This window comes from Salvelinus namaycush, chromosome 15, assembly GCF_016432855.1.
Source record: "Salvelinus namaycush isolate Seneca chromosome 15, SaNama_1.0, whole genome shotgun sequence".
NCBI lineage: Eukaryota > Metazoa > Chordata > Actinopteri > Salmoniformes > Salmonidae > Salvelinus > Salvelinus namaycush.
The window spans coordinates 38,433,987-38,578,165 of record NC_052321.1 but is presented as its reverse complement, the minus strand read 5'-3'; the positions used below and the strand labels follow the sequence as shown (position 1 = coordinate 38,578,165).

The following is a 144,179-nucleotide window of genomic DNA, read 5'->3' as shown; positions in this document are numbered from 1 at the left end:
CTACTCCTTTCATAGATAAATTAGGTGGGGAGGGGTCAGAAAGCTTTGTATTAAGGCCCTGGCTGTTTCCCACAACACCCACTATGTTTTGTAGTGTAGACAATGCATGTCATTTTATCTAGCTATAGTCCATTATTACCAGGTTTGTGTAGACCTCCTGTAATATTAGTCAAGAACAAGATGATGTTGGTGTCATTCAGAGATATTAAGCCATATTCACTAACATTCTGCTCTCCTTCCCGCACCTTAGGTTTGAGTGGACGATTCATTATCACTTCACTTCCGACCATCTACCAGTAAGTTCTCTCTTCCGTTACCCTGAAGTCACTGTATGTCTCATATCCTGTTCTTCTCACAGATGCATGCCAACAAACCTCAACTGCCAACCACTCTATGTAGACGGCACTCGGTCTCATCAGTAAATGTGATCATTTCAGTTTATAACCCTCACTGGAATGTGAGAGGCTGTTAGATGGCTTCAGACTTTGTCTGGGAAGACGAAATGTTACTGTTTCTTTCTCATGTCTCTCTTTTTGTTGCTACTGCTGTGATCCTACGCCCAGTTTAGACACTAGCTTCCTATGTCGCTATAAAAGTAAATGATTGTCAATGGTAAAACTGTAAATATATATAACCCTATAGCTTAGTGGCGCAATAGGCAAATAAACTACTTCTGTCCTTATTGTGGTTAATGCCACTATTGGCTTGTTAACCTGTCTTCAATTGTGTGCTATATTTCTATAACTGTGTGTGTGTGTGTGTGTGTGTGTGTGAATCAGCTGTAAGGATGGTGTGTTCAGGAGGTACCAGGGGGCTCGCACCAAAGATGACTTCCTAAGCTTTATTGATGAGAAGAAGTGGCAGGGCATTGAACCGGTGTCGTCCTGGTTTGGACCATCTTCCTTCATGTGAGTGGATTGTTTGAGCGTCAGTCTCCTCTCCAGACTGGATCGTTCTGTGTGAAACTTCAACTAAATCCGTTTTGGATCTTTCTGAAATGTAATGAAAAGGTCAACTCGAGATGGGGATGGGCATGAGTAATCAAGAACTCGAGTACTCAAACTAACAACTCTATCTTTAACCAGAGATAAAAAATAATTATAATACTGTAAAACTATTTGGTTGAAAGTTTGTCTTGAAGACAACGTTAATTTGCTTTGACTCTAGTGTTCCATTTGTACATATGCATTTGAGGGACCAAAAAATATAAGCCAAGCATCAGAGTTATGTTCCCTGAATTCCCTTTCCCTCCGTGTCTCACGCCCTCCCTCTACTTCTGCGCCTACAGAAGTAAAAGCCTAATTTAAAAAATGTATCTAACTGACGAGATACACAAGCTACATTCCTTGCCAAATTATAGTTTTATCACAAAATCAAACTGGTTGACTGAAGTAGGGATATGTGTTCCAACAATGAGCTGCAGTTTTGGAATAATTGCGTCATTTTCTGCTTAGGCTATATTCCGGTTGTCACTAGTTACCACAGCCACAAAGTCAAAATTGGCTGTATCGTAAAAAATTATGAAAACAAGTGTTATTTTTGGTCTTAATTTAAGGTTAGTTATAAGGTTAACGGTGTGGTTAGGTTTAAAATCATATTAAGATGCAAAATTTTACAAACAGGCAGGGTTTATGACTTTGTGGCTGTGGTGACCCTACTTTGTCAACTGCTAGTGGCCTTTAGAATTGGTTAGCCTAGGCTACTAAACATAGACAGGTTCCACACTGGAAATATGCAAAAACATTAGTTTGATAAAGACAATGTGTATTTTCATCAATCATTAAGCCTACTCACCAAACATATTTTGGCCATAATTCATCTCCATGCAGTGTTCAATGTAGAATTGTTAATCTACGTAGAAAATTCCACAGAACAGGCATAATAAACTCAATTGAACATCTGTATATTGAAAAGAAGACAGATTGGTTTGTAAACCTGCAATGTATTTCTGCAAAACTGTTGCAATATATATATATATATATATATATATATATTTTTTTTTTTATGTAAAATTTAATGTTTTTACAATAAACTAGTTGTCTTGACTGTGATTAGGGCTCGGGATATAACAACGTCTTGTCTGCTAAATTAACAAAACAAGGCTATGCCATTGTACAGTCAAAGGCTTCTACACGCAAGCGCCACACTGCTGAGGTAACTACCTTTTTGAAGATTGTGTTCAACGCTATAATATAATACACCTGTCAGCAACAGGTGTGGTTGAAATAGCCAAATCCACTAATTTGAAGGGGTGTCCAGATATTTTTGTGCATGAGGCAATTAGTATTTGTTATCTGTAGTGGTTATTATAAATTGGGCATTGTTGCTCACTGTTGGCGTATAGATAAATTAGAAATGTATTTTCCAGTGCCGGCCTTAAAAAAATCTTCCGACAGGTCAAATGCCCATTCCTGTTTAGAGCAGTGATCAGCAAACATTTTTGTAGAAAAGCCAACGGTAAAGCCTTGTCAGAGTTTCTAAACTCAGAGGCGCAACATCACGAGACTTCCGGGAACGGTGGCAAAACAGGCCAAGCAGACCAGGCCGGGGTTTGAGAAGTGAAAAAAATTCTTCCTTGGTTGTTAATTTTCTCAATCTAAAGGCACAACCTAGATTCAAGCCACAGTCTTAAATAGTTGAACGGTAATTACTCCAAACTCGCGAAAGTGTCAAACTGACATGTTAACATTTTCATCAAAAACGACTTTATATCGAAGGAGTGCCTTTGATTTGATCGCCTGTGCAGTTTGGCGCGAGATGACCGCTAGACCCGATGACGTGTTTCTGAGCTTAGCTATCCAACGTCGCCATGACATCACCTACAAGTGTGATTGGGGATTTCTATTGGAGAAGCAGTTTCTGCCTATCTCAGTGTACTGTTGTTGTTTTTTTTCATCTTGTGCTGTTGGCGGTAGGTGCAATTGATTCCTACTAGGTGCAATTGATTCCTACTAGGTGCAATTGATTCCTACTAGGTGCAATTGATTCCTACTAGGTGCGAAGGGCTTTGGAAAAGTGTTCCCATTTTAACCATTACATTTTATTTTTTTTAAATCAAGTGCACCTACTGCGCTGGCCAATCAGATCAAATCACAGTGCTTACAGTATCAAACTTTTTTGTGGATACTAACTTAACTTTTAAAAACCATAACCAGAGAGAGACTGTCAGAGTACAGCAAAGAGCTGCTGTTTTTATGAGTGAGATCATGTGTATCAATAGGCTTACGTTTTTGTTATTAGCGGCTCGTAGTGTTTAGTTTGATATCGTGGAATATTTCACTTTCTCTGATCATAGGAACAACAACCTCATTCCTGCTGAGCTGTTTTTATTACATTAATGGTGCATAGACTTAAAAAAAATTTAAAGCCACGTTTAAAAAAAATAATTGCTTTTTGACTGCGAAAGTAATCTTGACTCAGAGGTTGGTGACTGCTTTAGAGGGAGGATGTTTCATACGTATTTGTAGTTTCGGTCCAAAGGGATTGTTGCGATATTTAAGACTATAACATGAGTGACTGTACCCAGTATGTGATATAGGGGTAGTTGACTCTACATGGAAATGTATGGTAGTTGTCTCATGAAGACCGCATCTTATTTTTACTCATTCTTAACCACAATTGTTCTTATCAGTGACACACACTACACTACACTTCAGAACCACAGGAAATATCAAATACTACACTCCAACCTCTCCTGGTAGTTACTTGCCACTTAGTTTTAGACATATAACCAGCAGACCCAAATGGCACCCTACTCCCTATGTAGTGCACTACTTTTGACCATAGCCCTGGTCAAAAGTAGAGCCCTATATAGGAAATAGGGTGCCATTTGGGATGCATCCATGCTTATTTCTCCCTCTGTCAGCCATTCTGACACTTTAACCTGGTTACAGTCTTTGTTTTTGGCTGTTGATTATTAGATTCTCATTAAAAAGTCTTAAAGGTATTTATTCCTTTTCTTTCCTCTGCAGGATGAACACAATGTCAGCTCTCTTCAAGTTGTCAATGTTCATTCGGGTGAGTCCTGCTGTTGCCTTCTCCCTGCGTGCTGTTAGACCCAATTCGTACCACACTTTGGAACAAGGCCTTTAGCGTTCTGGTCATTAAGTATTCATAACCCTTGACTTATTCCACATTTTGTGTTACAGCCTGAATTCAAAATTAATTCTCACCAATCATGTATTTAGAAATTAACAAATGTATTAAATGACATATAGAAATATCTCATTTACATGTTAGAATCATCTTTGGCAGTGATTACAGCTCTGAGTCTTTCTAGTTAAATCTCTAAGAGCTTTGTACAATATTTGTCCAATTTGGTTGTTGAACATTGCTGGACATCCATTTAAGTCGTGCCATAGATTTTCAAGCAGAATTAATTCAAAACTGTAACTCGCCCACTCAAGAACATTCACGGTCATGTTGTTAAGCAACTCCAGTGTAGATTTGGTCTTGTGTTTTTAGGTTATTGTCCTGCTGAAGGGTGAGTTCATCACCCAGTGTCTGGTGGAAAGCAGACTGAACCAGGTTTTCCTCTAGGATTTTGCCTGTGCTTAGCTCCATTCTGTAATTTTTTTTTATCCTGTAAAAACTCTCCAGTCCTTAGCATACATTACAAGCATACTCATAACATGATGGAGCCACCACTATGCTTAAATATGGCATGGTACTCCATAATATGTTGTATTAGATTTGCCCCAAACACAACACTTAGTATTCATGACAAATTCAATTGCCACTTTTTTTTTTTTTGCAGTTTTATTTTTAGGGCCTTGTTGCAAACAGGATGCATGTTTTGGAATATTTGTTTTCTGTACAGGTTTCATTTTCACTCTGTCAATTAGGTTAGTATTTTGGAGTAGCTACAATGATGTTGATCTATCCTCAGTTTTCGCCTATTACAGCCATTAAACTCTAACTGTTTTAAAGTCACCACATTGGCCCCACCGTGAAATCCCTGAGTGGTTTCCTTCCTCTCTGGCAACTGAGTTAAGGACGCCTGTATCTTTGTAGTGACTGGGTGTATTGATAGTCCATCCAAAGTGTAATTAAAAACTTCACCGTGCTCAAAGAAATATTCAATGTCTGCTATAATATTTTTTTTTTTTTACCATTCTACCAATAGGCCCTTTGCGTGGCATTGGAAAACCTCCCTGGTCTTTGGTTGAATCTGTGTTTGAAATTCACTGCTCAACTGAGGGATCTTACATATAATTAATTTTGTGTGGGGTACAGAGACGAGGTAGTCATTTAAAAAATCATGGTAAACACTATTGCACACAGTGATTCCATGCAACTTATGTGACTTGTTAAGCACCTTTTTTACTCCTGAACTTATTTAGGCTTGCCATAACAAAGGGGTTGAATACTTATTGACTAGAGACATTTCAGCTTTTCATTTCTATTTAACTTATACAAATTTCTAAAAACCTAATTCCACTTTGACATTATGGGGTATTGTGAATTTAATCCCTTTTAATTGAGTTTGACTCTTGAGCTCTAGGCTGTATTTTGTTCTCCCGGCTTGCTAAAATGCATTATTTTTGAATTTCCACAGCATGTGGGTTCTCTCTCCCATCCCCCTCATGTATAGACTCTAGAAAATTCCACTTTGACATTATGGGGTATTGAGTAGGACAGTGACTAAAAACCTAATTTGAATCCATTTTAAATATTGGCTATAACAACTAAATGTGGAAAAAGTTGAGGGGTGTGAATACTTTCTGAATGCACCCGTATAGGGAATAGCTGCCACTTGAGACACACTTTCACATGATTTGTGAACAATTTTAAGAGAATGTTCTTAAACATGGTCAGGGTGGTTTGACTTACTTTAACTTACCTTTTATTGCGTTCCTGTTGTCCTTTCCCCTCCAGCGTTGCCATAACTACCTGACAGAGCAGTTGGGTATTCCAGTGTGGGGCTCCTATATCATCTTTGGACTGGCCACACTCTTCTCTGGCCTAGCCCTGGGACTGGTACGTTAAAGTCATACTCATTGATATCTGATCCCTATGTATTCTGTCTTTGTTTGATTTTAATTTGCACCGAGAATTAGATTTTACTTGCACTTTGATTTGAATGTACTTATAATGTAAGGTGTCCTGAAAGGCATCTGTCAACGTATTATTTAGTAGTATGTGCATACCCTCCGTAGTGGGCCACCTATTAAAAATTGAAACAATGGCGCAATGTAGGAAAAATGTATGACTTTGGATGTTATTGGAGGCAAAGAGCGCAAGAGATCAATATCTTACAGTAACATCAAGTCTGCTCTCCTCGATAACCTAACCAGCCTCCCTTGTGCCTCCTCTTCCCAGATACTGGTGTTCATAGCCGATTTTGTCTTCCCATCACGACGCTTTAACTCCCCAAACTACTACCAGAGTGAGTATGAGATGACAGAGAATCCATGTTCACGCGAATGTAGCTTTGTGAAATATGTAGCACTGTTTATGTGCCGACATTAAGCAAGAGCTCTTAGACAAGTTATAGAGGAAGAATACATGTAATCATTTATCGTCAACATTTATTTCGGAGAATGGACATTCGTCTTTTTTGTATTCCTCCTAAGTTGTGACCCAGCGACATAATCATGTGTGCATATATGTTTTAGTTTAGGCGCAATGGCATGGAGTGTGCGATATGTAATGTAACATATTTGTTAATTGTCATGTACTGTTATTCATATTGCCTTTGTCACTTTCCTGTTCCAGAGAAACAGACGATGGAACAAGCCAGGCTTATTCAGCAGCTGGAGGAAGAGCAGGAGGCGGATGGAGAGGAGGATGACGATGACGATGAAGATGAACAGGAGGAGGTCTGGAGGCGATTGTCTCCAGGTGGCCGTCCCGAGGCCAGAGGGCCGGGTTACCCAGAGGAGGCCTTGCGAAAGAGGGTGGTTGGCAACCGTGAGGAGGAGGAGGACTCCTAGAGGCCTGGAGGGGAACTGCAGATGCCGCCTAACGCCCATGGGAGACGCAGCGATGATGGGGAAGCAGCCCGGTTCGGGGCCTGGGCTCATATATATGATTTACATGAGCAGGGGTGACTGATCCTAGATCACCAATCCTACTCTTTCATGCTTTATGAATATTAGACCTGCAGCAGAGTTCACAGCTTACACAGTCGACGTCGTACTTCCTGTATTCTCCCTCTGCTTCACCGGGAGTGCTCTGGATTCTGACTGCTCTGCTTTCACCACAGGCAGTCTCCTGGACTGGAGGTGCTACTGTACACTCACAACACTAGGGTCGTGTTCATTGGCTATCTTTTGAAGAGAACAGACTGGGAACAGGCAGGGTTTATCCAAATTTGTCCAATCTAAAATGCTCATTTTCCTTTTCCATTGCGTGCCCTAATGAATCAATTTTTAAATTGGGTGTGGTTTAGGTATGGAGTTCAGTAGAAATGGGCCCCCCAAAAAATTGGCCACTTTTATGCTATGCATTTAGTTTTTATTGAATCTTTGTGTGTTGATTCATGTTTAACAAATGATATACAGCTTGTGTTTTGCGCATTTCATTGTATGATATATTCCATGTGATCTAATATGTACTTGTGTTTTTCTCCTTTTCACCATCTCAGAAATCCCATAATTTATTTTCATCCAAGTCTTCCATGACAGACCGTGCATCCACCCACCATGCTACTCCATAGTGGTTTAGAATGGTTAAATATTGTGCAGAAGTACATCTGGATCCTCAACTGCACCCTCATGAGTGTAGTTGGCAAGCTTTTATACAGGAACCTGTGATCAAATCTCTTCGGGGTAGGGACTCTCCATGTTTCCATTTGGTCTTTAATCAGCAATTGCACAAAGGTGTTGACTTGAGTTACAATGCTCTGCTCTGGCTCTACAAGACTGGATGGTTTAATCTCTGCTGCCTGTGTGTTTTATTAAGTTTCACACCAATGTATGAAGGATTGTGGTGCTAAATCTCCCTGGTGAATGTTGTTCAGTATGGATTATTAAAGAGCAACTGAACGTATTAAGGAATTTATCCTTTTAAAAACGGCTGGTGTGGCATTGGTATAACTCAAACATTTATTCTAGTGTCAAAATTGACTATAAAGTGTAAATGGGATCATTTCGCTCCTGAAGTCAGTCTCGTCCATAGCAGGTTTGCGAGATGATTAGGAAAAAATGGTGTGTCGTGGAATGAAGGGTTCATTTCAATCCTGCCCTCAAGTAATCAATTTGGAGCACAATGCCATGGTCAATTTGGTTTGACATTCGATATCCTTATGGGGCTAGTTAGAATTACACAAGGTACATGGGAAAATATTTTAAAATATCAATACCGCCAGATTTCAATTACTTAAATGTTAAATCAACAGTAAATTGTAGAAATATATAGAAAGCATTTGAGGCAACTAAAAGGTGTGCAATATGAAAATTATGTACAATTTACATGTCTAATTTATCGTCTATCACTATCTATCACTATCCCATACGGCGGCTCATAATTGACCCAGCGTCGTCCAGGTTTAGCCGGGGTAGGCCGTCATTGTAAATAAGAATTTATTCTTAACTCACTTGTCTAGTTAAATAAAAGGTTACATTTAAAACAATGAGAAGAAAAATAGCACCAACAATAGGATATCCAAAGTCAAACCAATTTTGTGCCGGCTGAAGTTTGTTTGCTTGCTAGTCTAGGCTACTCCCAGATACAAGATCTGGTTTGACGGTTTCAAGTTATCTAGAAGGGTGAGTAACTGTGTACTGTTTTGTCAGAGTGAAAGTACAAACACTTACCTCATTCGAGCACCCACATCAAAACATGCCTCCATAACCCAGGTCTTGTTCTCAGTTGCATTTACCGAATGATGAGAATTGAAACCGAGGCTAAATCAGGAAGTTCAGCTTCGCTTTAATACTGACTTCATAAACAAGTGGTAATTAGCAGTTGTGAAGTCGTAAATACCAGTTGGATGCATGCATGTGTTTTAAACTTGTTGAGAAACGCTGATTGGTTAATGGCCAACAAGCGGTGTCAACCATAAACAAAAAGTACAGCTATCATGCTTGTGAACAAGTTGTAATGTTCAAAAAAAAGATTTATTTACATATTTTTTTGCATTTAATTGCTGAAATGGTAAGTTATCGAGGTCATATTCTTAGTAGGTGACGCCAGCATGTGGGAGAAGTCGGAGCTCAGGGATGATAGACGAGTTTCCCGCTAGTAATTAGCAGTTGGAGAGGTGTTCAAGCGGATTTTTCCTAACAGGGCCATACTGTGGCGCGTTCACAACACCAACCTGTTACAAAGATATTGTGCTGTAAAATGTAAATAACCTTGTTTTGTCAATCTCCACTGTAAAGCTAATATCCACCCCTTTGTAAAGCTGGCAGTGGACTGTAATTTTGGATTTGTATCTTATGTTGTGTTCACCTGTGTGTGATGTTTTTCCATATTAATCAGAACGGTTTATTATTATTGATTGGTAATGGGCTGTCATGTCAGTCAGCCATCAGACACAATGCATGCCCGGCGTTACAGCTACAATTATTAAGGGAGTTCTTTAATAGCCTGGTCCCAGATCAGTTTGTGCTGTCTTGCCAACTCCTATGGTCACTCTGGCTCTTCTATTTTGGACAAACTATGGGTGTTTCTCAATATGCATACTACTGTGCTCCTCACTCCCATGCTCCTAGTGCAGTCTTTTGAGGGCATTCTCTCTTTATTAGGACGAGAGTGTGGAAACGCATACATTTTACATTTGAGAAGCGCTGCACACTCCCGTGCTACTGCATTACCTTTGACCTTTTTACAGTAAATTGTGTCATCAACATGTCGGCTGCTCATCTACAGTATGCTGGACTTTCCTGGATCACAGCTACCCTTGATAACATGTAATATGTCAAACATTTGTAGATCTGAACATCAGATTCCGTTTAATATTGCATTATTGTCAGTAAAGCAATTGAGACTTTTTAAATCTGTTTTGTGTTTTGTATTATTTAGCTCCATAGAGATTTGGAAGTAAAGACCAACAAAATCCAACTTATCACATGGAATGTGCATGGACTCCATGATGAGGAGAGGAAAAAAAGCATGAGAAAAGAGGAGCTGGGTTGGAGAGGCCTATGCTGCCGGCCACTGTAGTAACAGCAGAGGTGTGGTGCAGGTATAGGGTGCCCCCTGGCAGAAAAGACAGAACTAGACATCGCATGGTGATCCTAGTCACCTAGTCACCGTGCTTCTGCATTGCTTGCTGTTTGGGGTTTTAGGCTGTGTTTCTGTACAGCACTTAGTGACATCGGCTGATGTAAAAAGGGCTTTATAAATACATTTGATTGAATCATTTGTGCCAGGTGTGATATCCCTCCTAAACAGCTCGGGCTAATGTTCCTATCGACCCAGTAAGGCCAGCAGGCTAGTCTCTTTTTATTGGTATGTAACTGTTATGAATGTTGTATTGTCCATTTGTTTTCTACTGTATTTAAACGCCATTTTAAACGTGTACATGATACTACAACAAAATGTCCCCATGGGGACAAAGTCAGTAAGTAAGATATGTAATCATCCTGATAAATAAGAATACAGAATTTTCCCATATCTCAGCACATGGACCAAGAAGGCTGTTTTCTAATGTTGAATTGTACCTTATGTGGTGAAAAATACACAGTCAAGTTCTTCCACACCGATCTTGATAAATAATTCTGTTTGGACCTCGCTTAGTGCACGGGGGCATTGTCATGCTGAAACAGGAAAAGGCCTTCCCCAAACTGTTGCCACAAAGCTGGAAGCACAGAATTGTGTAGAATGTCATTGTATGCTCTAGCGTTGACATTTCCCTTCACTGGAACTAAGGGGCCTAGCCCAAACCATGAAAAACGGCACCAGACCATTATTACTCCTCCAAACTCTACAGTTGGCACTATGCATTCGGATAGGTAGCGTTCGCCTGGCATCCGCCAAACCCAGATTTGTCCGTCGGACTGCCAGATGCTGAAGCGTGATTCATCTATCCAGAGAACCCTTTTCCACTGCTCCAGAGTCCAATGGGGGTGAGCTTTACACCATTCAGGGCTGATGCTTGGCACTGCGCATGGTGATTTTAGGCTTGTGTGCGGCTGCCATGGAAACCCATTTCATGAAGCTCCCGACGAACAGTTCTTGTGCTAACGTTGCTTCCAGAGACAGTTTGGAACTCGGTGGTGAGTATTACAACCGAGGACATACGTTTTTTTACGCGCTTCAGCACTGGGCGGTCCCGTTCTGTGAGCTTGGCTGAGCCGTTGTTGCTCCTAGACGTTTCCACGTCACAATAACAGCACTTGCAGTTGACCGGAGCAGCTCTAGCAGGGCAGAAATTTGATTAACTGACCTGTTGGAAAGGTGGCATCCTATGATGCCATGTTGAAAGTCACTGAGCTCTTCAGTAAGGTCATTCTACTGCCAATGCTTGTCTATGGAGATTGCAAGGCTGTGTGCTCAAGTTTATACACCTATCAGCAACGGGTGTGGGAATAGTGTGGCTGAAATTGCCGAATCCACTAATTTGAAGGGGTGTCCACATACTTTTGTATATATAGTGTATAACAAATATACCAAAAAACTATTGAGGGCAAATAAATCAGATTTGACCATTCAACATGGCCAGGAATCAGATTTGTATCTGACTTCAAACCAACTATGAAGGTGTTTTGAAATGTGGCTTGAAATATCTGATTCCATGTGCTTTTTTTTACTGTTTTCTTTAAATAAAGAATCAACTCATGTTTGAATTCAACTTTTCTTGTCACTCCAGTACCTTGACTGAAATCTACATTTATTAGTTGACTCACAATCGGTAAAATACTGTTAAGTTTTACAATGATGTCTAGAAGTTTCATTTTTAGCATTTACTCTCGTTTACAACCCAAGCTTTTAGTATATATATATTTTTTTGTGACAGGATTTGAGCTTGTAAAACCAATATTGTCCAGTGGGTGGCAATGTTTCACTTATTTTCCACTGCGGAAAATCAACATTTTCAATTGCGCTATCATGGGAGCAGTTTTATTTTTCTCTCTCCTCCATCTTCTCTCACCTCCTTTGGAAAAAGGTCAAAGGTAATCGAGGAGAGGCAGCGAGGAGAGTGAACCTGGACGAAAATGTGCTTGTATGCAATGAGAAGCTCCTTCTCCACTTACTCATCATCAGGCAAGTTACGTTTACTGGGTGGATCCAGAAATAAATGTGAAAAGTGATAAAAAACTAATTAAGTTTGTTGTGCAAGATGTTTTATATACTGAACTTAAATATAAATGCAACATGCAACAATTTCAAAGATTTTACTGAGTTACAGTTCATATATGGAAATCAGTCAATTGAAATAAATCATTCGGCCCTAATCTATGGATTTCACATGACTGGGCAGGGGTGCAGCCATGGGTGGGCCTTCCTCAAAACTTGAGACACCTGTGGCGTTGTATTGTGTGACAAAACTGCACATTTTAAAGTGGCCTTTTATTGTCCCCAACAAGGTGCACCTGTGTAATGATCGTGCTGTTTAATCAGCTTCTTGATATGCCACGCCTGTCAGGTGCATGGATTATTTTGGCAAAGGAGAAATGCTCACTAACAGGGATATTAACAAATTTGTGCACAACATTTGAGAGAAATAAGCTTTTTGTACAGATGGAACATTTCTGTTCATGAGACTTGGGACCAACACTTTACATGTTGAAGTTATTTTTTTTCAGTGTAGATAAAATGATAAGTAGCGTATCAATTTGAAATATGTGCATGCTTTTCTCCTCCTACAATACAACAGCTGATTCAAAGGGGGTGGCATATATCAAATCTCTTCCGCGGTAGGATACACTTGTGCTTCCTCGCCAAAAGGAGGCTATTGAGGAGGGGTGGACCTTCTTCCGTTCGCCTACTAACGTATTGACACACTCCTCGTCCCCTCTACCACTTCCCGGTCATGGAGTAGAGAGGAAGGAGGATGGATTTTTGCACAAATGAGAAAAAGACAATGACTGGGGTGTATGCTCAGCTCTGGAGGATTCCATCGTGATACACGCGCTGTATCACACGCACTGTATATATATATATTGTATACGCACCTGTCTCTGTCCATCCCGCTTATTGGCTGTAAGAGAGTGAGTGAGTTTAGTGCTGTCATGTCACAATAGATGTGTAGTGCTGAGTTGCAGTGTTGTGTTGGGTCACACAGCATTACACACACTCTCCTCATGAATCACACAGCAGGCAGAAGAAGGACGGGCACATGCACGCACGCACGCACGCACGCACGCACGCACGCACGCACGCACGCACGCACGCACGCACGCACGCACGCACGCACGCACACACACACACACACACACACACTCACATAAACATCCATCTTTGCACCTCTCTATGGTCCAGTCAACCAGTGAGAGAGGCAGGATCATATAGCCTCAAGTTAAATTTTATTGGTCACATATTTAGCAGAAGTTATTGCGGGTGTAGCGAAATGCTTGTCATATGGTTGTTTTTCAGCTGGATGTTTGTGGTTTGAGGCAGCAAACCCTTTCTGGTCTCTTGACCAGGGGCTTCAAGTCAAACAGGCAGGCCTCAACACAAAAATACCCCTCTTTCCCACTAATTACTGAAAGGCACAGTTCAGCCAATATCAAATAATTTCTGGGTAACAGAAAGAGAGTTCCTGAACCTCTCTGCCAATAACAGCTAGTTTTCAGTTTTCTCCCTCCCAACTCAGACCACTCCCAGACAGTCCTAGCAAAATTATTGCTTGAGAAATTGCTCTTGCCAAGAAGCTATTTTTTGTTTCTTTTTTGACCATTTTAATTGAAAACAATCACAGAAAGGTTAAGTACCTTTCTGTGATTGTTTTACCTTTCTGTGATTGTCAAAAAAGAAACAAAAAATAGCTTCTTGGCAAGAGCAATTTCTCAAGCAATAATTTTGCTAGGACTGTCTGGGAGTGGTCTGAGTTGGGAGGGAGAAAACTGAAAACTAGCTGTTATTGACAGAGAGGTTCAGGAACTCTCTTTCTTATTTGTCTATTGTCTATTTACCAAAACTCCATCCAATCAAAACAGGCTGAAATGTCAAGCAGTCTTTTCAAACAGCTCTTATACTAAAAGCACATTATCGTAATTTGCACAATTTCACAGTATTTCAACCTCATAGTGTGGAAATATATAGAAATACAGGGAAATCACATTTTTGACTGCACTGGGGCTTTAAATAGATGTGTGCTGTGCTGTATGGATGTGAAACAATTCAAATGAACTTCCAGAGTTATCCTATGCTTGTTGGGTAGTACAGAACCAGATTCACAGGAAATTAATCATGGTAAGAAAAAAAACACAGTTGCTGAAATACAGAATGAAATGGTTTATTAAGTTCATGTGTTGAATTCTGAAACGCAGCCCAGAAAGGAACATTTCCCAGTGTGGGAAAAGCTGTTTTCTTTAGTGGTCTATTGCACCCAGCACCACTGAGGTGGAAACCGTGACTCGGGTTAGGGTTAGGGCGCTCCGCTCCCTCCCTACCCATGCAGGGTGGTTTTAGGAAGGTCCTCCTCCACACCCCAGGATAGGGAAGTGCAGTTAATCTAGAAACAAGATGGGCCAGTCCCAATTTGCTACCTACCCCCTCCCCATGGCCCTAAACCTCATCCAGCAACATGATCATTGTGTACTGTGATAACACTGTGCTTTCAGGGGGGTTCCATAGAGGGAGGAGGAAAACCATACACAGAGCCCCAGGCTTCAAGTGGTGCAGGCCATAGGAGCTATGGTTCCCCATTACAGCTCGCCTCCCTTTTCCCTGCTACACTTCCTCTGTTTTTAAAGAGCTGAATGACATCAGTATATAGGGTGTATTTTATGCTTCTTACATCTGCCTGTGTGTGTGTGTGCGACGGTACACGCCACGGGCAACAAGGCATCACTTGTTCTTGGAGTCTGGACTGGTGTTTTTCCCTTCAGTGTCTGTTTTTCGGCTTATGCCTTCAGTATAAAATGCCTCAAAACCCATGACTGTTACTGAGTTTGTGTTTGCCATATGCTGAGAAAGGAACTCTGCTAACAGGTCTTCTCTCTATTGTTGTAGGCAGTAAAAAATCCTGAGAATTTTTAGGGAGAAAACCATGCCTTTGTCTCTGTCTCCATCCATGTGTCTGTCTCTCTGGACAACAATAGCAGCACGGGCTCCTGTAAGAATAAGCACAACACAGCTTCCAAAATGCCACACTATATTCCCCCACTGTGGGCAGTTTACCCTGCACTCTCAGCACTATCAAATGTAAATATTACTGTCATGTCTACCTCTGAAAAGCCTCCCAGTAAAGCAATAAAAACAATCAAGCATCCCAGAAAAGTGCTAAAAATAGCCCACATTTAACCTATGTTGCCCAAGAAATAAGGTTCATGAAATCGATAACTTGCTAGTAACAGATAGCCGGTATATGAATGTTGGTTGCTGGATCGATCGTTGCTGGATGGAATCCCTGAGCTGACAAGGTAAACATCTGTTGTTCTGCCGCTGAGCAAGGCAGTTAACCTGCTGTTCCCCCGGCGCCGTGGGTGTCGATCAAGGCATCCCTCCGCACCTCTCGGATTCAGAGGGGTTAAGTGTGGAAGACACATTTCTATTGAATGCATTCAACTGTACAATGTATCTAAACCTAAAGCCTATTATTGTGGGAAGTTGCTGTAGACCACCAAGTGCTAACAGTCAGTATCCGGATAATATGTGTGAAATGCTTGATTATGTATGTGATACAACAGAGAGGTATATTTTCTGTGACCCCAAAAATTGATTGGCTTTCATCAAGCTGTCACACTCAAGAAAAAGCTGTAACTAGTGCCTGCAACCTGGTTCAGGTTATCAGTCAACCTACCAGGGTATATACAAAATCATTCACATGTATCGACCCCATTTTTACTAATGCTGCAGAAATGTTGCTCTAAAGCAGTATCCACATCCATTGGATGTAGTGATCATAAGATACATAGTAGCCCACATCTAAGAAAAGCAACGTTTCAAAAGCTAGGCCAAATACAGTGTACCTGAGGTCATACAAGAGGTTTTGTAGTGATCCCTATGTTGAAGATGTAAAGAATATTTGCTGCTCTGTGGTGTGTAATGAGGAGCAACCAGACGCTGCACTTGAATCATTCATGAAATTGCTTATTTTAATTACTAATAAGCATGAACCCATGAATAAAATTACTAAAAATGGTTAAATCCCCATGGATTGATGAGTAATTTAAAAATTGTATGGTTGAGAGTGACAAGGCAAAAAGAATGACAAATACAGTATCCCTGGCTGCACAGTTGATTGGCAAACGTACTGTAAATTGAGAAATCATGTGGCTAAACTTAACAAAAAGAAGAAGAAACTGTACTATGAAACAAAGATAAATGATAGAAAGGATGATTGTAAACTTTGGTGCACCTTACATAACATTTTGGGCAAAAGGTGAACTCAGCTCCTTCATTGAATCAGATGGCTCATTCATCAAAACCCACTAATTGGCAAGATTAGCAAACATAGGCATGACATCACATGCCAACAACAAACTCTGAACCTACACATCTATACATAACTGACCAAATTATGAAAGACAAGCATTGTAATTTAGAATTCTGTGACGTGAGTGTGGAAGAGTTCAATTGTTTTATTGTTGTCTATCAACAATGACAAAGCCTATGGGAAAGTGTGTGCCCTTAGGCCTGGAGGGAAGCAAAACTCATTCCGCTTCCCAAGAATAGCAAAGCACCCTTTCTTGGTTCAAACCCTTTCTTGGTCCAACCCTTAGTAACTTTTGTAAAAAATAGTGTTTCACCAGATACAATGCTATTTCACAGTAAACAAATGAACTTTTAGCACACTTATAGGGAGGGGCACTCAATTTACACAAATGACTGATGATTGGTTGAAAGAAATTGATTATAAGACTTCAGTGCAGCTTTTGAAATTATCGATCAGTCTGCTGCTGATAAAACGTATGTGGCTTTACATCCTCTGCTATATCGTGGATCGAGAGTTACCTGTTTAAAAGAACACAGAGAGTGTTCTTTAATGGAAGCCTCTCAAACATAATCTAGGTGGAGTCGGGCCTACTCCAGGGCAGCTGTCTAAGCCCCTTACTTTTTTCAATTTTTACAAGTTATAAGCTAGTCCTAAATATTTCAAAAACTAAACCGAATAATGTGGGAATTGAGCAAGTTGAGGAGACTAAACTGCTTGGAGTAACCCTGGATTGTAAACTGTCATGGTCGAAACATATTGATGAAATGGAAGCTAATGTAACGAAGACACAGGGAGTCAGGAAGCAGGTGCAGATGAGTTTAATAATAAAGAACATGGCAAGTTACAAAACAAGCGATGCGTATGGACATGAAAACATAACCAATACTGCCTGATGACTGAGGTTGGTGAGGGCTATATGAAGGGAGAGTAATCAGGATGGTGATGAAGTCCAGGTGTGCTTAACGATGGGGAGCAGGTGTGCGCAATGATGGTTGCCAGGTGTGCGCAATGTGGGTTGCCAGGACCGGTGGTTAGTAGACAGGCAACATAGGAGTAGGCGTGGCAGCTAAGCTGGAGAGAGATCGGTCCATGATAAAGCGTAGCTCTGCTTTCTTGACATTGCTATCAACAAAAGAAGTCCTACAGGCCCTAGTTTTATCACACCTGGACTACTGCCCAGTCAAATGGTCAAGTGGCACAAAGAGGGACATAGGCGAATTACAGTTGGCCCAGAACAGAGTAGCACGGCTGGCCCTTAAATCATGATGATGTCAGTGATCTTCAGGTCGTAGCTCTAGAACGAGGCTGTGTTCCGAATGTACAATTTAGAGCTAATTTTTCACGAATTCCCAGTTGTCTTGAACTCACTAAAGTCATATTTTGCATTTCTGAGTTAACAGTTGTTTTGAGCGCGGCACAAGTCATGCTTCATCGACAGCATGGCCAATGTTGAATGTTTATCATTTTAAACTAGGAAAAGAGACCCTTAATCTTAGGCTTGGGACCACACAGCTACTCCACTGAATAGCAGGCTAATGATTGCTTTGCAATGCTTGCAGTTAGCCACTGATTCCTTCCAAACCACTCATTGTTGAATTTGCGATTTCCATCTGGTTGTGTAATGTTTATGTCCAATGGTTGATGGGCACCGATATGTTTTATTTATCATTTCTCTTCATTATTTCTCTTCATATGACAATGATTAAAAGGATTTGCCAGTAGATTGTCGACTTGATTCATGATGATGAAGTATGATGTTGACATGATCAGTCCATTATAAGCTACTGTAGATATAATGTGATTTGACCTCATCTTATCTGTGGCCAATGACCTTGAGCCTTCTTGGATGGGCAATTCTAACATAAGTCTATGGCAGCACCCAAAGGGCTTGAATTTTCTAGCTCTACCTTTAGATTTGGCGGTGACGTAGTGTCCCCATGAGTGACAGAACACTGTGCAAATCACGGCACAATGCTCCGTATTTTCTGCTGGCTTGCCCCAGCACCACAGAAAGCACTGAGCTAGGCTGAAACACCTGCATTTTGGAGCTGCCTTACTCAAGGAAACAAAAAAGAGACCATGTTTGTATGCAGCTTTATTAACTCAATGATATATTATTTTTTTTACATTGTTTGCAAACTGATATGTGACGCGTATTTACAGTGGGGCAAAAAAGTATTTAGTCAGCCACCAATTGTGCAAGTTCTCCCACTTAAAAAGATGAGAGAGGCCTGTAATTTTCATCATAGGTACACTTCAACTATGACAGACAAAATGAGAAAAAAAAATCCAGAAAATCACATTGTAGTATTTTTTATGAATTTATTAGCAAATTATGGTAGAAAATAAGTATTTGGTCAATAACAAAAGTTTATCTCAATACTTTGTTATATACCCTTTGTTGGCAATGACAGAGGTCAAACGTTTTCTGTAAGTCTTCACAAGGTTTTCACACACTGTTGCTGGTATTTTGGCCCATTCCTCCATGCAGATCTCCTCTAGAGCAGTGATGTTTTGGGGCTGTTGCTGGGCAACACGGACTTTCAACTCCCTCCAAAGATTTTTTATGGGAGAACTTTAAGTGGGAGAACTGACTAAATACTTTTTTGCCCCACTGTATGCCAAAATAACATGCAAAACAGGAAAGCCCCCCCCAAAAAGATTTGCAATGCTTGCAGTTAGCCACTGATTCCTTCCAAACCACTCATCTTTTTTTTTTTTTGTTAACCTCATGATTCAAGCTGGTTAGTTACTTGGTCGACTAGACAGTTCACTGGTGGAATCTGACACTCAAAAGTAGCGCACTATAAAGGGAATAGGATGACATTTTGGGCAGAAACAGGGTAATTGCAGCCATTTCATCTCTTCTGAAGCAGAAAACATTCCCTGCACCCTTTATTTATAAGTTTTCCCCCACACTTTTTATTTAAAAAGTTAAAATGGCTATGAAGACAAAGCTATTGAAACTGTAGCTCTAGATTTCTGCCCCCTTGGTAGTCATGATCAATCCTTATGTCACGTTCCTGACCTGTTTTCTGTTGTTTTGTATGTGTTTAGTTGGTCAGGACGTGAGCTGGGTGGGAATTCTATGTTGTGTGTCTAGTTTGTCTGTTTCTATGTCAGCCTAGTGTGGGTTCTCAATCAGAGACAGATGGTAGTCGTTGTCTCTGATTGAGACTCATATATAGGAGGCTTGTTTTGTGTTGGGATTTTGTGGGTGTTTGTTTCCTGTCTCAGTGTTTGTTCTGCACCAGATAGGACTGTCTCGGTTTTCACGGTTTGTTATTTTGTTATTTGTTAAGTGTTCATGGTTATTGTTTAATTAAACATGTTGAGCACTGGCTACGCTGCATTTTGGTCCTCTCCTTCACCCCTGGAAGAAAACCTTTACAGAAACACCCACCAAACCCGGACCAAGCAGCGTAGCAACGGGGAGCAGCAGCGGCCCAGTACACAGGACTACTGGACACAGGAGGAATGGTCTTGGGAGATCATGGACGGAAAAGGACCCTGGGGAAGGGTTGGAGAGAATCGCCGCTCTCGGGAGAAGGAGGCAGCCACAGCCCAGGAGCGGTGGATTGAGGAGGCAGCACGTAAGAGAGGCTGGAAGCCCGAGAGGCTCACCCAAAAATTTCTTGGGGGGGGGGGGGGCTAAAGGGGAGTGTGGCGAAGCCGGGTTGGATACCTGAGCCAACTCCCCGGGCTTACCGTGGAGTGAGAGGGCGTCGTACTGGTCAGACACCGTGTTATGCGGTAAAGCGCACGGTGTCCCCAGTACGCGTGCTTAGCCCAGTGCGGGCTATTCCACCTTGCCGCACTGGGAGGGCTAGGTTGGGCATCGAGCTGGATGTCATGAAGCCGGCCCAACGTATCTGGCCTCCAGTACGTCTCCTCGGGCCGGCGTACATGGCACCAGCCTTACAGGTGGTGTCCCCGGTTCGCCTGCATAGCCCAGTGCGGGTTGTTCCACCTCGCCGCACTGGCAGGGCTACGGGGACCATTCAACCTGGTAAGGTTGGAGAGGCTCGGTGCTCAAGAGCGCGTGTCCTCCTTCACGGTCCGGTATATCCGGCGCCACCTTCCCGCCCCAGCCCAGTACCACCAGTGCCTACACCACGCACCAGGCTTCCAGTGCATCGCCAGAGCCCTGTTCCTCCTCCCCGCACTCGCCCTGAGGTGCGTGCCCTCAGCCCGGTACCTCCAGTTCCGGCACCACGCATCAGGCCTATAGTGCGTCTCAGCCAGCCAGAGTCTGCCGTCTGCCCAGCGGTGCCTGAACTGCCCGTCTGCCCAGCGGTGCCTGAACTGCCCGTCTGCCCAGCGCCGTCTGAGCCATCCGTCTGCCCAGCGCCGTCTGAGCCATCCGTCTGCCCAGCGCCGTCTGAGCCATCCGTCTGCCCAGCGCCGTCTGAGCCATCCGTCTGCCCAGCGCCGTCTGAGCCATCCGTCTGCCCAGCGCCGTCTGAGCCATCCGTCTGCCCAGCGCCATCTGAGCCATCCGTCTGCCCAGCGCCGTCTGAGCCATCCGTCTGCCCAGCGCCATCTGAGTCATCCGTCTGCCACGAGCCATTAGAGCCGCCCGTCTGTCCCGAGCCATTAGAGCCGTCCGTCAGTCAGGAGCCGCTAGAGCCGTCCGTCAGTCAGGAGCCGCCAGAGCCGCCAGCCAGTCAGGAGCCGCCAGAGCCGCCAGCCAGTCAGGAGCCGCCAGAGCCGCCAGCCAGTCAGGAGCCGCCAGAGCCGCCAGCCAGTCAGGAGCCGCCAGAGCCGCCAGCCAGTCAGGAGCCGCCAGAGCCGCCAGCCAGTCAGGAGCCGCCAGAGCCGCCAGCCAGTCAGGAGCCGCCAGAGCCGCCAGCCAGTCAGGAGCCGCCAGAGACGCCAGCCAGTCAGGAGCCGCCAGAGACGCCAGCCAGTCAGGAGCTGCCAGAGACGCCAGCCAGTCAGGAGCTGCCAGAGCTGCCCTACAGTCATGAGCTGCCCTACAGTCATGAGCTGCCCTACAGTCATGAGCTGCCCTACAGTCATGAGCTGCCCTTCAGTCATGAGCTGCCCTTCAGTCATGAGCTGCCCTCCAGTCATGAGCTGCCCTCCAGTCATGAGCTGCCCTCCAGTCATGAGCTGCCCTCCAGTCATGAGCTGCCACTCAGTCCGGAGCTGCCACTCAGTCCGGAGCTGCCACTAGTCCGGAGTTACCTCTCTGTCCTGGGCTACCTCTCTGTCCTGGGCTACCTCTCTGTCCTGGGCTACCTCTCTGTCCTGAGCTACCTCTTTGTCCTGAACTACCTCTCTGTCCTGAGTTGTCTCCTCTATTGTAGAGGGGAGTTGGTGAAGGTTCCTGGACCATGGTCGGGGGCGAGGGTCGCCACTCAAGGGACGCTAAGGAGGTGGACAAAGACAATGGTGGAGTGGTGCCCTCGTCCACCGCCGGAGCCGCCACCGCGGACAGATGCCCACCCAGACCCTCCCCTTGAGTTTTAGGGGTGCGCCCGGAGTTCGCACCTTGAGGGGGGGGTTCTGTCACGTTCCTGACCTGTTTTCTGTTGTTTTGTATGTGTTTAGTTGGTCAGGACGTGAGCTGGGTGGGAATTCTATGTTGTGTGTCTAGTTTGTCTGTTTCTATGTCAGCCTAGTGTGGGTTCTCAATCAGAGACAGATGGTAGTCGTTGTCTCTGATTGAGACTCATATATAGGAGGCTTGTTTTGTGTTGGGATTTTGTGGGTGTTTGTTTCCTGTCTCAGTGTTTGTTCTGCACCAGATAGGACTGTCTCGGTTTTCACGGTTTGTTATTTTGTTATTTGTTAAGTGTTCATGGTTATTGTTTAATTAAACATGTTGAGCACTGGCTACGCTGCATTTTGGTCCTCTCCTTCACCCCTGGAAGAAAACCTTTACACCTTACCTGAAGAGTTTGACAGGGTCATAGAGCATGTTTTTGCAATAAGCTAGAACTTTTTCTGTGTGCTTCACTGTGCATACAAAGCTTACAGTGCCTTCAAAAAGTATTCACACCCCTTTACTTTTTCCACATTTATTTGTGTTACAAAGTGGGATTAAACATTTACATTTTTTTCTACGATCTACACAAAATACTCTATATAGTGGAAGAAAAATTCTAACATTTCTAAATAAATTATGAAAAGAAAATCATATCTTGATTAGATAAGTAAATAACCCCCTGAGTCAATACATGTTAGAATCCCCTTGGTAGTGATTATAGCTGTGAGTCTTTCTGCGTATGTCTAAGAGCTTTGCACACATGGATTATACAATATTTGCACATTTTTCTTTTTAAAATTATTCAAATGCTGTTAACTTGGTTGTTGATCATTGCTAGACAGCCATTTTCAAGTCTTGCCATAGATTTTCAAGCCAATTTAAGTGAAAACTAGGCCACTCAGGAACATTCAATGTCGTCTTGGTAAGCAACTCCAGTGTATATTTGGCCTTGGGTTTTAGGTTATTGTCCTGCTGAAAGGTGAATTTGTCTCCTATTGTCTGTTGGAAAGCAGACTGAACCAGGTTTTCCTCTAGGATTTTTCCTGTGCTTAGCTCTATTTCTTTTGATCATAAACTCCCTAGTCCTTGCCGATGACAAGCATACCCATAACATGATGCAGCCATCACCATGCTTTAAAATATGAAGAGTGGTACTCAGTGATGTGTTGTGTTGGATTTGCCGCAAACATAACACTTTATATTTAGGACATTATGTAAAAAGAATTGCCACATTTTTCGCAATTTCTTTGAGATTATTAAATATAAAAGCACTAAATCTCTCCCTAAAAGCTTCACTTATTAAAAAGTTTTACTTGAACCCTAAAGGATTCTCAAGTTGATTATTAAGAAAAGCTCATCCATTATTTAAAAATTGCCTTTTTGCCTTTGTGCAGGTTGCCATGTCTCATTTTTAAAGCATCTCTCTTTTTCAAACAAGCATGGCAGAGCTGGCTACAATTTCAATTTCATCCCCCTGAAAAGATAGAACAAATATTACAACAAATATTATGGCTGAACACAAATGTGCTGGTTGATAAAATACCTGTATTTATGGCAAAGATGTTTGAAACGGGTATTTTGTTTTGTTAGGGATCCCTTAAAGCGCCAATTCCTTTAGCGGGATTGATTTGACAACATCCGGTGAAATTGCAGAGCGCCAAATTCAAACTACAGAAATATCAATATTCAACATTCACGAAATTATAAGAGTAATACATCAAAATAAAGCTCAACTTCTTGTTAATCCAGCCGCTGTTTCAGATATCAAAAAGGCTTTACGGCGAAAGCAGACCATGCGATTATCTGAAGACGGCGCCCCACATACAAACACATGAAAATCATTTTTCAACCAGGCAGATGCGACACAAAAGTCAGAAATAACGATATAATGAATGTCTTACCTTTGAAGATCTTCTTCTTTTTGCTATCCCAAATGTCTCAGTGACACAATGAATGGTTGTTTTGTTCGATAAATTCCTTCTTTATATCCCCAAAATATCCATTTATTTGAGGCGTTTGATTCAGAAATACACCGGTTCCAACTCGCCCAACATGACTACAAAGTATCTAATAAGTTACCTGTAAACTTGGTCCAAACATTTTAAACAACATTCCTAATCCAACATCAGGTATCCTAAAATGTAAATAATCGATCAAATTTAAGACGGGATAATCTGTTTCCAATACCGAAGAAAAATAACACGGGGTGTGCTCCTGTTCACGCGCAACAAAAGACTAGGGACCTTCAGATTGACACGTACAAAGAACAGGACTACTTCTTCATTTCTCAAAAGAGAAACATCGACCAATTTCTAAAGACATCTAGTGGAAGCCATAGGAACTGCAACCAGGTTCCCAATAAATAGGGTTTCCCTCATTGGAAAATCCTATGACCTCAATTTTTTTTCTCCCAGGATGGTTTGTCGGGGTTTCGCCTGCCAAATCAGTTCTGTTATACTCACAGACATTATTTTAACAGAGTGTTTTCTATCCAAATCTACCAATTATATGCATATCCTAGCTTCTGGGCCTGAGTAACAGGCAGTTTACTTTGGGCACGCTTCATCCGGATGTCAAAATACTGCCTTAAGAGTATGTCTTTCATGGAGTTATCAGAATTGTACAGGTCTGCTCAATCCAAGAATACAACCAACTGATAACAGCATTACCCCAAAAATGGAGGAGGCAGGTGGCAGTGGGAGGAGGTAGGGAACTGGTCTGTCTGCCCAATATAAAGGATCAAAACTGGCGGAGGAATAAAAATAGCATAAATAGGAAAGTATACCAGTTTCATTTGAGGATCAGGATGTTGACAACTGTGCCATACAGATTGCAAAATAGTTGGGAAGAGATTTTTGATGAACTGATTCCATGGTACAGGGTTTATGAGTTGCTAAAAAAAAACGATGCAAGATTCAAGACTTCGTGCTTTTCAGCTAAAATTATTATATAGAATTCTTGCCACCAACAAAATGTTGAAAATTTGGGGCATAAAATCATCAAAGCTCTGCAGATTTTGTTGTGAGGGTACAGAATCAATAGACCATTTATTTTGGCATTGCCCTCAGGTAGCCTGTTTCTGGTCTCAGGTTCAGCAATGGCTGAAAATGCATAACATTGATCTAAAATTGACCCTAGAAATAGTACTGATGTGAGATCTGGAGAGACCGGGTTAGTTAATTACTAATTTACTAATACTCGTAGTAAAAGTATTTATCTTCAACTCGCAATCTGTGGATTCTATTCGATTAGATAGATTGAAATGGTATGTTATATATCACAGCATAGTTGAAGATTTATACAGTTGAAGTCGGAAGTTTACATACACCTTTGACCAACTCGTAAAAAAGCTTTAGGGAACAAAGCTCTGCATCACAGATGTTTACGAGGAAGTGCAAAAGTTCAAAATTAATATGCTTCAGCGGAAATAGGACAGTTTTTTGGGATACCAGACCAAGCAGCTGATGGACAAACAATTGTCAGCACAAAGGTCCAAGCAGCAACAGGACTTTGAACTTCTATGACACTGTCATTACATACATTGACAAGTGGTTAGATTTCTCACCAGAAAATGTCATGGTGAAACTGATCGGCCTCTATGAGGAGCTCTCCTTCACTGACCTGGAGCAGGTGGTGGTTGCCCTCAAAATGACAGAGACAGTCAGTATGGACCAACTCTATGAAGAGTTTTGTGCTAGCCGGTAGGAAATACAGAATGCCAGACAGGATACCATAAAATCTGCCAGTGAGAAGTGGGTGGCAGTTTTCCAAAACCTAGGGAAAGCCAACTTGATCAACATGTTCAGGATTGTCTCATTTGTCCTCATTGTGCCAGGCTCAAATGTCTTTGTAGAGAGGATTTTCTGTCTGATGACCATTAAATGGTCAGACTCAAGAAACAGATGTAGCACAGAGCTGATCAAAAATGAACTTCAAATATCTGTGAACTGTGACTTGTCATGTAATGACTTCTCTCTGGCTATGCAAAAGGAGAAAGGACTGCTTGAATCAGTCAAGAGCAGCAACAAATAAGTAGACTTGGTGACTCATGCCCTTCTTTTACTCTTTTGCATTTGAAAAGTTTTTTTTAGCTGAATAGGTCCAAATTGTGATTTCTTTGATCATTTATTTAGAGGTTTATTCACATAAGTTTACATAATGATACAGTTTTAGTAAAGCTATAGACTAAATGGAATATAGAAATGTTTTGCCTTTCCAATTGAATAAGAATATACACTGTATATTAATTCACACAACACCATACCCACACCGCTGTTGGTAGTGAGAAAGTTGGCAACCCTACCCGTCTATGATAGTTTTTGCCTACCTCACTAACGACGCCTTTTGCCTATTCTCTGCCTGTACTTTAGCCTATCTGATTTCCTGTTATCTACCTATTGCCTGATCTCCCGGATTACGTTACAAGCCTTCTCCCTGCCTGTACTGTTGCCCTTTTGGACCCCCTGTGTATGACCTTCTGCCTGCCCCTGGACCCAGCTACCTGCCTCCTCCTGTGGTCCTTTGCAATAAACACCTTCTGCGCCCTGCACTTGAAACCAACGCTCTGTCTCCCCTCGTGTTCATTACATAATACCTCACCAAAAAACGACAGATGAACTCAGCGGAGCTGCAGCTACGTCTGGCCCGACAGGAGGAACGAATCGATGAACTCTGCAACCTCTTTCGCCAGTCCATTCCCGCTTCACCCATATCAGGTGCCACAGACTCCTCTCGTTCATCTCCCCCATATCCATGACTAATAAATACGACAGGGAAATGTCAAGAATTTCTTATGCAGTGTAACCTGTACATAGACCATCACCCCGCTGACTTCACCTCTGACAAAGACAGGGTGGACTCCCTACTCGCAGGCAAGTGACCCAAAGCTGTCACAAAGCTCTGGATTGGGTCACAGCCCTGTGGGCCGCTCAAAGTTCTGATCTGTCCTCTGAATCACGTTTCCACGCCCTTTTCAAAGAGGTGTTCAACCATTCAATTTCAGTTGGTCACACCGGGGACCTGTTATGTGAGCTGCGACAGGGCCGTCTCTCCACCACTGAGTATGCCCTTGAGGACCGTACCATGGCTGCCGGCAGTGGATGGAGTGAACCAGCTCTCCTTACAGTCTACCCGAGGGGTCTTAATCGGGAGTTACAGACCGAACTGGCCTGCAGAGGAGATTTAACGGACCTAAACCAATACTTCCGGATGTCCATATCCATTGGCAACCTACTGGTGGACCGCAGACCTATACAGTCGGCCATGGCCTGTGAGTCTTCCACGCCATTCTCTCGTCCACCACGGTCCAATAGCCCCGAACCCATGCAACTCAGCCGCGCCCCTCTCACGCCTGCCAAGAGACACCGGAGGTTACGTGAAAACCTGTGCCTCTATTGTGGAGAGAGTGACCACCTACTCAATAGCTGTCCGATTCACCACCCACAAAGGGGTGACCCTTTGTGGGGATGAGTGGAAGATGCCGTTCATCACCGCTAGGAGTCACTACGGATACCTGGTTATGCCCTACGGTCTCACCAATGCTCACGCAGTCTTCCAGTCCTTCATGAAGTTTTCCAGGACATGATCAACCAGTTCCTCATCATGTACATTGACGATATCTTGATTTACTCTCACTCCCTTGCAGAACACGTACAGCATGTGTGACAGGTCCTCCAACGGCTACAGGACCACCATCTTTTTGGAAAGGCTGAGAAGATCACCTTTCACGTTACTACGGTAACCTTCCTAGGGTTCGTGTTGACCCCAGGAGAGGTCAACATGGACGAAGGCAAAGTCACGTCCGTGCTTAACTGGCCCAAACCTATCACTGTAAAGGAACTACGACGTTTCCTAGAATTCTCCAACTACTACCGCCGGTTCATCCGAAACTGCAGCAGCACAACCGCTCCTCTCTCAGCTCTCACCAGTCAAAAAACCCGTACCCTCCAATGGACCGACACCACCCTTACTGCATTTGAGACCTTGAAATGCCTCTTCACCTCTGCACCCATCCTTAGGCAGCCAGATCCTACCCCTCCTTTTGTTCTGGAGGTGGATGCATCCGAGTTTGGCCTGGGAGCAGTTCTCTCTCAGCTGGTCGGGACAACTCCCAAATTACACCCATGTGGCTTCTTTTCCAAGAAACTGTCACCCGCAGAGAGGAACTATGATGCTGGGAACCGAGAGCTCCTCGCCATTAAGCTGGCTATCGAAGAGTGGTGCCATTGGTTAGAGGGAGCTCATCACCCATTCCTTGTCCTTGCCGACCACCGCAATTTGGAGTACATAAGAAGTGCTAAGAGGCTCAACCCCAGACACGCTCGCTGGGCACTCTTCTTCACCCGCTTCAACTTCAACGTCACCTATCTGCCCGGCAAGAAAAATGTGAAGGCTGTTTACTTATCCTGTCTATTTGACGCCCCTTCCTCTAATCCAGCTTCCGAGCCCATCCTGCCTCCGTCTTGTGTCGTGGGACCCATACAGTGGGAAATCCAATCGGCTGTCCAAGAGGCCCTACGCCACGACCCAGCATCTCCCGACACCCCTGCAGGCAAGACCTACGTTCCTGCGTCCGTCAGACCACAACTAATGCAGTGGTGCCATACCTCGCTGAGTTCTGGCCATGACCTGGACCACGGAGCTACTGACACGCAAGTTCTGTTGGTCATCCCTAAAAGCCGACGTCCGAGATTACGTTCTTTCCTGTCCCGTCTGTGCTTGGGCAAAGAGCCCTCGCCAACTACCTACCGGTAAACTCGAGCCTTTACCTACACCACACAGACTATGGTCCCACATCGCCATGGATTTCCTCACTGATATGCTGGACTCTTCAGGCTTCACGACTATTTTAGTTGTAGTGGACCAGTTCTCCAAGATGTGCCGACTCATCCCCCTTCCGCATCGACCTAATGCCATGGAAATGGCCGAGTGCATGTTCCAACAGGTGTTTCGTCTGTATTTATGCCTCCGTCTCTCAATCATCATTATTAACAATTCATTAATGATTATCCGTAATCATGATAGCGTCCAAATAAATGTAGTGTTCAGAAACGTATTCAATTCTTATCCACAACAAAAGTGACTCCAAAATGACACAATACATTATTTACCATTAATTTCAATACATTATTCCCCATTAATTTCAATTTGCACAACATAATAGGAAACACAACCAAAACAAACTGCAAATGCAAGGATGATGTAGTCATTGAGCGCTAGGAATATGGGACCTAGTAATAAACGTTTGACAAAATGAATTTGTCCAAATACTTATGACAACATCAAATGGGGGGACTAGATACATAAAGTGCTTTCATTTCTGATCTCAAATCCAAAATGCTGGAGTATAGAGCCAAATTTCAAGTTTTAGCTTCACTGTCCAAATAAATACGTACAATGTTAAGATGTAAAAATGAATCTCTAAATGGTATACTATACTCATGTCATGTGCATCTTCCAGCGGCAGTAAGGTGTGTTTCCAGTTGACGCTGTGTGGTTATGTTATGTAAGCAGATGACATTGGTGACACAATAGATGCCTCACAGCACTCTGTTGTTATTTCTATTGCTGTTATTACGGTTAACCTAGTGCTCTATTTGCGTCCCGGGTGACACCCTATTCCAATTATAGTGCACGACAATTGACTTGGGCCCATAGGGGGAGCCATAGGTCTCTGGTCAAAAGTAGTGCACTATATTGGGAATATCACTGTATTAGGGTGCCAATAATGGGACACACACTCAGTGAGATGTGGCATCAAGTTGCTCCCTATATCAAATCAAATCAAATGTATTTATATAGCCCTTTTTACATCAGCTGATATCTCAAAGTGCTGTACAGAAACCCAGCCTAAAACCCCCAAACAGCAAGCAATGCAGGTGTAGAAGCACGGTGGCTTGGAAAAACTCCCTAGAAAGGCCAAAACCTAGGAAGAAACCTAGAGAGGAACCAGGCTATGAGGGGTGGCCAGTCCTCTTCTGGCTGTGCCGGGTGGAGATTATAACAGAACATGGCCAAGATGTTCAAATGTTCATAAATGACCAGCATGGTCAAATAATAATAATCACAGTAGTTGTCGAGGGTGCAGCAAGTCAGCACCTTAGGAGTAAATGTCAGTTGGCTTTTCATAGCCGATCATTAAGAGTATCTCTACCGCTTCTGCTGTCTCTAGAGAGTTGAAAACAGCAGGTCTGGGACAGGTAGCACGTCCGGTGAACAGGTCAGGGTTCCATAGCCGTAGTGACAGGTTGTTATGCCTTTTGGCCTGTCCTGTGCAGTCACATTTGCACCTCCCAAATGGCACCCTATTCCCTTGTTAAATGTAGTGCACTGTGTAAGGAATAGGGTTCCATTTGGGACGTATTCACATTGACTTCACCTCAGTCTGCAGAGAGGGAAATGTTTATGAGAGCACCGAGAGCAAAGAGAGTAAGGTGACTGGCAGGCAGCACAAACTTGATACATCAAATCAGTGTGTACAGAATAGAGAGATAGATAGATAGTCAGAGGTAGAGAGAATTGAATGTATGAATGAACCTAATTTAATCATTGAATTATTATACTGCTATAATTGCATTGCTTTGGCAAAATCTGTACTCCCATTCATGCCATCAAAGCTAATTTGAATTGAATTTGTAATTGAATTGAATTTGTAATTGAATTGAGAATTGTTCTGCTTATGTCACATAGGCACTTTCACACAGATGTCACTTATCTCAGACATGCTGTCACCTAATGGTTCAATATCACATCTCCACTATTAATAAAGTATCATAATAATATATAATATGGAAGTTGTATTGGTTACAAGCCAAACTCCACACACGTTGTAGAATCCCAACGCTATACTTCCCTGCTATTTGAAACAGATGTCCTGTCACAATCTTAAAATGTCCTGCCACAGTCCCCACTTCCTGTTGCTCTCTCTCTCTCTCTCTCTCTCTCTCTCTCTCTCTCTCTCTCTCTCTCTCTCTCTCTCTCTCTCTCTCTCTCTCTCTCTCTCTCTCTCTCTCTCTCTCTCTCTCTCTCTCTCTCTCTCTCTCTCTCTCTCTCTCTCTCTCTCTCTCTCTCTCTCTCTCTCTCTCTCCATAGTCTCTGGGGCCTTGTCAGGGGGAGGGGAAGGAGGGTGAGAGAGAGGTTGGCCTATTTCAGTACTAACCTGACATCTGAGCGGGAAGAAGATGCCATAATTACTATAGCAAGGGTTAATTACAAGGTTTAGATAACTAGGGGACACTTACTGCCTCTGTGTCACCAGCATCTATCTGTGTTCCTCTGTGTCCCAGGCAGTGCCTGTCCTTTTAATTGCAGGTCTGTGGCGTTAATCAACATGTATTTTGGGGGTACGGCTTTAGAATTATATGGGAGTACGGATAGACTCAAGGGGACATTCTTTTTCTGTATCCTCTTTGTCTCTACATCCTTGTCAGTTGCATTCGGTCGGGGATGTCTCCCAGGCCGTCAGTGGAACAAAACAAACAAATTTGCGAAAATAATTAAATGAACAATGTGAAGATATGCAGTGTGCAAATGTACTGAGGAAAAGGTGGCGCTGGGGAGGGAGATTTTACGCCTCTGCTGATTAAACTGCAGACGAGGACATGGCTGTTAATTCACTGTAGTAATGGACTTATCAGATAGACTGTGCTCATGTATCATGCTCTCTTCATCCCATTACTTCTATTAACACTGCCTCCCACCCTCCTGCTGCTGCTTCCAGTGTCTTTGCATCTCAAATGGCATGCTATTCCCTATATAGTGCACTTTTATGACCAGGGCCCATTTTAACCAGGACCATAGGGAATAGGATGCTATTTGGAACACAGCATCTGACATCATTCAGACCGATATGAAAATGATCAGATGCTGCGTACATTGTACTATTTTTAACACACTCGTTATTTCTCTCCATACAAGTATCAATTGTGTGATACCGGTAGTGACAGGTTGTTATGCCTTTTGGCCTGTCCTGTGCAGTCACATTTGCACCTCTCAAATGGCACCCTATTCCCTTGTTAAATGTAGTGCAGTATGTAAGGAATAGGGTTCCATTTGGGACGTATTCACATCGACTTCACCTCAGTCTGCAGAGAGGGAAATGTATGCGAAAGCAACGAGTGCATAGATCATGTAAGGTGACTGGCAGGCAGCACAAACTTGATACATCAAATCAGTGTGTACAGAATAGAGAGATAGATAGATAGTCAGAGGTAGAGGGAATTGAATGTATGAACCTAATTTAATCATTGAATTATTATACTGGTATAATTGCATTGCTTGGGCAAAATCTGTACTCCCATTCATGCCATCAAAGCTAATTTGAATTGAATTTGTAATTGAATTGAGAATTGTTCTGCTTATGTCACATAGGCACTTTCACACAGATGTCACTTATCTCAGACATGCTGTCACCTAATGGTTCAATATCACATCTCCACTATTAATAAGGTGTGAACCAGAAAATCTGAAATATTTAGAGTCATGCATAATATTCTTGTGACAGGCAAAGACATGCATGCTTCAGCCCTTGACTTCTTAAAGTCGTCATTCAGTGTAAAGAAAGGGTAGTCGTGATGCAGTCATGCTGTAGAACTGACTGTCACCAGACTGACCGTCATGGTGACTTTTGGTCTCCATCCCCGACAGGACCTCAACTTTTTCTGCCATGTTGACATTCATAAACCACATTCCCGCTCATTCAAAGGTTCAACCTACAGAGAGAATATAAAATTATGCTGCAGAGTCTGGGCTGCAGGCTCTGACTGTTGACATTGGTGTGTCTGTGTGCGCTATATCAAAAGCAGGAGTCCTCTCTGTCTCCGTATTTCTCAGACTCTCCAAGGGTTCCCAGCCTCTGGTTTCAGTAAAAGCCTGGTATGCGTTCCAAATGGCACCCTATTCACAATATATTGTGTACCACTTTTGACTAGAGCCCAAATGGACCCTGGTCAAAAGTAGTGCATTATAAAGGGAATAGGGTGCCATTTTGGACGCAGCCCTGGTGTTCAGGGGGTAGAGTAGCGGTGTTATCCCTCCCTGGTGAGGGTTATGTCTGGGAAGATCCACAGTGTGCTTTACAATTCAGGACCAGCTTTATGGGCTCTGCTCCTTTCATCTTCTCTCATTTGGAACACATGCAATTCTCTTCATCTAAATGCATGAAACTTTTTTCAGTGTTTCAGAGGTTCATACCACTGAATTCCCACTTCCATCTAAAGCTTTATGTGTGCTAAAATGACTTATTTGTGGTGCCAACATGGCTCACCAAGCAGACACTCAAGGCTGCAATCTATGAAGACAGATCTTATTCACATAACTCCTACAATCCCAAATAAGATTCATCCTGCTTTCGAGCAGGCAGAGCATGAAGGACAAAGGAATGTGGCTATAGACGCAAAGCCAACAAACATCAAGCTTTGCTCTCAACAGCAGTTAGTCAGGCAGTGTGGAATGAGGATTGTGTTTAGGAATACATGACTGTAACCCTGTAACCCAAGTGTGGTTAACATACAATATTTTCACCCATTTCCTTCTTCCTTCGACGCACCTCAGACTCAGTGCTGTTCAAGGATTACAGCTCCCACTGAAAAGAAGTGGAAAATCAGAGGGGATTCTGGCATTCCAGAACTCCCAGAATGGATCTCCGGAGTGTCTGCTGCAGGGATTCTAAGATTCCTCCTCGGCCGCATATGGAAGATTCATGTCCCGGGACTAAAGGGGCTCACCCCTCAACTTTCCCCCCACTGATCACCCCTCTGATGTTGCAATGAATTCCACACCAACCCCGGGTCATGTCTATAGGCAGAAGGACACCCCTGCTACTGAGCTGGTCTTCTGGCAACTACAGCACGTTACCAGCAGAAGAGGCAGGCCGGAGATCACGTGTACGGACCAACTCAGGAGCGACACTGGAGGTAGAGGAGGAGGAGGACATTACGTCTGCAATGGAGGACAGGCAGCTCTGAAAAACCCACTTTTGCTCCCATGGACCCCAGACGAGCAGATGATTTAGTTTACGAGCAGCCCAGGACCAGACCAGTTCCGGACCAGAGAACAGAGCAGAGAACTGAGCAGTAAAAGGCAACAGGATAGAGAGAGGTCAGAGGTTATGTACCAGAGTCACTCAGGGTCACCCTGGGTCAGTCCAAAAGCTTAAGGAATAGCACCATTTTTCTCCCCTTACCCTTGCACTTCTCTGTAGACTGAGCTATGCGAGGTCTATGAGAGGGTTTGTGCACTGTACAGCCACTGCCTATTGCCTACTGCCTATTGCAGCCACTGCCTACTGCCTATTGCAACTTGGATACAGGATCATTTATTAATAAAATAAATAGTTTTTTCCTTTTAAGATAAATGTTATGTTAATGTAAATTACATTGAAAATGACAAACATTTGAATATGTTTCAGTACAACACATGTACTCTGCTCTGAATATTGACCATGTTTTTTGAGTGCACAGTGTTTCTGATGAGGCAGATGAGGCAGAGATTTCATGTACTATATATGGCCACATTCCTACCCATCAGATTACAACAGGAGAGGACAGGTCTCAGCCTGCTCTCCCACTTTTTCCCTCCCTCCCTCCTCCCTTGTAATCCAACCAGGCAGCGATTATTTTTTTCTTTGACACACTTTAACGTTGCTTTGTTCCACAAAAAGCCACAGCCGGGCATGTACAGTATACAAGAAGTCCTTTATTCTGATACCCTGGAACCATTTCCTTTTTCCTCCCTGTTTTCACTTTTAAGAATGTACTTGAAAGTGGCTAAACTAACTGTCTGTGGAGGGAGCTAGAGGAGGTGTCTCCTGCATCCCAAATGGCACCCTATTTCCTATTTAGTGCACTACCTATGGGATCTGGTCAAAAGTAGTGGATTATATAGGGAATAGAGTACCATTTGGGATGGGCCCATAGTGTTTATGTCTTTGGGAAGCGTCCAGGGCAGGTATAGACATGCAGAGCCAGCACACATAGAAGGGAGAGGGGTGGAGAGAGATGAACTCAGCAGCACTGCATTGTCATGGTCTTGTCAATCCCCGCACCTTAATCCTGAATGAATTAATAATACATGGTATTATGAAGCACTTTTCAAGGACCCAAAAGCGCTTTACAATTGTATAAAACAAAAACAATAACAATACCAGACTAACTGTGTATTGTGTGTGTGTGTGTGTGTGTGTGTGTGTGTGTGTGTGTGTGTGTGTGTGTGTGTGTGTGTGTGTGTGTGTGTGTGTGTGTGTGTGTGTGTGTGTGTGTGTGTGTGTGTGTGTGTGTGTGTGTGTGTGTGTGTGTGTGTGTGTTGAAACCTTTATTGGGCTGAAGGGAATTTGACTTGCACATCTGAGCTCAGTAATAATAAGACAAGATATAAAACAGACTTAACAATCAATTACAGTACAACATACAGCATGTATGAGAAATACATACATCCTAACTCTACACCAAAATAAGAAAATAAGTGTTTACTCCATGCTGCTGGGCCTCGATGAGGTCATCTGTTTTGGATTAAATTGCTGATCTATTAACTTCTGAAAAAGTGTGGCCTAGGGATCTGATGCGTCCCAGACCATTGGTTGAGCAGTATTGTGAGGGGTTAATATTCACTATGTGTTCCGTTACATTAGTTTGATTGTTACCGTTTGTTCCAATGTGGCCTAGTTCCACACAGTTGGGGAAAGTCCCACTTTTCAATCCACAAAAGAGTTTAAAAACAAGGCTTTTAAACAGATCATATACTTTTACATCCAGCTATTTAAACAAATGGATTGTGTGTTTTCTCTCTGAGAGGTCCAAATGCTATTAAAGTCACAGCATGCTTGGAACGATGCATGAGACGTTTCAGCCTAATTGTTTTTGTTGTTATTTTTGTTGCGTTGTGGTACATGCCAACACTGTGGAATGATAAACGGTGTATTATTCCAAGTGTACGTCCCAAATGGCACCCAATTCCCTATAAAGTAGTGCACTATAAAGGGAATAGGGTATCATTTGGGATGTTACCCAAGCTTGCATGTCTGCCAGTCCAGTCATGGGGTTTTGGCTTGCTTTATTCATGGGTTGCACGTCCGTCACTCTGTCGCGTCTGGCCAAAAGTTGACTAATGCCCAGTCATTCTGAACGGGAGATAATGACTGTTTCATCTAAATTACACTATAGTGGCCTGGAAATAAGATCACATTGCTAATGTAGGCAAATATTTCGTAGGAAACAACTTTGCCATCAAATGTACTTTAGACATATGGCAATGTTGTCATTAACTAGAAAAGTGATTTTTTTTTTAGCAATGCTAACGTTAGCTAGCTAAAATCTGGTGGTCTCCCATCAATCTAGTTAACGTTATACTACATCTAAATTCAGTTGGACAACATCACAATGGTGACAAAAGGTTTTCCTACTAATTATCTGCCTCCTTCAGAAATGTGACAGCGTTTCCAAACCACTGTAATGCACTTTTGATGAACGCCAATTGACAATGCATTGAGTAAAATGCTGGGCTGTAAAGGCCTACATGTGGCCTAATTACTGGGCATTGACTTCACAGTTGTGTTTGACAGAGAGAGAGAGTAAAAGTGAGAGAGAGAGAGAGCAAAGGCACTCATCAATTGGCTGAAGTGTAAGGGAGATCTTTTAGGGGGCCTACACAGATGACATTTTCCCTTTCATGTTTATGCTACAAAACACACTCTCGCTCTTTTTTTCGAACTTTCTTCAATATGTCTCTCCAACTCTCTCTTACTCACTCTCCTTTTTTCTTTTTCAAAGATTGTTTGGTACACAGGACATTTAGAGAGTCGTTGAATTGTTTTCCTTCACAAATCGAAATATACATCAGTACACTACGGTATGTACTAAACAGAAATCACAGAAACTCATGGCAGTCTTTAGTAGTTAAAGGGGCAATCTGTGATTGGTACATCCAACAAGTGTTGGGTGTCTTCTTTGTTGTTGTTTGAATCGCAGATTGCCGCTTTAATTCTAAGGTGTGAGGGCTGGCTCTGTAAACGGGGAAGGGCTATACAGGCTTTTCTGACTTGCAAACCGACTACTAACCCTAACCCTAACCTAATTTGAACAAATTCTGAAATTATTTATTGGTTTGCGCGTCAGAGAAGTACACATAGTCCATTCTCTGTGACTGGGGCCACCATGATAACAAGGCAGAGTGGTTCAGCCCAGCATAGCACGGTGCCCACTCCTTTGTAATAAGCACCACCCAGCACCACCCTGCCTGTGCTGTAAGAATGCTAGTCTGTGTCCCAAATGGCACCCTATTCCCTATATAGCACACTACTGTTGACCATGGCTCATAGGGCTCTGGTCAAAAGTAGTGCTATGTAGGGAATAGGGTGCCATTTGGGACGCAGGCCTAGAGACCAGAGAGTGACTGTCTTAGGTTGTCTGTGGCTGTGGAGCAGATCTGTTTGGCTGTATAGCCAACTCCTTGACAGATCTGGGACCAGGTTAAATGTGCTCTGTACGGCAGCAGGAGAAGGCTGCATCACAATAGCCTTGGTCCAAACTGAATTGTTACGTTTCACTTCACAATACCATTTAAATCCGGGCAGGCTAATGCTCCATCTCCAACCCACTGAGTTATGCAACAACGTTGTTGGCCCAGGCCAGACCAGAGTTGTGGTCCAGAGTCTCTGCTGGGATGAAATGGATGTGGTTCCTCTGAGGGGAGAGAGGAAGGGTTGAGTCCAAGTCCTCATGATATGAATGTTCTGTTTATTTCCATACACACCACAGGCACACACACACACACACACACACACACACACACACACACACACACACACACACACACACACACACACACACACACACACACACACACACACACACACAAACAGAGGGACACACGCACACAGGCGCACAAACACACAAGGGAACACACGCACACGGGAAAACATACACACACACGACAGGAACACACCACATTCCACCCAACGAGAGAGGGACATGGCGTCCGTTTGCATCATCCAACAATGCAAGTCATTTGAACCATAATGCTAGTCAGATGAATAAGTGCTGCAGAGGAATGTGAGAAATAGAATGTCCAAAATGACTCCATATTCCCTATTTAGTGCACTACTTTTGACCAGGACCCGTAAGGCCTCTGGTTAAAAGTAGTGCACTATATAGCGAATATGGTGCAATTTGGGAGGGAGACTAAGTATGTTGTTTTTCTGTGTAAATACACACGGACCATAGAGATTGCTCCCACAGCACTGCTGCTCCTCCAAACTTCTGCATAGGGTTCAGTTCCAACATAAGTACGTTTCCACAGCCAACCAACCTCTTCTTTTAGTTTCTGGAGAATATGTGTGTGATGTTAGATAAGATCTCTGATGCTAACAGATAATTTTATTGGTGAACTGAACATTGTTATCATCTATACTGAATAAAAATATAAATGCAACATGTAAAGTGTTGGTCCCATGTTTCATGAGCTGAAATAAAAGATCCAAAACATTTTCCATTATTTCTCTCAAATTTTGTGCACAAATTTGTTTCAATCCCTGTTAGTGAGCATTTCTCCTTTGCCAAGATAATCCATCCACCTGACAGGTGTGGCATATCAAGAAGCTGATTAAACAGTATGATCATTACACAAGTGCCCCTTGTGCTGGGACAATATAAGGCCACTCTAAAATGTGCAGTTTTGTCATACAGCACAATGCGACAGATGTCCCAATCTTTGAGGGAGTGTGCAATGGCATGCTGACTGCAGGAATATCCAACAGAGCTGTTGTCAGAGAATTGAATGTTAATTTCTCTACCATAAGCCGTGTCCAACATCATTTTAGAGAATTTGGCAGTACATCCGAACGGCCTCACAACCGCAGACCACGTGTAACCACGCCAGCCCAGGACCTCGACATCTGGCTTCTTCACCTGCGGGATTGTCTGAGGGGGAGGGGGGTGTTGAGGAGTATTTCTGTCTGTAATAAAGCTCTTTTGTGGGGAAAAACGAATTCTGATTGGCTGGGCCTGGATCCCCAGTGGGCAGAGCCCCTGCCCAGTCATGTGAAATCCATAGATTAGGGCCTAATTCAATTTCACTGATTTCCTTAAATGAACTGTAACTTAGAAATTGTTGCATGTTGCCTTTATATTTTTGTTCAGTATAGTTGTCCTCGCGAGAGGAAGCTTCATACTGTGACTAATGCCTGTAACATAACCCAGGTTATCAACCAAGTAGAGTGTATACCAATAGTGTTTGATTTGTGAAATCCACTTGTATTGATCATATCTTCACTAACGCTGCAGAGCTTTGCTCCAAAGAAATATAAATTCCAATTGCATGTAGTGATCATAACATTGTGGCAATAACAAGGAAAGCCAAAGTACCAAAGGCAGGGCCTAAAGTGATTTATAAGTGTCAAGGCTCAGCAGAAGACCCAGATGCAGACAGTTTCGAAGTAACAAAAGTTTATTACAAAAACACTGGGGCAGGCAAATGACAGGTCAAGGGCAGGCAGAGGTCAGTAATCCAGAGCAGAGTCCGAAAGGTACAGAATGGCAGGCAGGCTCAGGGTCAGGGCAGGCAGAGGTCAGTAATCCAGAGTAGTGTGACAAGGTACAGAACAGCAGGCAGGTTCAGGGTCAGGGCATGCAGAATGGTCACAACCGGGAAACCCAAACTGGCAACAGACAATAAGAGATCATACAAAATGCTTTCTCAGGACTCTTTTGTTGAAGATGTAAAACATGTATGTTGGCCTGATATTTATCCAGATGCAGTACTTGGAGGATTTGTAAAATTATTGTAAAACATGCACATGTTAAGAAAGTGAGAATTGTTATAGCCCCCTGGATCGATGAATTTAAATATTGTATGGTTCAAATAAATTATGCAAAAGAGGTGGCAAACAAGTCAGGCTGCTCAGCTGATTGGTTGATGTACTGTCAATTGAGACATTTTGTGACTGAACCTAACAAAACAATGAGGAATTATATTACCAAAACAAGTATAAATGACATAATAAACAATGGTGAAAGACTTTGGAGCACCTTAAATGATTTTCTGGGCAGAAAACTAATTTAATCTCCATCGTTCGTTGAAGTTGATGGGTCATTTATAACAAAACCTTTTGATATAGACAATCATTTCAATAACTATCTCACTGGTAAAGTCAACAAACTGAAAAGTGAAATGACAACATTGAACAGTGAACCATCATATTTGTGTATTGAAGAGATCTCGTAATAATATAGAATAATTGCTGTTTTGAATTTGGTCAAGTTTGTGTGTGTAACGGATGTGAAATGCCTAGCTAGTTAGCGGGTACGCGCTAATAGCGTTTCAATCAGTTACGTCAATTGCTCTGAAACCTAGAAGTAGTGTTGCCCCTTGCTCTGCAAGGGCCGCGGCTTTTGTGGAGCGATGGGTAACGATGCTTCGTGGGCGTCAGTTGTTGATGTGTGCAGAGGGTCCCTGGTTCGCGCCCGAGGTCGGGGCGAGGGGACAGTTTAAAGTTATACTGTTACATGTGGAAGAGGTGGAAAACGATTGTTATGCATCAACAATGATGAGCCACCAGATATAGACCACCTAGATGGGAAACTATTGAGAATGGTAGAAGACTGTATTACCACCCCTATTCCTCTGTCTATAACCAAAGCCTAAAGGAGTTTGTTTGTCCACAGGCGTGGAAGGAAGCTAAAGTAATTCCACTACCTAAAAATAGTAACGCACCCTTTGCTGGCTCTAACAGCTGACCAATCAGTTTGCTTCCTGTTCTTAGTAAACTGATAGAGAAAATTGTGTTTGTCAGAGAACAAGATCACAACTGACTTCCGGCATATATATAGGGAAGGGCACTCAACTTGTACTGCACTGACTCAGATGATTGATAATTGGCTAAAATAAATGGATAATAAGATAATAGTTAGAGCTGTATTGTTCGATTTCAGTGCAGACTTTGATGTTATTTACCATAATTTGTTATTGAAAAAACTCACTTGTTGTGGCTTTATATCACCTGCCATTACATGGTTGGAGAGTTACTTATACAATAGAACCCAGAGAATGTTCATCAGTGGAAGCTTTTCTAACATCAGATATGTTCAGTGCGGTATCCCTCAGGGCAGTTGCCTTGGGCCGATACTCTTCTCTATTTTTGCAAATGATTTGCCACTTGTCTTACAAGAAGTTAAAATAACTATGTATGCTTATGATTGCACACTCTACACATTAGCACATACAGCCAGTGATCTCACTGAGACTCTTAGCAAGGAGTTACAGTCCGTGTCAGAATGGGTCATTAACAATACACGGGTCTTAAATAAATCTAAAACCAAAAGCATTGTATTTTGTAAAAGGATTCTTTTACACCAAAACCTTAACTGGAGTTCTGCAACTTGTGCATGAAGCGTGTGACCATTAAACAAGTTGAAGAAGTTGAAATCCTGGGAGTAACATTGGATGGTCAGTTATCATGGTCATGTCGTATTGACTAAGTTGTTGTGGAAATGTGGAGAGGGTATGTCTGTTATAAAAAGATGTTCTGCGTTTTTGACACGAAGATCAACTGTACTAGTTGTTCAGGCTTTGATCTTGTCCCATCTTGATTACTGTCCGGTAATATTGTCAGGTGTAGCAAAGGAAGACCTAGTAAAGCTGTAGCTGGCTCAAAACAAAGCAGCACATCTTACCCTTAACTGCCCAGACAGAACTAACAACAACATGCATGATAATCTTTCAAGGTTGAAGGTTGAGGAGAAATTGACTACTTCTGTTCTAGTCTTTTTAAGAAACAGAAAATTATTTTTAAAATCTTATTAACACTTTGTTCTAGCTAGCTATTTGTGTAGATAGCTATCAAGTAAACACAATGATATAGTAACTTGTTGACTTAACTCTAGAATGCCTACTTCTTTTTTGTGTTGAAAATGTGTTGAAAATGTGTGTTGAAAATGTCTAACCCCTTGTATATGTCACGTTCTGACCATAGTTCTTTTGTGTTTTCTTTGTTTTAGTGTTGGTCAGGACGTGAGCTGAGTGGGCATTCTATGTTGTGTGTCTAGTTTTCCCGTTTCTGTGTTTGGCCTGATATGGTTCTCAATCAGAGGCAGCTGTCAATCGTTGTCCCTGATTGAGAACCATATTTAGGTAGCCTGTTTTGTCTTTTGGTTTGTGGGTGTTTGTCTTCCGTGTCAGTGTTTGTCACCACACGGTACTGTTTCGTTTGTTCACATCGTTTATTGTTTTGTTTAGTGTTCTGAGGTTAATTAAAAATCATCATCATGAACACTTACCACCGCTGCGCTTTGGTCCTCCTCTCTTTCTCCCGAAGACGAGCGTTACAGTATAATTTATTTGCATACACTTCAAAACAAATATACATGCCCCACCAGACACGCCAATATGGGTTTCTTCACTGTACCCAAACCAAAATCAGATTTAATGCATTGCTCAGTTTTGTATAGAGCAATGTCATCATGGAATGCTCTGCCACCAGAGGTTACTCAGGCAAAAAGCAAGTTTACCCTTAAAAAGCAGATTATAAAAAACATACTGTATCACAGCACCTTTCCTCTTTCTAAAGATCTAATTTAACTGTACTGTATATATGAATATTTGAATAATGTGTAAATAGTATTTTTGTTGTCTCTTGGTGTCTTTCCAATACATAACTCTTATTTTATTTAAAATGTAAAATTTTATGTAATGTCTTGTTGTTCTTGTCTATCATTGTACTGTACTTTGTCATGTATGTGTACATTTTATGTGGACCCCAGGAAGATTAGCTGCTGCATGTGCAGTAGCTAATGGGGATCCTAATTAACTAAACTAATCTATCCCTTTCTCTTTCTTAATCTCTTCCTGTCTGACTCTCACCTATTGTATCTATTGTCTTCCAGTGTTTCCACTAGATTCTTTTCCAGGCTGGGAGCTTATGCCCAAGAGCAACATCCACGTCCTCTGGCACCAAGACTTTCAATTAAAACCAACAAAGGTAAGTGAGGGGGGCTGTCCCACCTATACAATGAGAGAGAAAACACTGCTGTCTCCACCTTTCTGTTTTGGTTTTCTGTTTCTATGGTTACCCCACTCTCTCTGGACAGCGGTTGGAATATGTGTGTGTGTGTGTCAGCGAGTCCAACTCTCTGAATGGAGAGTTTACGTTTACATCACTTATAAAAAGAGCGATTTACAATAGTGAGTAGTGACATTTTCATACTGGTCCCTCCAGGAAACAGGCCTCATTATACTACCCCAGAACAACTGTACTCAAAAAGCTTCTCAAAGTAGGAGTGCTCATCTAGGATCAGGTCCACCCTGTCCATGTAATGTTATTCCTTATGATCTAAAAGGCAGAAATGACTGTGGGAATCGAACCCACAACCCTGGCGTTGCCACACGGACTGAGTTCACACCCTGGATGAGTACTACCCATGAGGGGTTGAATCCGACTGAATTACACTGCTGAGAACCCTTCCTCCAGGAAACAGGCCTCATACTACTCCAGAACAACATCAGAGTAAACTGCTCGACATATTGATCATTTCCGTTTGGATCATTTTATATGTTAAGGTTCCTTACGAAAGAAATGTAGCTGTATGAATAGACAGTGAACTGAAGAGCGTTGTAACGCCACACCACAGAGAAAGAGGCACAGTCAGGAAGACTGTTGTTTAGCCAAGGCCTTAAAGCAGGGGTTGTTGTAGGCCTTGGAGACGGTTCATGGTGATCAGCCAGCCCAACCCTGAGAGGCACGGATCACAGTGCACTCAGCGCTCCAAGGTTTGTGTCCAAAAATGGTACCCTATTCTATTCCCTATATAGTGCACTACTTTTGAATTTGCACTATGTAAGGAATAGGGTGTCATTCGGGACGGAGCCCAGTTCATGGCTGGAGTTCGAGGAACATGTGGTTCTAGTTAGTCCCAGTGTGTTTATTCCACTCTGTTCCAGGGACTAGCTATAATACGTTTGGTTCCCCCTGCCTCTGCAGAGACAAGAGAAATACAGGCCAGGGGCTGTACTCAAAAAGCTTCTCAAAGTAGGAGTGCTCATCTAGGATCAGGTCCACCCTGTCCATGTTATGTTATTCATTATGATCTAAAATGCAGAAATGATCCTAGATCAGCACTCCTGCTATGATAGTTTTTTATTAACACAGAGCCAGGAGTCCATCCTTGAGACAGTCAGTCTAAAGCTCTTCTCATCCTCTGATATATAAAAAAAAATTGTTCTAGTGTTTCTTATCCTTAACCATAAAACTGGATCTTTCTGCTCAAATCCTCCAATGTCTCATTGTCTTGGGTCCCTGATTTGCCTAGAAAAAAACCCTGACTGTATTTACAGAAATCTGTTGCTTTCCCCCAAGCATACTAGCCTGGTTCCAGATCTGCTTTTGCCTACTCTATTGTCATTGGCAAGCCAAACATTGCATGACAATTCCATAAGGGGTTGGCAAGAGAACAGAAACAGACTGGCACAGGCTACGAGTATCCACAGTCATTTAAACACAGGCATTTGTTATGTGGGGGGAAATGAAACAGGTTGACTTCTGAATCAGAAAGTGGGAAGGCACATGCTTCTACTCTCTGTTGCTCACCACATTGTCCTGAGGTAAATTCTGACTTACCTTCCATAGCCCAATCTAACCTCTAACACCAGCCCCAGCATCAACCCCGGTCCAAGCCCTAGCTTCAGTACCAGCATCAACTCCAGTGGAGTCCACTCTCACCCAGTTCCTGATCCTCTTTTATCAGGAATTTCTCACCAATCCTCCTGACTATCAGTAGTAGGAAGTGTCTTCAGCCAGCATTGGCATGCTGTGGGTCCCTGCCCCCTGACCTCATGTTGTTTACCAGACACTGTGACCTGCTGTTTGTGGTATCAGGAGCTGCAGGGACACAATCACCCATGTTTTACAGGAGAAGCATGTAAACATATCAGATATCTTTAGCTGCACAGACTGAAATGATTGTTTGTGGAAGTCTTAGGTCATCTGGCCTGGGAGCCTGTCTGGTTCTTTATTTTTTTGATAAGTTAGTTGACGCAGAGACGCACTGGCACCCAGACTAGTGGTCTTCAATGGCAAAGTAAAAAACAACAGAAGGAAAAACAATGGTCCACTTCCCATACTGAATGGGAAAGTCATAGACAGGAATTGAGGCTAGGCCTTGATAAACACAAGATAAATGGCAGTTACATCACTGTCAGGAATAGTGTTAAACCTTCACCCAGAACAAATATAATCTTTATAATATTATAGTGTACTGGCACCAAGGTGCAGTCCTATAGCTGACATTTTGATTTGAATTCAGTTCTGTGAGTAGGAGTCCGATTTACACTGACAGTTAGATTATCAGAGCGCAACTTTATGCATCACCTTCTTAGGTAGAAAGAAGAAATTCAAAACCTTTTTATGTCAGATTATGAGCATTTGCATGTCGGTATACAGCGGTACCTACAGCAAGCAACTAAATTCAGACTTGCCATGTTAATCTCCATCTGAAACTGAAACGTGAAAGTGGAAACTCTAATTGGAGCATAAACTTTGTGACAGTAAACCAAACATACAGTACGGCTCATATGATACAGTATTTCAGTACTTAGAAGTTACAGATTATGGCTGTAGTTTCTTATACCTGTCGTCAACAGCAAAGTATGTATTTCGTCAGACTAAATGTTGAGCACTCTCTGTCCTATCGTTGTGGGGGAAAAAAGAGGAACACCTCCCAGATTTTCATTTCAAGGAGGTGTGTTTGCACTTAGCCTTCTAGGTACAGTAGCTAGTCTAGCCTCAAACCCCAGGTGGCTCTGCACCATGGTGTGTTTCATTCGACATCAAAGGATATCATTAACAGATGAACATCATCAGCATGCTGGAACAAACATGGCAACCACAAAGGTTAAGTGTTTTTAAAGGAAGAGAGCACACCTACTGTAGCATGGATGTGAGGACTGAGCAGGGAAGGTAGTTGTGCCACAGGTACTTTAAAGCAGACTTTCTGATTAGTGCTGGCGCTAACTGAATGGGTCTGGGGGCTGGCTGGGGATGGGGGCTTGAGCTGGCTGGGGCTAGGGTCTGACTGGCTGGGTCTGGGGGCCGGATAAGGTTGGGGCTGAGGTCTGACTGGCTGGATAGGGTTGGGGATAGAATTTGGCTGGGGTTAGGGTTTGGGACAGAGGCCAGGGGCTGGGGCTGGCTGGGGGATGTTAGTCAACAGGAGTGCCTGTAGGGCTAGGGGTCGATTTGGAATTAAGCTGGCTGGGGTCTGAACAGAGCAGCACAGTGGGAGACCAGACAATGCAGAGCTGAGGGTCTAGTTGTTCACAGAGAGGAGCCAGTTATAGGCTACTCTGGTTAATCATTCCCCAATGTGCTTTAACAGGAGTAACTACAACAGGTCTTTGGTTTCGTTTGACGTTTCCAAAAATAAGAGGATAACGAATGACCCAAAAATCTAAAATGTGTCATCATCCCCAAACATTTTGTAATGCTGCTTTTGTAATATTCCACTAACCCCGTGTGTCTTCATTGGTGAATGCAGTGTCATGATTCCTTTCCCTAGTTCAGTGTTATGAAGGGAGTGTGCTGTGAGGTTCGGTAGAGAAGAATTGTATCTGTTTCTTGTCTTATTTTACAACACTACGGAGTACAAGATGGGTGGTGTTCCTACGGGTTACTTCTCCAGTCCCATCCTTCAGCTTTATAGCAAACTAAGGGGCGGGGTTGCTATTTTGTTATTTTACGAATTAGGGAGTGGGCCTTTAAGCAGCACAAGGTGGGTGGTGTTCCCACAGGCTACTGTTCTCCTTAATTAGCCCATTATAACGAGATGACAGAAGCAGTCCAACCTCTAGGAGATTCATAGCCCACAGAACTCCCTTTGTTGCTCTTTCCCTCCACCATTGACTACCCAGCCAGGTGCCATAAAGTGGCAATGAGAGGAGTAGCTCTGTAAAAAAACAAAAAAAAGCCATGCCCCTAATTATGCCCTGTCACTGATTGTGAATGGTTAAAGTGAAGTTATACTTTTGGAAATGTTTTAAATGATGTGAATGCTTATCAGCTGGTGACATGTCATTAATATCTTATGCAGAAATTATGAAATCTGTCAACTATGGCACAGGGTAACATAAACAAAAATATTGTAACCCGAGTCTAGGTTTATGATATGGTGTGTTGGGATTTGAGAGACCAGTAGGAATAACACACATTTCTGTACTGCACTGTAACGATAGTCGTATTGCACTTTCCAGAAGATTCAAAATGCCATCCAAATAGTACAGGTGAAACCGATTCAAGGGCAAGATTTACAGAAAGAAAATCAGAACTTCATTTCTAAATCACACACATTATTCTGGGGAAATTACAGGATGACAGAGAATGTTTTCTCTCCCTGTCGTGTCATGTCCTGTCCTGTTCAGAGAGGTCAAACAGAGTGATGCTCCTTTAGGATGTCTGACTGGCACATACTGTAGGCTGTGTGTGTGTGTGTGTGTGTGTGTGTGTGTGTGTGTGTGTGTGTGTGTGTGTGTGTGTGTGTGTGTGTGTGTGTGTGTGTGTGTGTGTGTGTGTGTGTGTGTGTTTGCCTAGAAATCCAGCTGACTAATAAATGCCTCACAAGCACATTCAAGTCTGAAACTATTTCACCCTCCTAGTCAATCAGAATGTTGTTAATTCATGTGTTTGGAATGTTTTCCATCCAGACATCTGGCATTTGTAACTTGGATTTTTCCAAAATATTGGAAGATCCTACCCACATACTCTTCCTGGCAACACGACAATGCATGACAATCTGAATAATTATGAGCAGTTCCTGGTGATGTTAGAAGACTCGCCAAAGGTTCCATTGAAAAAAGATGATGATTCCATTCATGCACATGGTTAATCAAAAATCATAGATTAGCGGTACAAGGACCATTATCTGTCTCGAATGCAAACAAAGAGAATAAACACTTAAGTGAACGAAACACTTAGTCATTAAGAAAGTTCAGATTCTTTACTTTGACACTGCTTTAGGTATTTTGACCATAAAAGTCTGAAACGTTCAGTTGAATGCAGTGTCCCTCCCGCATGACTGAAATGGCACACTATTCGCCATTTACTGCACTACCTTTTATCAGGGCCGATAAGGCTCTGGTCGAAAGTAGTGCAAAAATATAGTAAATAGCGTGCCATTTGGGACACATGCAATTATTTTAAACTGCCATTAGCTGTAATTACCAGAGACAGCCAGATGATGACACAAATCACAAATAATTGTTTTTTCAATCAGCACCTCCTCTGTTTGCAAAACAGAGGAGGTGAGATCAATCCCAAGATATAGGGGAGAATGGGATTGTTTCTAGGAAACCATACACAAAATTAATAATTCATTTTGTGTATGGTTTCCTAAAAACAATCCCACTCTCCCCTAAAGCTTGGGATTGATCTCCTCTGTTTTGCAAACACACGTAACAGCAGGTTTGGCAACACCTCAGCCAGCTATGCCACCAAAAATCGAGCAATATTTAGGATGGGGTCATCATTTCATGGAGTCTGTGAAGGAAGAAACCACATGGAAAAAGTGGTAAGGAAGTTAGAGTAGGTCCAAAAAAAATCTACTTTCTCCCCAAGTCAAATTAATTTATTGTTAGAGGTTTCAAGCATCATGAAACATCATGAAACCTCTAAAAATAAATTAATTTGACTTGGGGAGAAAGTAGATTAATAATAATAATGTTAAGATTGTGCTTTACATCAGTTGGGGTCTCTATAAGCTTTAACATGTCCTAAACCTAGCATGAAAGTGCATCCTTGCCAGCTGTGTGGGCTAATCTTTTCAAAATGTTTGCCTTTTGGTAAGTTGAGCCAATGGTTGAGCCAATGGCAAGTTAAGCAAATTGAAGTGTTTTTTCCCCAGGCGTAATGCAAGGCATTATCGCTGGGATAAGAGTTAACAATATGGCCTGGCCTATGTTAAGTGTTTATCAAAAAAAGTGTTTGTTATGTGTTAAGCCTGTGTTAAAATATGCTTAAAATGAATATGGACAAAATAGGGATTGTGATTGTGTTGAATTGTATTAGAGAGAGAGCGATTGAGAGACACTATGGAAGGTCTAGTCTAGCACGCCCAGTAAATATTTTAAACAGTAAATCGTGAAATAAGTAAGAAATAGGTGTAATTGTTGCAATGGCTTGTGAGTAGGCAACATGTCCCACTGGGCAAAGACATCAAATCAACGTCTATTCCACTTTGGTTCAACGTAATTTCATTGGGAAGGGGGGGGGGGGGGGGGGGGGGGGGGGTAAACTGATAAACTGCAGTGCTAGCTAACTGTAGTTTATGCTTTCAGTACTAGATTAATTCTCTGATCCTTTGATTCAGTGGACAACATGTCAGTTCATGCTGCAAGAGCTCTGATAGGTTGGAGGACGTCCTCCGGAAGTTGTCATAATTACTGTGTAAGTCTAAGGAAGGGGTTGAGAACCATGCTCCTCCAAGGTTTTGTATTGAAATCAATGTACCCAGAGGAGGATGGTAGCTATGTCACGACTTCCACCGAAGGTGGTTCCTCTCCCTCTTCGGGCGGCGCTCGGCGGTCGTCGTCACCGGTCTACTAGCTGCCACCGATTCCTTTGCCTTTTCTGTTAGTTTTGTCTTGATTGTTTTCACCTGTTACTTATTTGTTGTTAATTATTGGCCTATTTAAACTTCCAGGGCCCGTCTGCTTTTGTGCGGGCTTATTCTCACTGTCAGTGGGGAGATTGTTGTGCTTACGTATTTTGCTGTCTGCTATTTTCCCTGGTTTTGGGAACATACCTGTTTATTGGTATTTTTGCCTGTTTGTTGGCTAGACCCAGCTTAATAAACGTATGCATTGGAAGCATTGCTCTCTGCGCCTGACTCCACACCCACCACTCCTAGCTATCCGTGACAAGCTAGCTGTCCTCCGACTACACTATGGTGCTACCCTAAAGAGTGCTTTTGAGACTACTGTAGACCTTTATTGCAAAATAATGTGTTTTAATAAATTATTTGGTGGCGTGAATATATTTAGTATAGTTTAATTTAAAAGTGATAACTTTTTGTATGTTTGTCTGTTTTTATTTTTTATTAAATTCACTGAGGAGGATGGTTGTCCCCTTCCATTTTTACATGGTTGTCCCCTTCCAAACATTTTTTTATAAAACTTAAACTTAATAAAAACTAGTAAATCCGATCTGAACACTAAAACTGAAACTAAGCAGACTAATATAAAACACAAAACTATAATAACCTTGAGCACAACTTATGCAAGCAAGTATGTTTTGAAATTGAGATACACTTCTCTGTAACTCATGATATAGAGTATAATACATGATATAGAGTAGGTTATTACCTAAAATGGGTGTGTCATCACCACACATCCTCCCTGGAGGTTGGAAAGTTCACATATGGGGTGGGATTCTGGTGATCAAACCGGGGAATTGATATATAATACTACCTTACTTTTCACTGCAGAGAGAAAATACACTGAGCCATTTACTGGCAAAGTAAAGCTAGAATTTACTCTGAAACCTACTTCTATCCATCAGGATTTGCCTTCTTTAAAATCCCCTTCTCCTTTCCTCCCTCCTTCACCCCCCTTACATTACTGCTGGGAATGTTTTTTACTGCAGCAGGGATGGGGGAGGGAGCAATGGTAGACCCACTTCTCTACCTTCCTGCTCTACCTCTTCTCTACCAAATTACTCAGTATTCCCTTCTCAGTGTTCCATGAGTACAGTATACTGAGCTACTATTCAGAGTACATAAAGATGCATGTACAGGAGTGAGTTTGAGAGAGTTTGAAGCCTTGCAGAAGCATGTTGGTCTTTGTGGTATTGGTGGCAGGGGACAGGCAGCCATGGACACATGTTGATGGCTAACAATGCAGGCTGGAAGAAACAAACAAGCACATTCCATGGTTGCGGGCGGGGGCTGGAGGGAAATGTATGCTTGCGTGTGCGTGTGTGTATGTGTGTGTGTGTGCATGTGTGTGTGTATGCATGTGCATGTGCGTGTTTGGGGACTGGAGGAAATGCACGGGGGTGTTTGTGTTTGTTGTTCTAAGGCAGACAGCCTGTAGCCTTTCTCTTCATGGCGTCTGGCTACATTGACATTGTTTTCAGTTTCCTATGAAAGTTACAGAGAGCTTGTGCGTCAACAGTCCCTTTTGAGAGTTCTATAATGCTCTTGATTTATGACTCAGCAAGAAACTAGCAGTGACCTGTATCAGGACATACAGTAACCTAGTAACTGTGTTGTACTAGCGGTCACATGTTATCAGGACACACAATAACCTAGTGACTGAGTTGTGCTATATAGGTCTCACCCAGAGTAAACCCATTAACTTTAGTCCTGCTGATGGACTTACTTACGAATGTTGTGGTGCTCCTGAACCTGCTACTGGGAAGTGGGTGACAATCAACCGTTCAACCCTGGCCATTCAGAGGGTTACCCATAATGAGACCATTACTAGTGGACAGTGAGGTTAACTTCAGGATACCTGAGGTAGGACTTCCTGTTCTTCTTGGCAAAGAAGTGTTATTCTGATTCCAATAAATGCCTCTATGTGTTTTCAATCTCTCTTATAATGCCTGTGCATTCATTAGAGAAAGGACATACTGTTATCTAGTAGTGGGTATAGCGGGTGATACAGTATATTGGATAGTGGGGTTGTGAGGTTGTGGGTTGAATTTGGTACAAGGACGCCTGTTCTGTTATCCTAGCCTGGAGCCATTGAGAATAATCATTAAATGTAGCGTTTAATGGTTAACCAGGCTACTGTACTGTCATCCGTTCCTTCTCATCAGCCTTGCTGCCAACAGGCACGGTAGGGCAGGCACCAGGCAGCTGCCAGGACCAATCTGACCTCTGTGTGACCTTTTAAACCCTGGCTCTGACTCATTCTGATGGCACCACCCCAGTGCATCAGGTTTGGTTTGTTTTGTGGTTACATTTGATTGATTGTTTTATTTTATTTACTAAGTGCCCAGCTCATATGGGTAGACAAGACACTATAAGGGATAGATTTACATTTTACAGAATGGTTACCTGGGGGAAAATGGGTGAGGGTCATGCTTTGTCAATTTCAGTCAAGGGGAGGGCTTAGTAAACTCAGCAAAAAAAGAAACGTCCTCTCACTGTCAACTGCATTTATTTTCAGCACACTTAACATGTGTAAGTATTTGTATGAACATAACAAGATTCAACAACTGAGACATAAACTGAACAAGTTCCACAGACATGTGACTAACAGAAAGGGAATAATATGTCCCTGAACAAAGGGGGGGGGGGGGGGGGGGCAAAATCAAAAGTAACAGTCAGTATCTGGTGTGGCTAACCAGCTGCATTAAGTATTGCAGTGCATCTCCTCCTCATGGACTGCACCAGATTTGCCAGTTCTTGCTGTGAGATGTTATCCCACTCTTCCACCAAGGCACCTGCAAGTTCCCAGACATTTCTGGGGGGAATGGTCCTAGCCCTCACCCTCCGACAGGTCCCAGATGTGCTCAATGGGTCTGAGATCCGGGCTCTTCGCTGGCCAAGGCAGAACACTGATATTCCTGTCTTGCAGGAAATCACTCACAGAACGAGCAGTATGGCTGGTGGCATTGTCATGCTGGAGGGTCATGTCAGGATGAGCCTGCAGGAAGGGTACCATATGAGGGAGGAGGATGTCTACCCTGTAACGCACCGCGTTGAGATTGCCTGCAATGACAACAAGCTCAGTCCGATGATACTGTGACACACCGCCCCAGACCATGACGGACCCTCCACCTCCAAATCGATCCCGCTCCAGAGTACAGGCCTCGGTGTAACGCTCATTCCTTCGACGATAAACGCGAATCCGACCATCACCCCTGGTGAGACAAAACCGCGACTCGTCAGTGAAGAGCACTTTTTTGCCAGTCCTGTCTGGTCCAGCGACGGTGGGTTTGTGCTCATAGGCGACGTTGTTGCCGGTGATGTCTGGTGAGGACCTGCCTTACAACAGGCTTACAAGCCCTCAGTCCAGTCTCTCTCAGCCTATTGTGGACAGTCTGAGCACTGATGGAGAGATTGTGCGTTCCTGGTGTAACTCGGGCAGTTGTTGCCATCCTGTACCTGTCCCGCAGGTGTGATGTTCGGATGTACCGATCCTGTGCAGGTGTTGTTACACTGGGTCTGCCACTGTGAGGACGATCAGCTGTCCGTCCTGTCTCCCTGTAGCGCTGTCTTAGGCGTCTCACAGTACCTACATTGCAATTTATTGCCCTGGCCACATCTGCAGTCCTCATGCCTCCTTGCAGCATGCCGAAGGCACTTTCACGCAGATGAGCAGGGACCCTGGGCATCTTTCTTTTGGTGTTTTTCAGAGTCAGTAGAAAGGCCTCTTTAGTGTCCTAAGTTTTCATAACTGTGACCTTAATTGCCTACTGTCTGTAAGCTGTTAGTGTCTTAACGACCGTTCCACAGGTGCATGTTCATTAATTGTTTATGGTTCATTGAGCAAGCATGGGAAACAGTGTTTAAACCCTTTACAGTGAAGATCTGTGAAGTTATTTGGATTTTTACAAATAATCTTTGAAAGACAGGGTCCTGAAAAAGGGACGTTTCTTTTTTTGCTGAGTTTATTTGTTAATCTAGTCCAGGGGAGGGTCATGTAATTGATGAAATTTCAATATTTCTCAGTGTTTTAGAATTAGTTGCTTATTAGGTTATATATCAATGTGTGCCCGATGCCGCCTCTCATCTCTTTGTCTCCGCTGGGCACGCATTATCATGTCGTAACCAAAAAGTGTATTTTATATCTTATGTTCCTCAAAGTAGCCACCCTTTGCCTTGATGACAGCTTTGCACACGCTTGGCATTCTCTCAACCAGCTTCATGAGGAATGATTTTCCAACAGTCTTGAAGGAGTTCCCACATATGCTGAGCACTTGTTGGCTGCTTTTCCTTCACTCTGCAGTCCAACTCAACCCACATCATCTCAATTGGGTTGAGGTTGGGTGATTGTGGAGGCCAGGTCATCTGATTCAGCACTCCATCACTCTCCTTCTTCCTTCTCCCTCTATTTCCTTCTCAAATAGCCCTTACACAGCCTGGAGGTGTGTTTTGTACTTTTGAAATCAAATGATAGTCCCACTAATCGCAAACTAGATGGGATGGCGTATCGCATCAGAATGCTGTGGTAGGTTAAGTGTGCCTTGAATTCTAAATAAATCACTGTCAGTGTCACCAACAAAGCACCCCCACACCATCACACCTCCTCCTCCATGCTTCACGGGGGGAACCATACATGCAGAGAGCATGCGTACGGTTTAAGCTCATCCTCTAACTCCATTCACAACACCATAGCAAGCCGTAAGCGTATTACATGGTAATACGTGCTTACGTTGCCCCTAGTGGACAGTACTGAAGGCTTCTCCCGACGTCCTGGGCACTTGGACAAACGTTGAATACTGAAGTCAATCTGGTGTGATCTCACTTGGTATGATAAACACACACCACACACACACACACGGACAGAATCGTCCAGTCCATTTCTGAGTCAGGATGTCACCAGACCAGCATGGTGTGACCCCAGGTTGTTACATTAGCCTGTATGCTAACATGTTATCAAAACAACACATCTCAACTGTCTGTTGCCAAATCAGATGGTTCATTTACACTTCCTTTCAATTTCCATGAAACACACACACACACACACACATGTACACAAACACTCTACTCTCTGTTGCACACTTCACACACACACACACACGTACACAAACCCTCTACTCTCTGTTGCACACTTCACACACACACACAGCATATGGTTTCTGTGGATGTGAAGGAATGAAGCCTCGCATGGCATATATCACTGTACAATACACACAGATAGTGTGAGTTTTCGGTTTCCTAAGGTAGGGCACGGGGGACTGGTACTAGCTGGACTTTTTGTGTGTTGCTTAGAAGCTCAGTTGTTAGTGTGGGATTGCAACTCTAAGGCCATGGGTTCAATTCCCACAGGGATCACATACACATACTTAAAACGTATACGCTCACTGTACTGTAAGTCTTTGCTTCAAATGGATGAAAGCAACTTTTGGTGTATTAGTGGAGGTCAGAACTCTGGTCACTGCAGGGCATTGTGGGTAATACCGGGGATGTCCTGTTCTGTTCTGTTCCGCTTGCTCTGTAAAGCCCATTAGGTCTCTATACAAAGAGAGCCTGAATCTCATCATCTTATGCATTCCTCTAATGCGTTTCACACTAACAAAGAGATGCCAAATATAGCAGCATGGATGAAAAGTTTTCAGCCCTTCAAGGTTGAAAGAGAGGGGCACCATTGGTCCTGCTGTGTGATCACTATGAAAGGGCTTCACTCAGGGAACATAGTGTGCAGCACAAGGCACACACACACACACACTGTTAGACACACACACACACACACACACTGTTAGACACACACACACACACACACACACACACACACACACACACACACACACACACACACACACACACACACACACACACACACACACACACACACACACACACACACACACACACACATCTGCTCTTATAGACTAGATGTAACATAGTAAATGAAAATCCGGGACACTCAGATCAGTATGATATGTTATGATTGGTGTGGTTACATAAGACAGAATGTTACTCAACCAACCAAGGAGGGTAGTTGGTTGAAATGGATGGGTGGGTGGATAACTACTTACTACTTTTTAGATACTTTGCAACTACTTAGCACGTTAGCGAACCCTTCCCCTAACCCTTCTGTAACTCTAACCTTAACCCTTTAACCTAACCCTAACCCCTGACCCTAACCCTAATTGTAACCCTTAATGTTACCCTTAAGTTTGTTTTACTATCTTTGTGGGAGCCAAAAAATGTAGTCCTATTTTCCCTAACCTTAACACAAACCTAACCCTAACTCCTAAGCCTACAATAGCCTTTTTCCTCGTGGGGACCGGAGAAATGTCCTCATTTGTCACAATTTTTCTTGTTTAACTATCCTTGTGAGGCCTTCTGGTCGCCACGAGGATATTATAACCAAACACACGCACACACGCACACACGCACACGGGCTTACTGCCCTGATTCTGTCAACTAAATCTAAAACCATAACCAACACAATTCACACACATGACCTTAACAGTAGAGGAGACAGGATAGGGAAGGTTATATCTGAAATAGATTTAGGCTATAGAGGTGACCGTTATATGTAAGAGAAAGGAAATAGAAAAGAAGGTTAAAGTAAATATTTGCCTTTTTGCTGTACAAGTGTTTGGGTTTCGGCTGCATCTGTAGTCCAAAGTTCGATGAAGCCCAAACGGGACTCGTGAGAATGAAAAGAGCAGGTTTGAAACTGGTTGAACCCTTCTCTGATCTCTTCTAAGGTATATCAAATCAAATCAAATTGTATTTGTCACACGGAGCCGAATACAACAGGTGTAGACCTTACCTTGAAATGCTTACTTACAAGCCCTTAACCAACAACGCAGTTCAAGAAATAGAGTTAAGAAAATATTTACTAAATAAACTGAAGTAAAAAATAAAATAAAATAAAAACAATACAATAATGAGGCTATATACAGGGGGTACCGGTACCGAGTCAATGTGTGGGGGTACAGGTTAGTCGAGGTAATTTGTACATGTAGGTAGGGGTAAAACGACTATGCATAGACAATAAACAGCAAGAAGCAGCAGTGTAAAAACAAAGGGGTGGGGGGGTCAATGTAAGTAGTCTGGGTGGCCATTTCATGAATTCTTCAGCAGTTTTATGGCTTGGGGGTAGAAGCTGTTAAGGAGCCTTTTGGACCTAGACTTGGCGCTCCGGTACTGCTTGCCGTGCGGTAGCAGAGAGAACAGTCTATGACTTGGGTGACTGGAGTCTTTGACCATTTTTTGGGCCTTCCTCTGACAATGCCTAGTTTGTAGGTCCTGGATGTCAGGAAGCTTGGCCACAGTGATGGACTGGGCCGTACGCACTACCCTCTGGAGCGCCTTACGGTCAGATGCCGAGCAGTTGCCATACCAGGTGGTGATGCAACTGGTCAGGATGCTCTCGATGGTGCTGCTGTAGAACTTTTTGAGGATCTGGGGACCCATGTGAAATCTTTTCAGTCTCCTGAGGGGTAAAAAGTGTTGTTGTGCCCTCTTCATGACTGTCTTGGTGTGTTTGGACCATGATAGTTTGTTGGTGATGTGGACACCAAGGAACTTGAAACTCTCGACCTGCTCCACTACAGCCCTGTCGATGTGAATGGGGGCCTGTTCCGACCTCCTTTTCCTGTAGTCCACGATCAGCTTGAGGGAGAGTTTGTTGTCCTGCCACCAAACTGCCTGGCCACCCTATATCAGACATTTCATAGACAATGTCAGTGACCACAAACGAAAACATGCACTGTATTTCACTCCCTGCGTGACTTCACATGTGTGTTTGTGTGTGAGTGGCTGCGCACACACGTGATTGTGAATTTATGCGTCTGTGCTTGTGCGCATGTGTGCATGCACATGTGTGTGTCAAGGTCAGTATTCCCAAGACAAAAGTGTTCTTGCAGGTGTGGTTGTGACCTGGATTCCAGCAGGTGGGATGTCATCTCTACTGACGGGATAAGATGATGACAGATAGGATGCTCTCTCTCTCTCACTTTTTCGCTCCATCTCTGGCTCTCTGTTTCTCTCCTTCCCTCCCTCTCTCTTTTATCTCCCCTCTTTCTGTCTCTCTGTGCTTAGGCTTAATAGTCACGTTGGCACGTGTGACAATGGCTGGGTGGCTGGGAAATCTCTCCTGTCTTCTCAGTGTCATCATAGAGAGAAACAAGCTCACGTTCCTTCCACCGTCTTCACCCCCCTGTGTTTCCCAGCTTCCCCCCGTGCGTCCTCACCACTCGTGTTGTGTCTCCACAGGCTGAGATAGGACTTGTGACTGGGAGAGGAAGGAGACGGGGCGGGGAAGGGAGCGTGATACAGATGAGAGGGTAATACTAGTAGAGTTGGAGGATAAGGGTGGTAGGGGTTGTTATACACAAGGTAACATAAAATGTTGAGAACAATCAAAGTCCTAGAACCGAGTCTTGAGGGGCATTTTTTACATTATATTCTTTATCAAGTTTTAGAACACAAAGTCAACATAAATACTAATAAAATACACATTTTAGGCTAGTAGCACTAGAACACCTTCATGTGAACATGACACACGTCATGTTCACATGACTGGAAATACAGATATGCATCTGTTGGTCACAGATACCTTTGGGAAAAAAATGGGCCTCACAATGGGCCTCAGGATCTCGTCACAGTACTTCTGTGCATTCAAATTGCCATCGATGATATGCAATTGTGTTCGTTGTCCGTAGCTTATGCCTGCCCATACTATAACCCCACCACCATGAGGCACTCTGTTCACAACGTTGACATCAGCAAGCCACTCGCCCATACAACGTGGTCTGCGGTTGTGAGATCTGTTGGATGTACTGCCAAATTCTCTGAAATGACGTTGTAGGTGGCTTATGGTAGAATAATGAACATTCAATTCTCTGGCAACAGCTTTGGTGGACATTCCTGCAGTCAGCATGCCAATTGCACGCTCCTTCAAAACTTGAGACATCTGTGGCATTGTGTTGTGTGACAAAACGGCTAATTTTAGAGTGGCCTTTTATTGTCCCCAGCACAAGGTGCACCTATGTAATGATAATGCTGTTTAATCAGCTTCTTGATATGCCACACCTGTCAAGTGAATGTATTTTCTTGGCAAAAGAGAAATGCTCACTAACAGGGATGTAAACAAATTTGTGCACAAAATTTGAGAGAAATACGATTTTTGTGAGTATGGAAAATTTCTGTGATCTTTTGTTTCAGCTCATGAAACATGGGACCAACAATTTACATGTTGTGTTCATATTATTGTTCCGTGTAGATTACAAATCTTTGGAGAATGTGTTTTACATCATAACTCTGACAGCCTTAGAAAGTATATATCAACGATTCAAGGAGAAAGGAAGTTGGGGTTTCCAGATTGTGATTATGTTATATTTTATTCTAGCTGGAATGCGTCTGATTCATGACTGTTCCTATCCTTAAGGTCGCCTTCCTGGACCTGTCGCTCTGTCTCACACACAGATAAACTAAATGTTTTGTTTTACTAATTAACCCAGTGATGAAAGGTATGACGTTACTGCCACAGTACAATGAAAAGGAGCCTAGCACTATATTCTTTATTAGTGGGTCTGGGCTGACTCAGGCCTATTCGTGCACGGTCACAGGCAAGGATGACATAAAGAAGGACAAGACAGTGGCATCATCTCTATCCAGGCCTTCTTTATCTGCTCCTAGGCTTGATGAAAAGAGAAAGGACTGGATCCTGATGCAATAAAACGCTACATTCTGTACAGTACGAGGGTCTGGGCTGACTCAGTGTGCATTCCAAATGGCACCATATACCCCTATATAGTGCCCAATGGGTCCTGGTCAAAAGCAGTACACTATAGGGCATATGGTGCCATTTGTGATACAGCCTCAGGCCTTCGTACATGGGCACTGATGGTGGTGAAAGGACTGGTTCAGAGGTGCCCATTGTCCATTCTCTCTTCAGTGTTGCTGTACCGTCTGGTGCTGGGCTTTCTGGCTCTTTGTGGTGCCATTCTCCAGAGAGGAGAGATAGAATGATGTTGATGACAGTCTGTGTGCGTGTGTGTGTGGCATGGCTTCCACTAGCGATGCCTGACCTCTTTGTCTTGGCGATACAGAGGGAATTGTCTGAACCTAACAATAACACCATCAAGGTAGTTATTGTTTTTTCTGAATGAGTCTTTTATTGGTGAACAATCGTCTTTCAGCTCAAATGTTTTACTCTACACTTAAGTAATGTAATGGTTTCTCTGCCCAATGTCCCAGGCACTGTACAGTACTGTACTCAGTACTCTGTACCAGTGATGATGCGGTTTTTAAGGCAAAGGGCTTACTCAAAAAAGACTGTAGTATTATATACATAATATTATTAGCACATACATTTACAAATAATAATATAAATACCGGTCTATACATTTAATATAACCACAGTAGAAACAGGCTGTATTTGTGAGGCTAGATATCATGAGGCTAGATAACGTATGCCTGATGACTTACAGCATTATTATGGCATCAGTGCTGTGGAGGGAGACTAATGACAAATGGATTCTGCCGACAGCAGTGGAAGGAAAACGTCTTTGGCACAATGACTAAAATCAATGTCTCCTCATCCCTCCTTTCTTTCTTTCTTTCTTATTTTCTTTCTTTATGCAGGGATCCACTTCTGTGTGTCTCTGTAAGACAGACTGTACAATGCACCGTGGCCTCTGCGCACACAGATATCATCACCATCTTTTCTTATCTCCATCAGATGAGGATTTTTGTACACAACTACGGCTAACTTAACAAAATACTATTGTGAGTAGATTTGAAATCTCTACGTTGCTCCTACTACTCCTTTCGATCACTTAGTGACACTGCTTCTCCATGAGTGCATCTCTCTCTAAGCACCTAATGGCCACCAGTCAGTTAGACACATTTTTGATCGTTTTAGTCAGATGGCTAAATCCATTACCATGTCATGATCATGTAAGAAACCCAATAACAGCAGATCAGTTAGTGTGGAGTTGTATTCAATCAGCTCAATGACCCTTTTTCACCCCTGGACACTGTTTATCCTCTCCTTCTGTCCTCCCCTCCCCCCTCCCGTAGTTTGCCGCCTCCCTCTCTTCCTTCTTGAACCTCCCCCTCCTCCCTTTCTCCTGCCTAACCTCCCCACCTCCCCCTACCCTCCTTGCCTCCACCTCAACCCTCTTACCTGCCTCCCCCTCTTACCTCTCCTACCTTCCTCCATTCTCTCTGCCTCCGCCCTCCCTCCTCTCCCCCATCCCCCCCTCTAACCTTCCTGTCACTCCCCAGAGGGGAAAGATGATGGGGTAGATTGAATTCTCAGCTGACCGACCATCTGCCCCCTTGTTTGCCTGATGAGATGAGTAGAGATGGGTACTGCTGCCACAATAGATGGGACAAAAAATATTATATCCTATATTGGGGTCATGCAGGGATGCCATTTTAGAAAATACTTGGAATGGTTGGACTGTTACTTACTTGGTGAGTACAAGGAGGTTAGATTAGAGACATAATTGTTCTGTTTCCCTTCACAATATTGTGGAGTGAAATGAAACCATTCCATTTGAAAGCAGGCTGGAGTACAGGGGGACCTTGTCGTGGAACACACAGGAAAAAAATAGCTTTCAAATCAATTAGCAAACCCCAACCAAAACAAGGACCATTTTTATTGGGCTTGTTTTGGAGCTCAGAGACTACTTTAAGATCTAGATCAAGAGGCCCATAAATGTTCTGGTGGTACCCATATGGAAAAAAATCAATGTAAAATATATTTTTTGCTAAAACATTTTAGGATTGGCAAAATAATGCATTTAAAAATATATATATTCAATATATTTTAAATACATTCCAACATATATTACAGAATGTATTTAAAACATATATATAAATGTATGTAAAATGTACACTGAGTGTACAAAACGTTAGGAACACCTGCTCTTTCCATGACAGACTGACCAGGTGAGTCCAGTTGAAAGCTATGATCCCTTATTGATGTTGCCTGTTAAATCCACTTCAACCAGTGTAGATGAAGGGGAAGAGACAGGTCAAAGAAGGATTTTTAAGCCTTATGACAATTGAGACTTTATTGGATTGTGTATGTGTGCCAATCAGATGGTGAATGGTCAAGACGAAAGATTTAAGTGCCTTTGAACGGGGTATGGTAGTAGGTGCCAGGTGCACCGGTTTGAATGTGTCAAGAACTGCAACGCTGCTGGGTTTTTCACTCTCAGCAGTTTCCAGCGTGTATCAAGAATGGTCCACCATCCAAAGGACATCCAGCCAACTTGACACAACTGTGGGAAGCATTGGAGTCAACATGGCCCAGCATCCCTGTGGAACGCTTTCGAACCTTGTGGAGTCCATTCCCCGATGAATTGAGGCTGTTTCGGGGCAAAAGGGAGTGCAACTCAATTTTAGGAAGAGGAATAGAATATGTTTCTAAACACTTAAACATTCATGTGGATGCTACCATGATTACGGATAATCTTGAATGAATCGTGAATAATATCATACCCCCAAGACATGCTAACCTCCCCTGTTATTGTAACGGTGAGAGGTTAACATGTCTTGGGGTTATGATCTTTGACCCTCTCACTCATCATTATTCACGATTCTTTCAGAATGATCCGTAATCATGGTAGCATCCACATTAATGTATATGTGTTTAGAAACATATTTTATTCTTATTTATAATAAAAGTGACTCCAATATGACACAAAACATTACTTACCATTCATTTATATTGGATTATCCGTAATCATGGTAGCATCCACATCGTTCTTACATAAGACTCAGCCCCAAAGACCAGCAATTAGAGAACATCTGCTCGGCGTTCATTTTTATACTGCTTGCCTTCTCTGATTTCAAAGTAGGCTCCAAGGGTTTGGAAAAACAGATGCCCGTTGTTGTCGGAGTAGAAAAGAAGCATTCTCCAAAGTATTCCACTCAAGGCAATGACACAAAGTGTTACGTAAAGCAGAATGACTTCAAGCAGGTAGCTTGGTGACAATGGTGTTATTCTAAAGGAAAGACTGAATAGGGTGTGACATGGAACACATAATAACTGTGGTACTGAGAATTTTGAATGTGTTGCGATGGACAGCACTTGTATTTAGATCTTCGGAGAAGAGCTAAAATAAGAGAAGATAATAAAAGGGAGATAACCAACGCCTCACCACAAGTGAAATTATTCAGATCATATCACCCAACCATGAGCGCTCTCTCGCGCGCTCTCTCTCTCTCACAAACAAACAAACAGACACGCAGACACCAATGCCGCATCATTTCCAAAATACTAAATGATACATATGTACAGACGTTTCATTACTGGCTAGGGACACATTTCAATGTGAAGCAGCATGTTGCTCATTAAGGCGAAAGGGAACGGGAAGGGACCGGAGAGAGACGCAGGGGGGAGTCATTTCAATTAGTGTGATTATGCCCCAACAAAAAGCCCACCTCTCTCTCCTCTCCCTCCACACACTCAGCCTGGCTTGGAACAACTAATCAAATCAAGACAAATCTTTCAGACACGGGCAGGAGGGTGGGGGAGGCGGACAGGAGGGGTGGGTTGGAGTAGGGTGGTGAGGGGGAGATGTGTGATGACTGTAGCACATTAGGACTATCACATTAGTGGGGGCTCTGGGATAGAATGTGTTTAGTAACAGAGTTTAATCACTCACAAGGTAACAAGATAAGTGATGCCCAGGTATATTTGTGCGTGTGTGTGTGTGTGTGTGTGTGTGTGTGTGTGTGTGTGTGTGTGTGTGTGTGTGTGTGTGTGTGTGTGTGTGTGTGTGTGTGTGTGTGTGTGTGTGTGTGTGTGTGTGTGTGTGCATTGCAGTCAACACCTGTGATGTACAGTAAGCCAGGCTACCTGTTGTAATAGTCTGTTGAATATGGTATAAACAACAGTAATGACAGGTGACTCAGCTTTCCACTAGATCCTGTCCTAATGAATTAGCTTGTGTTTCCTCGATTGCTACGACCCCTACTTCTATGTCTCAGAGTAGGCCTGGTAACCTGAGTAGCTCTGCGGTGGAGACAGACAGGACAGGGAATGGGGATTTGTGGTCTATGGGTCCCGGGGTGAATGGTCTCGGTGGCTTTGTAGTTCACAGGGCCCAGCTTTTCTACAGTCACATCAAAGCACTAGGAGCAGGGCCAAGGGGGTTTAGCATGGCCTGAGTAGGCACACTTCCGACCATGCCCCTTTTCATGTTGGCCACTCCATTTCTCTACACTGACAGGCAGGCAGTCTGCACTGGGTTGGGTCCATATAAATAAAATTACTAGAATGAGCACTCCCATTCAAGTATAAATGGATTGTTGTCTGAGGGGCTTTTTCTTTTCTAGTAATTATATTTCTATGGTTGCCCTAATTACATGTCAACAGAGCAACAAAGAGGGGCAGATCAGAGATCACCTGTACATTCCAAATGGCACCCTATCCCCTGTAGTGCACTATTTACTGCACTATGGGCCCTGGTCAAAAGTAGTGCACTATATAGGGAATAGGGTGCCATTTGGGATTAAGTATTATGGTCCTCCAGAGTCCATTGTATCAGGAGATTTTTAGGGCCACACCACAATGGGAAAATACAGACAAGCAGCTTCTCTCTAAAACCGAAACAGTTCTGCAATGTTTAGACATGTGCAGCCTATAGCCTACTATCCTATAGTCTACTGTGGTAGTCTAAATTCTGATGACATTCTTGGATGATCCCTACTTAAAAAATGTGGTGTATTTATTATCTTCTCCCTATCCATAGTATGATTCCAGTAGCCTATGATTTATACATCTAAAATCAAGCAGAAACGTTAACGGTTTCAAACTCTATACCTATAAACGTACTTTTGCATCATCGTGATGATGTGGCCCGTGACACTTTGCTTCTTGAAAGTCAAACATCTTGAAAACTTGACTGCTGACATACAAAACATTTAGGGACTATCAACAGCGGACTAATTAAAAAAATACCAACATTTCGTTTTTTGAGTGGATATTCCCTTCAAGAATAGACTACATAATACAGTATTACCCCCTCCGTGCCACCAGGCTTCCAAAATACTACTGCACTGCTACAGTGTGGAATTATGGGACCGGAGGAATGGAATGACAGGCAGCCGTGAGCGATACCAACTGGTAGTCGTTGAGGGGGGAGCAGTAGCCTACGATCTACATTGTCTTTATAGATATCAAAAGAGCAACGAAATATCTCTAGGAGAATACTTGGACTATTAAAATAGACATGCATTTACGGATATTGTCACTGAAGAACAGTCGGTATTAAAACAACTACTAAAGTATATAAAATCTGTACCAACCCCCCTATCCATGGTTTGAAGCCACCCTTCCACCTTCCACATGTTTTCCTACTTATTACTGTTCCAAAGGGAAAGAAGTCTGGCGCTCGACACATGCGTGTAATCTCCGTTTATATTTAAAACTTTAGTCTGCATTTGCTGACGACAAATTGGATGTACTATAGCGTTTTGATACAACTTGATCGGATTCATTGTTTTTGAAAAGGAATTAGGATTTGTTTTTCACATGAAAGGTACGTTATATTAAAAAAGTGTACATTTGACATCTCTCTGTAATTTCCCTCGCTGCTAATTCCTTGAACTGGTCCACCTCCTCTGCGCGTATGTACGAAGTTATTTTTCATTAATACAGTATTTTACATGAGTGTTATAACATGTATTCACTTGTTCCACGGTTATAATATGTTTTCAAACAGTTAGTGAAACATTTCAATGTTTGGTCAACGGTTGGTTGTTCATAACAACCCGGACTAGAATAAGTATTGTGTCTACAATGTAGCGATGCTGTCAGAATGTTGCTGTTATCCTTTAGGCTACGTTATGGACCTGACACTTGAGACGGGATGCATTTTGTTGCAAACAATGTGTCGATCTTCCTTTCTCACTATGGGTGATGTTTATTCTGCACATTGTGACCACCCCTTTAACCATATGTTCATCGTTATTTAATGCTCATCTATTAAATCGACGTATGGTTTTTGTTTTACGTCTCTCCCCTTCCAGTTTGGTTCCATACGCCTTCTAGTACCTACTGTATTGTTGTTGTTATAGTTGGCTATAGTCGTTCTGTCTTCATAAAAACTGACTGACACCAAGTGTCCTGTAGGATGTTGTCACTGTTTGCCTGTGGTATAGTATGGTTGTGTCAAATCAAATGGCATCTGGAAGTAGGCTAGTATGTGGATGTCTTGTAAATCAACGTAAGAACATCAGCCAGCATGCAAAACTTTGGATTAAGTTGCGCATTACTAAATGTCTTCCCTATAACATTATCGCTGTTCCATTTTGAAACGGGTCACACACTCCTTTATTTTGGACGAATTATTTTAGGCTTCTTCTCCTTCTGAATGGAATCTGGCATACCATTATTACTGCTCTGTAATGAAACGACTGCACGGAGAGACATGTAGGCTATTGAATGGTAGACCGTATAGAAGTAATATACAGAGATAGAAGTAGGATAGTATAACTAGGCGGTAGAAGAGGCTAGCCCGTGAATCGTGTGTGTGTGTGTGTGTGTGTGTGTGTGTGGGTGTGGGAATATGTGTTTGCTTGTTGGGTACTTTCCCCCCTCTTGTGCCACTATGGACAAACTGCAATATTTGCTTCAGTATTGAGGAATGCCAACAATTTCCTCCCTGTGGTCAGTGGTGGAAAAAGTAACCAATTGTCATACTTGAGAAAAAGTAAAGATACCTTAATAGAAAATGACTCGAGTAAAAGTCACCCATTGAAATACTACTTGAGTAAAAGTATTTCGTTTTTAATATACTTAAGTATCAAAATAATTTCAAATTCTTCATATTAAGCAAACCAGATGGCACCATTTTCTTGTTTTTGTTTTAAATCTACAGATAGCTAGGGGCACACTCCAAAACTCAGACATCATTTACAAATGAAGCATGTGTGTTTAGTCAGTCCTCCAGGTCAGAGGCAGTAGGGATGACCAGGGATCTTCTCTTGATAAGTGTGTGAATTTGACAATTTCCTGTATTTCTAAGTATTCACAATGTACTTTTGGGTGTCAGGAAAATGTATGGAGTAAAAAGTACATTCTTTTCTTTAGAAATGTAGTGAGTAAAAGTTGTCAAAAAATGTACAGTGAAGAACAGATAGCCCTAAACACTTTTTAAAGTATTTTTACTATTAGACTGGCCAGCATTCTATCATGGACAAGAGACAGGTGAAATCTGTGCACGTTTTATTCTGAACTATAGGAACTGAATTATAGAAACATAAGATGACATTGAACATATGCTGATGGTATTATTGGCATACCAGATGGGAGCAGATACTAAACAAGTGCTCTTTTAACCTTGAGGTTCCCATTATTGATTAAACCAATTACACATAAGAGTCATTGGACGAAGGCTTCTTCTGTACAGGGGGGGGGGGGGGGGGGGGGGGGGGGGTTTGTTAAGAGCCCCGACGCTCAATCTGAACATCAACACCCGTCACTTGCGGTACTGTTTTGGAAGCATAAGGACCTTATCTTTCATATCAACAAGAAATTATTTTCCAAAAACAGAAGGTTAAATTGATACACACCTTGTTAGGGTTAGTGTTCCCACACAGCCTTATCTCCATGTTACAGGGCTTGTTTAAAGAAAATAGACGCAAGACGAGGTGTCCACCTGTGCTAATTAGCTACACTATATATACAAAAGTATGTGGACACCCTTTCAAATTAGTGGGTTCGGCTATTTCAGCCAAACCCGTTGGTGATAGGTGTATAAAATCGAGCACACAGCCATGCAATCTCCATAGACAAACATTGGCAGTAGAATGGCCTTACTGAAGAGCTCAGTGGCTTTCAAGTTGCCACGGTCATAGGATGCCACCTTTCCAATAATTCCGTTCGTAAAATTTCTAACCTGCTAGAGCTGCCCTGCTCAACTGTAAGTACTGTTATTGTGAGGTGGAAATGTCTAGGGCCAACAACGTGTCAGCTGCGAAGTGGTAGGCCACGCAAGCTCACAGAACGGGACAGGTGAGGGCTGTAGCGCGTAGTGCGTAAAAAAACGTATATCCTCGGTTGCAACACTCACTACCGAGTTCCAAACTGCCTCTGGAAGCAACGTCAGCACAATAACTGTTCGTCGGGAGATTCCTGAAATGGGTTTCCATGGCCAAGCAGCCACACAAAAGTCTAGGATCACCAAGCAGCCACACAAAAGTCTAAGATCACCATGCGCAATGCCAAGCATCAGCTGGAGTGGTGTAAAGGCATTGGACTCTGGTGCAGTGGAAATGCGTTTTCTGGAGTGATGAGTCACGCTTCATCATCTTGTCCGATGGACAAATCTCGGTTTGGCGGATGCCAGGAGAACGCTACCTGCCCAACTGCATAGTGCCAACTGTAAAGTTTGGTGGAGGGGGAATAAGGCTGGGGTTGTTTTTCATGGTTCGGGTTAGGCCCCTTAGTTCCAGTGAAGGGAAATCTTAACGGTACAGCATACAATGACATTCTAGATGATTCTGTGCTTCCAACTTTCTGGCAACAGTTTAGGGAAGGCCCTTTCCTGTTTCAGCATGACAGTGCGAGGTCCATACAGAAATGGTTTGTCGAGATTGGTGTAGAAGAACTTGACTGGCTTGCACAGACCTCAACTCCATCGAACACCTTTGGGATGAATTGGAACGCCGACTGCGAGCCATGTCTAATCGCCCAACAATAGTGCAGCAGGGAAGCAAGTCCCTGCAGCAATGTTGTATTGGCAAGCCTTCCCAGAAGAGTGGAGACTATTATAGCAGCAAAGGGGTCACCAACTTCATATTAATGCACATGAATTTGGAATTAAATGTTCGACGAGCAGGTGTCCACATACCTTTTGTCATGTAGTGTATCTAGCATGCTCTGAACACCTGTGTGAAAGCGTACAGGGAAGTGTAGTTTTGTCGGACGGAGGCACCCATAGTTATATGGATCTATGCAAAACTACTACAGTAAGTGCATCTTCTTTATTTTAAGGATTCTTCCTCGTTGATCAAAGATAAGGTGCATCGCAAGCAACGATTATTTAAGTTTCTTAAGGTTAAATCCCAGCGTCGGGATTGTAGTTCATGGCTGAAAACTAATGCCTGAAAACTGTATGGAGAAGGCAGAATGCCGCTTAAAGTTTTCGAGAGCTATAAAGATGGTATAGTGCAAAATCAAAGAACTCCCTAAATCAGATGAGGCAGCTGAATTTGCTTGAGAAATGACCACCTCCATTGAGATGCTAAAAAAACAATTACAGCAGTATTGGGGGATAAAATGAGAGACTTAAAGGGCTACAAAGACAACAGTCTATGACTGGAATAACAACAGTCTATGACTGGAATAACAACAACCGCCAGGGAACAAACACAAGATACACCTGCAGACAGGCAGGTGGCAATCTCTTCTCAACCGATGACCAGATGAGCACTCCAAGTGACACAGACAATGAGACCATGCACCCCCTTTTGCGGAAGACCGAGCTATCCACCCACCCAGCCAGACACCAACCACCAAGAAGAAGAAGACCAGGAGGGGCAGATGGGGCATGGGGTCCGCTAAGGTGGTCACCCAGGACGGGCAAGTTCCTGTCCTGAACCTCTACAAAACATTCTTGACACTGACCCAGGAGTCTATGCTAAGTAAGGGACAGTCTTTCTCCACCACTCAAAATATGAAAGCCTTCAAATTGAAAGTGGATACCTACAAATTCATGCAACAACTGCACCTGAATTGTTTTTTTTCCCCTCTGAGCAGATCCAGTACAAGCTACATATCGGAAGACCCTACAAAGAAAGGGGAACCCCAACACAGCGCTCCCTCCCCTACTCCTCGTTCTTTCTCCAAACCCTCATCGTTTGTACTCCCTACCCATACAAGCCCACTTGTCACCTTGTTTGGCAGACTGGTTGAAAATGAATGGGAAACTGTATATTTAAAAAAAATGACCAGGGACCCCAATATCACAATCTTCCTCCAGCCGGAAGACAAGCATTAAAAGATCTCCAGGGGAATAAGGACATGGTCATAAAACCTGAGGACAATGGTGGCGCGATAGTTGTTATGGACATGAGCTATTATAATTCTGAAAATGGAAAGCACCTGAAACTGTCTTGTTCCTATCAACCCTTGCGAAGTGACCCTGTTGCTTCTTTAAAATCAGAAATTGATAGCATGTTACAACATGCGTCTCACCAAAGCTGGATCACCAAGCGTGAAAACGAGTTCCTAAATGTCACCTATCCAGTCACCCCAGTTATCTATTCCCTTCTGAAAGTACATAAGAACCGGACTCAGCCTTCACCCATACCTATTATCAGCGACAGGATCAGTCACAGAGCCCCTTTCGAAATTCATAGATTTTTTTTCTGGAATTTATGGTTTTCAAGTTGCCATCCTTTTCAAAAGACACAAAAGATCTACTCAACTGCTTAAATGACTGTCAAATTGATTCCGATGTACTACTTGTTACATTAGATGTGGCCAGTCTGTACACCTTTATTCCCCATGCTGAAGGCCTACAATCGATTGCCAAATTCCTAAAGTCACGTGACGACCGTAAATCCCCCTGATTACTTTCTGTTGGAGCTCTTGAGATTGGGAGGCAGTTTATGTTAAAAATAAAGACTAAACTTTTTCTTCCCATATTAAGTTTTGGAAGCGCTATGTTGACTACAATTTTATTTTGCGGTTCATCTAAAGAGAATTTTAATGACTTTGTCCGTTATCTGAACAACACAACGACTTTCCTTCAATTCACTGTTGAAAGTGGCCCCAACAGTATTAACTTCCTAGATCTCAAAATATTCAAGGTTGATGCTAACAAAATCCAAACTACGATCTATTGTAAACCAACAGAGGAATACGGTCCTCCACTTCAACAGTTATCATCCGAGACATCTCAAAACCACTATCCCGACTGGCCAGTTTCTACACCTGAGACGCAACTGCTCTACACTGAAAGAGTTTGACGCTCTGGCAAAGGAAATGACACACAAGTTTGCTAACAGAGGATATTATAGTCCTGTCATTCAGCGCTGTCACCTCCTAGCTCAGAAGCCCCAAAAGGACAGCACGTCATGGCTGTGCTTTGTTACAATCAGCGTTCAAACAAAATCAAAAGTGCAATCCTAAAACACTGGCCAATTCTACAAACAGAGCTGATGCGCCAGCCTCTGGCGGAAAATCCCTTTCTGGAACAGGTCACATCCATCAGAAGTGGCAACCTCTAAAATGCTCTCACAACGAGAGATGCTTTGGACTGATAGATTAAATACCATGCATCCTCGAGGTCTAAATTAGGATTTCTTGTGCAGGCCATTTTTGTATGGTCTGAATGACTATATGGCTGCACTTTCATTTGTATGCTTATGTATATTTTCCTACATTCAATTACAATCTTTCTACCAGATGTACATTTTTCATACCCCAAAACATTTATTTTTGTAACTAATTTGTAACTAATCTGCGCCAAAATAGCAAAAAATTGATACCTTAATGTGTTATTTGAGTTTATTCTGCTGATCTGGGTATTTGTATATGTGACCCGTTTAAGGAAACTAGGCGTATGTCGCGGGTCACCACTTCACAGGAGAGCCATTTGAACGTAAACTTTTTTTTTATCAAAATGTGTTTTTTGGCAGAAATGCCTTATGGAACATGTGATATTTCATGTGCCTTGATAACTAACTTGTATGCAATCTGTAAATACGAATAAAATTACGAGCCTAGTTGGTTTAGCCACAAAAAAAGCCAGCAACCTTCCCGCTAGCCAAGATTGGCTGAGATAATGAGTGGGTTGGACATGCCGAGAGATGAGTTTGGATTAGTGTGCCATATAGCACGCTTCTATCTATTTGAGCTGGTCAGTATGTGTAGGTAATCATGTCTAACGCAGCTTTATAAAAATATGTATTGCATAGTAAATCTGCATATGTGTTGCTCTCCACTTTCTGGGGGACCGAGTTTTGAAATCAGTGGATTTCAAGTATGATAGCTAAGGAGATGGAGAAAACACCTATCTCCAGATTACATCTTCAAACTAAGGGCAACCATCGCATCTGTGACAGGAGACGCATCCATCCATGATGTATACGGGTAAGATAGTCTAGTTAGCTACATTTTCAGATATTACACATTTCTAATGTTGCCAGAAAATGGTTTTATTTCAAGTTAACCTGTTGAGGACAGAGGGCGCTGTTTTCACTTTGGGGGAAAATCGTGCCCAATTTAAACGGCCTCGTACTCAATTCTTGCTCGTACAATATGCATATTATTATTACTATTGGATAGAAAACACTCTAGTTTCTAAAACCGTTTGAATTATATCTGTGAGTAAAACAGAACTCCTTTTGCAGCAAACTTCCTGACAGGAAGTGTAAAATCTGAAATCGATGCACTGTTCTAGGGCCTGCCTATAAAGGTCCTTGATATTTATTAGAATACATGCACTTCATACGTCTTCCACTAGATGTCGACAGGCAGTGAGAGAAGAAATGGAGTGTGTAACTTGATCTGGGGTCGAATAATAGCTCTCGGCATGACGTGTCACCAGTTTCCTGTTTTCTGGAGAGCGCGTGAAGGGACCTGGATTTGCCTTCTGTTAAGCTGTCGTTATGGACGACTAATATCTCCGGCTTTGATTTTATTTGATACATGTGACAATATCATCGTAAAGTATGTTTTTTCAATATAGTTTTATTAGATTATTGAAATTTATTCGGGACGTTAGGCGTGTTGCGTTGTGTGCCTTTGTTCAGGAAGGAGAGCTTAGCGCCACTTTGATAGCTTTCCGTGCTAATTGACTGGAGAAGAGGACATTCTAAATCCAAACAACGATTGTTCCCGACAAAGGACCACTTGTACAACATTCTGATGAAAGATCATCAAAAGTAGGACCCATTTTATGTTGCTATTTCATATATCTGTCGAACATGTGAAATAGTCGTTTGCGCCCAGATTTTGGGTACTCTCTCGCTATACCTAAGCTGGATGTCGTAATGAAGTTATTTTTAGAATTCTAACACGGCGATTGCATTAAGAACTAGTGTATCTATCATTTCCTATACAACATGTATTTTCTAGTAACGTTTATGAATAGTTATTTGGTCAGAATAGTTGGAGTGTCATAAAAATATCTGCACATTCTGGGAAAAAGATGCTACGTTAGCACAATGTATAACCACTGATTTCAGCTCTAAATATGCACATTTTCGAACAAAACATAAGTGTATGTATAACCTGATGTTATAGGACTGTCATCTGATGAAGGTTTATGAAGGTTAGTGAAAATTAATATCTTTTGCTGGTTTATTCCCTATCGCTAACGTGCCTATTGCTATCGCTAACGTGCCTTGATGAATGAATGCGGTAGTGTGGTAGGCTATTGTAGTAAGCTAATATAATGCTATATTGTGTTTTCACTGTAAAACACTAAAAAAATCGGAAATATTGTCTGGATTCACAAGATGTTTGTCTTTAATTTGCTGTACACCATCGATTTTTCAGAAATGTTTTATGATGAGTATTTAGGTATTTGACGTTGGTGTCTGTAATTACTCTGGCTGCTTCGGTTCTATTTCTGACGGTAGCTGTGATGGTAGCTGCAATGTAAAACTGATTTATACCTCAAATATGCACATTTTTCGAACAAAACATAGATTTATTGTATAACATGTTATAAGACTGTCATCTGATGAAGTTGTTTCTTGGTTAGTTTGGTTGGTTCTTGGTTAGTTAGGTTGGCTTTGTGCATGCTACCTGTGCTGTGAAAAATGTCTGTCCTTTTTTGTATTTGGTGGTGAGCTAACATAAATATATGTGGTGTTTTCGCTGTAAAACATTTTAAAAATCGGACATGTTGACTGGATTCACAAGATGTGTATCTTTCATTTGCTGTATTGGACTTGTTAATGTGTGAAAGTAAAGTATTTCTAAAAAATATCTTTTGAATTTCGCGCTCTGCCTTTTCAGTGGAATGTGGGAGGAGTTCCGCTAGCGGAACGCCGGTGCCAGACAGGTTAAAGTGTACTGTTAGATAGCTAAAGTTAGCTGGCTGGTTCACTAACGTTACATGTATGATCTTATTATTCGTATCAGAGCCTTTTGCTTGGCTAGTTATAGCTTGATGTTAGCTAGCTAACATTAAACCTGGTTGGTTAGCTACCTGCAGATTTATGCAGGGTAGGAACGTCATGAGTTGGTTTATGGTTCATTGTTTAGCAAGCTAGCTAGCTACATGTCTTAACAAAAGACTCCACTATGCAAGTGTCCGTTTCAATAGAATGTCACTGCAACAACTGTTGATAGATGTAGCTGGTAAATTCGCTCTGGTTATCTACTCAGATTTCAGACCACGGGTAAGATAGTCTAGCTAGCTACATTTTCAGATATTACACATTTCTAATTTTGACAGTCTTTTCATTTCAAGTTAAAGTGTACTGTGAGCTCGCTAGCTAACATTAGCTGACTCGATCGCTAGCTAAAATTACGTGTATGGTCTTATTATTCGTATCTCAGAGCCATTTGCTTGGCTAGCTAACATTGAACCTGGTTGGTTAGCTACCTGCAGATTCATGCAGGGTAGTAACGTCATGATTTGGGAATATGGTTCATTTTTTTATTTTTTTTATTTTTTATCCCATTTTCTCCCCAATTTTCGTGGTATCCAATCGCTAGTAATTACTATCTTGTCTCATCGCTACAACTCCCGTACGGGTTCGGGAGAGACGAAGGTTGAAAGCCATGCGTCCTCCGAAGCACAACCCAACCAAGCCGCACTGCTTCTTAACACAGCGCGCCTCCAACCCGGAAGCCAGCCGCACCAATGTGTCGGAGGAAACACTGTGTACCTGGCCCCCTTGGTTAGCGCGCACTGCGCCCGGCCCGCCACAGGAGTCGCTGGAGCGCGATGAGACAAGGATATCCCTACCGGCCAAACCCTCCCTAACCCGGACGACGCTATGCCAATTGTGCGTCGCCCCACGGACCTCCCGGTCGCGGCCGGCTGCGACAGAGCCTGGGCGCGAACCCAGAGACTCTGGTGGCGCAGTTAGCACTGCGATGCAGTGCCCTAGACCACTGCGCCACCCGGGAGGCCTGGGAATATGGTTCATTGTTTAGATAATTAGCTATACGTTTTAACAAAAGACTACAAGTAACCATTTCGGGTGCATTCGTAAATTCAGTCTGGCCATCTACTCTGATTTCAGAGCACTCTCATCTGAGTGTGCCAGAGTGCAGAATAACTGATGAATTTACGAACGCTCAACACTTATTGAATATGGCCGGTGTCAGTAAACGTGGGCAAAAAACGCAATTAAAAATGCAACCTTCCCGCTAGCCATGATTGGCTGAGATAATGAGTGGGTTGGACATGCCGAGAGATGAGTTTGGATTAGTTGCCAGCAGCACAGGTAGTCACCAACGCTCTGGATAACATGAAAACAGCCTAACCAGTTTTGCTAGGGCGAGTAAAATGGTCAGAGATTGGGTGGTGCTTAAGAGGGTGTGAATGATGCTGAATGGGTGTAGACAAAGAAGAGCTCTCCAGCAGGTCATTTCCTCAAAAGTGAGGTTAAAAGTTGTTCAAATTTCAAAGCAGAATAACTTTCCTAATGTTCCTCAAATGCAGTTTATGATATACCATTTTGTAGCTCTGTGTCTCTGGTTTTATCCAATGTAAAGCACACAATTTAAGATGTTGATACATAAGACTGAATCAAGGAGGTCGGCCACATATACAGTACCAGTCAAAAGTTTGGACACACCTACTCATTCAAGGGTTTTTCTTTATTTTTTACTATTTTCTACATTGTAGAATAATAGTGAATACATCAAAACTATGAAATAACACATATGAAATCATGTAGTAACCAAAAAAAGTGTTAAACTAATCAAAATATATTTGAGATTCTTCAAAGTATCCACCCTTTGCCTTGATGACAGCTTTGCACACTCTTGACATTCTCTCAACCAGCTTCACCTGGAATGCTTTTCCAACAGTCTTGAAGGAGTTCCCACATATACTGAGCACTTGTTGGCTGCTTTTCTTTCACTTTTCGGTCCAACTCATCCTTAACCATCTCAATTGGGTTGAGGTCAGGTGACTGTGGAGGCCAGGTCATCTGATGCAGCACTCCATCACTCTTCTTCTTGGTCAAATAGCCCTTACACAGCCTGGAGGTGTGTTTTGGGTCATTGTCCTGTTGAAATAAAAATGATAGTCCCACTTAGCGCAAACCAGATTAAATGGCATAACGCTGCAGAATGCTGTTGTAGCCAGGCTGGTTAAGTGTACCTTGAATTCTAAATAAATCACTGACAGTGTAACTAGGAAGCACCCCCACACCATAACACCTCCTCCTCCATGCTTCACATTGGGAACCACACATGCAGAGATCATCCGTTCACCTACTCTGTGTCTCACAAAGACACAGTGGCTGGAACCAAAAATCTCAAATTTGGACTCATCAGACCAAAGGACAGATTTCCACCGGTCTAATGTTCATTGCTTGTGTTTCTTGGCCCAAGCAAGTCTCTTCTTATTATTCGTGTCCTTTAGTAGTGGTTTCTTTGATGTTGAGATGTCTGTTACTTGAACTCTGTGAAACATTTATTTGGGCTGCAATTCTACAGCAGAGGTAACTCTGGGTCTTCCTTTCCTGTGGCGGTCCTCATGAGAGCCAGTTTAATCATAGCGCTTGATGGTTTTTGCGACTGCACTTGAAGAAACCTTCTTAATTCTTAGTTCTTAATTTTCCGCATTGACTGACCTTCATGTCTTAAAGTAAGGATGGACTCTCATTTCTCTGCTTATTTGAGCTGTTCTTGCCATAATATGGACTTGGTATTTTACCAAATAGGGCTATCTTCTGTATTTATAAAAAATAAATATTTAACCTTTATTTAACTAGGCAAGTCAGTTAACTTCTAGTTCCTCCCAAACCCGGATCCGGGAGCACCCCCATCAGTAAAAAAGCTGACTAGCATAGCCTAGCATAGCGTCACAAGTAAATACTAGCATCTAAATATCATTAAATCACAAGTCCAAGACACCAGATGAAAGATACACATCTTGTGAATCCAGCCATCATTTCTGATTTTTAAAATGTTTTACAGGGAAGACACAATATGTAAATCTATTAGCTAACCACGTTAGCAAAAGACACCACTTTTTTTACTCCACCAGTTTTTTACTCCATCAGTAGCTATCACAAATTCGACCAAATAAAGATATAAATAGCCACTAACCAAGAAACAACTTCATCAGATGACAGTCTGATAACATATTTATTGTATAGCATATGTTTTGTTAGAAAAATGTGCATATTTCAGGTATAAATCATAGTTTACCATTGCAGCCACCATCACAACTCTCACCAAAGCGACTAGAATAACTACAGAGAGCAACGTGTATTACCTAATTACTCATCATAAAACATTTCTTAAAAATACACAGCGTACAGCAAATGAAAGACACAGATCTTGTGAATCCAGACAATATTTCAGATTTTCTAAGTGTTTTACAGCGAAAACACAATATAGCGTTATATTAGCTTACCACAATAGCAAACATCACAACAGCATTGATTCAAGCCAAACATAGCGATAACGTATAAACCACCAAAATATATAAATTTTTTCACTAACCTTCTCAGAATTCTTCAGATGACAGTCCTATAACATCATATTACACAATGCATATAGAGTTTGTTCGAAAATGTGCATATTTAGCGGCACAAATCGTGGTTATACAATGTGATTAGTGGCCAAAACTTCAAGCAATCTGTCCGGCGCCATCTTGGAGAGGCACCTAATCTAATCGAAAACTATTCATAAACTTGACTAAAAAATACAGATTGGACAGCAAATGAAAGATAAATTAGTTCTTAATGCAATCGCTGTGTTAGATTTTTAAAATTAACGTTACTGCGCAATACAGCGTGCGCTAAAGCGAGACCGCACCATAATTCATGGCGGAATTATTATTTGACATTTGTCAACATAAGTACGAATTAACAGCATAAAGACTGCTTACTATTTGCTGAGCTTCCATCAGAATCTTGGGCAAGGTGTCCTTTCTCCAGAACAATCGTCTTTTGGTTGAAAGATGTCCTCTTGTCCTGTCGAAATAGCCGCTAACGTTAGCCACCCACTGGAGAGGTGTCCAACTCGTGAAAGCGCGTCACAAAGAAATCCAGGAAAATCGCAATAAACTGATATAAACTGCTATAAGTCGGTTTAAATTAACTACCTTATGATGTCTTTAACAACTATAACGAATAAAAACATGACCGGAGATACAGAACTGCTAAAACGAAAGCTTTGCAGGAGGCCATTGTGATGTCCCTGATGCGCCAAGCGCCCCGTTGAAAAGAACGGTACTTCCGTTCCACGGTCTTATATAGGGCCCCAGATTGCGCAATCCACTCCATTCAAATTCTCCCCGCTTACTGACATCTAGAGGAAGACGTATGCAGTGCATGTAGCCCGATGGCTTACATGGGGACTTATAAACTGGCCTCAGAACAGGGACCTCGATTTCTGAAATCTCACTCCCTGACAGGAAATGTGCTGCAGAATGAGTTCTGTTTCACTCAGAGAAATAATTCAAACGGTTTTAGAAACTAGAGAGTGTTTTCTATCCAATAGTAATAATAATATGCATATTGTACGAGCAAGAATTGAGTACGAGGCAGTTTAATTTGGGCACGAATTTTTACAAAGTCGAAATGGCGCCCCCTAGTGTCAAGAGGTTTTAAGAACAAATTCTTATTTACAATGACGGCCTACCAAAAGGCAAAAGGCCTCCTGCGGGGACAGGGGGATTACATTGTTTTAATAATAATTAAAAAATGAAATAAAAATATACGACATAACACTTATCACGACAAGAGAGACAACACAACACTACATAAAGAGAGACCTAAGACAACAACAGCATGGCGGCAACACATGACGACAGCAACATGGTAGCAACCCAACATGGCAGCAGCACAAAACAGGGTACAAACATTATTGGGCACAGACAACAGCACAAAGGGCAAAACATTTTTTTTAAATCCCAAAAATAAAAAATGGAAAAGTGGTGCGTGCATATGTATTCACACCTTTGCTATGAAGCCCCTAAATAAGATCTGGTGCAACCCATTACCTTCAGAAGTCACATAATTCGTTAAATAAAGTTCACCTGTGTGCATTCTAAGTGTCACATGATCATCTCAGTATATATACACCTGTTCTGAAAGGCCCCAGAGTCTGTAACACCACTAAGCAAGGGGCACCACCAAGCAAGCGGAACCATAAAGACCAAGGAGCTCTCCAAACAGGTCAGGGACAAAGTTGTGGAGAAGTACAGATCAGGGTTGGGTTATAAAAAAATATCAGAAACTTTGAACATCCCACGGAGCACCATTAAATCCATTATTTAATAATGAAAAAAATATGGCACCAGGGGGACCGCCAACCAAAACTCACGGACCAGGCAAGGAGGGCATTAATCAGAGAGGCAACAAAGAGACCAAAGACAACCCTGAAGGAGCTGCAAAGCTCCACAGCGGAGATTGGAGTATCTGTCCATAGGACCATCTTCAGCCGTACACGCCACAGAGCTGGGCTTTACGGAAGAGTGGCTAGAAAAAAAGTGTTTTGCATTTGGTTTTCGCCAAAACGCATGTGGGAGACTCCCCAAACATATGGAAGAAGGTACTATGGTCAGATGAGACTAAAATTGAGCTTTTTGGCCATCAACGAAAACGCTGTGTCTGGCGCAAACCCAACACCTCTCATCACCCCGAGAACCTCATCCCCACAGTGAAGCATGGTGCTAAATACAGGGAAATTCTTGAGGGAAACCTGTTTCAGTCTTTCAGAGACTTGAGACTGGGACGGAGGTTCACCTTCCAGCAGGACAATGACCGTAAGCATACTGCTAAAGCAACACTCGGGTGGTTTAAGGGGAACATTTTTAAATGTCTTGGAATGGCCTAGTCAAAGGCCAGACCTCTATCCAATTGAGAATCTATGTTATGACTTAAAGATTGCTGTACACTAGCGGAACCCATCCAACTTGAAGGAGCAGATTTACCTTGAAGAATGGGGAAATATCCCAGTGGCTAGATGTGCTAGATTGACTTTGGGGGGGGGTGAATAGTTTCTGCATGCTCAAGTTCTGTTTTTTTGTTTTATTTCTTGTTTTCTTCACAATAAAAAATATTTTGCATCTTCAAAGTGGTAGGCATGTTGTGTAAATCAAATGATACAAACCCCCCAAAAGGCAACAAAATAGGAAACATGCCAAGAGGGGTGAATACTTTCCAAGCCACTGTACATGCTTGTTTTCCTCTCTAGCTTCTCCAGCTGTTGGAAGAAAGCAGAAGAAAAACAATGCCTGTTTTTGTGCTTATTTGTCCAGTTGATTGAGGAAATAGAGCGGCTCCCGTGCTCCAAACTGATGTCCTCTGGTAAGACGAGAGACACGGTAGAGACACACTCTCTTAGAAAAAAGGTGCTATCTAGAACCTAAAAGAGTTCTTCGGTTGTCCCCATAGGAGAACCCTTTGAAGAACCCTTTTTGGTTCCAGGTAGAACCCATTTGTGTTCCATGTAGAACCCTTTCCACAGAGAGTTCTACATGGAACCAAAAAGGGTTATCCTATGTGGACAGCTGAAGAACCCTTTTGGAACCTTTTTTTCTAAGAGTATAGAAAGTAGACACATAGAGACACAGTAGAGTTAGTGTAGGGAGTAGACACAGTGTGTAGAGACTCAGGCACACAGGAAACACACAGAAAAGTAAATGGTGCTGTCTCTGTCTGGACAGGAAGGAAGTGTCCCCTGCCTGAGCAGGAAACGAAACAAAAACATCACCGTCAGTCAAGCTGGTAAAAATATTAAGTAGGTCTTTCTGGGACAGACCTTTTTTTCCTCTGAGCAGCTGTTTGTGCTGTTTCGCTTGAGAACCAATTTGTTTTTGCCCATGCCCATGTCATCCTACCTAGTTTGGTGACGATCTGTGGGAGGAAGCAACCTACCTGCCTTGTGAGTTTATTCTATATTTGTTCTTCTCCTAAGTCTTGTCTCTGACTTTCTCTCTAATGTCCTCCTGAGGATCTTCAGTCCAGACTTACTCTTGTTGTTTGGTTTTGTGTGTAAAACCTGACTGATTCACTGATCATCTCCTCCTCACCACCACTGCCTCACCCAAAGACAATAGCCTCAGGGCCCTCTCTCTTCCACTACTGTTGTCATAATCCATTCTGCAGTGATTACCGTAGACAAATAGTTCTGTATGCTGCTTCTGTAGCTAGCTAAGCTTCCTGACCGACAGACTCTTGCAATGTGATATGGAGTGTCTCTCTCCCTCATACCTCTGTCCCCTCTCTCTTTCACAATATGTCACTCTCTGTCTTCTCTTATCTCTTCTTTATTCTCTCTCCTTTCTCGCTGTCCCCCTCTCTATTTCACTCTCTCTCTTGATCTCCCCCTCAAGTCTTTTTGTTTTTGTTTTGTACCTCTCCCTCATCTCTCTAACTCTGTTATCTTTAGTTCCATCCATGTGACACAGACAGTGCACAGATGCGGAGAGAGACTCACTGCATTTTCATACACTTTGTTTATACAATGACATGTAGTGTCCCCCCCTTGAAGAATAACCTGTTTTTACATGGTTTATTAATTATGTCATCTCAGATAAACAATGTCATCATTTAGACTGACTCGAAGCATCATCTGGTTTTGAATGATGCACAATTTAACGACAGATAGGCCCAGAACTGTCTGTTATTATCAATTACTGCCATCTCATATTTACAGTTGAAGTCGGAAGTTTACATACACCTTAGCCAAATACATTTAAACTCAGTTTTTCACAATTCCTGACATTTAATCGTAGTAAAAATTCCCTGTTTTAGGTCAGTTAGGATCACCACTTTATTTTAGGAATGTGAAATGTCAGAATAATTGTAACGGCTGTCGTCGGTGGAAGAAGGTGAGGACCAAGGTGCAGCGTGATAAGTGTTCATGATATTTAATAATAATCAAAACTGAACACTGAACAACAAAACAACAAAGAAACAACCGAAACAGTTCTATCTGGTGCAGACACACAAAGACTGAAAATAACCACCCACAAAACCCAACAGAAAACAGGCTACCTAAATATGGTTCCCAATCAGGGACAACGATTGACAGCTGCCTCTGATTGAGAACCATATCAGGCCAAACACAGAAATAGAAAATCATAGAAAAACTAACATAGACAACCCACCCAACTCACGCCCTGACCATACTAAAACAAAAGACAAAACAAAGGAACTAAGGTCAGAATGTGACAATAATAGTAGAGAGAATTATTTATTTCAGCTTTTATTTCTTTCATCACATTCCCAGTGGGTCAGAAGTTTACATACACTCAATTAGTATTTGGTAGCATTGCCTTTAGATTGTCTAACTTGGGTCAAACATTTTGGGTAGCCTTCCACAACCTTCCCACAATGCGTTGGGGGAATTTTTGCCCATTCGTCCTGACAGAGCTGGTGTAACTGAGTCAGGTTTGTAGGCTTTCTTATTCGCACATGCTTTTCAATTCTGCCCACAAATTTTCTATAGAATTGAGGTCAGGGCCTTGTAATGGCCACTCCAATACCTTGACTTTGTTGTCCTTAAGCCATTTTGCCACAACTTTGGAAGTATGCTTGGGGTCATTGTCCATTTGGAAGACCCATTTGCGACCAAGCTTTAACTTCCTGACTGATGTCTTGAGATGTTGCTTCAATATATCCACATAATTGTCCTTCCTCATGATGCCATCTATTTTGTGAAGTGCACCTCCTGCAGCAAAGCACCCCCACAACATGAAGCTGCCACCCTCGTGCTTCACGGTTGGGATGGTGTTCTTCGGCTTGCAAGCATCCCCCTTTTTCCTCCAAACATAACGATGGTCATTATGGCCAGACAGTTCTATTTTTGTTTTATCAGATCAGATGACATTTCTCCAAAAAGTACGATCTTTATCCCCGTGTGCTGTTGCAAACCGTAGTCTGGCTTTTTTATGACGGTTTTGAAGCAGTGGCTTTTTCCTTGCTGAGCAGCCTTTCAGGTTATGTCAATATAGGACTCGTTTTATTGTGGATATGGATACTTTTGTATCTGTTTCCTCCAGCATCTTCACAAGGTCCTTTGCTGTTGTTCTAGGATTGATTTGCACTTTTCGCGCCAAAGTACGTTCATCTCTAGGAGACAGAACGCGTCTCCTTCCTAAGCGGTTTGACGGCTGCGTGGTCCCATGGTGTTTATACTTGCGTACTATTGTTTGTACAGATGAACAAGGTACCTTCAGGCGTTTGGAAATTGCTCCCAACGATGAACCAGACTGTAGAGGTCTACAATTTTTTTTCTGAGGTCTTGGCTGATTGCTTTTGTTTTTCCCATGATGTCAAGCAAAGAGGCACTGAGTTTGAAGGTAGGCCTTGAAATACATCCACAGGTACACCTCCAATTGACTTAAATTATGTCAATTAGCCTATCAGAAGCTTCTACAGCCATTACATAATTTTCTGGAATTTTCCAAGCTGTTTAAAGAAATAGTCAACTTAGTGTATGTAAACTTCTGACCCACTAGAATTGTGATACAGTGACTTAAATGAAATAATCTGTCTGTAAATAATTGTTGGAAAAATGACTTGTGTCATGCAAAAAGTAGATGTCCTAACTGACTTGCCAAAACTAGAGTTTGTTAACAAGAAATTTGTGGAGTGGTTGAAAAACGAGTTTTAATTACTCCAACCTAAGTGTACGTAAACTTCCGACTTCAACTGTATGTAAAGGTATTCTGATCTGGGACCTGTTCCCTGACCATAGTTCCATCCCAAATGCCAGTACATTCCCTATGTAGTGCACTCATTTTGATCAGGGCCCACTGCACTATATAGGGAATAGGGTGTCATTTGGAACACAGCCCATGAGTCTACTTTACCCTTTATGTACAAATCATATCAGTGAACTGTGTTATTGGAGTATAAAGTGTCTGAGGGAATCGTATTAGTGTCTGAGGACAATATTGCATAGCAACCATGAGAAAGGATTGGGTTACTGTTATTGACATGGAGAAATACCATCTTGTCCCTTCTGCCTGTCTGTGTTGGGTTCCAACACACGCGCACCCACACACTCCAACTTCCCTCTCACTGTAAAGGTGTATTGCAGAAAGATGCTGCAGTAACTTGTCTATTCTTTATCCAACACTGTGGTTAGACTTATCCTCATTTGTGAAAAATCTACCACCGGGACTACATAAGGAGAAGGAAAATCGGACACTGCGTCCTTCCTATTCCGTATTTAGCACAGTACCCCAGAGGGTAGAGGGTGCAATTTGGGACGCCGACAGAGTGTCTCACATCACGTGCAACTCACTGTAGCTGTGAACATGATCTTTATAACCTGGGGAGTATCCCAGTTTAGTGTTGTTGACATGACTCTGCATATTCTGTTGCGTTCTAAAACATCTTTCATCCGCTGAGTTTGTTTCTGACAGGATTAGCCTCATTGAAAACGTCAGCCATTGGGTGTGTATGAATGACACTAGTCTGTTTTTCCCAACCATTTTCTCTTTGCAGCCACATCCTCTTCTGTTTTGAGCGGATGTATAATGGTCGGGGTGGTTGTGGGGGGGGGGGGGGGGTTTCTCAGAGCTACCAGTGATAGTTGAGCGGATTACTTATGCGTGTCACAGGGCTGAGTGCGGAGCTCCATGGGCCTGGAGTAAGGGAGGAGAGAGGGGGAAGGGGAGGGAGCGAGAAGAGAGAGAGAGAGAGAGACTGCTGCTGACAGTTCAAACATGCCTAGCGACTGGCGGTTTGAGGTGTGTTTTGAGGTGTGTGTGTGTATAGTTTTTTGAGGTGTGTGTGTATAGTAATTTGTGTGTGTGCGCTAGTCAGTAGTTTTAAAAGAAAATTTGAAAGTAAACTTTGCTGTGCATTTATATAGGGGATAGGGTGTCATATGGGACACAAGCCAGGTGTACTGACTGCTGCCACAGACGTTTGCCTGTCGATGCCCTGGCCGGTTTCCTCAACCTGTTTAACTGGCTATGTGTTTGAATAACACACATCATTATCAAGTATATCAAGCATACTGACACTGCCATGAATATCCAGATGAGATTAAAATGCCTGTTGACTTACGATGTTGTCAGACACTTGAAACTTTGTGTTGCCTATAGGCTAACGCTACGCTGGATTAGTTGAGGTACTATAGGCCTATCATTTAATATAAGTGTTACAGTTGATGTTTTGAACCATTCCCGCCAACTGCTTATCGCAGATGTGCATGTTGTCGCAGATGTGGCCGTACTACAGCAATGAGGTTGTGGCTTTGTCGTGTACAGACTTGAGCTTTGATAATGGACGTGACATTTGATCCAATAAGACTCTTAGCTAAGCGTTTACGCTTTCAATCTTCTCAGATCAGTATTGTGGAGACAAAGCAGCTTTGTCTGAGCCGCACTGTCGGTAATGCTGCATAGGGACCAGTGTTCCCTCACATTTTCGGGGGCACTGGTCTTGTAAGCACACACTTGAACATTGTGCGAATGTTTACAGTAAACACGGAAGCTGTAACGTTACAGTTTTAGACAGTAGCCAATAGGCTATTGTAGCTATTTGAGCATAATGTAGGCCTACCAACAAAACCAACAAAACCAATGGACCAGATCCCATAACATTTTGATTTATATGATATATGTGGTGTTCAATGCAGGCCTACATTGCATGAGACAACAAAAAAAAACGTTTTTACATTATGAAGGGCTTTACATTAATTAATGATTTTTTACTTGGTCTGTAACACCATGGGCCAAATAGATGACTGTAAATTGCATTGTATTGGGTTGTATGATGCAAGAAACCACTTTACAACATAAAAGGAATTACTATTACCATACAGAGAATTAGATCGTGTAGGCTACCCCTCTGCCTGTTGGCTTATTTGCATATTCAAGCCTGTCTCAAAATACAAAATGCCCAATTTAATTAAGACTTAAGCTTTTTACCTGACTGGCTTTTCAAAGACAGCTTGAAATGTATCCTACACATTTTGTGCTGTTGTGGGAAGCAGTAACTTCACATTGATGACCTATACTTATCTATAACTGGGCTAATAACTCGCTAACTAGCGAATAATATCAACAAATGTGCACACACGTGCGGCTCTGCGCTCTGATCATCAGATCTGAAAAGCATATTCACTTGCGGGTGATTGAAAGACCCCACCTGGGCTACACCGCCAATAGAATTCGACTCCATTGCGCTCTGGCTCTGCTAACAACAAAATCACAGATTCAATCTTGCAAAGTTAGCTTTGTTTTGGTTTGTTGCATTGGAAAGGGGCTGATATATAATGTTGATTCGATCACAGAAAAAACATTGATCTATATACTGCAAACTAATGGGGCGAACTCCGTGAAGTTCAATCTCTTGCGCCTCTGCGCGGCATGGTATTTCTTCTGCGTGGCAGTCCTGGAGGAAGTGCGCAGCTTAGAGGGAACGGTCATAGGGACTGAACCAAGGAGCTTTGCTTAGGTTTAAGCAACGGAGTTCCATGCAATAATGGCTCTATATAATACTGTACGCTTTATTGAAATTGTTCTGTATTTGGGGACTGTGAAAAGACCCCTGGTGGCATGTCTGGTGGGGTAAGTGTGTGTCAGAGCTGTGTGTAAGTTGACTTTGCAAACAATTTGGGATCTTCATCACATTAATGTTTCTTATAAAAAGAAGTGATGCAGTCAGTCTCTCCTCAACTCTTAGCCAAGAGAGACTGGCATGCGTAGTATTTATATCAGCCCTCTGATTACAATGAAGAGCAAAACGTGCCACTCTGTTCTGGGCCAGCTGCAGCTTAACTAGGTCTTTCCTTGCAGCACTGGATCACACGACTGGACAATAATCAAGATAAGACAAAACTAGAGCCTGCAGGACTTGCTTTTTGGAATTTGGTGTCAAAAAAGCAGAGCATCTCTTTATTACGGACAGACCTCTCCCCATCTTTACACCCATTACATCTATATGTTTTGACCATAACAGTTTACAATCTAAGGTAGCACCAAATGATTTAGTCTCCTCAACTTGTTCAACAGCCACACCATTCATTACCAAACTCAGCTGAGGTCTATAACTTAGGGAATGATTTGTACCAAATAAAATGCTCTTCTTTTTTTTTTTTTTTTTTTTTTATATAAATTTTATCCCATTTTCTCCCCAATTTTCGTGGTATCCAATCGCTAGTAATTACTATCTTGTCTCATCGCTACAACTCCCGTACGGGCTCGGGAGAGACGAAGGTTGAAAGCCATGCGTCCTCCGAAGCACAACCCAACCAAGCCGCACTGCTTCTTAACACAGCGCGCCTCCAACCCGGAAGCCAGCCGCACCAATGTGTCGGAGGAAACACCGTGTACCTGGCCCCCTTGGTTAGCGCGCACTGCGCCCGGCCCGCCACAGGAGTCGCTGGAGCGCGATGAGACAAGGATATCCCTACCGGCCAAACCCTCCCTAACCCGGACGACGCTATGCCAATTGTGCGTCGCCCCACGGACCTCCCGGTCGCGGCCGGCTGCGACAGAGCCTAAATGCTCTTAGTTTTAAAGATGTTCAGGACCAGTTTATTGTTGGCCACCGATTCCAAAACAGACTGCAACTGGGTCAAAAGTAGTGCACTATAATAGGGAATATTTGGGATACAGCCTGAGGCTTTTATTTTCCAGTCAGACTGATTCAGTACAGAACAGACTGTTCAGTCAGACTGATTCAGTACAGAACAGACTGTTCAGTCAGACTGATTCAGTACAGGACAGACTGTTCAGTCAGACTGATTCAGTGCAGGACAGACTGTTCAGTCAGACTGATTCAGTACAGGACAGACTGTTCAGTCAGACTGATTCAGTACAGGACAGACTGTTCAGTCAGACTGATTCAGTACAGGACAGACTGTTCAGTCAGACTGATTCAGTACAGGACAGACTGTTCAGTCAGACTGATTCAGTACAGGACAGACTGTTCAGTCAGACTGATTCAGTACAGGACAGACTGTTCAGTCAGACTGATTCAGTGCAGGACAGACTGTTCAGTCAGACTGATTCAGTACAGGACAGACTGTTCAGTCAGACTGATTCAGTACAGGACAGACTGTTCAGTCAGACTGATTCAGTACAGGACAGACTGTTCAGTCAGACTGATTCAGTACAGGACAGACTGTTCAGTCAGACTGATTCAGTACAGGACAGACTGTTCAGTCAGACTGATTCAGTACAGAACAGACTGTTCAGTCAGACTGATTCAGTGCAGAACAGACTGTTCAGTCAGACTGATTCAGTGCAGAACAGACTGTTCAGTCAGACTGATTCAGTGCAGAACAGACTGTTCAGTCAGACTGATTCAGTACAGGACAGACTGTTCAGTCAGACTGATTCAGTGCAGAACAGACTGTTGACTCTCTCCTGTCTGAGCATAGTTTAAGTGGAGGAGGATATGTAACAGTCAACATGGAGGTTTCTGGAGGCTGATCTTAATGGAGTGGGATGTGGAATGTAAGGGCATTTTACCCTTATGTTGACCTGAATTTCTTTATACCAGTAGGCTAGCACTTTATTTTACAGCACGGAATAAAGTGGTAATAACATGGTAATAGTACAGTTACAAAGTTTTATATTGAACAACATTCAAAGGATGCTTTGCAAAGGCAGAGATGCCCCTCCACCTCCACTTTGAATCATGGCAGAATGAGCAGATTGTTAGATGCTGGAGATAATTATATTTCATTATAGGGCTGTCCCCCAAATTTAAAAAAATCTTGGTCGTCTGTTCTTTCGACCAATTGATTGGTTAAAATGTTAAAACGTGTGTTTTTCCATATATAGACACACCCTATGTGTTTTAATAAATCAGCTATATGCAGTCTGATGCTTTAAGTGCACTGTTTGATGAAATAATACACAAATGACCAGAGATCAAGATAACCAGAAGAAGAAAAACTTAACCCGACCTGGTATCCTCCTCCCGCTCCTGCTGGCTTTCGCAGATTCTGCTATTACTCACCTGAAGTTGCTGGTAATAGGCTACACGAGGAGTCGGCAACCTTTCTCATGTTAAATGCCAATTTATCTTAACATTTCTACCAATCTGCGTGCCAGTTATGGTATTTATTTGTACATTTTTGTGGAACAGTTTCATTTAATTTCTAATAATGTCTTCATATCTCAAAATCCTGTGGTTAATCAAAATTCTATCCAAATCTAAATGATACAAACCTAAAAAGTAACTTCTATTGCCATTGCCAACTATGTAAAAAATTGCCTACATTAAACAAGAACATTGCAGCCTGCAGGTAGAAAATATCCTGCTAAAAATAAATATCCTAGAATTGGCTACGCATGGCCCTGTCTGCAATGAACTTTTATCATTTTATCAATTATCATCTTGAGTCTGGCCAGAAGCTTGCTCTTGAGCTAGCAAACTTGCAACAGTGTATAAAATATTCTGGGCCCTCAGAGTTTCCAGCACCAGTGAATTTGGGACAGACACAGCTGTAGGCTATTTTGCGTAAGGGATAAGAGCTCACCAGGTAGACCTATTTTATGATGTTTCCACTGGATCAGAGCATGACATTTTTCCCTTTCACGCTGAGTGGTTATCGAGTTTGAAGGATTTTTCAAATACATTGAGGAACCGTTGTCATTCCCAATGGATGAAAACAGAGTTCATTTGCTTGCAGTTTGAGGTGAAGAAAACATTACTTTGAGAAGCTCCTCAGCTCATTAGTGGTGGTGTGCTAAGCCAATCAGAAATACTATCAGATCCCCAAATGGGCACATTTACATGCCTACATTTGTGCACAGGCCAGTTAGCCTATAGGCCTACTTCTAGGCGTAATCAGGTGCACGTCCTTACTCAACATTTGTTTGGAGCGCTCCTATCAAAGACCAGGAATGACTCAATTGTAAACCAAAACTTTTCTCACAAGTGTAGCATAGGTTGTGCGCTCTGCAAACCACTTGTCCACTCCGACAATGACAACGGTAAGACTGTAATACTAATATATTGACTGCATTAACAGAAATGACTATAACCACACAAACATTGTAGATTAGAAATGATAGGAATTACTGGTAAATGTATTACTGGTGATATATGTACTGGGGAATTGATATACACTAACAATCAAATGGAAACCATTCACACAATGCAGTTATGAAACAATGCATGTGCACAGATTGTTGGGAGAGAGCGTATTCTGGAGAGAGATGTGCATCTTATCCACACTCCCCTTCTTCTTGGACTGTGCCATCCCCGCGGCCTCCGCGATGGATTAGTCTCGGCCTCCGCGATGGCTTAGTCTCGGCCTCCGCGATGGCTTAGTCTCGGCCTCCGCGATGGCTTAGTCTCGGCCTCCGCGATGGCTTAGTCTCGGCCTCCGCGATGGCTTAGTCTCGGCCTCCGCGATGGCTTAGTCTCGGCCTCCGCGATGGCTTAGTCTCGGCCTCCGCGATGGCTTAGTCTCGGCCTCCGCGATGGCTTAGTCTCGGCCTCCGCAATGGCTTTGTCTCGGCCTCCGCAATGGCTTTGTCTCGGCCTCCGCAATGGCTTTGTCTCGGCCTCCGCAATGGCTTTGTCTCGGCCTCCGCAATGGCTTTGTCTCGGCCTCCACAATGGCTTAGTCTCGGCCTCCACAATGGCTTAGTCTCGGCCTCCACAATGGCTTAGTCTCGGCCTCCACAATGGCTTAGTCTCGGCCTCTGAAATGGATCAGACAGGTGTCTCATATATATATAAAATCTTGGTCAACCGACAGCCTATCGACGAGTCGACTAATTGGGGTCAGCCCTATTTGTATTTTCTTATATTTTTTTGTTGTTGTATTTTACCTCCGTTTTATCAATTTTTTTTATCTTGTCTCATCACTGCGACTCCCCAACGGGCTCTGGAGAGGCGAAGGTGGAGTCATGCTCCCTCCTTAACACCCGACAGCTTTACTCGGAAGCCAGCCGCACCAATGTGTAGGAGGAAACACCGTTCAACTGTGGCAGGCACCTGGCCCGCCACAAGAAGTCGCTAGAGCGCGATGAGCCAAGTAAAGCCCCGCCGGCCAAACCCTCCCCTACCCCGGACAACGCTGAGCCAATTTTGCACTGTCCTATGGGACTCCCGGCCACGGCTGGTTGTGGCACAGCCCGGGAATGAACCCGGGTCTGCAGTAATGCCTCCACCACTGCGATGCAGTACCTTAGACTGCTGCACCACTCGGGAGCCCTACAACAACTCTTTTCATGTCTACAATTATTTGTCTGAGGCTTATAAGATACAGTGTCTATCTTGATTGTCTGAGGTGTAGAAGATCAATATCAGTAAGACAAGAAGAGGAGAGGACAACCTGAAGTGCATACTCTCATGACCGTGCTTCCAGGCTGGCATAGGGAATGAGTGATGTAGTGTTCCCTATAGGATTGGGTGATATTACAATAGCATAGTCTTATCGACAATGATTGACATCCATCGTCGATGGTGATGACATTGTGATGCGACAGACGATGGTTTAGCTTATTTGAACTTGACTGGCTCCGCGCAGTAAAGAATGGAGTCTCGCAGCGCACAGCAGGACAGCACACAAGTGACATTCTGAGTAATTTGCCTATTCCTATTTGCTTTAGCAAGAGAGGAATGCACATTTCTCTCCATTCAATAGGCTATGAATATGACTTTGGGCTATAGGCTACCCTTTCATTGTTTTATGCATGGCTTTCTCCTGATCAAACAATGAATGTAACTGAGTTCCATCTCAAAAAGTTGTTTGAATAGCCTAAAAAGTAGCCAGAGGACTAATAATAAGAGAGCAAACAAGAACAATATAGCCTATAGAAAAATTAAATGACTAGTTTAATCAAGTTTAAGCTTATTAAGATAAATTATCCTTGTGGGCCTGGAAAATCCCTCCGTGCAAAGTTGAATGCCAAATGGCCAATAACCTATCACCGTACTAGGCCTATCATAAAGATTTAAGACAAGTTATGAACAGTAGCTTATTTCCCACAAATTCTAGCCTAAGAAGGGGTTGTCCTAAAGTTGCCACTTTCAAAGTTAAGAATGAACGTCTATAGCCTAAGCTATAGCCTAAGCTATTCTCAATCACAACTGCATTCGAGAAGTAACAAACAATATGATTTATTTACTATTATTTAATGTCGCAAATAAAGTATTTATTATCCAGTTCTCAAGATGGTAGAATGCTTCAATCCAGACCATGCTGTATAACCTAACTCTGTCACTGCTCCATCATGAGCGCGACACACACACACAAACCTGTTCCGTGCTAAAAGCTCTTCCACCAGAAATGAATATTAGAAAGGACTTGCCTGCACTTAACCTCCCCCCAGGCTTTCAACAACGTTATCTTTCATCATAATTCATCCAGTTGTAGCATTCGATTTCGCGCCATAGCCCCCTATTTGGGTTGGCCAATAGGGACTGATAACGTCATATATCACAATGTTTTATGGATACATAATCACGATAGGACAAAGGTTGAAATTGTCCCACCCTAGTTCCCTTGTTACAAAGTGTGGCATCACGTTGGATCATATGATGCATGCAAAAACTTTCCTCTGTGCATTTACAGCAGTATACTGGCAGCAGGGTTTCAGAGCTAAATACAGCATCCCTACTGTAAAGCAAAAAATAGTAATAGTTTTACAGTAAGAAAAACTGTGCGGTATTATACAATACAGCAGGTATTCCCAAACTGGGGTACTGGGATTTTTTTATATATTTTTTTATCTTAAGAAATAAACATTTTAATTCCTCACATTTTCAAACAGTCCATTTATATTTTCCAACGGGGCTATACATTTGGGTGAGGCTTTTTTCTCGCCTGAGTATCCTCGTTTCACTGCCAAGCATAAAATTAAACCATGTAGTGGTTAGCGAAATAACAACACAATGTCAAATACAGGTAGCCTAGTCAAATAATGGGAATTCCGCTAACGGTCTGTATGTAGCCAAACGTAGCTGCTGCTCATTCCGTTTGCTTGAAAATTCATATATGGTAAAAAAAAAAAGTAAGGCCCTTACTAAATTGAGGCTATGATTAAAAGTTGGAGCACTTCTCTGTCTGCATTAAGAAGGACAACACATCATTGTATGATTTTTTGGGGTGCAAATGAACTCAAGAATACGGACAATGTCAAATATGATATAGCGAAGCACCTGAGTGAGTTGGGTGCGCAATTACGCAGGTACTTTCACGAAACAGATGACACAAACAGCTGGATTCGTTATCCCTTTCATGTCTTGCCTCCAGTCCACTTACCGATATCTGAACAAGAGAGCCTCATCGAAATTGCAACAAGCGGTTCTGTGAGAATTGAATTTAATCAGAAGCCACTGCCAGATTTCTGGATTGGGCTGCGCTCAGAGTATCCTGCCTTGGCAAATCTCGCTGTTAATACACTGGTGCCCTTTGCAACCACGTACCTATATGAGAGTGGATTCTCGGCCCTCACTAGCATGAAAACTAAATACAGGCACAGACTGTGTGTGGAAAATGATTTAAGACAGACTCTTTCCAATACAACCCAACACTGCAGAGTTATGTGCATCCTTTCAAACACACCCTTCTCATTAATGTGTGGTGAGTTATTCACCATTTTCGATGAACAAATAAGGTTTTATCTGTAAGATGGCGAAATAAAGAGCAACATGTTTGATTAGAGCTCTTTGTCACTTCCCATGAGCCGGGTTGTGGCAACTCACACTCATTCTTATGTTTAATACATGTATTGTATAGTGTGTGGCAGGCTTACAATGATGGCAAAAAACAAAATTTGAGAGTGTGCTGACCCTGGTGCTAGAGGGGGTACGCAGCTGGAGGTTGAATGTTTGAAGGGGTACGGGACTTTAAAAAGTTTGGGAACCACTGCAATTCAGTATTATACTCTAAATGAGCCTATTGTAATCATTACAGCAACACAGCTGTATTTTACTTATTTATTTAACCTTTTATTGAACTAGGCAAGTCAGTTAAGAAGAAATTCTTATTTACAGTTACGGCCAAACCCTAACCCGGATGACGCTGGGCCAATTGTGCGATTGGGACTCCCAATCACGGACGGTTGTGATACGGCCTGGAATTGAGCCAAGGTCTGTAGTGACGCCTCTACCACTGAGATGCAGTGCCTTAGACCGCTGACCCACTCGGGAGTATTATATAATTACAGTAATTTGCTGACATCTCTGCTGCTAGTATAATGCTGTAAATTTACTGTAGGCCTACAGCATGGTAACGTAATCAGTTGTATGGTACTAATACTTTTACTGTAATCTTTTTACAGTAATTGTAATAAATTCATGAATTAATTAATTACATGTATTAAGGGGAGGCAGGGTTTGTATTGTACTGTAATTGCATGGGATTAGTGCCTGCTGTGTGTGTGTGTGTATATATATATGTATGTGAATATATAGTATGTATTTGTATATAGAGGCCTAAACAAAGGCTTGGGGCACTATTACCACATACCAGTTAAATTGGTACAGCACTCTCATTCACGGGTGCAACAAATGTAGCCTCTTACAAGGCACATCCCAAAATAAACTCAGCAAAAAAAAGAAACGTCCTCACTGTCAACTGCGTTTATTTTCAGCAAACTTAACATGTGTAAATATTTATATGAACATAACAAGATTCAACAACTGAGACAAACTGAACACGTTCCACAGACATGTGACTAACAGAAATTGAATAATGTGCCCCTGAATAAAGGGGGGGGTCAAAAGTAACAGTCAGTATCTGGTGTGGCCACCAGCTGCATTAAGTACTGCAGTGCATCTCCTCCTCATGGACTGCACCAGATTTGCCAGTTCTTGCTGTGAGATGTTACCCCACTCTTTCACCAAGGTACCTGCAAGTTTGCGGACATTTCTGGGGGTAATGGCCCTAGCCCTCTCACCCTCCGATCCAACAGGTCCCAGACGTGCTCAATGGGATTGAGATCCGGGCTCTTCGCTGGCCAAGGCAGAACACTTACATTCCTGTCTTGCAGGAAATCACTCACAGAACGAGCAGTATGGCTGGTGGCATTGTCATGCTGGAGGGTCATGTCAGGATGAGCCTGCAGGAAGAGTACCACATGACGGAGGAGGATGTCTTCCCTGTAACACACAGCGTTGAGATTGCCTGCAATGACAACAAGCTCAGTCTGATGATGCTGTGACACACCGCCCCAGACCATGACGGACCCTCCACCTCCAAATCAATCCCGCTCCAGAGTACAGGCCTCGGTGTAACGCTCATTCCTTCGACGATAGACGCGAATCCGACCATCACTCCTGGTGAGACAAAACCGTGACTCGTCAGTGAAGAGCAATTTTTGCCAGTCCTGTCTGGTCCAGCGACCTGGGACCTGGGTTGATGTCTGACGAGGACCTGCCTGACAACATGCCTACAAGCCCTCAGCCCAGCCTCTCTCAGCCTATTGCGGACAGTCTGAGCACTGATGGAGGGATTGTGCGTCCCTGGTGTAACTCGGGCAGTTGTTGCCTTCCTGTACCTGTCCCGCAGGTGTGATGTTTGGATTTACCGATCCTGTGCAGGTGTTGTTACACGTGGACTGCCACTGCGAGGACGATCAGCTGTCCGTCCTGTCTCCCTGTAGCGCTGTCTTAGGCGTCTCTCATTGCAATTTATTGCCCTAGCCACATCTGCAGTCCTCATGCCTCCTTGCAGCATGCCTAAGGCACGTTCACGCAGATGAGCAGCGACCCTGGGCTTTTTTCTTTTGGTGTTTTTCAGAGTCAGTAGAAAGGCCTCTTTAGTGTCCTAAGTTTTCACAACTGTGACCTTAATTGCCTACCGTCTGTAAGCTGTTAGTGTCTTAACAACCGTTCCACAGGTGCATGTTCATTAATTGGTTATGGTACATTGAACAATGGGAAACAATGAAGATCTTTACAATGAAGATCTGTGAAGTTATTTGGATTTTTACGAATTATCTTTGAAAGACAGGGTCCTGAAAAAGTTTATGTTAATGAACCAGAGACAACAATACCTTGCACTCAAAATATGGTGGGGGTACTGTATTGTGGAGTGGCATTACATTAACATTTGAAATAGACTACTTCTGGGGTGTCAGGTAGCCTAGTGGTTAGAGCGTTGGACTAGTAACTGAAAGGTTGCAAGATCAAATCCCCAAGCTGACAAGGTACAAAGCTGTCGTTCTGTCCCTGAACAAGGCAGTTAGAGAATTTGTTCTTAACTGACTTGCCTAGTTAAATAAAAGCTAAAAAACAAACACATTTACTGTTAAACCAACTTTTCAGTGGCATTTACAGTACAATTCACCAGTTATACCTAAACTCACCCAGAGTGCATCGCAATTGAAGATTTTGTAGAAAAGAAAAAAAAACTGCCGATAATATGGGTCATAAAATGGCCAAAAGTATGTGGACACTCCTTCAAATTAGTGGATCTGTTACTGACAGGTGTATCAAATTGAGCACACAGCCATGCAATCTCCATAGACAAACAATGGCAGTATAATGGCCTGTATTGTATAGCTCAGTGACTTTAAACATGGCACCGTCATAGGATGCAACCGTTCAACAAGTACGTACGTGTGTCACATTTCTGCCCTGCTAGAGCTTCCCCGGTCAACTGTAAGTGCTGTTATTGTGAAGTGGAACCGTCTAGGAGCAACAACAACTCAGACGAGAAATTGTAGGCCACACAAGCTCACAGAACAGGACCACGGTTGCAACACTCACTACCGAGTTCCACAAGAACGGTTCGTCGGGAGCTTCATGAAATGGGTTTCCATGGCCGAGCAGCTGCACACAAGCCTAAGATCACCATGCGCAATGCGAATCGTCGGCTGGAGTGGTGTAAAGCTCGCCACCATTGAACTCTGGAGCAGTGGAAACACGTTCTCTGGAGTGATGAATCAAGCTTCACTATCTGGCAGTTCAACAGACTAATCTGGGTTTGGCGAATGCCAAGAGAACGCTACCTGCCCAAATGCATATTGCCAACTGTAAAGTTGTAAAGCTGTTTTTCATGGCTTGGCTAGTTCCAGTGAAGGGAAATCTCAACGCTACAGCATACAATGACATTCTAGACGATTTTGTGCTTCCAACTTTGTGGCAACAGTTTGGGGAAGGCCCTTTCCTGTTTCAGCCTGATAATGCCCCTGTGCACAAAGGAAGGTCCATACAGAAATGGTTTGTTGAGATTGGTGAGGACGAACTTGGCTGGCCTGCAAAGAGCCTTGACCACAACCCTATCGAACACCTTTGGGATGAATTGGAACGCCGACTGCGAAACAGGCTTAAACGCCCAACATCAGTGCCCGAGCTCACTAATGCTCTTGTGGCTGAATGGAATCAATTCCCCGCAGCAATGTTCCAACATCTAGTGGAAAGCCTTCCCAGAAGAGTGGAGTCTGTTATAGCAGCAAAGGTGGGACCAACTTCTTATTAATACACATGATTTTGGAATGAGATGTTCGACGAGCAGGTGTCCACATACTTTTGGTCATGTAGTGTATCTTTTGAACTGTTTGTGCTAGTTTTCTCTGTGGTAATGGTGCAAACATAATGGCACTCAGTTTATTCACTATGGCACCCAGAGGCTGCGGTACAGCGAAGCCTAATCATTACAACAGTTATTATTTGGGAGATGTTTTGATAAAATGTTTTTTAACTTAAATAGTCTGAGCGTCGTGTCTCATCCGACAGCACGGTTGGCGCCTGAAACTGAACGTTTTAATCTACAGTAGGCATAAGCTATTACTGTAAGGAAATACTGTATGTTAGTTATTTTTACAGGAGTCTCAAAATTACAGTTAATACAATTATTTTTCTGCATTTTACCCATAGAATCTACAGCATTGATTCTGTTAAACACATTTAAGGTAGTTTACTGTGCATTCTACAGTGTTTTACTGTTGAAGTTACAGGAAAGTCTTAGTGTATGATACAGCCTGCCCAATGCCCTGCCTACGAAAGTTATTATAGTAAATGAAACTGAAACTAAAATTAAAACTAATCATGAAAAAACTATTCAGTAAACTGAAATAAAATAATTCACAAATTATTTTGAAAAACTAAAACTATACTGAAACTGTCTCTGACTCCAAAATAAACAAAAATAAAATCCATCATGAAATCTGTTTTAGTTTTTCACCTAGGTAGCTAACTTATTTCTTCTTATAATAATAATAATATTGAATCCCACGCTTAATGCGCATAAGGTAGAAAACTAAACTAAACGGCAACAATACATACTTATCACAGTCGACAAAACAACCCACTAATGCAAAAGATAGACTGTAAGCAGATTAAGCAATCAAACATTAGCTTGAATAGGTTTGGGTTTTTTAAACAAGGAAATTGAAGCTGCCTCCTTGACATGTGCAGGTAGAGTATTCCAGAGCTGAGGGGCCACGTGTGAGATGGCCATGTCGCCCATGTTGCACAGGTTTGTGACTGTTGTGACCAGGCTGTTTTAAGTCTGACAATCGTAGGTGTGCATCCTGGGGAGTAGTTATTTTATTTAACAAGGTAAGTTGACTGAGAACACATTTCTCATTTACAGCAACAAAAGATGGCACCCTATACAGGGCAATTTCCCCAATCACTGACATGGGGCATTGGGATCTTTTTTTAGACCAGAGGACAGAATGCCTCCTACTGCACCCCCAATACCACTTCCAGCAGCATCTGGTCTCCCATCCAGGGATTGACCGTGCTTAGCTTCAGAGGCAAGCCAGTAGTTCTCTAGAAGGTGGAATATTTATATTGGTGCATTACCCTGGAGAGCCTTAAAAGGTGAGCAGCAGAATCTTACATTTTATCCTGTATTGAACAGGAAGCCGATGGAGGTTGAATAGAACATCGGTAATGTGGGTTTTGTGTGAATCTTGTGAGAGTTGAAGTTTAGACGAGCTTTACTGTTATGCCTATCAGCAGTGCATTACAGTAGTCAAGGCAAATCAAAATCAAATTGGATTTGTCACATGCGCCGAATACAACAGGTGTAGGTAGACCTTACAGTGAAACGCTTACTTACAAGCCCGTAACCAACAATGCAGTTTTAAGAAAAAAATACCTCAAAAAATAAGAAATAAAAGTAACAAATAATTAAATAGCAGCAGTAAAATAACAATAGTGAGGCTATATACAGGGGTTACCGGTACAGAATCAATGTGCTGGGGCACCGGTTGTTCGAGGTAATTTAGGTAATATGTACATGTAGGTAGAATTAAAGTGACTATGCATAGATAATAAACAGAGTAGCAGCAGCGTAAAAGAGAGGGGGGCAATGCAAATAGTCTGGGTAGCCATTTCATTAGATGTTCAGGAGTCTTATGGCTTGGGGGTAGAAGCTGTTTAGAAGCCTCTTGGACCTAGACTTGGCGCTCCGGTACCGCTTGCCATGCGGTAGCAGAGAGAACAGTCTATGACTAGGGGCCTTCCTCTGACACCGCCTGGTATAGAGGTCCTGGATGGCAGGAAGCTTGGCCCCAGTGAAGTACTGGGCCGTACGCACTACCCTCTGTAGTGCCTTGCGGTCGGAGGCCGAGCAGTTGCCATACCAGGCAGTGACGCAACCAGTCAGGATGCTCTCGATGGTGCAGCTGTAGAACCTTTTGAGGATCTGAGGACGCATGACAAATCTTTTCAGTCTCCTGAGGGGGAATAGGTTTTGTCGTGCCCTCTTCACGACTGTCTTGGTGTGCTTGGACCATGTTAGTTTGTTGGGGATGTGGAAACCAAGGAACTTGAAGCTCTCATCCTGCTCCACTACAGTCCCATCAATGAGAATGGAGGCGTGCTCGGTCCTCCTTTTCCTGTAGTCAACAATCATCTCCTTTGCCTTGATCACGTTGAGGGAGAGGTTGTTGTCCTGGCACCACACGGCCAGGTCTCTGACCTCCCTATAGGCTGTCTCGTCGTTGTAGGGGATCAGGCCTACCACTTGTGTCAACGGCAATCTTGATGATGTTGTTGGAGTCATGCCTGGCCATGCAGTCATGAGTGAACAGGGAGTACAGGAGGGGACTGAGCACGCACCCCTGAGGGGCCCCTTGTTGAGGATCAGCATGGCGGATGTGTTGTTACCTACACTTCCCACCTGGGGGCGGCCCGTCAGGAAGTCCAGGATCCAGTTGCAGAGGGAGGTGTTTAGTCCCAGTGTCCTTAGCTTAGTGATGAGCTTTGAGGGCACTATGGTGTTGAATGCTGAGCTGTAGTCAATGAACAGCTTTCTCACATAGGTGTTCCTTTTGTCACGGTGGGAAAGGGCAGTGTGGAGTGCAATAGAGATCGCATCATCTGTGGATCGGTTGGGGTGGTATGCAAATTGGAGTGGGTCTAGGGTTTCTGGGATAATGGTGTTGATGTGAGCCATGACCCGCCTTTCAAAGCACTTCATGGCTACGGACGTGAGTGCTACGGGTCAGTAGTCTTTTAGGCAGGTTACCTTAGTGTTCTTGGGCACAGGGACTATGGTGGTCTGCTTGAAACATGTTGGTATTACAGACTCAGACAGAGGGAGGTTGAAAATGTCAGTGAAGAAACTTGCCAGTTGGTCAGCTCAGCTCGGAGTGCACATCCGTGTGGCCCTGCGGCCTTGTGAATGTTGACCTGTTTAAAGATCTTACTCACATCGGCTACGGAGAGCGTGATCACACAGTCGTCCAGAACAGCTGATGCTCTCATGCTTGTTTCAGTCCAGTATTGACGCTTTGCCTGTTTGATGGTTTGTCGAGATGTTACCAGGGCATTCACAAGCTTCTCAGCATCCAGTGGACAAGAACGACTTGATTCGAGCGACGTTACGCAGGTGGAAAAATGACACTTTCTTGATGTTGAGGATGTGTGCTTCAAATGAGAAGCTAGAGTAAAAAAGGACACCAAGGTTATTGGCTGTGGGGGAAGCTTTGAGTGTGTCATCATCCAGAGAAAGGGAGAAAGTGTTAATCTAAGCACAAGCTCTGTTTTGTTACAATTAAGTCTAAGGAAGATCAACTGCATCAATTTCTTGAATGCATCTAGACAGTCTGGTTGTTACAGTCTGAGTCCCCCTTTGTCCTCACATATATTTCTGTGTCATCAGCATAAAAATGAAAGTTCAGTCCAAATCTTCAGAGTAGTATACCAAGTGGCAGCATGTATATAGAAAACAGGAGTGGTCCCAGGAAAAACAGCCCTGTGGCAACCCTTGAGTGACTGGCAGGGTTGGATTTGTTTTTGCCAAGTTTCACAAATTATTGTCTGTCAGTCAGAAAGGAGCAAAACCACTGGAGTACTTTGCCAGAGAATCCAAGCAAGTTCTTCATGCTGCTAACATGTCTAATAGTAAAAGGATGCTGGTGTCACCATCATCTGTTGCCACCAACAAGTAATTTGTTACTCTTACCTGGGCCTGGTTTCCCGATAGCCATGGAACGTAGGCTTACGAGTGTTTTAACTAGGGGTTGGAAACAAAATTATTTTCCAATCGTTTGTTCTGAACAGAACCATTTTTTTGGTTTCGTTCCACTGTTCCGATCAACAAAATAAAATTCTGAACCGGTTCGAACCCAAAAAAGTAGCGGTATATATTGTTCCTTACTGTTTGTTTTTAAACCTCTGAAACCAAATTTTTTAAAACATTTAGCTCAACATTAAATTACCTCACCAATCAGTGCGGGTAGAGCAGCTTGCTATGGAGCGGGTAAGCGATTTAATCTGCATAGGAAAGTCGTTAAGAGCAAATTGTATTTTGCCGTAACAGCATGGTTTAATCATAATGAAAGACAAATACACACACTGTGCTGCCAGTCACAGTGTAAGGCGTGAGATGCAACTGAAATTTTGCGGTTGAGGAGAGCGTGAGAGAGGATGGAGGAAGCTTGCCTTGAAGCTCTGGGCATTTTATGACATGCTTTATCTGGATTATACCAACAGAGGAGCGGCTTCTATGGAGGAACAGTGAGTCTTAGAACTTCCGAGTTGGTTTAACGTTGGACCAGAGCAAACAAGAAAACTAACAAGCTTGTGTGTGCAGAGCAGCACTAGAATTAAAAACGTCTTACTTTTTTGTAGTTTAATAAATCCAATGTGAAACGTGTTAACTATAGTATACTTAACAAGCATTGAAAAACAAATCCATTCTTCTCTAATTAAACATCTCTCCCTAATTTATGAACCACAGTAGGCTACAATAACCTATACTTCAGAGGGAAGGTGCAGATAACCTACACACATGCACACCCACTGGAAAAGATTTCCAGCTGGCATGCAGTCAATGGAATACGTTTCTGAATGACAGTGAGGACTTTGCATGGGCGCTTTGTTGCGATTTGTGGGACTAGAAAAAAATGGCCGGAACGTAATTAAGTGATAATGCCCGAGAAGCCGGTGTTTGGAGGATATATTGGCACGGGTGTTGTTAGCCCCGGGACGAAGTCGAGGGGCGGCAAACCGTGCCAATATATCCTCCAAACATACTATTCATACTATTTCATCCATCCACAAGATATAATCCCGACACAAATCTAGGGTTGCTATCCAAGCCGGCTGGTCGTTCTATCGGTTCGGTTGCGAGAGATGTGACCCAGTCACTCAGTCTTTTTGTTCTGTATCTATTGACGCGACCCAGTCGTTCGTTCTAAATGTTCCATTGCCATACTGGCTGGCAACGTTCTTATCCCTTGCTTGCTAGCTAGCCAACTACGGCTGACTTAGTCACGTCAAAAAGTGCAGCCAGAATAACAGCAAAGCAGGCGCATTTTCAGTTGTTTAAGCTGTTTTCTAGTGACATTTATTTGGATACATCCTTAACAATGAGCTAATGAGGAGTGATTTCACCTGTCATAGAAAATGTGCTCACGCGCCAGGACACTGTTGGTTAGAGGAGCTAGTCAACAACACAGTGAACACAATCACTTCAAACTGAAGTTAGAAAGACTGCTAACTCGCTGCACTTTTATATATCCATAAAAATTATGCCAGCTGATTCATGATTTCAACTGGCTGAGAAACGCTGCCTGCCTGTCTCGTCACGACTCCCGACAAGTTCATTACTATAGGACAGTTGGAGATCGAATTTGAATATTGAAACAATGTCACAAATGTCGGAGAGACAGACAGGAAGGTTTATACAAATCTCCGCTGTTGAAAACCAAATGTTAGTCTAAAAGAAATGTGAAATAATGTCTAGATTCTTTTTATAGTGGAGATCAAGTTTATAAATTGCCTGGCTTGTAACGATATTCTATTTCGTCCTCCTCATCGGACGAGGAGAGGCGAGAAGGATCGGAGGACCAATTTGCAGAGTGGTAGGTTTCCATGAATATTTAATAAAACACGAAAACAATACACGATATAAAACAACAAACGAAACTACCGTAACAGTCCCGTGTGGCGAAACACTAACACAGGAACAAACACCCACAAACCACACGTGAAACCCCGGTTGCCTAAGTATGATTCTCAATCAGGGACAACGATTGACAGCTGCCTCTGATTGAGAATCATACCAGGCCGAACACAAAAAACCCAACATAGAAAACACACATAGACAACCCACCCCAACTCACGCCCTGACCATACTAAATACATACAAAATAAGGGAAAATAAGGTCAGGAACGTGACAGAACCCCCCCCTTAAGGTGCGAACTCCGGGCGCACCACCTAAAACTCTAGGGGAGGGTCTGGGTGGGCGTCTGTCCGCGGTGGCGGCTTTGGCGCGGGACGTGGACCCCACTTCACCATTGTTTTTGTCCGCCTCCTTAATCGCCCCCGTGGCCTCTTATGAGCGGCGATTCTCGCCGCCGACCTTGGCCTGGGAACCCTAGCCATGGGTCCCGAATGGACAGGATACTCCGGCATCACCGGAGTGAAAGAGGACTCCGGCGGTGCCGGAGTGAAAGAGGACTCCGGCGGTGCCGGAGTAAAAGGCAATTCCGGCATCGCCGGCTTGACAGGCAGTTCCGGCAGGTCCTGGCTGACTGAAAGCTCCGGCAGGTCCTGGCTGGCTGACAGTTCCGGCAGGTCCTGGCTGGCTGGCAGGTCCTGGCTGGCTGGCAGCTCCTGGCTGGCTCTGGCTGGCTCTGGCGGCTCCTGGCTGACTGGCGGCTCCTGGCTGACTGGCGGCTCTGGCGGCTCCTGGCTGACTGGCGGCTCTGGCGGCTCCTGACTGACTGGCGGCTCTGGCGGCTCCTGACTGACTGGCGGCTCGGGACAGACGGGCGGCCCTGGCGGCTCGGGACAGACGGGCGGCTCAGACGACGCTGGGCAGGCGGGCGGCTCAGACGACGCTGGGCAGGCGGGCGGCTCAGACGACGCTGGGCAGGCGGGCGACTCAGACGACGCTGGGCAGGCGGGCGACTCAGACGGCGCTGGGCAGGCGGGCAGCTCAGACGGCGCTGGGAAGGCGGGCAGCTCAGACGGCGCTGGGCAGGCGGGCAGCTCAGACGGCGCTGGGCAGGCGGGCAGCTCAGACGGCGCTGGGCAGGCGGGCAGCTCAAACGGCGCTGGGCAGGCGGGCGGCTCAGACGGCGCTGGGCAGGCGGGCGGCTCAGACGACGCTGGGCAGGCGGGCGGCTCAGACGACGCTGGGCAGGCGGGCGACTCAGACGACGCTGGGCAGGCGGGCGACTCAGACGACGCTGGGCAGGCGGGCGGCTCAGACGGCGCTGGGCAGGCGGGCGGCTCAGACGGCGCTGGGCAGGCGGGCGGCTCAGACGGCGCTGGGCAGGCGGGCAGCTCAGACGGCGCTGGGCAGGCGGGCAGCTCAGACGGCGCTGGGCAGGCGGGCAGCTCAAACGGCGCTGGGCAGGCGGGCAGCTCAGACGGCGCTGGGCAGGCGGGCAGCTCAGACGACGCTGGGCAGGCGGGCAGCTCAGACGGCGCTGGGCAGGCGGGCAGCTCAGACGGCGCTGGGCAGGCGGGCAGCTCAGACGGCGCTGGGCAGGCGGGCAGCTCAAACGGCGCTGGGCAGGCGGGCAGCTCAGACGGCGCTGGGCAGGCGGGCAGCTCAGACGACGCTGGGCAGGCGGGCAGCTCAGACGAGCTGCCGGCCTGCGGCCTGCGGCATATTTTGCAGAGGGCGATTTTCTGGTACGTGTCAGACTTTTCATACCCAAACCACGTCCATGCGACCGAAGTAGACCCTTTTTTAGGTACGAGCGTCGTTTCTCCGTGCTCTGTGTCACGTTCACTCTCCTCCATGTTTGTGTTGCAAATGTCCTTCCACACGGGTTCATGCAGATTGTTGTTTGAGAGGTAAATCAAATCATTTCTGTAGCTGTGTTGAGCCCACACATTCAAGGACCTTTGTTAGGTTGGAAATTGGTCTGTAATTGCTTAGGGCGTTGGAGTACAGTCCAGGTTCTCTCAAGGTTGGTGTAATGGAGGCAGTTTTCAGGGAATAAGGCACAGTGCCTGAATTATGAGAGTAATTTATGATCTTGGTTATAGTTGGCCTGAGAAGGAGGCTGGATTTTATGAGTCCTGAGGGAATAGAGTCCAAGGGGCAGGTAGTTGACAGATGTTGAGATTGTCAATTTAAAATTTGGTGAAACTGCAGCTGGGAGGCTCTGTATGAAGCAGAGGGGCAGGTCCAAAGCAAGGTCTAGATTGTATAGTGCAGTAGATGCCCTTGATTTTGGATTGGAAAAATTCAAGAAAACTGTTCAATTGCTCAACAGAGGGGAGGGGGTAAAGGAGGATATATCTGGGGGTTGAACAAATTTCTATACAACAGAAAATAGCATTCTGGGTTCATTAAGTGCAGTGTTCAGTGCCTCTTTGTAAGCAGTCTGAGGATATGCCAGGGCCTGGGCATGCACCGTTAGGTTTGTTTTCCTCCATCTTCTCTCCAGAACGTACATACTGTACTTGTTAAACCATGGTGCAGAGTGCTTGAAGGAGATCTCCCAAGTTTTTAAAGGGGAAATATTGTTAAGAACTGGGCATAGTCCCCGGTTATATATTGTTCAACTTCCATTTCAAGTGAGATTGAGTCATTGCACATCAGATAATGTTTTTGGGGGTGAAAGATTTCAGATTCCGGAAGGTTGTCAGTCTGTTTTTACTGTGCTGGTATTGAGATGGAGGGAGTCATGAGAATGGCCTTGCGGTCAGATAAGCCCTTGTCCACTGAGGTCGGATCGCTGATGCCCAGTTCCCACTCCAGAACAGCATACTAGATCCATAATGTGCCCCCGATAATGTTGGAAAATCACAACAGTCCAGTACAGACAAAAGGTAATCTGCAATTTTGCTATGGGAGTAATCAATGTGTATGTTAAAATCCCCCATGAGAAGAATAGAAGTAGATACAGAGCTTAGCTGAGTGAGTAGTTCTGCAAGGTCACTCAAAAAGCAGTAATTTGGTTTAGGAGGGCGATAGACCACAATGAGCATTCAAATGAGGCTGGGTTTTCTATTGGAATTCATTACAGCATGCATAGGGTAATCTGCAGTTATTGGTACTTAGTTAGCGAAAGACATGATTATCATCTCTGTGTGTGGTCAGTATCTGCTGGGGTATCTTACATGTACCACTAAAGTTAAAAAGCATTGTATTGATGTAAACATGGGCGAGAGAGTTTCCTTCTACCATATTTTTTGCACCAATCTCGGCACTATTCCTTTTAAATCTACTTCTTAAGGCTAGGCTTCCCGCTAGCGGGACACCTGTCGACAACATCCGGTGAAATTGGAGGGCGCGCAATTCAAATAAATAATTGTAATATTAAACATTTATGAACATACAAGTATCTTATATTGTTTAAAAGCTTAAATTCTTGTTAATCTAACTGCATTGTCCGATTTACAGGCTTTACAGTGAAAGCATACCATGCGATTGTTTGAGGACGGCGCCCCACATCAACATATTTTTCAACCTGCACAGGCTTCATAAAATCACAAATAGCGATTGAATAAATCACTTGCTTTTGAAGATCTTCCTCTGTTTGCAATCCCAAGGGTCCCAGCTACAACAGGAATGGTCGTTTTGTTAGATAAAATCCTTCTTTATATCCCAAAAAGTAAGTTTAGTTGGCGCCATCGATTTCAGTAATCGACTCATTCAACATGCAGGTAAAGGAGTCCAAAAAGCTACCGCTAAACTTTGTTCAAACAAGTCAAACTACATTTCTATTTAATACTCAGATATCCTAAAATGTAAATAAACTATAATATTTCATATGGAAAGAAGTATGTTCAATAGAAAAGTAAAATGAGTAAGCCTCTTCCTCGCCAACAGACTGATTTTGTACAAAAACTCAAAATTCTTGTTCGTTTTTGAAGAAATAAGCCTGAAACAATGAACAAAGACATCTAGTGCAAGCCATAGGAATTGCAATCTGGGAGCTGGAATTGCATAGAACCCATAGCTTTCCATTATAAGAACCAGGGAGCTAAAAAAGAAAAATCCTGTTGGTTTTTCTTTGGATATTCGCCTGACATATCAATTGTGTTATAGTCTCATACATTATTTTAACATTTCTACAAACATCAAGTGTTTTCTATCCAATGCTACCAATTATATGCATATCCTGGCTTCTGGGCCTGAGTAACAGGCAGTTTACTTTGGGCACGTCAGTCAGGCGGAAATGGAGAAAAATAGAGTTCTGAAAATCACTTTTACAATAATGCATTGCATTCATATCATCACATTTGAGTAGGGGCATAGAGCAGAAGAGTAGGGGCACTCTTGCACATTTTTAATAGTCTGGGGTCTGGGGAAAATGTGGCCTTTTTATAAGTGCATTTCATGCAATTCTACTTTTGGCAGAATATTTTTGAATAATGGCAGGCTACTTTGACACTGACAAACTGAGAATCAAAGATCAATAAAAACGACCTTGTCTTGAGTCCATCAATATCCTAGGCCTAGATGTGTGGAGACACATATTGTAGGCTACAATATGAGGAGGAAATGATGGTCTTAAAAATCCTCTCCAGTTTCACTGACTCACCCAATGATGCTCACCAGCTGGTGATGGCCAATGCGCTCGTACCAGAAGCCTATCTCTCTCTCTCTTTTGTAAAACAATATTTGGTAGTTGATCAAATATTTTGGTAGCCTACAGCATAGTCTTCTCTTTTCAGTAGGAGCCATTTGCTTTCCATCCTGTGTTTCCCCTCGATTTGTATTTGAAATATTGTGAAAGGCCTGTTTTGTCTGCATGCAGTATTTTCACTGACAGAATTGCCGCACGTTCCCGAGTGTACGCTATTCCTTGTTATTGGGCTACAATCCACTGCTAAAAGAAGCTATTGATCCCCTGTGACTAAATTATAGCCCCTCTCATGTTGGAGTAGGCTATTCTGAATGATTTCATTTGTTTCTGAACAAGACAGCAGTAATTCTAGAACTTTGGCAAATGTATCAGGCGTGCTGCATTTCCTTCCGAACCCTTCGTGCGGCTATGATTCTATAAGGAAATAAATGATGAAGTGCAATGCTGGAGAGATGAGAGTTGCAGGCTCATGTCTATCAGAGCGGAGAGGGAGAGAGATCCTAGAAAGTGAATCTCATTATAGTTATGTGAGATACTGGCGCGCTTCTTACACAGCGACGGCCACGGGTTGTTCTCAAACCTAGGTTACAATGTTGCGCAAACCATAAACCCGTGCCGGCCCAACCCGAATCAACTCTTAGAATATTAGGCCTGGGCTGAAAATCTACTTTTTTAGGATAATAATCAAATGAACTAACAGCATAGTAACTAATATAGGCAGATGCAGATCACATATACTACAATCTATTTAATTGTTATATCTATTTGTCTCTCATTCTCAAGTACTCTCTCGCTCTCCTTCTCCCCCTGTTTCAGTGAAGCGCTGCCAGCCAACCAGACCTACTGCAGACTGTATTCAGCTGATTAACCAGAGTGGGCTAGAAGACAGCAGTAAATAAATAGCATAGTCATAAAGTATTTTTCAAATGGCATAATTGCAAATCATTTGTAGACTGTTAATGGACCGCAAGAAGCCCAAACAGATATAATATTTGACTAAAACATAATAATTTCAAACCTTGCTTACATTTGTATATGATCACAGGTCTCTCTGTATTATGCGTGGAAATGCTTGGGAACAGATTTCCCAAATTAAAATCACTTGGAGCTGATTTCATGGTGTTTTTAGCTTTTTTTATGTCTAACAATGAAAATTCCCTCAAATGTGTTAATTATTATTATTTTTCTTCAGAAAACATGGGGTGCCAAATAAAACCACCAGCGGGTCAAAGTCGGTCTACAGGCTGCCAGTTGGGTAACCCTGCCCTATGTAGTGCACTGTTTTTTGACCAGGGTCCATAGGGCACTATGTAGGGAATAGGGTGCCATTTGAGACACAAAGATCATTTCCACTTCTGCCAGTCGTTTTTTTGTTGTTGAGAGAGATAGAAACTAGGAAGGAGTAGGAAGTGGTTTTGGGGGTCCAGAAGTGATTTCTAACCTGAGTGCCAATCTGTTTGTGCCAAACATCTATTGATGACAGCAATGGAGTTGGCAAAAGCTAAACAGATCTGGGACCAGGCTAGAGATTTCTGTCTAGCTGTACTTTTACTGTCAGAGATGTCTGAATTAGCATTATGTACTGTATTGCTATAAACCTCTGTTACCATTGACCTACAGTATACAGTGCATTCAGAAAGTATTCAGACTCCACATTTTGGTACGTTACAGCCTTAATCTAAAATTTATTGTTGAATTTTAATCTACACACAATACCCCATAATGACTAGGCGAAAACAGGTTTGTAGAATGTTTTTTGCAAATGTATTAAAAATAAAAAACAGATACCTTATAAGTATAAGTATTCTGACCCTTTGCTATGAGACACGAAGTTGAGCTCAGGTGCATCCTGTTTCCGTTGATCATCCTGGAGATGTTTCTACAACTTAATTGGAGTCCACCTGTGGTAAAATCAATTTATTGGTTTGGAAAGGCACACACCTGGCAATATAAGGTCCCACAGTTGACAGTGCATGGAGAAGGTGGAACGTTTTAAGTTCCTCAGCATAAACATCAAGGACAAACTGAAATGGTCCACCCACACAGATAGTGTGGTGAAGAAGGCACAACACGCCTCTTCAACCTCAGGAGGCTGAAGAAATTTGACTTGTCACCTAAAACCCTGACAAACGTTTACAGATGCACAATTGAGAGCATCCTGTCGGGCTGTATCACAGCCTGGTACGGCAACTGCACCGCCCACAGCTGCAGGGCTCTCCAGAGGGTGGTGCGGTCTGCACAACGCATCACCGGGGGCAAACTACCTGCCCTCCAGGACACCTACAGCACCCGATGTCACAGGAAGGCCAAAAAGATAATCAAGGACAACAACAACCCGAGCCACTGCCTGTTCAGCCCGCTACCATCCAGAAGGTGAGGTCAGTACAGTAAAGGTGCATCAAAGCTGGGACCGAGAGACTGAAAAACACTCTCTCAAAGGTCATCAGACTGTTAAACAGCCATCACTAACACAGAGAGGCCGCTACCTACATACAGACTTGAAATCATAGCACACTTTAATAAATGGATCACTAGTCACTTTAATAATGCCACTTTAATCATGTTTACATATCTTGCATTACTCATCTCATATGTATGTATTTTATACCATCTATTGCATCTTTGCCTATGCCACTCTGTCATTGCTCATCCATATATTTATATGTATATATTCTTATTCCATTCCTTTACTTAGATTTGTGTGTATTAGGTAGTTGTTGTGGAATTGTTAGATTACTTGTTAGATATTGCTGCACTGTCCGAACTAGAAGCACAAGAATTTCAGTACACTTGCAATAACATCTGCTAACCATGTGTATGTGACCAACAAAATTTTATTTGATGTCAGAGCAAAAACCAAGCCATGAGGTTGAAGAAATTGTCCGTAGAGAAACCCGAGACTGGATTGTGTCGAGGCACTGATCTGGGAAGGGTACCAAAAAACATCTACAGCATTGAAGGTTCCCAAGAGCACAGTGGCCTCCATCATTCTTAAATGGAAAAAGTTTGGAACAACCAAGACTCTTCCTAGAGCTGGCCGCCTGGCCAAACTGAGCAATCGGGGGAGAAGGGCCTTGGTCAGAGAGGTTACCAAGAACACGATGGTTACTCTGACAGAGCACCAGAGTTCCTCTGTGGAGGCCTTTATGATAGAGTGGCCAGACAGAAGCCATTCCTCAGTAAAAGGCACATGACAGCCCACTTGGAGTTGCACCTAAAGACTCGCAGACCATGAGAAACAAGATTCTCTGGTCTGATGAAACCAAGATTGAACCCTTTGGCTTGAAAGCCAAATTTCACTTCTGGAGGAAACCTGGCACCATCCCTATGGTGAAGCATGGTGGTGGCAGCATCATGCTGTGGGGATTTATTTCAGTGGCAGGGACTGGTAGACTAGTCAGGATCGAGGGAAAGATGAACGAAGCAAAGTACAGAGAGCTCCTTGATGAAAACCACCTCCAGAGAGATCAGGACCTCAGACTGGGATGACGGTTCACCTTCCAACAGGACAACGAACGTAAGCACACAGCCAAGGAGTGGCTTCGGGACAAGTCTCTGAATGTCCTTGATCCAGAGCCCGGACTTGAACCCGATCAAACATCTCTGGAGAGACCTGAAAATAGCTGTGCAGCGACGCTCCCCATCTAACCTGACAGAGCTTAAGAGGATCTGCAGGGAAGAATAGGAGAAACTCCCCAATTTTTAAGATGTGCCAGGCTTGCAGCGTCATACCCAAGAAGACTAGAGGCTGTAATCGCTGCCAAAATTCTTCAACAAAGTACTGAGTAAAGGGTCTGAATACTTATGTAAATGTGATATTTAAGTTGTTTTATTTTTTATAAATTTGCAAAATGTTCTAAAAACCTGTTTTGCTTTGTCAGTATATGGGGTATTGTGTGTAGATTGATGAGGGGGGAAAAAACAATTTAATCCATTTTAGAATAAGGCTGCAATGTAACAAAATGTGGAATATTTTCTGAATGCACTGACAAGGGATAGTAGAAACATGATATGCGTCCATCATTGGCCACATTCTGGTCTTCCTTTCCCGCTATCTAGCTCCCCCTCAATGTTCGTGTGCCTTTAGATCCCTAACATTGCTGTTTGAGTCCTAATATACCATTCTCTATCGCTGTAAGGAATTCTAGCAAGTAGCCTTTGTGTGCTGGAGTTGGATGTATGGAGATGGAGATATGTGTGTGTGTGTATGTGCGTGCGTGCGTGCGTGCGTGCGTGCGTGCGTAGGGTTAGGTTGGTTACCTGTTCAAAATTGTAATCAATACATCATTTTTGGATTACCCAAACTCAGTAATGTAATCTGATTACTTTCAGTTACTTTTATGGGTACTTTCCCCTTAAGAGGCATTAGAAGAAGACAAAAATTAATATTACGAATTGAACGACATCTATTGCAAGATAAATCAATGATAGAGTTCACATAGCTGGCCATATTTTACTTTATGGGTTGGTTATGTAGGCTTCTTCTAACCCATCGCTTCCTACTACAGATAATGACAAGATTAGGCTATATCTTTGAATTAAAAACCAAAAGTCTGTCAGATTCAGTCATTCCAATTCATTTAATACCCCTTGATCTGCAAGAATACGACTCGGAAATATGGAAATATAGATTAGCCAAATTGTTTAACCTGAGCATAACCCCAAAACTAAGGATTTATTAGCCTACTCTATTTATAAATTCATGAATGATGATTTAGTTGTCATAGGTGACTGATTGGGCTCATTGCTTCAAAACATGGTTGAAACATAAATGCAATGGCATGCTTTGGAGAACTACCGAAAAGTGTTATTTGCATGTGAAAAATCTATGCCATACGCTGCATTTCTTATAGGCCTATTGTTTAAGTTTTTGTTGGTGACACTGATAACCGATATCTCGATGATTTGCAGCCGTTTACAGTAAGTCTATCAAAAGTGGGCGAGTTTGAGCATGTCTCTATTAGCTCTATGGATATTTTGTTTTTGAAGCAGTACAAATTAGATTGAGAAATAAACTTGTTTTTGACAGTGTGGAGCACAATACCAGAGAGGAGTCTAGATTTTGTATTCCATAGGCAGGGATCCATACTACTATGCAGCTGTTGCAAGAGTGCATTTTTCATTGGCTATCCACTGATTGCTAGGAAGCTTAAACTTCAATTCAAGCATTATTTGATAAAAAATACACATATACATTTGTGAACAGCCATCCACAACAACCACAATCCGTAAGGCGCAAATAGCTAAATGAAAGAGCAGCAGTGTGATTCACTTCAATGCGCTATGTAGATATCAATAATAAGTTATATCCGGATCGCTCGTAGGCTACACCACTGCTGTCGTCCTTACCCCAAAGCGTTTATTCATGTTGGATAATCAGCAGCCGCGCCATTGGAAGACATAGCTTGGACTGTAGCCTACAAAAGCATATTCCTGCTTTTCTTCCCGCGATCCATCAAACGCATTTGGTGTGTCGTCATAGTGGTCTCTGACTTGTGGTCAGACTCGCTCAGGCGGAACAAACTTCAACTTGCGCCTTTTTTCAATGCTGATTTGAATGTCGTTGAGAAAACAGAGGTCTCAACAACAACAAAAATCACAAACATCCTTTCTGAATTTATAAGTAATCCTAGAAGTAATCATCTAGTTCTTCAAAAGTATCTGTAATCTGATTAGCTAACATCCTTTCTGAATTTAAAAGTAATCCTCAAAGTAATCATTACGTTTTTCAAAAGTAACCTGTTCCATGCTGAAACTGCGCTACTTACTGTAGCTTCTGCCCAGGCTTTCAACAACATTATCTTTCGTTATAATTCGTCCAGTTGTAGCATTCGATTTCACGCCATAGCCCCCTATTTGGGTTGGCCAATAGGGACTGATACCGTCGTATTTCAATGTTTTGTGGGTACGTAATCACGATAGGACATAGCTTGACATTATTCGCCCACCCTAGTTCCCTCATTACAAAGTGTTGCATCACAATGGCTCATATGAGGAACTGTAAAACTTTTCGCTGTACATTTACAGCATTATACTGGCAGCAGAGTTTCAAGCTACAGTATATAAACCATGTTGTTTTACAGCAGGGATGCTGTAAAAGTGTTTACAGTAAGAAAAACTATGCAGTATTATGCAATAAAGCATTATACTGTAAATGAGCGTACTGTAATCATTACAGCGATACAGCTATATATATAATGACAGTAATGTGCTGGCAACCGCTGTCAGTATAATGCTGTACATTTACAGTAAGCCTATACAGCATGTTACTGTAATCAGTTTTACAGTACCAATACTATCACTGTAATCTTTTTACGGTAATTGTAACGAGTGTTTATTCAAGTTAGATAATCTTTGGATGCCGACAGCAGTCGCACCATTGGAAGACATAGCTTGGACTGTAGCCTACAAAAGCATATTCCATCTCTTTTCCCGCAATCCATCAAACACATTTGATGTGTCATCATAGTGGTCTCTAACTTGTGGTCAGACTCGCTCAGGCGGAACAAACTGAACATTACTGAATGTCATTGAGAAACAGAAAGGTGTCCGATTTTTTTCACGAACTTCCTTTCTGAATTTACAAGTAATCCTAGAAGTAATCTAGTTCTTCAAAAGTATCTGTAATCTGATTACAATATTTTTTTCTGATAACGTAACAGATTAAACTCAATTTTTTGTGGTAGTCCGTTTCTCTCCAACCGTGTGTGTGTGTGTGTGTGTGTGTGTGTGTGTGTGTGAGCCAGGAATCAAAGGCCTCCATTGTTGGAATGAGAAGCAGATGTTAGTGTGGAATTCTCCTGACTGCAGCAGATTTTTTCACGGCTGTACTTTGAGTGCTCCCTCGCTTTCTTGCTCTCTCGCTCTCTCTCTCTCATTCTCCATCTCATTCTCATTCTATACATGTATTTAATCTGAAATGTTTCTATTTCTCCAGTCTGGCCTGTTGTGAGTCACTCTCTTTTCCTCTCTAATATGTTAGGGGAGATTGGGGTTGAATGGGGCCATTTTTTACATTCAGCATCTCTCCGTCAAAGGAAATATAGTATTATTTCTAACAAACATATCTACATATATTTCAGAATGTTGTGTATCCCTGGATATAATCAGAATTCATATTAACATTACTGTTTTGAAATCATAGCTTGTCTAAAAAAAGTGCTCTTTTGGCACAACTTACCCCGTAGATGGGGTAAGTTATTCATAAGGGCAGGGTACAAGTTGAGGAGCCTACGCATTTGTGTACTGAATGAAATATTGCCACTACCTTTTTAAAACCATGTCTATTTTTATTTCCCAAAGACAATTCAACACAATCACTTTTTTTGTTTTTAAGCATCTTAAGCATCTTTTAACACAGGCACAACACCAAACAAACAGTATGTAATTAAAAAAAATATATATATTTAACATAGGCCAGTTGGGAAGAACTTGGGAAGAAAATACTTCAATTTGCTCAACTTGCCATCGGCTCAACTCAGCAAAAAAAGAAAAGTCCTCTCACTGTCAACTGTGTTTATTTTCAGCAAACTTAACATGTGTAAATATTTGTCTGAAGATTCAACAACTGAGGCATAAACTGAAGTAAAAGTAACAGTCAGTATCTGTGTGGCCACCAGCTGCATTAAGTACTGCAGTGCATCTCCTCCTCAGGGACTGCACCAGATTTGCCAGTTCTTTCTGTGAGATGTTACCCCATTCTTCCACCAAGGCACCTGCAAGTTCCCGCATGACCCTAGCCCTCACCCTCCGATCCAACAGGTCCCAGACGTGCTCAATGGGATTGAGATCCGGGCTCTTCGCTGGCCATGGCAGAACACTTACATTCCTGTCTTGCAGGAAATCACTCACAGAACGAGCAGTATGGCTGGTGGCATTGTCATGCTGGAGGGTCATGTCAGGATGAGCCTGCAGGAAGAGTACCACATGACGGAGGAGGATGTCTTCCCTGTAACACACAGCGTTGAGATTGCCTGCAATGACAACAAGCTCCGTCCGATGATGCTGTGACACACCGCCCCAGACCATGACGGACCCTCCACCTCCAAATTGATCCCACTCCAGAGTACAGGCCTCGATGTAACGCTCATTCCTTCGACTATAAGCGCAAATCCGACCATCACCCCTGGTGAGACAAAACCGCGACTCGTCAGTGAAGAGCACTTTTTGCCAGTCCTGTCTAGTCCAGCGACGGTGGGTTTGTGCCCATAGGCGACGTTTTTGCCGGTGATGTCTGGTGAGGACCTGCCTTACAACAGGCTTACAAGCCCTCAGTCCAGTCTCTCTCAGCCTATTGCGGACAGTCTGAGCACTGATGGAGGGATTGTGCGTTCCTGGTGTAACTCGGGCAGTTGTTGTTGCCATCCTGTACCTGTCCGACAGGTGTGATGTTCGGATGTACCGATCCTGTGCAGGTGTTGTTACACGTGGTCTGCCACTGTGAGGACGATCAGCTGTCCGTCTTGTCTCCCTGTAGCGCTGTCTTAGGCGCCTCACAGTACGGACATAGCAATTTATTGCCCTGGCCACATCTGCAGTCCTCATGCCTCCTTGCAGCATGCCGAAGGCACTTTCACGCAGATGAGCAGGGACCATGGGCATCTTTCTTTTGGTGTTTTTCAGAGTCAGTAGAAAGGCTTCTTTAGTGTTCTAAGTTATCATAAATGTGGCCTTAATTGCCTACCATCTGTAAGCTGTTAGTGTCTTAACGACCGTTCCACAGGTGCATGTTCATTAATTGTTTATGGTTCATTGAACAAGCATGGGAAACAGTGTTTAAACCCTTTACGATGAAGATCTGTGAAGTTATTTGGATTTTTACGAATTATCTTTGAAAGACAGGGTCCTGAAAAAGGGCCGTTTCTTTTTTTGCTGAGTTTAAATTATCCCACACAACTACACGGATGCACTTTGATGCTAGGTTTAGGACCTCATATTGAAGCTTATAGAGACCCCGACTGATGTTAGCCCTTCACAGACTCCATGAAATGACAGCGTAAATATTTTGTCAAATGATTCATTTAGTGTATGGTTTACTCGAAACAAGCGGCGGCTCAACTTACCCCACTCTCCCGTAATGTCTTTCCCACCCCCCATCTCTCACCTCCCCCTGGTTCCAGTCTCTCTCGCTACGTGTTCCAGGGGAGTTTTTGGTCTGGCTCAGCCTCCGTCTTTAGTTCTGGAAAGGTTCACATAGGAGCACCCCACCCCCGTGATGTTACATTAGTTGGGAGGGAGAGACAGAGAGACCTACAGACTCAGAGGCATTCTCTAATTCTCTCTCGCACTTTCTGTCTTTCTTTATGTTTGTATTTCGGGTGGTTTTTCTGTGTCATGAGACTGCCTCTGAGGCTAGCTTGCCACGTTGACAGAATTTCTCCGTTCCTGCCGCTATCCTGGGCTGACAGCAGGAAGTGGGTCTATCTCTGTCTGGCGGCTGGACTGCTGTGGACACAGCTTTGGTGTTGCATCACTATTCTACTGGGCTGTGGATGAATAGGGGATGGAAGGCAGCAGTAATGTTATTATCCAGCCCCCTCCCTCACACAAAGCCTTCATACCGGGGATGGAAGATCCCCAGCCTGGAAGCCAAGTTGAAGCCATGGAAAAAAGGAGCATATCATTGTGGATCCCAGGCTAGATGGAAGAAGAGAGGGGTATCTGTCAAGAGCTAGAATAGTCTATGGAACATTGATGTCTCGTATAGTAGTCATGATGTCTCACTAGACACTATTGGGTCTGAACCATTAGTGATCTGATGACTACTCTCTCACTCAGTCTGACTGCTAAATTACAGTAGGGGAGAGGTGGGGTAGGTTGAACCAAAGGAGTAGGTTGAGCCACCATACACAAAATGAATCCTTTTACCAAATATTTAGGAATAGGTCATTATTTCATGGAGTCTGTGAAGGAAGAAACCACATGGAAAATTAGTTAAGGAAGTTCAGTAAAAAAAAAAAGTAAAAAAAAAGAGTTTTCATGATGCTTGTATTTAAACCAAAGTAAACCATTTTAAGATTATTTAGACAAGTATAGCCATCATTTGGGGTCTCTTTAAGCTTTAAAATTAAGTCCTGAACCTAGCATGAAAGTGCATCCTTGTAGCTGTGTGGGCTAATATAGTCAACATGTTTGCCTTTGGGTAAGTTGAGCCAATGGCCATGGGGCTTGGGGATTCGAACCAGCAGACCTTTTGGTTACTGGCCCAACACTTAGCCGCTAGGCTACAGTGTTAAGCCTCTGCTTAAAAGTATTAAAAGACAAAATTATTGTGATTGTTTTGAATTGTGTTCGGAAAATAAAGATAGATATGGTTTTAAAAAGGTAGTGATATTTAATTCAGTACAGAAATTTTTAAGCAGCTTAACTTACCCCACACCCGGGGTAAGTTGTGCCAAGATGCCACTTTTTTGGGGGACAAGCTATATTTTCAAAACATCATGTAATTTTTACATGAATTCTGATTATTTCCAGGGATACACAACATCCTGAAATATATGTGAATGCCTTTGTTAGAAAGAATACTATATTTCCCTTGGCACAGTGACGCTGAATGCAAAAAATGGCTCACCTTGCCCCTCTCTCCCCTATCCCTCCTCACCCCGCCCAACACGGGCATCCTCTTTCACCATTTAGCTCAACTGTGCTGAGCAGTGTTATTACTAATTTGGGAGTGAGGATTATATTCCTGCCTGAAAGTATAATAGGATATGATTTCAATGGAGGACAAAACAGAGAAACATCTTAAGACCTAAGATAATTTCTAATGATACAGATACATTTATATACACAGTTGGGCACAAAGAAACAATATTTGATTACATAAGTCATTGATTTCAGTTAACTTAATTATGCCGTGCTAGAGAGGCATAATCTTAATCATAAGAGTAGGAAGAGAGAGGCATGATCTTAATCATAAGAGTAGGAAGAGAGAGGCATGATCTTAATCATAAGAGTAGGAAGAGAAGAGGAAAGACATGAAGGATAATCAATCTTGTGTTTTACCACTGTTGTTATTCACTCTCTCTCGCACACTCGCTCTCAGGAGTTTCCCCCCTCATTGTGAAATGGTACCAATCATCCAACTTTTTTGTGTGTGATACTAATCTTGCTTTCCCGTCTTGTTGTGATGAGAGCCTGATACAGCAGAGAGCTGTTGTTAGGTGTGTGGTGTTGAGGTGTTAGGTGTGCGTGCGCATGAAATAGATCACCAAGCACAGTTGTGTTATCGCTGCTGAGAAGGGGAATCAGTTAGTTAGTTACACGCCCATCCCCATCTCACTCCCTCCCAGTCACACAATCATCACCACCACATTCCTTCAGTACCTCTCCACACAGAAACAGGCAAACAGATGTTCAGATGTTACCCAGAAATCAGCCAGGGACTACTATGGCAACATGATGACATTCTCCTGATGTGAGATATTATTAAGTCTGTCTTCAGTTGCCTTCAGTTCAATCAATCAAATGTATTTATAAAGCCCTTTTTACATCAGAAGATGTCACAAAGTGCTTATACAGAAACCCAGCCTAAAACCCCAAACAGCAAGCAATGCAGATGTAGAAGCATGGTGGCTAGGAAAAACTCCCTAGAAAGGCTGGAACCTAGGAAGAAACCTAGAGAGGAACCAGGCTCTGAGGGCTGGCTAGTCCTCCTCTGGCTGTGCTGGGTGGAGAGTACATGGCCATTAAGGCCAGATCGTTCTTCAAGATGTTCAAACATTCACAGATGACCAGCAGGATCAAACAATAATCGCAGTGGTTGTCGAGGGTGCAACATGTCAGTACCTCAGGAGTAAATGTCAGTTGTCTTTTTATAGCTGAGCATTCAGAGGTCGAGACAGCAGGTGCGGATGAGAGTGAGAGAGAGAGCAGGTCAAACAGCAGATATGGGAAAAGGTAGGACATCCAGTGAACAGGTCAGGGTTCCATAGCCACAGGCAGAACAGTGGGAGGGGGAGGGACCACACAGGACACCAGAGAAGACAGAATTATTACACCAGATAGGAAAAAATGACCCTAGCTCCCAGGCACATAGACTATTGCAGCATAGATACTGAAGACAGACGGGGGGGGGGGGGGGGGCACTGTGGCCCTGTCCAACGATATTCCCGGACCGGGCCTCACAGGGAGGATATAACCCCACCCACTTTGCCAAAGCACAGCCTCCACACCACCACAGGGATATCAACACACCACCAATTCACTACCCTGAGACGAGGCTGAGTATAACCCACGAAGATCACTCCAGTCTGTCGTCGACAGTGTTTCCATGCAGCAGCTCTAATATTATGTCCCATCCTCTGTCCATCTGTCCTCTACGGTGTGTCCATGCAACAGTGCTAATGTGATGTCTCTTCCTCTGTCTGTCCTCTACAGTGTGTGGCCCCGCACTGTGTTCTGGTGCCTCCCATGTCCTGGCCTGCTAAGCCTCGCGTCTCCTCACTGGACCTGGGCAATAGCTGAACCAGGGCTGCTGCTGGTACTACTGCTGCTGGTACTGGTACCGTTACTTGTACCGGTGGTGGAGGGTGTCCCAACCCGGGGGCCTGGAGGAGCCCTGTCGACCTCCCAGCCACACGAAGATGAACAAGCTGACCGGCTTCCACAATAACAAAGCTATGCAGGACCGCCGCTGTGTCTGTGTCTTTCTTCCCAGCGACGACACGCTTAACGTCATCGTCAATGTGAGTACTGCGTCTCACCTAGCTACCTTGAGATGAATGTTCTAACTGTAAGTTGCTCTGGATAAGAGCATCTGATCAATGAGTAAAATATAAATATACATGTATATAGGCTCTGAGTAGTATGCAGGTGTATATAAGGTCAGACCACTGGTATCAAGACTGTAGTGGAACTGTTCTCACTATGTTGGGATTATATTTGTGATTAAGACAAAGTGTATTATCCAAAAGCAAGGGTCAGGAATTGCAGTAATTGTTTTATTTGACTTTCAAACTGGCAATTCCATTCATCCTTGTATCACAGTGTGTCTAATTTAGGGCTGTCCCTGACCGAAAGTCATCTGTTCTTTCGACCAATCGATTGCTCGAAAATGTTAAGCGTGTATTTTTCCATATATAGACACACCCTATGTGTTTTAATAAAATAAACTGTATGCATTGAGCTTGTCTGATGCTTAAAGCTTTGATGAAATGAGATGAGAGCCTCACGAGAGCGCCAGAGATCAAGATAACCAGAAGAAAAAAAAACGTAACCTGACCCGGCCATCCTTTTCCTGCTCCGCCTGGCTTTCGCAGATTTTGCCGTTACTCTCTTGAAGTTGCCGGTAATAGGCTACAGGAGGAGTCGGCAACCTTTCTCATGTTGAATGCCAATTTATCTTACCATTTCTACCAATCTGCTTGCCAGTTATGGGTTTCGTTTGCACATTTTCGTGAAACATTTCTAATAATGTCTTCAAATCACAAAATCATTGTCATGTGGTAAATCAAAATTCTATCCAAATCTAAATGAAAATTACACAAACCTAAAAATGAACTTCTATTGTCATTGCCAACTATGTACAAATATCCTACATAAAGCTAACAAATAAAAACATTGCGGCCTGCAGGTAGAAAATATCCTGATAAAATTCCCATTGGCTACACATAGCCTGTCTGCAACGAATTTAAAACATTGTATCAACTATTAAGTTGGGTCCAGCCCCAAAGTTAGTGCTAGCGAAAATATTCTGGGCCCTCAGAGTTTAGCCAGTGAGCTCGGGACAGACACAGCTGTAGGCTATTTGCGCAAAGGAAAAATAAGCAGGGAATGACTTGGGCAGGAGCTCACTGGAGCGAAGTACCAGCACCTCAAATTTTCTACTGCTTGAGCTCCTGTTCCTCTTATAGAATATTAGCTCAAAAGTATTGTGGAGCTCCTGCACCTAAATATAAACAGTACCACCACCCAAAAATGAGTACTGGAACCTATTTCCGTCCAAGTCAGCACTAATAAGCGGTAATCAGGTAGGCCGATTTTATGACGTTTCCATTGGATCAGAGCATGACATTTTTTGCTTTCACACTGAGTGGTTATAGAAAGGGAGAGAGATGGAAAGATCTTCTGAAACTCGTCAGTCTATTCTTGTTCTGAGAAATGAAGGCTATTCCATGCGAAAATGAAGTGAAGGCTACTCCCTTCACAGAACAGCGCAAACTGTCTCTAACCAGAATAGAAAGAGGCATGGGAGGCCCCGGTGCACAACTGAGCAAGAGGACATAGAATGTCTAGTTTGAGAAACAGACACCTCACAAGTCCTCAACTGGCAGCTTCATAAAATAGTACACGCAAAACACCAGTCTCAACGCCAACAGTGAAGAGGCGACTCCGGGATGATGGCCTTCTAAGCAGAGTTGCAAAGAAAAACCTATATCTCAGACTGACCAATAAAAAGAAAAGATTAAGATGGGCAAAAGAACACATACACTTGAGAGGGGAACTCTGCCTAGAAGGCCAGCATCCCGGAGACACCTCTTCACTGATCACTTTGATGTTATTTTAATGGACATAAATGTTGCTTTTCTTTCAAAAACAAGAACATTTCTAAGTGACCACAAACTTTTGAAGGTAGTGTATGTGTGTTACTGCTCGACTAAAACCATTTAGGTCGGCCAACAGCCTAACGACGAAACAATTGACCAGTCGAATAATTGGGGTCAGACCTAGTCAAAATACCTCCGATCTCCTCCTGTACATCCTGACATTTGACCTCTTGCTGTGTGTTCTCTCTCTCTGCTCAGGTGAAGACTTTGTGCCAGGAGCTGCTCATCCAGGTGTGTGACCTGCTCCGACTGAAGGACTGTCACCTGTTTGGACTCAGTGTCATTCAGAGTAAGAATGGTTTACCGTTGTCGCTGTGTGCATGTCTGCCTGTGTGTTTGTGTGTTTGCACGTGTCCATCGTCCATGGATATGTGACATATCTCGCACATATCAGCCCACTTGTCTCTGTGGTTAAAGTAGCCGCATAGCTTAGTGTGTGTCATATCAAAGGCATGAGCCTTCCTCTGTACAGAAAGGTCCCAATGAGTTACGCCTCAATTCTCCGGAGGTATGCACTTGTGTACTTCACCCCGCACATTTAAAAGCATTGGATTGGTGTGTATACATGGGCTAGAGGGAGTTTCCACCACAGGCGCCGGTGGCACCTTTAAATGGGGAAGACGGGCTCTTAGTAATAGCTGGAGAAGAATAAATGGAATGGTATCGAACACATCAAACACACGGTTTCCAGGGGTTTGATGCCATTCTCTCCATTCCAGCCATTATTATGAGCCGTCCTCCCCTCAGCAGCCTCCTGTGGTTTCCATATGTCTCATACCAGTCCTTTCCTTATAAATCAATTAAGGGAAGTGAACAAGTGCACACTTGGGACAGAAGGATGGATAATTAGAACAGAGAATTAGACTCTCTTAGGCAGCCTTTGAGCACTCATTATGTCAGACGTTCTACTGACTGGGCTGAACCAGTCCCTCTGGTGCGCGCTCTCTCTGTCTCTTTCTCTTTATCGCTCTCTCTCTGTCTCTCTGTCATCATAATCTTCTCTGTTAGTCATACGTGTTATGAGCTGAGAGTTTCCCTGCTGAACCAACAGGTTTGGCTCTTCTTTAAAAGCCTTTGGAGTGGAAAAGTCAAGGATCAGAAAAGAAAGGAGGAAAAAGTCTGACAGGCGAGTAAGCCAGTATAGAGACTCTGCTGACTCTAAGCCCTGCAGTACAGATGACAGATGATTAACTACACATTTCACCAGGCAGACTGACTAGAGAGGGAGAGAGAAAAAGGAGTGATGATGACTGGTAAATCAGAGCTTAGCTACTAACTGACTGGTCTGCTCCCTAGTTGTGCTGGAGAGAGGTGGAGTGGGGTGATAGAGGCATGGGGACGGAGTGACGATTGGTCAGTGCGAGGGACACAGAGGTTGAGGGGGTTGGAGCTGGGGCTGGGGGTGGTTGGTAGGGCTAGGGGTCGGGGTATGAGTTAGAGTGGGGGTGGATAGTCACTGTTTGCCTTGTGATTTCACGCTGTTCAGACAAGCAGCTCAGGAATGTCCCTAAATCAGCCCCACTGGCTCCTGGTCAATAGACTTGTCCTGCAGGGCACGTGATTGGCTCATACTGAAGACCTGCAGGCATGCCATTGGCTCAGAGACCTGTCCTGTAGACTTAACATTGGCTCATCTCATCTGGTGGCTCATCTCATCTGGTGGCCATCTGTCTGACTGGCACTGCTGCGATGTGCTTTCCTTTGTAGTTGTTTCGACACTATAAAAATATTACTCTTTGGATCAACCTAAAACAATTGCATGGTTACAAGTAAATAAGTTAGGTTTTCTTAATTGAAAAAAATAAACTACATTTGTTGAAAACAAATACATGATTCAATGCCAGCTGTTATATTTCATTATTATGAACAACCCTGTATTTCAAGTTGCAACTGACTTCTTTCAACAGTCAACTTACTTTTCCCCTTTGATTAAACCTAATAAATAACAGAAATACAAACAAATAAATATATCTACACAACCCATTTGTTCAATTGGATTAACAGTTAAATATATTTCCTGTTAATCAAGATATTAAGTTGGTTCCATAACATGAAATAATGACTCCAAACACCTTCTTTACATTAGACTTTCACATTAACTGGTTACAATATTGTAACTAAATGGTGACCATCTCATCAATGAAAACATTTCCAGCCTGTTTAGTATCACAGTACTTACACATATATAATTTAAGATTCCGTGCTGGCAGTGAGCATGTAATCACAAAAAAACAGAACGCATTACCTGAAAGGACATTCACTCTCTCAGGTGGCCAAAAATAACAAATGGAAAGCCACGCCCCAAATAGGTTTAGGGTTAGAGCAAAAACCTGCTGGACGGTAGCTCTCCAAGAACAGGGTTGGAGAGCCCTGTTCTGGAGGCAGCTCTGCAGAGGTCATTAGCTACCACTGCCGCAAAGTTATAAAATCTGATTCTTAAACCTAACCTTAAATTAAGACTAAAAAGTGTGAATTTTTACAATATAGGCAATTTTGACTTTGCAGCTGGGTTATCTAAGGGGAAATCGCTCAGTGCTGCCTCCAGGACAAGACTCATGACAATAAACGTCAACCTGCCATTGCACCCACCGCTATGCAATGTGAATGCGCATGAGATGTGTAAAGCAATTTAGAAGCTTTCATTCAATAAAAAAAAATCACATTGATCTGTCAAATTCGTGACTTGATTTCAGACCAATAGAATAGGTTGAACGAACCAAAGTGTAATTTTGGATCATGCGAATCAGAAAAAACACTTCAGATTAACAACAGTGCCGTCCCACTTTTTTACAGTGCAATTGTCACCTGCTGTCTGTCTGTCAACCTAAACCTGTATGTCTGCTACACAGGAGTCAATGTGTGACTCATGGTGCTTTCAAGACAACTAGGAACTTGGAGAAAAAACAAGGCCGTATCATGACATCAAGTGATCTTCAGGTCAGAAAGTTCCTGACTTGGAATTCCGACTTGGATGACCATTCAAAAAGGATTTTCGCAGTTTGAGCAAATTTTTTTTTTCTTCCACGAGTTCCCAGTTGTCTTAAACGCTCGGAAGTCAGTTTTCCCAGTTCCAAGTTCACAGTTGTTTTGAACGGGGCATCAATCATTCCATGCATACGACCACTCTGTCATCATAAAGCGACTTAGGTTAACCCCATAGAGTTATATAGAGGACTCTAGATGGAGTAAACCCATTTTGGCATGGACATTGCCATTGAGGGCGTACAACATTTTAAAGTAGTCAACTCGGTGGGACATCCTGGGGGTTAAAGAAGGATCACGTGATTCCATCCGGGTCATCAGGAGGGATCAGCCAATTAATTATATTTGTGAGCAAACACTAGGTGGCAGTATGCACACTTTCAGTTTGTTTTCCAATTCATCAAAGTAGTAGAAGAAGAAAATGGACTACTTCAAAATGGAGATTGCCTCAGTGCACTCACATACACCTTAATGGGACATATATATAAAGAAAATATTATTTATCTATCTCTGTGATATCTCCATCTAACCCTTCTCTGTGTCATCAAAAGCAACTTAGATGAATCCTGGGCCATGATCGAAAGCATCAAAACCGTGATGTATTATGGGTCGATTGTGACTGACTAATCTACAAATAATATTGAGTAGTTATTCATGATGCAAAGTGATTTGTAGATCAGTAAATGTCGAACGCGCCCATGGGCTTGATCCACATGTGTTTTGCCGATACGTAAAATATCTATCCAGGTGTTGTAAGATCTGGCATGGGTCAGCAACACCTGGGCAGAGGAATGCACCCATTGTTAGACGTTACAGTCGACTGCCAACTGACTGGTCTACAAATTACCTTGCATCATACTCACTAGTCATTATTTTTTATAGATTAGTCCGTCGCAATTTACCCACAATGCATCACATATTTAATGCTCCCTAACACAGCCGCTTTCTGTATGTAACTCTGGTTTGTTTGTTTCCCCCTCCAGACAATGAGCATATCTACATGGAGCTGGGCCAGAAGCTGTCCAAGTACTGTCCCAAGGAGTGGAAGAGAGAGGCCAGCAAGGTGAGTCAATCTACAGCAGTGGTTCCCAACCAGGGATACTAGGACCCCTGGGGATACTAGGACCCCTGGGGATACTTGGTCTGTCCACAGGGGGTACTTGAGAATGCACACTTCAGGGGTACTCCTTGCAGAGCAAAAATCAGTTTGTGTTACAGTAACCAGAAAGGTTGTAAACCACCGGTCTACAGTACAAGACAACAGTAGTATCTCTCTAGAGACGTGGAATATGGCTTGCAAGATTAGCCCTTTAGAAAAGAAAAGGAAAAGCCGCACACCAAGGGCTCCCGATGCAATGATTGATTTAACCAACATTTCGACAGCTAAGCTGTCTTCATCAGGGTTTCAAGGTTTGCAAGATTACCGCAACAGACATAGTACACTTAAATTCGATGTCAGCAACTGCTTTTGATTTCACTGTCAGGATGGTAGTTTGATATTATATTGATAGAATGAATACACTGTCCTGATGGATTGATTTGCTCGAAAATAACCAAACAATGTTTGTTTTGTATCTTGTTGTTTTTAGGGCATCGACCAGTTTGGGCCTCCCATGATTATCCACTTCAGGGCTCAGTATTACGTTGAGAATGGGAGATTAATAAGGCAAGTAATCCCCCAGAGATCCTAGAAATTACTATTAGCAATAGTAATGTACAATTTGATTCTGATAGATGCTGAGACTACAGCACGAATAGAATGGAGACCTAGGCCGGGATTCAATCCAAGACTGTGTTGTAGCAGGCTCGTCACGTAAAGGTCATTTCCGATTGAGCCGTCATCTGCAGCGTTCACCGTGAATGCCATCTCATTTAAACAGCTCTCTACGGATTGAGTCCCAGCCCTAGTGTGCTGGGCTGTGTCTCTAGAGGTTGTTATCAGTGACCATTCAGCCAGGTACTACTACTACTGGCACCGAGTACCTCCACTACCGTAGTATATAAATAGTAGTACTAATATAATGTCATTATGTTGCACCCCGCAGTGACTGTTCAGCCAGGTATTACTACTACTTTAATACAGTACAAAGATCAGTAACATAATATTCTCTCTCCTCCCCTTTAGTGACTGCTCTGCTAGGTACTAGAGCCTCTGCTAGGTGCTAGAGCTGGGCAATATGGATGAAAATCCACATTGCAATAAATTGCCTGAGTTGATGCAATAACAATAAATAGAACAATAAGTTTAGAACATGAATGTACACCACATTTTCTTTTTTTATGTTATGATCCTTTAAACTACTACTACTACTAGTTAGATGGTTGTAGCCATCAATTATCCCTTCATCCATATTAGCTCATTTATCTTGTTTCAAACTTGACCTTTCTCTAGTATATCAGCAAAATGCCTGCGATAAGTGATCGGTGTAGTCGGTGTCGATAATTTTCGGTTTATCGTCCCAGGTTTACCAGGTACTACTACTGGCACCTGGTACTACTACTATATTAGTTATGTAGATCTACTACTACATAGCTATATGTGTCTAAATGTTATTCTCCTCTCTCTCCCATAGTGACCGATCGGCCAGGTACTACTACTACTGGCACCTGAGGAAACAGGTGTTGCTGTCTCAGTGTATCCAGAGAGAGGAAGCTTACTTTCTGCTGGCAGCCTTCGCCCTCCAAGCCGATATGGGCAACTTCAAACGCAACAAGCACTTTGGGAAGTACTTTGAACCTGAGGCCTACTTCCCCCCATGGGTGAGTAGATCTAACCTTTTAACCCAGTGGTATTCATAGTCGGGGTCGCGACCCTGAGGGAACTGCAGTAATTGTTGCCAAAATAAAATGAAAGATAATTAGAACAATTCAATTATATTGATCAAATGTGTTTAATGGTTTATTTTTATTTTGATGAGGTGAAAATGCAAAGAATTGAAGGTTATTTGTTGATGTAAAAATCTAAATGTGACGAATTTAAGGTTCTGTCATTAGATTTGGGGTGCGGTGGGGCCACAATAAATTATACGGGAAACAATGGGGTCCCCGCTGAAAAAGTTTGAATATCACTGTTCTAACCTAACTGGTACCACGTGGTTTCCCAGGCAGTATTCAGCCCATCCCAATTCACTCTCTCCCCCTTCCCCTTCCCCTCGGCTGGAAAGGTATAATCAGAGTACAGGTGAAGTATCCAACATATTGCTACAGATCTGCAAACATGGAAGGGTTAGGGCCAAGAGGAAGGGGTAGGGCGCGAATTGGGACCAACTGAGTGCAGTCTAACACACAGTCCAAATGTAGGTCTATAGCCTGTTTTAGTAATCACTGTGCTCCAACACTTTGACACGCTCCCTCATTGGTGCATGCTGGGATAGCTGGATCTAGAACACTAGTTTTATTTTGGTCCCTGGAAGTGGCACGCAGCACGATTGACTCTTTTGAGAAAGGATCTGAATGCGATCCGGCTACTCCCCTACTCGACTTGACCCCCCCTCCCAGACACAACGGTGGTCCACCCCTCTGTTTACCAACCACGTCCTGCGATTAGCCTGTTGCCATCCAATCTCCATTTTGAAGCCACAGGGACGGAAATGGTTGTACGATCACGAATGGTACATAAATACCTCCTCTTGGGATGTTCTCTAACTGGTTCTGGGTGAGTGGCTGGTTCAGGAGAAGCACCCCAAATCCAGACCTGACACTGACCGCTTTCTAGATTCCAGTGGGATTGGGGGCCCCTCCCTAATCGCACCCCATTCCCTATATAGTGCACAATTTTGACGAGGGGGCTTGGGGCTTGTGTCAAAAGGGGTGCACTATATAGGGAATAGGGTGGACGATGCCTTTAGTGCCCAGCTGAATGATGCCTTTTGGGACGTCATCTCAGTATGTGAGACATCTGTCCTCCCCTGGGCAGGGGCTTCATCTACCTCCATTATCCCCACCTGCAAGCCTTCCTTCCTGCCTTCTGTCATTGAGCTGAAATTAGAGCCATTAGCCAGTAATCACACTCCACCGAGATGCTTTTAAGAGAGAATTTATTTTCAGCCTTTGTCTCTGTCGCTCTCTTCCAGGTGATAGCCAAGCGAGGCCGGGACTACATCCTGAGACACATCCCCAACATGCACAAAGACCAGTTTGCCCTCACCGCCTCCGAGGCTTATCTCAAATACATCAAGGAGTGTTCCCTTCTGGATGATGTCACAGTCCACTACTACAGACTCTATAAGGTCAGCAGTCAACCTGGACACACACACACACACACACACAATAAACTTACCAGTAAACTTCTATCTCTCGCACAGGACAAAAAGGAAGTGGAGGCTTCTCTTACCTTAGGACTGACCCTGCGTGGAATCCAAATATTCCAGGTACGAGAGTAAGAAGGAAGTGGTTGTGATGGCTTGTGTCTTGGAATACACAGTTCATGTATATGGTTTAGATGATGATTAATATCACGTACTGTATGTTTCTGTGTTTCTTTTAGAACATGGGGACAGCGAGACAGCTCCTGTATGATTTTCCCTGGAGCAACGTGGGCAAACTGGTATTTGTGGTGAGTAGAGCCATAGAGATAATACATATTGAATATACGAGTCATGAAAATTGTGACTTGGGTCAGATTCGAGTTCAAGTCCTACAACACTGATATATAGTGTTTTGATAATTTTTCTGAGAGTAGAACATCTTCTCATTCCATGTTTCCCTCGTTCAGAAATGTCAGAAGTTAGATGTCCTTTGGCACTTAGAAGGCTCAGGGGAATCCCTCTCTCTGTAAGATCTGTTGTTTTTTCACTCGTGATTCCAGCGGTGATGACGTCTTTGGAGCTTGGAGCCAGTCCTGTCTTATGGCAGTGGTTAGTTCAGCTCTTACGCAGACAACAATTGTGGAAATTGTGACGCAGATCTCCTCTTGTCCGTATTACAGTTGGGTCTTCTTACCCCTGCTACAGCTACAGCTAGGAATGCGTCCCCTATGGGCCCTGGTCAAAAGTAGTGCACTACAAAGGGTATAGGGTGCCATTCGGCATGCTACCATGGCCCACTGGAACTAATCAGGGCTTTAGGAAGACTCTCCCCTTGGCCAGGAAACACACACACACAAAATCAGTAGCAATATCTCAATTCCTTTTTCTGTCTCGTTTAGTCTTCTCTCTTTTCTCCATTTAATTCTTAACAGACCAGATTTATGTGTGTGTATTTTTCCTTGACGAAAGCTAGTTAGTCTTCTTACCCTAGGGTCTGTTATCAGAGAGAGCAGCTTACCATGTCTCCATTTTTCAGTCTTAAGCAGAACACACACCACAATGAGGAACTGGCCGAGTGCATCTGATCAGAATATTGACCAACATGTTTCAGCTATTCTACATGTTGAATTGGCGCAAACAGCCACCGCTCATTGACACCAAGCCGCTGCTTTTACCGCGGCGACAAGTAGCGTAGCGGTTAGAGCGTTGGGCCGGTTATCGAAAGGTTGCTAGTTTGAATCCCCCAGCCGACAAGGTGAAAAGTTTGTTAAAGTGCCCTTGAGCAAGGCACCTAACCCTGATTACTCCAGGATCGCCGTTGATAATGGCAGACCCTGGCCTTGACCGCAGCCACTGAGGGTGTCTCAGGGGGAGTTGGGATATGCAAAAAAACACATTCCCAATACACACTTGTATATATGTGAAATAGGACAAATATACACACCCACCAAATTATAATAATAATATTTGAACTGTTCGCTGATGCGGTGTGTCCAAAATGTAACAGCTCCCTTCTTACAACTATCACACCGTAAATGTCAGGATGTCTCAGTGAATTGGTTCCTCGAGTATAGCTTTGTGTAATGACGAATTATACCGTATAATTTCATCTAGTGGTACAGTCATCAATGCCACCGCAATGCTTTGCCACTTACGATAAGAGATCCTGTTTTGTTCTGTCTATGTCCCTGTACAGCCTTTCTATTCATATAGTAAGACTGACGAAAGCATGGAGTAGTGGTGGATGTGGTTTGTATAGGGACCTAAGGGGCCTCTTACAGCGGGGACCGTCAGCCACACCCTTCTTCTGAATAACAGACTCTCTCTCTCACTCCACTGCTGCTCCACCCTGAGCACGTCAGCCGGCCCGGCGCAGCAGTGGGCGGGTGCGGAGGGAGGGAAGGGTGGAGGGACGTGTCAATAAATACCACCAGATGTTGTCATGGTTAGCGGGTGGATAAGCTTTGTTTTATTGGCAGGGTCTGAGTTTTGATGGTTAAGGGGGGCCAGGGCTTGTTCCATTGGCAGGGGGGAGTTCGGCTCCTCCTGGACATCCACTAATGTTGGGGGTGTGAATCTGATGGACAGAGAGGAGGTTTCTGGGCCTGGCCCCAGGTCTGGTCTCTGGAGATCCCAGGGTTGGATGGACAAGGTCTCCGAGTAGGGCGGGACAGGTGCAGGCTAGGGCAGAGCCTCGGGGGTATGGCCCTACAGTCATTAGCAGGGTATCTCCTACTCCACTGTGTGTGGGCTCAGTCTGGGAGGTCCAGAAAGGGGAGAGGAAGACATTTCTTCTGACAACTGTCACACTCTTGAGAGGTCAAATGGTCCTGATCGTGCAGATGGACAGAATGAGAGAGAGACACTTAAGGAGTGCCAGGCTAACCTTTTAATAAACTGATATCTGACACTGCTCCACTCTTTGTGTGGCTTTGGTTTGGACCAGGGATCTGTTATAGTTGTTTATCTCAAATGAGCTGGTCAGAATGATAGATCAATGGGGGTACCACAGGGTTAAATTCTCGGGCTGACTCTTTTCTCTGTATAGATCAATGATATATTCAGGAAACAGGTACAAAAGTATCTATATTGACATAACCTGAAAGGTAGCTCAGCAAGGAAGAAGCCACTACTCCAAAACCACCATAAAAAAGCCAGACTACGATTTGCAACTGCACATGGGGACAAAGATCGTACTTTTTGGAGAAATGTCCTCTGGTCTGATGAAACAAAAATAGAACTGTTTGGCTATAATGACCACCGTTATATTTGGTGGGAAAGGGGGGAGGCTTGCAAGCCAAAGAACACCATCCCAACCGTGAAGCACGGGGGTGGCAGCATCATGTTGTGGGGGTGCTTTGCTGCAGGAGGGACTGGTGCACTTCACAAAATAGATGGCATCATGAGGAGGAAAATTATGTGGATATATTGAAGCAACATCTCAAGACATCAGTCAGGAAGTTAAAGCTTGGCCGCAAATGGGTCTTCCAAATGGACAATGACCCCAAGCATACTTCCAAAGTTGTGGCAAAATGGCTTAAGGACAACAAAGTCAAGGTATTGGAGTGGCCATCACAAAGCCCTGACCTCAATCCTATAGAAAATTTGTGGGCAGAACTGAAAAAGCATGTGCGAGCAAGGAGGCCTACAAACCTGACTCAGTTACACCAGCTCTGTCAGGAGGAATGGGCCAATATTCACCCAACTTATTGTGGGAAGCTTGTGGAAGGCTACCCAATGATTAAATGTCAGGAATTGTGGAAAACTGAGTTTAAATGTATTTGGCTAAGGTGTATGTAAACTTCCGGCTTCAACTGTACAGCCCCAGAGTGTATTCATGTGGGATCGTCATCATCCGTTTACTATCCAGACTGGGCTAATTTAGCTTTTCCATGCTTGATAATGCAACCACTGTGCTTTTACTTTTCCCTCTATGGGTAGCTATACCGCCATGCACTGAGTGTACAAAACATTAGGAACACCTTCCTAAAATTGAGTTGCGCCCCCTGTTTCCCTCAGAACAGCCTCAATTCATCAGGGCATGGACTCTACAGGGTGTCAAAAGCGTTCAACAGGGATGCTGGCCCATGTTGACTCCAATGCTTCCCACAGTTGTGCCAAGTTGGCTGGTAGTGGATCTCTACTCCAAATAGCTTGTTCCGTCTCATCCCACAGATACTCAATTAGATTGAGATCTGGTGGCTGGGCAGGCCACTGCAGTAAGCTGAATTCACTGTCGTGTTCATGGAACCATCCCTGGACAATGTCTTGTGGCATTGGGCATTATCCAGCTGAAAAACTCAATTTGCAGATGGGTACACTGCCATGAAGGTATGCACCTGATTGTCAATGATGTTCAGATATCCTGTGGCAAACGTTGCTCCACTTTTATCAAGGGACCCAATGTATGGAATGAAAACACACCCCACACCATCACCACCAGCCTGTAATGATGAGATGAGGCATGATGGATGGATGTACTCATGTGGTTTTCTCCATTCCCTAGTCGTCCTATCAGTGTGAAACAGCAGGAACCAGGATTCATTAGACCAGACAATGTTTTTCCAATTCTCCAGTGTCCAGTGTTTTAGTTCCTTAGCCCACTTCAACCGCAGTTTCTTGTTTTTTGCTGAAAGAAGTGGAACTCTGTAAGGTTGTTGGCTGCCATACCCCATTCGTGTCAAGGTAGGACGAGTTGTGCATTCTTTTATTGGTCTTTGGACACCAATGTTGTACTGGACTGTCAGTTGACTAACTGTAGCCCGTTTGTTGCTCTGCACAAATTGTGTAAGCCTCCTTTATCCTCTTTCTTCAATGACCCGTTTTCGACCACTGGCCTGCTGTTGGCTGGATGTCCTTTGGGTGATGGACGATTGTTGATACACACGGGAAACTGTTGATCATGAGAAACCCAGCAGCGTGGCAGTTCTTGACACACTCAAAGTGGTGCGCCTGGCACCTACTACCATACCTCGTTCAAAGGCACTTAAAACATTTGTCTTGCCCATTCACTCTCTGGATGGCACACATACACAATCCATGTCTCAATTGTCTCAAGACTTAAAAATACTTATTTAACCTTCCTTCTCCCCTTCATCTACATTGATTAAAGTAGATTTAACAGGTGACATCAATAAGGGATCATACTGTAGCTTTCACCTGGATTCACCGAGTCAGTCTGTCATGAAAATAGCAGGTGATCCTAATGCTTTGCACACTCAGTGTAGATGGAAAATTCAATTCTAGAGTGAAAATTCTGCAACTCTTGTGCATTCGTACACTGCATCAAACCACCTCTTGTATTTTCAAAGTATAAACCCCAGCAGAAATATTTTATAGGGTGGTATAGAAAATACAACTGTTTCTTGACACTACAGACTGCTGTTATTGTGTTAAACTTCTGCCAAGGTCCTTAGAGAAATGATTTGGCCACTGTTTTAGTCAGGGTTTCTCAAAGCTCTGACTCTTTGGTTTTGCCAAAATGGCGACCTATTCCCCTATATAGTGCACTACTTTTGACCATGGGCCATAGGGCTCTATGTAGTCGTGCACTATGTAGGGAATACGGTGCCATTGGGACAGAGCCTTTGGAATTTGCTCTCTGGTTATAAATACGAAAATGTTGAAATGCTAATGCAGTTTTGTTTGTGTCCCTCAATCAGTAGACTACGCTCTTATCTATATTATAAATACTTCTCCAGAGTGTGTTTTGGTTGTAAAGAAGTACAACAGATGTAGTTTTCAAGAAGAGACCATTCTCTCATTGCTCTCCCTCCTATTGTGTGGTTTGCGTGTGGGCTATGTATCTGGCACACTAGCAAAGTGTCTGAATCTTCTCATGCATCCCCTCTGCAAATGAACAAAGATTCAGAAAATGAACAAAGACTATGAAAATTAACAAAGATGCAGCACTCACACTGGAATCAGACAGGGTTGTTTCTCAGGCTCAAAAATATTCTATAATCATAAAGTTAAACATCAATCAATGATTTCAATAAATAAAGCAATCAATCAGTTGCAGAGTTAAAACGTCATCTGGATGACATATAGCATGAAGATATCCTATAATGATTCTAAGTCTTCTGTCTGTCTGTCTGTTTCAGGGGAAGAAGTTTGAGATCCTGCCTGATGGTCTTCCGTCGGCCCGTAAGCTGATCTACTACACCGGTTGTCCCCTGCGTTCCCGCCACCTCCTGCAGCTGCTCAGTAACAGCCATCGCCTCTACATGAACCTGCAGCCTGTCCTCAAACAGGTCCGCAGGCTGGAGGAAAACGAAGGTAAACTACCTGGACACACCTGGTACTCACCTGCCTCGTCATACCTGGTCATCACCTGTACCTAGTACCTACCTACCTGGCCATCCTTCATACTGGAGCATTCTGGCTACCTACATGGCCATGCTTCCATACTAGAGCAGACTGGCTCTTATATCCTGTCTCTCTGCTTCTCTGTGTCTTTCAGCTTACCTCAACTTAGCCAATCGTAATGGTGTATGTGTTATGTGTGGGCCTCTCTGACCAACAACAGCTTTGGTACTGCTGTATCTAACCCTCTGTGTGTGTCTATCCCTCCTCTCCAGAGAAGAAGCAGTACCGTGAGTCGTACATCAGCGATGCGTTGGAGCTGGATATGGACGGGCTGGACAAGCGTTCCCGGGCCAGCGGTAGCAGTGCCGGCAGCACTGTGTCTCACCTCAAACACCTGTCTCGCCACTCTACCGCCAGCCACGGTAGCTCACACACCTCGGGCATCGAGACAGACAGTTTCCGGGCCCCCGGAGGGGCCCCACACCGAGCCCTGAGGACTTGCAGCTCCTCAACGACTAGCCATGGGAGCTCACACACCTCGGGGGTGGAGAGTGGGGGCAAGGAGCGCATGTTGGACGATGATGGTAAGGCAAACTATTTCACAATTACACATGGAACACACACACATGCAGACACACACTGAGAGCAAGACTGAATCTACCTCCCCTCTTAGAAAATGATATTATGCTCTTGTTCAATGTGGCAAGGCATTGTTCTTCTGTTGGTCATGCCTGCTCGCCTGCTCAACTAGTGATCATCACTAACCCTCTAGGTGTCTGTCCCTCCAGAGAATAATAGTAGTGTCTATCTGTCTGTCTGTCTCTCCAGAGATTGAGATGTTAGTGGACGACCCTAAAGACTATGAGGAGCTCCATGAGCTGGCCCTAGAGTTGAACCAGGACCTGTGCATCCACATCACTGAGGACATGCTGACCATGACCCCTGACCAGACAAATGGATATTCAGGTGTACAATCACTACCTCACTGTATTCATTCCCCCTGTCTTAGGATAGCCTCCTATCTCAGTGCGTTGAGACTGGTTGAACTGTAATTTGGTTGGGCGGTCATTGGATGAAGTAGTAGTAGTAAGAAGTTGTAGGAAGTAGTAGTAGTAAGAAGTTGTAGTAGTAGTAGTAGTAAGACGTAGTAGTAGTAGTAAAAAGTAGTAGTAAGAAGTAGTAGTAAGAAGTAGTAGTAAGAAGTAGTAGTAAGAAGTAGTAGTAGTAGTAGTAGTAGTAAGTAGTAGTAGTAGTAGTAGTAGTAAGAAGTAGTAGTAGTAGTAGTAGTAGTAGTAGTAAGAAGTAGTAGTAGTAGTAAGAAGTAGTAGTAGTAGTAGTAAGAAGTAGTAGTAAGAAGTAGTAGTAGTAGTAAGTAGTAGTAAGAAGTAGTAGTAAGAAGTAGTAGTAGTAGTAAGAAGTAGTAGTAGTAGTAGTAGTAGTAGTAGTAGTAGTAGTAGTAGTAGTAGTAGTAGTAGTAGTAGTAGTAAAAAGTAGTAGTAGTAGTAGTAAAACGTAGTAGTAAAACGTAGTAGTAGTAAGAAGTAGTAGTAGTAGTAGTAGTAGTAAGTAGTAGTAGTAGTAGTAGTAGTAAGAAGTAGTAGTAGTAGTAGTAGTAGTAGTAGTAAGAAGTAGTAGTAGTAGTAAGAAGTAGTAGTAGTAGTAGTAAGAAGTAGTAGTAAGAAGTAGTAGTAGTAGTAAGTAGTAGTAAGAAGTAGTAGTAAGAAGTAGTAGTAGTAGTAAGAAGTAGTAGTAGTAGTAGTAGTAGTAGTAGTAGTAGTAGTAGTAGTAGTAAAAAGTAGTAGTAGTAGTAGTAAAACGTAGTAGTAAAACGTAGTAGTAGTAGTAGTAGTAGTAGTAAGAAGTAGTAGTAGTAAGAAGTAGTAGTAGTAAGAAGTAGTAGTAGTAGTAGTAGTAGTAGTAGTAGTAGTAGTAGTAGTAGTAGTAGTAGTAGTACGAAGTAGTAGTAGTAAGAAGTAGTAGTAGTAAGAAGTAATAGTAGTAGTAGTAGTAGTAAGAAGTAGTAGTAGTAGTAGTAAGAAGTAATAGTAGTAAGAAGTAGTAGTACTAAGAAGTAGTAGTACTAAGAAGTAGTAGTAGTATTAAGAAGTAGTAGTCGTATTAAGAAGTAGTAGTCGTATTAAGAAGTAGTAGTCGTATTAAGAAGTAGTAGTAGTATTAAGAAGTAGTAGTAGTAAGAAGTAGTAGTAGTAGTAGTAGTAAGAAGTAGTAGTAGTAGTAGTATTAGTAGTAAGAAGTAGTAGTAGTATTAGTAGTAAGAAGTAGTAGTAGTATTAGTAGTAAGAAGTAGTAGTAGTATTAGTAGTAAGAAGTAGTAGTAGTAGTAGTAAGAAGTAGTAGTAGTAGTAGTAAGAAGTAGTAGTAGTAGTAGAGGTAAGAAGTAGTAGTAAGAAGTAGTAGTAATAAATGTCATCCTCTCTGTCTATACCGTAGGGCTCATAGTGAAGGACGTCAGCTCATCCACCTCCAGTTCCTCTGAGACCGTGGTCAAGATGAGAGGCCAGAGCATTGTGTCTCTCCCTCAGGTCAGTGACAGTGATGGCATCTCCTGTTTGGTACTTACGTTTTTAGTTATTTAACAGACACTCTTATCAAGAACAACTTAGAATGAGTGCATTCAACTAAAGTAGATAAAACAATCATGATCATTGATTCCTTTACACGATCAAGTAAAACCTTCATAAAACATACAGTTGAAGTCGAAAGTTTACATACACTTAGGTTGGAGTCATTAAAACTCGTTTTTCAACCACTCCACAAATTTCTTGTTAACAAACTATAGTTTTGGCAAGTCGGTTAGGACATCTACTTTGTGCATGACACAAGTCATTTTTCCAACAATTGTTTACAGACAGATTATTTCACTTATAATTCACTGTATCACAATTCCAGTGGGTCAGAAGTTTACATACACTAAGTTGACTGTGCCTTTAAACAGCTTGGAAAATTCCAGAAAATTATGTCATGGCTTTAGAAGCTTCTGATAGGCTAATTGACATCATTTGAGGCAATTGGAGGTGTACCTGTGGATGTATTTCAAGGCCTACCTTCAAACTCAGTGGTTCTTTGCTTGACATCATGGGAAAATCAAAAGCAATCAGCCAAGACCTCAGAAAAAAAATTGTAGACCTCCACAAGTCTGGTTCATCCTTGGGAGCAATTTTCAAACGCCTGAAGGTACGACGTTCATCTGTACAAACAATAGTACGCAAGTATAAACACCATGGGACCACGCAGCCGTCATACTGCTCAGGAAGGAGACGCGTTCTGTCTCCTAGAGATGAACGTACTTTGGTGCGTAAAGTGCAAATCAATCCCAGAACAACAGCTTGTGAAGATGCTGGAGGAAACAAGTACAAAAGTATCTATATCCACAATAAAACGAGTCCTATATTTACATAACCTGAAAGGCCGCTCAGCAAGGAAGAAGCCACTGCTCCAAAACCACCATAAAAAAGCCAGACTACGGTTTGCAACTGCACATGGGGACAAAGATCATACTTTTGGGAGGAATGTCCTCTGGTCTGATGAAACAAAAATAGAACTGTTTGGCCGTAATGACATTATGTTTGGAGGAAAAAGGGGAATGCTTGCAAGCCGAAGAACACCATCCCAACCGTGAAGCACGGGGGTGGCAGCATCATGTTGTGGGGGTGCTTTGCTGCAGGAGGGACTGGTGCACTTCACAAAATAGATGGCATCATGAGGAGGACAATTATGTGGATATATTGAAGCAACATCTCAAGACATCAGTCAGGAAGTTAAAGCTTGGTCGCAAATGGGTCTTCCAAATGGACAGTGACCCCAAGCATACTTCCAAAGTTGTGACAAAATGGCTTAAGGACAACAAAGTCAAGGTATTGGAGTGGTCATCACAAAGCCCTGACCTCAATCCTATAGCAAATTAGTGGGCAGAACTGAAAAAGTGTGTGCGAGCAAGGAGGCCTACAAACCTGACTCAGTTACACCAGCTCTGTCAGGAGGAATGGGCCAAAATGCACCCAACTTATTGTGGGAAGCTTGTGGAAGGCTACCCAAAACGTTTGACCCAAGTTAAACAATTTAAAGACAATGCTACCAAATACTAATTGAGTGCATGTAAACTTCTGACCCACTGGGAATGTGATGAAAGAAATAAAAGCTGAAATAAATAATTATCTCTACTATTATTCTGACATTTCACATTCTTAAAATAAAGTGGTGATCCTAACTGACCTAAAACAGGGATTTCTTACTGGGATTAAATGTCAGGAATTGTGGAAAACTGAGTTTAAATGTATTTGGCTAAGGTGTATGTAAACTTGCGACTTCAACTGTACCTGCTCTCTGCAAAATCATTGCTAGAAAGAATATAGGAAAAGGTACAGCAGAACAGAACAGCAGTTTTTACGTAATTTGTTTAAGTTAATACATTTACTGATTGTTCTGCTTCTGTTCCATTCCCCAGACCTCCATGTGCAGGAAGCCTCAGACGTCAACTGACCGCCACAGCCAATCCCTAGATGACGTGCGTCTCTACCAGAAGGGATGTCTCCATTGGGCGGAGCTATGCCAGGACACCGCCCACAGCTACACCTTCGGCTGCGCCCAGGAGCTGAGCGACAGCAGCGGTTACCAGGGCAACCTGGCCGAGCAGTGCGCTGGTATTCGCGGTGACCAGCTTGACTGCTTCCCCATCAAGAGGACCAGCAAGTACTTTTCCCTGGACCTGACCAGCGAAGAGGTCCCAGAGTTTGTGGTGTGATGGCCGAACAAGGGGAGACGGGGATGAAGAGGAATGGATGAGGTAGAAAGGGTGACCTCAAGACCCCTGCTCCCCTGCCTCCACATCTCAGATTTGGAGGTGCCTCAGGAAACTGAATGGGACGAAAGAAGAGGGTTGGAGGTTTGGAGAGGTGATACTTGGTTGTCTATCTGTTGCCCTAACCTATCAGTCATAACCTGTGTCAGCCATAACCTGTCAGCCATAACCAGTCAGCCATAAACTGTCAGCACCAGACTTGGGAAGAGTCAGATGGACTGTAAAAGCCCTACATCCACCAGACTGACATCACCAGTCAACATAACCATGTAACCACCTGAGACGACATACATAACACACTACAGAGACAAATAACTGACAGTGAAAGCCCTTTGAGCTATTTTTTTTGCCAAAACGGCAATAAATAAAAAAGGATCAACCTTTGCTGGGTTTCAAGAAAACCTATCTGCGCCTTAATTGGACCGATGCTGGTTGGGAATGGAGTGTAAAAGGAAAAGTAAGGGAATGTCGAAATATCTCACCATCACTTTTTTATTCAAACAAACTCTGACTGTCTGCGTTTCCAAAGCATGTACTCTCTCTCTCCAGATGTTTTCTGGATCTGATTCTTGTGCTTGCGAAGAGAAATAATACTTCAGTTCTGATGTTAACACACTTGCGTTTGCCTACTTCGACTTTACTAATGCAGTGCAAACAAACAAACACACACACAGCCGACATATCAAAATATTCTGCCATGGAGAGTAGATCCCACTCTTCTTTCCCTACAGAAAGAAGGGAACTCTCATTGATAGTCAAGCTAGATGTGCTATGAACCAAAGACAAGTTACACTAAACACGAAAAGTCCTCATGTCCACATTATTACTATTTTAGTGTTTAACCAACCAACCAATGAAATGATGCAGCCTCCTGAATCCATGACAGGATATGACATCACCATGAGCGGGTTCTGTATCGTTTCAGAATCTAGAGGTTGACCCAGAGGAGGGAATTTGGATTGGTCTCAGAATATTTCAGAACAAGGAACGCTAATGATGTCCTTGTTCTCGTGTGTCTCCCTTCCATCCCTCTGTCTCTAGTATGAAGTATGTATGATGTGACATAATCTGGGAGCCCAGAACCAAATCCAGCGTGCGCTAGTCTGTCACAAGGGATTAGAAGTGACGCGCCACCGCTCCTCTCTTTACAAGGAAGTGCAATGTGTCAACAGTTCCCCTGTAGAGTTGTGTCCTAGTGTAGCGACTAGACTGATATTATGAACATACCCAATGTGCCTTCATCACCTATGCAGGCCCTGAACCACAACCATGCCTTGACAATCAAATCACAGCTTCTCGCTACGCAACGCAACACGCCCACATGAGTCACAGAGATCAGTTTTAATGTCAATTTTAAGCTCTTCATCTGTAACTTTATTCTTGGTCAGAAGTACATTGGCATTTAAAGGCCCAGTGCAGTCAAAAAATTAGATTTTTCTGTGTTTTTCTATACATTGCCACACTATGATGATGGAACAATACTGTGAAAATTATGATAATGCCCTTTTAGTGTAAGCTGTTTGAAAAGAATGCCTGATATTTTAGCCTGTTTTGGTGGGATGGAGTTTTAGCCTGCCTGGTGACATCACCAGGTGGTAAATTAGTTAATAGACCAATAAGAAAGAGTTCCAAACCTCTGCCAATAACAGTTAGTTTTCCCCTCCCCACTCAGAACACTCCCACAGTCCTAGCAAAGTTATTGTTCTTCGCTAAGAAGCTATTTTTGTTTCTTTTTCACCATTTGAACTGAAAACAGTAAGCTACTTAACTGTTACCCAGAAATGATTTGATATTGAGATAAAAAATGGCTGCATTGGACCTTTAATCATTGACTTCAGAGTTTAAACATCGTTATTCAAACAGTTTTAGCAGATTAACCAATAATCATTGAAGGGGATTACCCTAATGTCATCTACCATCCCTAGCCTAGCTTTATGTTAAACGTGTCAGAGTTATTTAAATCTGTGGTAGTTAGGTTCCTGTCATGTGAAATGTAGCCCAGATGACGTCATGGGCTGGTTCAAGACTTCCCGACTACATCATTGGCTGTGCCAGGTCTGATGCTTGGAGCAGGATGAGTTTCTACATGCCCTCACCTGTCTGTCTGTGTACAGAGCTGAGGAATGCGCTTAGATGTAATCTACACACACACACAAACACACACACACACAAAATGGAACTGGGTTGGCTTTAGGCCAGCTATGAAACTGACATTTTGACTTAGTTCTTTCTATATGTTGGTAGTTTTTTTCTTTTTTACTCGGCTGTCTTTGTTAGTCCTTTAAAACTGTCTTTTGTTTGTTTTGTCTCGATAATTATTTTAAATTGGAACTTGTTACATTTGTTTGTTTTCATTTCATAATTTTAGCTGATTGGAAGTAGAAAGTGTCATATTTTTTGTATGGAGTGTTTTAGAACAGTGAGATTTGTTGTATATGTTGAAAAGGTATTCTTTGTGTGCAGTTGGTGTGTGTCAGTATTATACGCAAAGTACACTCACAGGAGAGTTTATTAGGTACACCCATCTAACACCGGGTCAGACCCCCCTTTGCCTCCAGAACAGCCAAAATACTTTGGGTGTCGGAAACATTCCACAGAGATGTTGGTCCTCGCAATGGCATCACGCCGTTGCTGTAGATTGGATGGTGGTACATTTTATGCTGCAAACAGCCTGTTCCAACTCATCCGTGACAAGGATCGACGAGTTGTGCATTCCGAGATGCCGGTCTGCACACCACTGCTGCGCCATTATTTATCTGTTTGTGGCCCGCCTGTTAGCTTGCACAATTCTTGCCATTCTCCTTTGACCTCCGTCATCAACAAGCTGTTTTCGCCCACAGGACTTCCTCTGACTGGCTGTAAACCTTAGACGCTGTGATGTACCTAATAAACTGTCCGGGGAGTGTAATGTGACAGTGTTTCAACCCTGTGACACCAAATTCACTTATTTTCAATATTGGGCCCCTTTTTACCCAGGAATAGTCGTAATTTCAATTTACAGTAGCTGAAGAACGTTGATACCTAATCATTTTTTGCTTTGCTCAGTTAATTGGCCAAGAGCCAAGGTGTGAAACCCAACACTACACAAATATAAAGTTAGATTTCTTATACATTACTTCCCGTTAAGGTGTGGAAACAGACAAGACTGCCCTCTCTTGCCTCTTTTATTCGCTATCGTCATAGAGATTTCTCCGAACCGTACCTACGCAATGTAAATTGGAACTAGTGTTTGTCTTCCAAATTTGTCTTGCATTCAGTATTTTTGCATTTCTACCCCAGTCAGTAAACCTTATTGAGAAGACCGTTTCAGTGACCTCCTCATTTTATGTGTAGTAATAGTACATTAGGCATGTACAGTTGTATTCCAAACCTCATTCACATGGTCTAATATCTCTAGAGTAACGAACAAAACAAATTACTACTTCATTATGTATTTGGAATTCAAAACTACTGTGTGCCTCAGTTAAGCAATAATTTGTTAGTGTGGATCAACATTCTAGCTGAGCTTTTCCGTTGCTGCTCCAGAGAGCTTTATTCTAGAACATTCTAGAGCCCTCTAAAAGAACCTTCTAGAACCTTTAGAATGTTTCAGAAGCAGCTCTGCTGTGGTACAATGGAGAGACCTGACATTTTCACTTCTCTTCACAGCTGGTCTCATCAGCTGGACACGTTGGCCTAGAATACTGAGCAAAGCATCTTGGCCTAGAAACACAGATCAGGCCAAGGCAGCAAGAAACAATTGTTGGAAAGAAATGTGTAATAATTAATACACTTATGAATTTGATATCGTCGTGTGATTTCAAAGCAAAAATTAATGCTGTAACAGTTTATTTCCAACAAGATGTTACTTGTTATTTCTACTCATTAATAATGGGTATCTGAGAAACAGAAAGATATGTTGAAATGAATCTTTTTCTGGTAGATTATTGGTGATATATTAACCCAGTGTGTGTCCAGGTACATAGCCATAAAAACAGAACCACATCCTGAAAACTTTTGCATTCGGATAAACTCTCCACTTTGGTGACTTAGGCTACAGTGCATATCATAAGTATTCAGCCCCCATGGATTTCTTCACAATTTATTGTTGTCAATGATCTACA

The 144,179-nt window shown here is 43.0% G+C and overlaps 2 protein-coding genes across 2 annotated transcripts in view; both read left to right on the top strand.

Annotated features, from left to right (window-relative positions):
• LOC120060516 (thioredoxin-related transmembrane protein 1-like) overlaps positions 1-9,943 on the top strand; it is a 13,159-nt gene extending 3,216 nt beyond the window's left edge. The window contains exons 3-8 of the mRNA XM_039009887.1: positions 251-296; positions 780-908; positions 3,972-4,017; positions 5,878-5,979; positions 6,322-6,388; positions 6,718-9,943. Coding sequence (XP_038865815.1) covers positions 251-296; positions 780-908; positions 3,972-4,017; positions 5,878-5,979; positions 6,322-6,388; positions 6,718-6,935 — 608 coding nt within the window. The 3' untranslated portion in view covers positions 6,936-9,943. The remainder of the gene's footprint in view (positions 1-250; positions 297-779; positions 909-3,971; positions 4,018-5,877; positions 5,980-6,321; positions 6,389-6,717) is intronic.
• A 55,045-nt stretch (positions 9,944-64,988) lies between these two features.
• On the top strand, positions 64,989-143,382 carry LOC120060515 (FERM domain-containing protein 6-like). The gene is made up of 14 exons (XM_039009886.1): positions 64,989-65,148; positions 120,053-120,360; positions 122,419-122,509; positions 126,186-126,265; positions 126,792-126,868; positions 127,776-127,962; positions 129,276-129,431; positions 129,507-129,572; positions 129,689-129,757; positions 135,053-135,227; positions 135,530-135,841; positions 136,086-136,223; positions 137,709-137,800; positions 139,723-143,382. The coding sequence occupies exons 2-14, from the start codon at positions 120,259-120,261 to the stop codon at positions 140,017-140,019; spliced, it is 1,842 nt and encodes a 613-aa protein (XP_038865814.1). The 5' UTR covers positions 64,989-65,148; positions 120,053-120,258; the 3' UTR covers positions 140,020-143,382.
• The last annotated feature ends 797 nt before the right edge of the window (positions 143,383-144,179 follow it).

Coding starts and splice junctions, on each gene's coding strand:
- LOC120060515 (XM_039009886.1), top strand. CDS start 120,259: ATGAACAAGCTGACCGGCTTCCACAATAACAAAGCTATGCAGGACCGC. Junction 120,361..122,418: donor CGCTTAACGTCATCGTCAAT/GTGAGTACTGCG, acceptor CTCTCTGCTCAG/GTGAAGACTTTGTGCCAGGA. Junction 129,432..129,506: donor ACTACTACAGACTCTATAAG/GTCAGCAGTCAA, acceptor TCTCTCGCACAG/GACAAAAAGGAAGTGGAGGC.